Genomic DNA, 119735 nt, shown 5'->3' with positions numbered 1-119735 from the left:
TTTTCTCACTGAGGTGAGCTAACCGTGCTAACCACTATACGCTCCCACAGCGCCTCATAGAGACAGCTGCTCAGTCTGACAGCAAGACAAGACAAAACATAGCATGAATCTAAATTTTTCCGGTTGTCTTTATGTCAGTAAATCTGCTTTTCACACACATTTTCATTTGTAACAGAAGTTAAATGAGGCAAAACTGCAAATGTTAAAAGGTGCGATGTGATTTTTTTTTTCTATGGATGATTAGACTGGAGTGAGAAGACAACCAAAGCCTTTAATGACATCAATTACTTTAATCATTTCGCTGATTGATTATAAAGGAGTGTTTGACGCCAGAGCTGTGAGAGTTGTCAACTCTGCCAAGAGCAGCAGATCAAAGCTTTCTCTTCAGAAAACTGTAGTCATGTTGAGTCTGCCTGCCTGCTGCTGTAACACAGTTTAGTAGTCACTGACAGAGGGGTTAATGCTGCTTTCTGCTGGTAAAAAGTAGTGGAGAAGCTTTCAGTTACTGGAAAACGAGATACTTCAGAGGGCTAGGAGCTGGACGGGGGCCTCCGGGTGACGGCGGACCCTACAGGATCCCACGTGTTCTTTCATCCCGCTCGGGTTCATCTCCACCTCGTGCACCGGGAAGGAGATAGCGATAGCAGCGGCGGCGGTGGCGGCGGGAGGAGGGGGGGCTGCTGGAGGGGCTGTTACATTCCTGCGCCTATTTTCAAAAACAGGGAGATATTGCGGGTCCATCTGGGCTCTGTCAGGCCTTCGTCTCCCCTCGCAGCGCCGCTCCGCCTCGCCGCCTCGCTTAATAAGCCTCCATATGTAAACAGGAGTCACGCAGACGTAAACAGACGTTACGTCTTATGACTCTCTCTTTTAGTATTGTTCTTAAAATAACCGGGGCTGCATTGATCAAATCGTTTATAACTTTACCGCAAGCGTAAAAATAGCATCAGATCGAACATAAAAGACGGAAAAAGTGAGCGCTGCTCATTTGGGTTGGTGTTCAGAGAGCTGTCGCCTCTCATCGCCGCCGTCTGTCATGATCACGCCGTTCTGTTTAGTGTGTCTGAAAGTACACAAACTCCGAGCGGCAATGAAAAGAGAGACAAAACGGCACAACGGGCGCTTTCTTCTCTCGCTGGCTGCGAAATGCATTCTAATCAAGAAGTTGGCTTGTGATACAGTCAAGGTGATTTCTTTTTCCCTTCCTTCTTGGCTTTCTCTCTTATACAACTCACTACTGTGGCGTCACATGTCAAGAAACTTAAAACTGGTATTTTAACTTAAAACATACCTCAGTCTAAAATACAGCTTTAAGGAACACAGTGACTTGAATTATTTTTAGAAGTTTAGGAGGAAAAAAAAAAGAACTGTTCAGATTAGATGGCATCTAACATCTTGAACTGACTCCCAACAACAAAACACAACTTTCTGAAAACACTCTGACTCTGTCTCAGTGTAAACAGCAGAAAACACGACTTTTCTGAAACTCTGCTCAGTGCAACACAGTTAATGCTGCCATGAAAGATCAGTTCCTCGTCGCTATAAAATCAACCCTCAAAGCCGTGATGCAGAGTGAGGTGGTAAAGTCAATGCAATGCAACAGAACTTCACTGCATTTCGTACCAGAAAGTTTCATTAAAATTCACTTTATGTTAAGATTGCTGTCATTTTCTACTGTAATTGTTTGGTTTGGAGAAAATATCGACATTTTAATCTTGAATGCTGTGTCTGACAACAAATTAAAGATTTAAAGGTGAAATTTGAAGGTTGTTAATGGTAAAATTAATTAATTTTACCAGTTTGGCTCACTGAAGATGAATATGGGCTGAAACATGTTTGACATTGCTGTCAGAGAGCTGTATTCAGATTTTCTGGTGTTAGTGAACCTGATCCTTGGCGTTCACGGGTAAAAGCATGAGACTTCAGGGCTGTATGAGGTTCGATGGATCACTGGGGTCTGAAAGGAGGACTTGATGGTTTTGCGTTATCAGAATAGATGTCTTCTTCCTCCTGATTGCCTCAGGAAGGCTTGAAGCTATTAAACAAATATCAAACCAAATGAGTTTTTTTTAATACCCTGAAGAAAAAAAACCCAAACTGATAGCAGTTGTTGCATGTGAGGGCAGAAGACACATTCAGTAGATGAACTTTAATGTTTCACGCTGTATTAAAACAGTCACGGCGTCCCAGAGAACATCCTCCCGTGAAACGTTAGAGCTCCGCGTTACGTGTTTCCTCCTGGAGGAGAACCATCATAATTTTTCCCGGCACAATAACGTCTTCCTCCAGCAGAACCACCGAAGACGATTTGCTGAGCCATTAGGCCGCGATAATGAAATAAACACCGGCGTGACGAATGATTTCTATCACCGGCGTCCCCGCAGAGTCGGATATGAGCACAACAGCAAAACACATTTAGGCAGCCCGACGTCCAATTAGGCCCGGCACCCGAAAGACACGCCATCCCTCAGCGGTCTGGACGTGCCGGACCGTTCAACCTCTGTTTGACACTGATACTGACGACTGTCTTTCATCCGGGCGAGCAGCGGCTGATAAATAAGGGCGGAATGGTAATGGGATGTCGGAGCTTGACGGCCGGCCTCGTTCTGATGAGCCAAATTCACTTACGGTTCTATAAATTTCCTCTGATATCCCGGATGAGGGGGGGTAATCGTCGCTCCCGGGCCTCACTGTTCACCTTAAACCGTATCAAACATCAAGGAACCGCGAGGGATGATGAACGGAGGCAAGCACACGCAGTGAGGAAGACATTTGGCTGAGATCACCCAATAATTTATGAAAGGTTTAATGGAATCAACTCAAAACAGTGAAATTAAAATGATATGATTGATTCTTTTTGCTTAATTCCTGAAATTTTCAAGGATATTTGCATTGGTTATCTATATTGTACGAAGAACCAGACATGATATGTGTAATAAAACTTTATACAGTGGCCATAACTGACTACTTCACAACCACAAAACAGTGATCATGAAATAGTAATTTGAGGAAACAAAATATTAATTTGAGGCCACAAAATTCTATAATGTGACCTTAAAATACTCATTTGAGGCCACAAAATAGTAATTTTATGGCTTAAAATTACTATTTAATGGCTTCAAATGACTATTTAATGGCTTTAAACAGTCAATGAAATCCTTGGAATAGCAATTTGAGGCCATGAAATAGTCGTTTGAAACCATGAAAGTAATTTGAAGCCAGAAAACAGTCACTTGTAGCCATGAAATGGTAATTTGTGGCCACAATTTAAAGATTTATCTCAGAAATCATGTGTTGTATAAGTAAAATATTTTCAAATAAAATGGATAATTAAAGGTGCTGTAGGCAGGATTCCGCATCTCCGCCATCTTGCTTAGGTTTACCTAAGCAAGATGGCGATTTGACCCATCTAAGATGGCGATTTGAAACCCAGCACAGGCAATCCTGTCCTGTTTTCTCTGACATCAGGCCCTTACGCAAGTTAAGCCCCTCCCACAAGAACGTGCGACGAACGCCCCTCGACCAATCACGGTTAGAGCCTCAGGGGCTCTTCTGATTGGTCGAAGATACCTGGAGCTGTCGAGATTCCTTTTCAGCTCAGAACAGAGACAGATGGAAACGCTGCGCCCTCGCGGTAGTGCAGTTATGCTACACTCCTAAAGGATTATCAATGGATACTCTAACATTTAATCCAAAGAAAACACAGAAAAATTAGCATTGACTAGCAAAATCCTGCCTACAGCACCTTTAATCTTTTTTTTTTTTTTCATGTTGGGATACGGTCATGTTTACACAGCAACATTTTGAAAACAATGTCCATTTACACAGAAATGGCAGAAACGCTGAGAGTTTTTAAAAAGGTTGCATTTTCACCGTTATCGTGTAAACAGACAAAACTCAACCAAAGTCTTCTGTCTTCACGTGAACATGCCGTTATGTAACCGGCTGAGGCGTCCTTGGGTCAATCGGCTGATTGCCGAGTGGGCGATCGTGTGGTTGACCTTTCAGGAGAGCTCTCGCCGTGAAGACAGCCCGAGCTGTAAAACCCATCGTAGATAATTTACCCCAGTTGTTCTCCGTTATCTGGCTGTAGATACGGCGCTGCTCCTCTTCCCGGCCGCTGATTACACCTGCGTCTGAGTGGGTTCACCAACGGCGATGTGCAAATTCAAGCCAAAACACTCACACCATCTGGTTCTCACACACACACACACACACACACACACACACACACGGCACTGCTAGCTTTGACTGAACTTCACCTGGTAGGAAAGAAAACTCATTGCATTAAACGTTGCTGAATGTCTCTGAGCTGTAAATCAATCCGGTTTTGATCACTGGCCACACCTGATGAGCAATAGCGTAAAACACCAGTGACTCACTCAGTCTCTGTCCCAACGCTGATTTTCCAGCATGTCACGATGGATGTCAAAATTCATCCGTGTTTATTTCTTAGAGCTCAAGCACTTTGAAAAAAAGAGAGAAAAAAATGGCGTGGTTTTGGTCAGGAAGCAGCATGTTGTTGGTCCTGTTTTATCTTATCTTCATTGTTCTTCACTTCCTTCGCCCACCTCAGGAAACAGCCCATAAAAGCCTGCTTTTCTGCTGCTACCTTTTCTCTTTCATTGTTTACTCTGGGAGCTTTCAAACAGCTTTTCATTCATCACCTGCATACGCGGGATTTATTTCACACTCTGCTGCATTCTGCAGATATAAATTTATGCTGAATTAGTTTGCAGAGTAACAAACAGCTCAAACTACCATTCTTTAATTAATATTATCTTTTCGTGTTGTTTACTGGGTTCAGCGGCTTTATTTATTGAGCTTATTGGCACGTTGTTAAAATAGTGAAGTTATATTATTTGAATTAATTGAATTTATTTGAAAGGTGGCCTTAGCGTTTGGAAGTCAGTCCTGATCCTGATGAATCCTGACATCACTGCAGCAGCGTAGATTAGAAGGCATCCAGCCTGCCAGTCCGCACCGAGGGCAAAAAGACCCTTTGTTAAAAATTTGAGGCAGGGAGTGGAGCAGAATCTACTTATAAGAGGAAAAAAGCTGACTGAGACATTCACAGGCTCTCCTGCACGAAAGGCGGTTTGCACCAAACGTCCTGCACGTGCACAGTTTTTGCCATGCACGTAGAAATCTGTAGTACTGAGGAATCTCATTAGAGCCTCACATCAGGATGACCGTCATAACTTCATCTTCCAGATAAAAGCAGCAGCAGTTTGTGATGGACTCTCCGGGGATTTGAACACCGACTCCTGAAGCAGCAGCAACACTCAGCCACCGTATTACCAGAAAAGCAACATTTTGCATAAAAGCCATGCAGTGGTGGAGGATCTGTGAAAAACATACATCCAGCTGCAAATGCAGCATTTGGAGAAACACACTTTCACTGTTTTAAACCAGGGAGGCCTTGTTAAAAATGGCTTCATGATCAGGAGGCACTGACGTTCTTTAAAATGTGCAACTTAGTCAGGTTTTGTTAAAATGGCAACTTTATGAAAATGAATTGAGAAAAGATTTGAGTTCTTGAATTAACAAAGATGAGACAAGATGAGACGAGACAATCCTTTATTTGTTCCAATGGGGATATTTGCATTTCTCATTTGCATATTTCTCATTTGTTTGTTAGAACAGCACAAAAAAGTGACTGCAAGATCATGAGAACATATATCAATTAAGCAATTAAGTCCAAGTCCATATAGAAAGAATGTGCTCAAGTAATAAAGAAGAAGAATTAGCACAGCATCCATTACCAATCCATTATCCAGATTAAAGTTTTAACCTACTTGTTGAAGATAAAGTAGATTTAAATATATAAATATTGTTGTTTCTCAAACATGTTATAAACTGTATCAATCCAAACTGCAGTGAAAATTATTTTCAAGCTGTTGAAGTTGTAGCGCAGGAGTGTCAAACACACAGAGCTCAATTACATCTTGAGTGAACTGGACTGGAAAATAGTGATAATTTGCCATAATAACCTTTAAATTTAAGCTTTAAAGTTCTTTGTTGTGGTGCAGAGTATTATGTGAGAGAAATGTTGATATTTTTGTAAAGCACAAAAAACGGACTCTGTGCTCAGTCCGGTGCATCCTCGACGTTATATTTCATCTTATTTCATACAGTCACGGTGTTCGTGTGCTGATGTTGATTCGTATCACCGCTGTAGTGATCGGAGCAGGAAGTGAACCGGAAACTGATTTTCTGATAACAGGAGAAACCAGAAGTAGGCGATTGGGTTTGAGTACAGACGCAGTCATGCCAGAAGATGACCACAATGTCATCATCAAGACAATTACAATTACACCTTCTGGTGCTAAATATACTGAAATGACAAAAATCCTTCTCCTGCATTCTGCCCTGACACCCTGACACCCTGACAGCACGGCTTTGAGGTCAACACTATATAGTTTGCTATCTTTCACAGCAGCATTGCTGACATCTCTGTGTGGGTTTCAGTGTCGTGTTTGCTATATTCTTAAGAAATTTGTAAAAAAAAAAAAAAAAAAAAAAAAAAGAAAATCAATGTTCACTTTCATTTTTTTGCAACTTGCCGGGTGGAATTTGACCCTGGGAACTTGCTTTGGCCCACAGGCCATTTGACACTCCTGGTGTGTTGGTTGGGGCTCAATTCCAGGTTGTTTTTATGGGGTTTGGATTTTTTCCCTGCAATCCCAATAAAAAAAAAAACATCATATTTTGGGTGAATCTAAAATGCTCATAGGTGTGATTGGGTGACTTTGTCTTGGTATGTAAACTGGTTTGACTTTTCATCACGAGGTTGTGCACGGTGAGAAAGTTTCTGCTAACACAGGTGTGAAAGTGTTTGTTTAGACCTTTTGCCAAAGTGTGTGTGCTTGGTTTGCCCATGCCTGAGGCAGACGAGAGGGTTACTGCAGAAGGTGTATGAATGGGTTACAGCAGGGGTCTGCAGGGTCCAGAGTAGGACTGGACCCCCCCCCCCCCCCCCCCCAAACACACACACACACACACACACCTGCTCGGAGCCCCCCTGGCTCCCCGCTGAAACGCTTTGACTCATTAGAATTGCTGCATGGTGAAGGAATGCTCTGACACACACACGTTATGTGTGTGTTTCCATGCTGCAATCCACAGCTGCCGGGTACAGGTGTGTGTGTGTGTGTGTGTGTGTGTGTGTGTGTGTGTGTGTGTGTGTGTGTGTGTGTGTGTGTGTGTGTGTGTGTGTGTGTGTGTCACTCCCCCCGGTGCAGCTTGTACCTGTGCAGCTCAGGGGCGCGCGCATCCCTCCTCCCTCCTGCTGACGTCAGAGCAGCTCCGAGCTGGAGGAGGAGGAGGAGGAGGAGGAGGAGGAGGAGCTGTCAAAGTTTGACTTTCCTTCCAGGAGGAACAAGTCCGGGCGCAGGAGGGGCGAGAAGACACTTTTTCAGCTCAGACTCGGCGGAATATCGCGCCCGCTTGGCATGGAATGACCCCCGGAGCGCCCAGACCCACGATGGCCGCCCGTCCCCCCCGCTGGATCAGCCTCGCCGCGCTGCTCTGGCTCGGCTCCTGCGCGCTGGCGGAAAAGAAAGGTACGTTTTTACGCACGGACGCGCACGCCGCTCCGCTCCGGTCCCGGTGCCGGACGCTCCGGCGTCGAGTCCCGAGCACACTCCTCCTGCGCCGCATTTCCAGTAATCCCACAGAAAAAAAAAGAAAAGAAAGAAAGAAAAACTCCCCAGAGGAAAGTTTTCTCACAGCGTGTCCGTGTGAAACGCTCCCAGCTCCCAGGAAACTTTCACCCACTGTGATTTTCCTCACCGGGAGCGGAGCGATAAAGTGCGTAATTGCGCACGTTTGGCCAAATTGACTAAGTTTGAAAATGTGCACCATGGTGATGATGATGATGATGATGAGGATGATGAGGGAGGGGACATGGATTGATTGAGCAATATACAAGTTTCTTTTCTGCAGTCAGAGTTCTTACAAACAGTTGTTCGAGGTTTATTGTTTTCATTTTGAATGATTTTTCTCTCTCTAGCCACAGGAATCCAGCCCCTCGCTCACTTCCTTTGTCTCTCTCATAATCTCACAGGATATTCTGGATTATTGCCATTTTTCCTCACTTTTTTTCCCCTTTCCTCTTTGCGGACTGTGGTTGTTTTTTCATGTATTTTCACATAAAACAGAAAAACAAAGCTGAACCTCCTAGAGAATTAAATAAGAAACACATTGCACGGCCAGTCTAACAGTCTAAAGCAGAGTGGAAAGTGAAGGGCTGGTGGATTTTCTTCTCTTTTGTGTGTTTATGTCTTTCTTTTGGCCCTGAAACAAAGGTCACACGGACGGTATCTTTTTAAAGTCAGGCAGTGTTTTGACTGCTGTCCCAGTCAGATCTTGTCACGCAGTTGTTCACTTTTGACAGAACTTTGTCCCACAGAGTGATGTTATTCTGTTGTGCAGATTGAGAAAGAAATGCATCTTCTGTGCTGGAGGTGGCGGTAGTGAGAGACTGTGGCGTCCGGCCTGCAGGTTGTAGCTGATTTCTGCTGATATGAGATGCTGCGATGAGCGAACGCCCGGGGCTCGTCGGGTCGCTCGCTGCCGGAAAGGCAGCGTGATTCACAAGTCTGTGAGGCGACGTCACGAACATTTATTGAAGAAAGACATGCTGTGCTCTGATAATATTTCACAATTTCATACTCGAGATTGTTGTCACCTTGTGTGTTGGCTCTTACGATAAGTCCATTCAGCTTTCTGTTTAGTGAGTTCTCGTCCAAAGCTTTGGATATTATTATTTCAGCTGTTTCTTTTATCTATTTTAAACTAAAATTGGATTCCAAGGTGCCTCAATGCGCCATCTTGTGGTAGACATTGGTATTACAAGATGCTAATGTGTAACGTTATCCAGTAATGATATTTGAGGCAGAAAAGATACACAGAGTTTATGTCAAATCGGTTGATAATTTAAGGTATTTTTGCAATGTTTTAAACTGTTATCCACGGTGGGCGTCACATTGTACAGTACAGGAAAATAAATACAAATTCAAACTGTATTACAGTGTTCTTCACTAGATAGATGAGACTGAGGCACCTTTTATTAAAAAAAATCTTTAAGCTGCTTTTAGCTAAATAACAAATCTGACCAAATTAATATATTTCCTTGGGTAATCACCATTATGGTTGGTTTTTTTTTTAGTTCTTTTGAATCTTTTAGGTTAAAAGCGCATTTTGTATTTCTCAGTGTTTAAAGATAAAATATGAATTTACAATTTTAAAATATATTTGTTAGAATTACAAGTAAAATCTAGGAGCTTGTGCCCACAATTAGTTTGCTAATCAGCCAGTTGTTCCTCTCATGGCGGCAGGAACGGATGTTGGCTATTTTTAGCCAGTCATTAATTTTGATTACAATCTTTAAATTAAAAAAGATTTTTCTTGAGTTGTGGCATAATTGCTGTGTTATCGCTGTCAGATCGTGATCTCATGTTAAATTCGGAGGCTTTAAGCCAAAAGTAAACTTTAAATCCAGCGTGAGCGTTGATGTGAGTGACTCAGGCCAGATGTGAGGAGAGAAAGTGACCCGACGGCCGACACTTCCTGATCTCCTGAATCATAATTATCTGCGCCGGTCGCGGCATTGTTCCTCCCCCGCGCCGCTGGAAGATGAACGGCAGCGCCGGGTGCTGGCGGCGCTCGTGTGTCACCTCCATCTCTCCTCGCCGCCGGTGACGCCGGCGCCGCGCCGCTTTTTTGGGGAGAACCATAACAAATCAAAAGTGTTTGTGGGACAAAAAAGACAGCGTCTCTAAATATTTCCAGGCTCCCAAACAAACCAGACAGTGCAGATTTCATGCAGCAGCAGGTTTCCAGGAGATTTCTATTAAGGCCGGAGATTACTAATGAGCAGCTGTGATGATAGGTGAGGCGTGCGGCATTATTTGGTTTAACCACTCTAATTCAGATTCCTTTCCCAGGGAAACATGAGCTCCACCATCTGCTTTGACAGTTTTACTTGTTGATGTTGTTGTTGTTGTTGTTGGTAGTTTTTTTTTTTTTTTTTTTTTTTGACCCAGAGGCTGAGACAGATGTTTCCGTGGCTCACATGTTTTCCCAGCACACCGTGTCCAGAATGATCCACTTCTATTTGAACAAGATGTCAGATTTGTGTTGTGTTCCTCAGTGTCAAAGTCCTTTAAAAAAAAAAAAAAAGAAAAAAAAAAACAGTTGATTTACAGCGGCGTGAATTCGTCCACTGTTGCACATCAACGAACACATGAATTAATTATTGTTACATCCTGAAGCGAGACGGACCAGAGAGAGCCGCAGTGTGTTCAGAGTTCTGCCTGAGGTTAGATATTAACTCCAAACTGGAACCGAACATCTTGAAGCTACGGGTTTGGTTTCAGCAACATTTGGTAAGTCGTCACTAACGTCCCGCTCGGTAGCCATCTTGACCCAAAGAGCAGCTTTTCTCATTGACTTTACCCGCAGAGCATATTTAGTGTTTAAAACAAAGCTCATAAAGTTCTATACAATTTAGATACACAGACAAAAACAAACTTTTTTAAGCTGTTTTCTTGGTCATTTAATTTCTTTTTCTCCTCGTTTGACCCTTTTTAGCTTTTTTCAAAAAACAATTTTTAGCTCTTTAACTTTGCTTAGCCATAATACTGGGTTTAGCCATTTTAGCTACGTTTAGTTTGGATAAATTCACTTATTTTAAAACAATTTGCTTTTGTTTTTGTAGCTGTTTTTGACTCCTTTAGCTGTTTTAACCATTCCTCCTTCTGATTTTTGTGATCATTTTATTGATTCCGGCTACTTGAACCATCTGTAGTCATTCTAGCTGAGTCATGCCCAAGAGGACATTATCAAGTGAAAAATGGAAAACTTCCATCATGTTTTGTTTCTCCTTTTACTCTACAATTGTGCTTAGAGCTGCTGAAAACATGGAAGTTTTTGAAAATACTCCGTGTCCCTGGAAACCGGTGTAAAAAAAAAAAAAAAATCAACTTTTCGGAACCGCTGCTGCTGTGTGAAGTTATTCCGTCCAACTTTGTGATGTGTCCATACGAGTGTGTGTGCACTCGCGGTTGTTAATGTTTATCAGTTTTGTTCTCTGTCTGCAGGTGTGTGTTTTCATTACAAAAACTAAAAGCAGCCACTAGTGGCCCAACAGTAAACTGCATGATTTTGTCATTTTGCTGCGTAAACAGGAAACTTTTCGGAAATAAAAATGTAGAAACGGTGCATTTCTTTAGCTGTTCCCTCATTTTTTGTTGTTGCTCAACACATATACATCATTGGCATTAAAAAGAAATGATTCAGTCCACATTGAATAGGATTCTTATTTTCTTTATTTGAATGAGGAATTCAATGAGGAAACTCAACATCCATCATCTGGAGTGAACAGTGACAAGTACCACTGACTACCAGTCGAGACGTTCTTTAATTAAAATGTCTCATTTGTCACTTTGAAGTATGAGATAAGAGTAAAGATAAGAGAGCAAATAGGATGGAAATGTATATTTACTTATGATTCTGTTAAAGCTTCAGGGAGCCGCTGAAGAGTAGATCTGTATTTTAGCCAATTTCATAATTATTCAAAGCCCTTGCTGCTTTGGGAAACCAGCTTGTGACTGAGGGTTGCTGGTTTGAATCCCACTGCTGATGGGTGGTCACATGAGCAGCGTTCCCAGCTCTCAGCTTTAAACTGAGTTTGAACCGCTTTACTCCCATGTTGCACATGCTAAATTATAATTTTTGTGTTCAAATGTCAGACTTTGATCCCTTTCCAGTCAGGAAAACGCAGGTTTCTGCTGTTTCTGTAGGAGTCTGATGGGTTTTTCTGGTGTCTGAATAGACTTTAATTGTAGATTAGTTCAGGTAATTGTAACATTAAAGTGCATTTTATGATCGTAATTAGTCTTTGATGCACTTTCAATAGGTTGTATTTTGAGAATTAGTGTTAAAATTAAACAACAGATAGTTTTTATTCACTTTTTTTCAATTGTGTTTATTTTTTGAAGTTATCACTCAACCCCTCCACTCAATATACTGCTGTAACCACTACATTAAAGTTAAAATCATACTTATTCACGTATAAAAGCTTGAGGAGTGAACTGAAGGCATTGTTTCTAAGTTTTATAATTGCTGTTCCAAACACGCCTTAAAAACTGATTCACATCCAGACAGAAATCAGGATAACGGTGTTTGAAGATTTCATCCAGACAGATTATAGACGGCTTTTATTCCTCAGGCTCATTCTGCCTGGAAGCACACAAGTTGTACCAATCTGTTTCCTTTTAGATTTTCAGTCACATAATAAAATTATTCCTGGATAAAAAAAAACTAGTGTCGCCAACTGGAGGAACAAAAATTCCCGCTCACACATTAGTGGCAATGCGTTTCTGAGATAATCAGTGGGATTTGAAAGGATTTCTGTGACTTAAGACGAAGGATGAGTTTATTAGTTCACAAAGGAGCACGTAATCCTTTGCTTATTTAAAATCACTAAAGGAGAAGCCGCCGCTTCTTCGGCGGCTCCGTCTTAATTCGCTGGTTTCTGTTTGATCTGTTTAGGAGTGTTTGTGTTGCCAGGAAGCTGGCGAACATCTGCTCAGCTGTTTACATGTGGAAGTGGCAAAAAGGTCTCGGAGGAAAGCCATAAATTTGATGGAGATCCAGGACGTAATACACCGATTTAATGCAAATTATTCACTTTTTGTTTTGTTACCAGTGATGAAGACGACCCGTTTTCTTTATAAAGTGAGTAGTGATCTGAAGCGTTGTAGTTAAGACCATCTAACCCGAGATCGAGTGAAGACCAAGACTTCAAGACACCGAGATTCAGTCAAGATCAAGTCAACATCTGCAAAAATAGCCTATATATCAAATAAATGTGTGAGATCTCAGGGTTGTTCTGGAACATCCTTCTCACTGCCCTGTTTTAAAGTCTAACAGCAAATAGAAACAGAGCAGAAAATTAAGCAGCAATAATTCTGATTCAGTGGAGAGCGACGTTGTTCAGACTGAAAACCTGATTTATTAGGATCCTCCTTAAATTGTGCTGAATCTCATGCAAATCAGTGATGCCTGCAGTTTGCATGCATTTTGCAAACAAGATAAACTCCGTGAGTAACATCAAGAGCAAATAGGAGTATTCAAATGAAGGTTTTTTTTGCATGCATTAGGCTGTTTACGTGAGAATAATCTGCTGGAGACTGTCGCCAACTTTGTTGTTTCAGTACCAACACAAACAACAGCACCCGCTAGTGGCCCTACTTGAAACTACATTGTTTCCAGAGTTTCTGCTGTTTCGGTGTAAACAGGCGAAGTTTTAACACGTTGCTGTGTAAATGCAAAACGCTGTCATGGTAATGGAACCTGACATTAACAAACTAAGTTGCTAAGTCACTTTAACGTCTAGTCCGTAGTCAGCCCAGCAGATGATGATGATGATGAAAATGGATTTTAAGACGCTAAAGTAATCCACCACAGCTCAGCACAACAACAACTTGTCTGCCTGAATTTTAAGGATGAAATCACATCTTTTACTCCTGTTCTGGACACAACCGTCGCCGCCTTTTGGAGCCGAACGTGAGATTCGATCGTCCGCCTGGCGGTTAGCGCGGTCTCCCGCAGGAAGCCCACCTGTCCGCCTGACTCGGTGCGAGTGTGAGCAGACGAGCTCGCTGAATAATAGAAAAGCTCCCCGTCCTCCGTGCCGGCACGCTCGCTTTATTAACTGTCATCATCTGTGGGGAGGCTGCAAATAATGCCCGCAGCTTCGCCCGGCAGCCAGCCACAAGTAATAACGCCGCTGATTTATTTCCCCGGTGAAATGCTAAATGGTGCAGGAATGAGTCCCTCTCTTCCTGCTCGCAGTCGTAGTTTAGAAGTGATTAGATTCTCCACAGTAGGGAAGTTTTTAACTATATAATGCAGCGGGTCTGACAGATCAAACTAATCAGCCCAACATGTCAGACAGCTCAAACCTTAATCCTTCACAGCAGGTTTTGGCCCCAGGTCAGCCAGATTAAATAAATATGCTATATTTTTTTTTAAAGACTAACCTGGGACTGAATGAGATTGAAAGATAATCCCTCGAACAGAAGTCGGGCTGCGTCGGTGTCTTTAGATTTGCTTACACACCTGCAAAAGTCGAGCTGAATCTTGATGAAATTTCAGTGCCGGCAGTGAATCCTGACGTCCTGACTAAGTGTTTTTCCCTGAGTGTGGAGCGGGAATCTAACAAGCAAGCCTCTCTCATCACTCATCTGTCCCCCGCCCCCCCCAAACCCCCCCCCCCCCCCCCACCGTCATATCCAGAGGAACAGGCCTTTTCTTTCATTAAAGCCCACTCTCTTGGACTGGATGTGAAGGAGACCTGAGGATCCAGTGTAATCTTAGAGCCAGCAGTCTGCTTTTCGGGGCCCAGAGTGGTCCTGGTACTGCAACACCAGTCCCCTGATGACCCTACCAGACGTACATCTGCTGCAGGCGTTGTTGGCACCGAGTGGTGGGAGTCCGGTTCCTGCTCGCCGTTCCTGCCTGCTTTGATAAAGTGAACCTTCAGAGGACGGCGCTGACGAGGCGCCGGATTTTGGTTTCTCTCCGAGACAATGACGCCTCTGTTGAAGGCAGGTTATCAGCAAGAAACACCGAGATGTGAGCCGCGAGGAAGACGCATATGTCATGGAGGTGAAGCGGCTTTTTGTTCTCTTTCTCACTTTTAAATTGTAGACACACAATCTTTTGTGTGGCACACAAAAAAAAAAAAGTTAATTACTCGTCTGGCCTCACTGAAACCACAAACGCTAAACCTTTATGAATTGTTTTCAATGGGTTTAAGACGCTAAGTAAACCTGATTTTATTGTTTAATAACAGCAGCTGCTTGTGTACATGCGCTGATGGATAAGTGAGTAGGCGCGTGGTTACTCATTGAACGCGTGTGCGTCCCTTTCTGGTCGTAACAAAGTCGTGGGCAGCATTTATTGCCTTTCCGTGATCCGCTGATCATGTGTGCAGGCGTCCAACGGAAATACACGTGGGATCCTGGCCTGGAAAGAAAAGAAAACGGGGGGAAAATGTCTCGGTGCTATCAGCCCTCTCATCGGGTGGAAGAGAAACGAGGCCACGGCTCCAGTTGGAGAGTCTCTCTGTTGGCTTTCTCTGGAAAACGTAGAAATATTTCTCAAGAGCCGCTTAGTGGACGATGAGAAAGTCTCACTTTGGTGGGTTTCCAGGTTCGTATCTGCTGTTTTCTGAAAGTAATGTGTGTCAGGACCGGGGATGATTTCTTCACCAGGTCACCCAAAAGCTGACAGTCCTAAAGACATTTTACAACATTACTAACCTTTTCATGCAGCCCAATTTCATTTAATGAGGAAGCTATCTGTCATGGCAGCATTTTTTTTTTTTTTACAATTTGCTTGGTGTTTTTGGATTGAAGCCTCAGTTTTGGCCCACGGGCCTTATGTTAGACACCCTTCTTAAAAGGATATTAAGCTTTTTGTTTGGTTAAAGATGTGACGGTTTGGAGCACCGCATGTTGATACAACCCCAATTCAAGAAACCTTGATAGATCCTAATTAGGACTTCAAACAGTTGATCCATTTCTGCCAGTGGGGCCACCTCTCAAAGAGAAATGTATTTTTTATTAAAATTGCCTGCTGTCTCTCTGCTGCATTGCAGACAGAACTCTGAGATTTAAGATCCAAACCAAAAGGTTCGTGGAGGAAGAGTGAGTTTCCTTTTTGCTAACTTAGCAGCATTTATAGTGTCTATACTGTCCGAGACTTCAGATCTCTCAGCAGACTTGATTCTACACAGACGTACAAATCACAAATGGATGGTTTTTGGACATTTTATTGTAATTTCTACCAGGATGAATTGCTAAAAGTGTCTTAATGTTGAAAATTGTACTTTTTTCTCTTTAAAAACATTAAAGCCGTTCCTGTCTGAACTAATACAAAAGGAATTCTTTGGAGTTATTATTACTGGTCAACCTTACTTTATATCAAATTGGCCTAAATTAAAGCCTGTTTAGCAAATTCTAAGTAATTCAAAGGCAGTTATGAACAACAAGGAAAAAAACTTGAAATTTTAAGCCTTTGTCTCGTCTTCCTTTTGCTCTCTGAGATTCTACCAGCCCTCTCTGATGGCAGCCGCACAGTGAGTGAAGTTTAATTAAATGAGAAGGGAGTGGAAGAACAAGCGGGGCTGTTGTCGTTGTCAGTGTGCAGGATTGGAGCGGTTAGAGGCGAGCAGGGGAGCGTTCATTCTGCATGCATGACAGCCTCTCGCTGAGGCACCGATCCAGTCCTCCAACGGGCCGAACGACGAACCCGGGCCAGCTAATCCAGTGGTCTGAGGCGCCTCAGGTCCGAGAGCCCAGGAGGAGGATAACAGGCGGCATCGAAGCATTCAAAGCAGATTCTGCCAGAACAGGACATGAACCTCATTTTCAGCAGGTCTGGAAGTGTTTGGGAACTGGAGACAGATTACTGTTGAGTTTAGACCAGGTTTATAGCTGACAGGAGCATCATCCTTTGGTTGGTAGTGTTTGTGCTTCCTTTCTCATTTATTAGATGATAGGTTGACTCAACACACCACCTGGTGGCACAAAATGGTATTGGTGGGATATACAACCCTGAACGCTAGGCCCTGTTAGCATGAAAACTGAAAACTTTCTAGCATTTCAGGTTTCTGTTTGCGTGACAGTGGTGCTTGGAGCCACACAAACGGCCTGTAAGGTGAAACTCTTTGAAAGTTATTTGACTCCGTCTCAATAGAAATGGGAGAAAAACAGTTTTTATAAAACAACACTACTGCAAATGCACACCATGGCTGTAGTAGCTGGTTCTTCTGTACATGTGTGAGTAGATAGATAGATAGATAGATAGATAGATAGATAACAACAATGGCGGCCTCCAGAGTGTCATGATGATGATTAAAGCATTAATGCAACGTTTTCTCTTAAAACGTTTTGTTGTTCAGTTGATCAGCGATTCTGAGTCTGTCAGGTCTCACTGTGTATCAGATCGCAGAGCAAGTGGCGGGTAAAGACTGCAGTAAGAATGTGGCTTGGCACAACTTGATTATAATGAATTAAAATGTCCTTTAAATCATAAATCATAATATTGTTCCAGTGCAGTTCGGCAGCATCACAACCTTTTTAAATGTTTTCATTTCAAATGCTGCATTATTCTCAGTTTCTAGATGTGATATTTAGTCTTCGTCATGATTAAAAATGAGTTCTGCATCGTTGTTTCCCTCAGCGTCCCTTCTAGTCTGGGATTGTGCCTCCTCAGTATTTTCAGCAGAACCTCTCAGAGGTTGTCTGGTTTTCGTTTGGCATCCCTGAGCGAAACGCTACGAGCTCGTAGAATACTGCAACCGGAGTAGCCTGGGAGAATACTGGGGTTTGCATATCCTCCTGACTCCTTTCAGCTTTTTGAAATCGTAGCCCGGGCTGAGGGTGAATCCAGAGTGAGGCCGTTTCTGCTCCGCCGGCGCTCCTGTGCATGCAGCTCCTTCCAGGTAGTCTGAATCAATGGTGTAAGATTTCTGTCGAAGGTTGGGCTGCTGTTCCAGCGTTGGCAGCAACAGAACCACATGCGTCCCTCTAGAGAAGTGAACCCAGAGGCGCTCAGTGAGGGAGCAGCAGGAAAAGCCCCCGTTTCCTAAATAACTTTTGTGTCTGGAAAACCTCCTCTGCTTGATACACCTGCATTTATAGCAGCAAAAGAACATCTTGAATGGTTTTACAAACCTCTCACCAGTTGATTCGTGTCTTCGGAGTGTTGATCAGACTCTGAATCTGCTGACTTATCAGCTTTGAGGCTAAAGCTGGAAAGCGGGCTCAGAACGTGTTTCCGTTAGGCTCCAGCACATCTCATGACCGGCTCCCAAACACAGTTTGCAGACTGTGAAAGTTTTAACCTGATAAACAAATGGCTCGCTGTATTTGTATTCAGTAGCAAGCTGTAGGGATCTTCACGTCAAATGCAAATGAATGAAATGTCAATGAGACGGACAGGGGTGGTGCACGGATCAGAAGAAGATGGGCTTCAGCCAAGGAAAACAGGATATGTCTGGATACACAAACAAACCGTCAGAAAGATCTTTTGACTGGGGGATTCGTGCCCTCGCTTAATTGTTGATCAAAGAGGCCTCGATTGGCTTTTTTTCGAGCTGCCCCTGCTTCCTTTTAGCATTCAGTCTGCAGACGAATGTCTCCCAGCCATTATCCTGCGTAGCCCCCGTTGGCGCGTCCTCGCCTCGGCGACCCGCAGGTCAGCCCGAGGAGCACCGCTTCAAACGCCGCTCGCCCGACAAAGGAATCCCCTGCCGGGAGGAGAACAATCACCTCGCCGAGCACGTCTTCGTCTCTCAATATCTCAGAAGAAAGCATTGTTTGATGGGTGGCGGCTGACCTCTGAAATTTTCTTCTACAAAAGCATTCAGCCTCTTCCTGTGTGGTCCATGTATCTGTTACACTAAATGTGCTCATTTAAAGCTGTGACTCATGCGTCGGGGGGAGGTTTCCAGACGTTGTAGTGTGTTTTCTGTGTCTCCATTCTTGCATTTGCAACAAGCTGCTCAGGTAGAGATCCAGGATGTTTCAGTGATAATCCCTGGTGTGAAGACGGCGGCTTTCCTGCTGCAGCATCCTGAGTATCAGGAACCAGCTTCAAACTAAAGCATTAGGCGTTTTCCCTTAGTTAGCACCGGCTCTGGTGTGGTCTCTCTACATAATCCTCGTATTTTCCACCTTCTATGATTTATTGCGGTTCTGCTTGACTTCATTTGCGTTATCCCCATGTGACTTGTGCAGAGAGCGAACGTCCAATCTTTATTGTCTCCGCTCAACTTATAGAAAACACTTACAGCATTCAAAGGAATCCTGATCGGACTTGTCAAGTCACCAGAATTTCATCGCTCGGCGACCGATGAAAAGCGTGTTTTCTTTGCAGACGTTATTAAGGCATTACACGCTCCATTGCGAGGGTGCGGAGGAGCATCCGTCACAGCCAGCGTACAGCATGTGACCTTCCCACATCTACCGAGAAAGTAGCAGCAGCGAGGATTAGCCAGTCAAAGAGAAGACGGGTTTTCACTGGCTGCACATTTTCACACAGTGAAAAGTCAATAGATGCCATTGGAATTATTGAATTTCTTGTCACCGTAGTTGTATTACTGCAGCTCAAATATTTGATGTTCAGTCGGTATTAAAGGCCTCAAGTGTGTCAATGTCAAGATCTTTTGAACTGTCAGAGGCTTTTAGATGCTATGGAAGTTTTTAACCCTTTCGTGACTTTCATTAGGTTCAAAGACTCACTTACATTCCCGAAAAAGTAGAAGGTTGGACACAAAAAGTCTGTAACTGTAACTTCATGTCATTTCATGGGTCTACCATCTGTAGAAGACTGTCGGACTTGCATTTGAGTCGTTTTCTGGACGCCGTCCAAAAAAGTGAATGATTGATGTTGGCTGTGCTCCTCCATGGTGCCGTGCACATACGGACCTTTCAGGTGGTTGCACTGTGATTGATTTGTACCTGACTGAAATGTTCTGTCGTAGCGAGTGCGGTCTGGTTCATGACGTTATGGAGAGGTTTTTGGATCTTTTAAAACATTCAGTTGATTTATTACACTACATAAAGCTATTGAAAATGATACTCATCCGTGGTAGTGCTGTGATCACAGAGAAAAATAAATACTGCACTGCTCAGTAATACTGTCAGACCTGCAACAAGGTGCCACTTCCCAGCTGAGAGATCTCTGATTCTTTGCAGATTAAATTATACGTATGAGCAGCATGTGATTTCGCAAGGATTTAAAGTTGAGTCATTTTGCACTTGGTAAAGAAGCATAATTAGATAAGTATTCCAGTTTCCTGTTTTTGTGTGTTGTTGAGAATTGGCGAGCCCTCCAGTGTTTGGTTCACTGACAGGCTGTGCCAAAGCAGAACCTTTCCCAGAGGAAAACCGCAGGGGCTTCGGGGGGAAAAAGGTTCTAGCCGTACAAAGTGCTTCACAGAAAAGATTTTCCCACAAAGTCGATAAAAACCTGCAGAATCGGTTGTTCATTGATAACCTGTGTCACTTTGTCTAAACAAGTCTAGACGTCATGTCTTCAGGTGGTCATTGTTGTGGAGTTGAGGGGATTTCTAACCGTGGCAGCTTGTTGTGGTGCCAGACTCTCCCACAGCAAAGGTTCCAGCTGCAAAGGAGCTGATACACTCAGTCGGTCTGTGGCTGGCTTCCAAATAAGATAATGAGAGAACGCCGCCGACTGAGGAACACACAAAAATGTGGAAAAGTGAGCGACACAAATCATATGAATGTGAAAAAACCCAGAGTCTCCAAACAAAAGGTTCTCTATTGAGGACTTTGTTGTCTTCTTTGACACAGGCTTATCTGTCTGCCTTGACCTCAGCTTGCCATGTAGACATGACTTTACAACCCTGTGTCAACAGACTGCAGAAAGACTTCCCTGTTGGCTGCAAGTTACGAGGCAGCGAGGGCAACTGAATCCCTTCAGCTCATTTTAAATCAGGGCAATCCATCTGACATGCAAGTATTGGAAGAGACACAGTTAAAGCCTCGAAAAGGGGAACAAAATTTAAAAATCTGAGAATTTCTACCCGAGCAGAGCAACGGAACTCACAAATACGAAAGTTCAATGAGCCTGATGCGTCATTATGTTTGAGGGCAGTTAGTCACAAACCTCATCCAGTTACATAAAACGTGAATAATTATCGCAGTTTATCAACCCTCTAAGTTTTATGGGAGCGTTGTGCAAAGGCTTCAGAGATCTTCCCCTCAACACCACAGATCTCACTTCGTCGGGGAATTCATTGTGTTGGCAGTAATGGACCGGCGCGCTGGCTTTACCACCAGCAGAATGGCTCTGCTGTATAAGTTAAATCAGTGGTTAATGTTTGATTAGGTCTTTCTGGATATGCCTGAAGATTTCTCAACTAGTGCAGGGAGTCGAACACATTTTCGTTCGTCTGAGTTTCATCTCGAGAGGGTCGAAATGAGACGGAAACAGAGCCAAAAAAATCTTCAAATTTAAACGTTAAAGTTGGTCTTTGCTGTGGTGCAGAGTATACGTGATGAAAATGACTATTTTCCCCCAAAAAGCCCCTGTGCTGGAACATCAACAACTTGTGTCCTTGTAAACATAAACACTTGGTTTGGAGACTGAGTTACGACCGCGGCGCTGATCGGCCTGCTGGCAGCGTGTAGAGGCGGGGTGTGTGTGTGTGAGGAGGAAGGAGAAGAAGAAGAAGAAGACATCAGCTCCTCGCTTGCGTTTGTTCCAGCATTTTACAAGACAGCATCGCCTCCCAGGGATTTTGTCAGCGTGGTAAAAAATATTTCATCGTGATGGCTTGTGGACAGGCTGACGGCGTGGTTCATAGCGTTGCACTGACAGCGGCGCGGGTGTAGCAGGGGCGATCTGTGATTTGTTTAACTCCCGCGGCACTAAAGCATAATAGGCTCCACACCCCTTTGTGTCGTACCTTCTTTTTTTTTTATTTTTTTCTAATTGCCTTGTAAGCTTCAACAGCACTAATGTTTTACTTGAGCTGAGAATTAATTTCCTGGTGGGACTTTGAGCGGAACATCTTCATTACTGCGTGTTTTCATAATTGAAGCCAGAGGCTTGTAAAAATAAAAATAAAAAAATAAATGCTTCAGCGTTTCCTTCCATAAAACTGTCGGAGCTGACCCGGTTATTGCCAGATCGTCCACTAAACTGGTAGGGAGGGCTGCATGTTTGAAGCGTACGCCTCTGAGCTGCAGCGTTTTGCAGCCCCGTGGTGCTTAAAGCTCCGGTGATCAATACCCAGCGCTCTCCTCTCCTCTCTGTAACAAGCCAAGTGGGCCTGATAGCTGTGGCTGCAGAGCCGCTGGGGTGGAAATAATCTGGAGTGCATGGCTGGACCGGTGCCAGGAGGTGAGGATCAGCTCTCAGGACCTGCAGTGTCGCTCCTACATAAACAGCCTCTCTCTGAGCTGATTAGGTGGCCCGTCTGAGCATTTCTAATATGAATCTGCTTGTTTGCTTTTTAATCTGAGCATTGTCGGGATAATCGGGCGCGGAGAAGATTTAGAGCATATTGAAAATACTGAAACCTAATTGGGTTTCCGGGTCAACGGAGATGTCAACAACTAAATTAAATTCCCTCCAAGTAGCAGCATGTCATATTTAAAAGTGGTTTGATTTGAGGGAACCTAAAATAACAGAAAGAATCTGTGAAGCCTGCGGCCGGCCCGATCTGGGTCAAGCTGTGGGCCTTTTGCATGTTCCATGTATGTCCTCCGCCTCATTCCCTCAATCCACCGACATGCTGATTATGGTCTGCTGGCGGCCGCCAGACGTCTGTATCTGCAGGTTTGTCTGTTTCCAGAGTGACTGGCACCCTGTCCTGATGTGGCCTGCCTCATGGCTCCCACTGTTTTCTGCTGTTGGCTTCCGCCCAGGAGGCCGTTTCCCAGAACACCAGGGGGAGGGCTTGACTTTGGTCAGGGTTTGGAATGAAATCAGGTAAAAGAGCAAATAAACAAATACACTGTATTTAAAAGAGAAACAAAAAGCTTTACTATGCCGTTTCAGTAGAAGCTTGAATGATGAATGATTGTTGCAGGATTTTCAAAACACTTTTTCAGGAGGTCCTTCCCACCCATCCCCCTCTGGCATTATTGGCATGCTTTCACCTTTGTGGAGAAAACAAAGCTGCTGACCCCACCTTAAAATCCTGGCTGTATGTGAAGCCCCGTTTACCTGACAAGGTTTCAGATGTTTTGGAAATGCCGTTTATTTACATGGAAATGGCAGAAATGCTGGAAGAACAAGTTAGTTGGTTAGTTACAGGTGACTCTGGGGAATCTGGACTGGGAGTCATGACGCTCTGGTCCCACCATCGGTATCAGCCATCTATGCATGTGTGGAAGAACAGTTGGTCCGCATCCGCCGTAGCAGCGCCAGAGTTGAACGCCATTGTCAAGGAGTTGCGTTTTGATCGCTGTCGTCATGTAAACAGGCATTTTCCGTCTTTGCTCGAAACAAATCTTCCAAAATCCCAGCAGAGCAGGCTGGATGCAGCAGTGATTTAGCACAGATCAATTGCTTTCTTGTTCTGGCTTGATGTGAGGTACTTTATACCCCCGTGTCTCTCACATTTCCAGGAAGTGAAGCGATCTGGCCAACATTTATCCCGGATAATAAATGGTTGGCACCTGTTGGCCGAAACTGTCAAAATAAAACCTGCCAAATGAGATCCAGGATTGGAGGCAGGAGACATCATTACATCTGCTGCGCCGTTTAAATCAGGTTTCCATTCGAGAGAACAACCTCGCTCCATGCAGTCCACTGAAGAGGCGGAACATCTTTCTTTAAAGATGAACAATGGTGGATGTTCAAATTTATTTGATTTAAGTCATAAATCATTTGGTATGAGCTAATATTGGCTTTTAAAGTAGCGTATCTGGTTTTATTTAACGTTTTTTTTTTTTTTTTTTTTTTTTTTCTGACCATGCATTCAGTGAATGGGATTCTGTGTTCACCATTGTCAAAAATCAAAGAGTCTCAAAACAGTTTTGGGAGGCATTATGATGTTATATTTAAAAAGGAGATATTTTATGTCATATGTACAGATGTAGATCAAACAGTGGCCATTTTTATACATCCCTGCAGGCACGACATCATGACAAAAATACACCGATGTTCATTATGAGGAATTCTTCAGACTTCAGAGACATCAGTTATTCGTGTCAGTCATCGTTTCCATGCATGGATCTGCAGGTTTCAAAGCCCGAAATTAACGTAGAATACGAGAAGCAGCAAAAACCATAAATCCAGGAGAACTGACTGATGTTACCAATAAAAGTGACAGCTATGCCCAGCAGTGAATTTCCCACATTGATTCATAATATATTTCCTTTTTAAATCTTTTCAAGTGCTCTGAACCACTATTTTCTAGAATCAGGAGTTTAGTTTGAGGGTAGTGCTGATTTATCCTCCAGCTTTTGTTTTTACTGCTGTTTAACCTGAACGTTTCCTATTGATCCCAGAGTTTCTGTGTGCAGTTTCAGTAACAAGTTGTAGGAGGGGTTTTTTACCCCCAAGTCCATCCTGCAGGACCAGCTGCTGCCTTCAGCCCGTCTAACCTGCCTGGTTTGGTTCGACCTGTCCAGTTTTTCCAAAGAATTTAATGCATCAAGCTATTGCACAGCTAGCCAGCGCTTTAATGTTGAGTCTGTTTCTCTGGACTGTAATGAACTTGACGAAAGCCAGCGATCAGAAGAGGAATGTCTGTGTTGAAAACGGTTTCTGTATCCTGGCCCGTCCTCTGTTTGTCCACTCTGAGGAGTGCGGACGCTATCGTGCAGTCCTGGTGTTCGGCAGCGCAGCAGATAATGAGAAGAGAGCCTCGTCTGCCAAGTCCCGGGCCTTTGATGAGTGACGCGGAGCAGCCAGACCTTTAGGTTGTGTTGGCGTCCTCGCGTTTCGCCGCAGTGAGGGGGTGGCCTTCAAACTACCGTCCTCACTCATAATCTCTTTAAAGCAGGCGTCGGACACGTTGTGGAGCTGTGAAAAGTGTGTGTGAGTGTGTGTGCATATGTGTGTGTTTTGTCAGGAACAGGATAACGCCTCACACATTAACAATGGATGAAATGTGAGCCGTGGGCTTCGGGGAGAGGCGTCTGATGAGAGGCGAGCTCCATTTTCTGTCAGTCCTGGCTTTTCACACTGTCGCAGAGACGGGCTTGTTTTAAAAGAACTCCCAAAGATCATAACCGAGTCCTGCGAGTGTTTGGCAGCCACGCATTTCAAACATTTGGGTTTTATGGGTCCAAAGTCCTCCGAGCTGTTCTGTGCGAACAGACCTGTTCATGCTTTTAGCATTAGGAGAAACACTAACGAGTAACTTTAGCATCTAGTCCGTCCTCTGTGACGCTCAGAGATTCGTCTGTTTTTGAGTTGTTCGCTTCTGCTTACACTCCTCTGAGTTAGATGATAATTTGAGTGAACATAACACCTTGTGGTGGAACTTTTTGAAAGCAGTCTGCCATCGTGGGCTTCTCTATGTCGCCAGCGCTGTTGGGTAAAAGACTACGTGTGACGAGACACACTGATGGTCTGTGGTACCTGACTCCCTGCCAGTGGAAAAGCAACGGATTCGAGCCAACAGCGAACCAGCACCTGGTTCTTCTCGGTGGAAAAGGAGTATAGATGAACTCTGATCGATTAGAAAGTACATTCAGTTCACAAAACTGTGTGATTCAGCCGTTGAAACACTTTAATCTCATGACGGTCCTCGTTGATTCACAGCTGGTGGCCAAAGGGAAGAAACCAGAAACCCAGAAATCAAGAGAAAATAACCAACAAGCACACAGACGTTAACATAATCCACACTGTTTGTATTTAGAAAATCAAATCGTTGTTGTTGTAGTGATTGACTTGTCGTCATTGCCACACCGCCAAGTCCTTGGCAGCGTTTTGCATTTCAGATGGCGGGGTCATCGGGAAGACACGGCTAAATCTCCCTGAGCTCTCCTGTGCAAATGAAATCGGTCACGCTCTCGGCGAGTACAACACAACACGTAACGCGACACCCTCTCGCTGCGCTGCTCTGCGAGCTCGATTCCCAGAGCCCCGCTCATCCCCGAGTCCTCCTCCCGCACGTATGAGGAAGGAACTCGTCATCGGTGGGTTTAGGGGCCCGTCGATGTGTTGGTTGCAATGGTGAGTAAAGGCTGAGCAACAGAGCGAAGGCAAACCCCGGGGCTTTGAGTCGACTGTTCCTTTTATGGGGTCACTGTGTGCGAACGCTGCAGCGGAGCCGAGCTGCTGGAGCCGTGACTAAGGCGGCGGCGGAGCCGTTGGCAGGCGACGCCAGCGAAATCCAGCGGTGAGACCTGCACAGAAAGGAGTCCGTCAGCAGCCGGGCTAAAAATAAGAAGTCCGCAGGCACAAAGGCCGGCCTCAAAGAGCGCCTATCTGCTTTTGTCTGAGAGAAGCGAGGAGCTCAGTCAATGAGAGTTATCTGTCCTCTATGTGTGTGTGTGTGGGTGTGTGTGTGTGTGTAGAGGAAGGTGCTCCGACCTGGGGCCTAACCAGCTCACCCTCACCGGGAAAGCTTAAACCAACAGGGGATTCCCGGATCGCAGCTGCTGTCCTCTCCCTGGAATGATGTGTGAAACGTGTGGGTTTTTTAGCTTGTGGCGGTTGTTTTTCTTTCTTTCTTCTTCTTCTTCTTCTTTCTTTCTGCTTCTCTCTCCGCTGTTTTCCAGGCATGGTTCAGTGATGGCTGGCGGAGTGGGGGGGGGGGTGGGGGGGTGGGGGGTGGGGGGGGGGGGGGGGGGGGGGGGGGTTGAGGAGGTTTAAGGGGGTTTGAGCATTGAGTTAGCAGCAACGTGTTCGCCGCCCACTCCCTCTCCCAGCCTTCCTCTCGGGCTTCCTGTGGGATTGAAGAGGAGTATGACTTTAACAGGGAAGGAGGAAGAGGGGAGGTGTGTGTGTGGAGGGGAGGGGGGGGGGGGGGGGGGGGGGGGAGGGGGGTTGTCTTGGCTCGAACGGGCTTCAATAAGGAGAATGTCTGGATGTTAAAGAGGAAGTGGGTTGAGTGCTGGAACAGTCCAGGGGAATGGTGGGTGCATTATTGGAATTTAAATGGGACGGTGGAGGTGGGGGGGTGAAGGGGGGGTGAAGGGGGGGTGTGAGCGAGCTCTGAGCGGTGGGGCTGTTCAGTGACTTTACAGAGCAGGAATGGACTTTGCAACAGTTCACGGAGGGGAATTTTTCTGATTAAAATTGTTGCTCGATTATTTTCCCGGACACGTCACGTTCGTGTGTGTGTGAGTGCGCGTGCACACGTGTGTGTGTGCGTGCATGCACGCTGTGGCTCAGGAGTGAAAAGGAGCGCAGCTGTGTTTGACTAACTCCACTTCTGGGTGCCCAGAGTTTTATGGCCTTTTCAGAGCATCCTCTGGGGTTTTGTGCTCCTCTTGTGTTGCCGTTGCGTGGAGGAGAGATGAATCCGCAGCGCTGCCGACTGGCTGAATGGTACCGAACATGGAAGCCCTGAAAGAGCTTCCTGTGAGTCGGTGACTACATGTTCAAAGAATACTTTCTTATTTGAAGGGGTTTGATTTGTGTGTGGATTTTTTTCTTGAAACCGATTCATCCGTTTGAATATTTTAGTCGTTGACACTATTCAGCCAACATCTGAGCACTTCCTGTTCCCTTTTTCAATGTGAATTGTGTGTAGGCCAAGGATGTTGGGGGCGTTATCTTCTGGACGAGATTATAGTTCACTAAGATGCCGTTTACATGACAACGTTTCACGTGAAAACACATCTTCTGTTTTTGTGTCAGAAATGTTTGACGTTTACACAGCAACTATTAGTTGTTTGTGTAAAGAAGCTACACACACGGGTGTGCAGAACAATCGGCTACCAGTCTAACTCAACATGAAGACAGAGTCGGAGCGGTTTCGAAAAGTTGTGTTTTCCCTCGTTTCCATGGAGATGGGGCGTTCTCCAAAAGTTGCGTTTTGCTCCGTTTACACAGAGACTGAGCTGGAGTGTTTTTGGAGTTTGAGTTTTGAGTTGTCGTTCCAAAAAATGTAACTAGTTTTTCTGTTTTCAGTTGATAACAGCCTAAAAAAAGCTTTACTATGGAATTTCAATGGTTGCATCTTGGTACTTGTGAATGTTCTGTGGTTAGACTAACACTTGGTGTTATTGTCACGGTTTCAGCCGTCTCTCCAGCAGACTGAAACATCTGGGTACTGGAAGCTTTTGTTTATCACAGATTGATTTTTTTTTTTAACAGTGATCATGCTAATGACCACAGAAACCTCGGCAGCACTTCATCGCCCTCAAGGGAAACAGACAAGCTGTCAGTGTGTCAATTACGGCTGCGTGATTTTAGGTAAACATGTAATTTTGCAGTTGAGTGTTGGAATTTGCACTTAATGCAAGCACTGATGTAGATGATGTTAATGTATTTTGTGCTTTGACAGCTGTATTTCCAATTAACAGTGCTATTTTACGCCAGCCGAGGCTGGGTTGAGTTGCTTTAGGTGAATTTTCTTTTGTTTTTTTGTTTTTTAATTTGGATGTCTGCTCTGGGGCCTTATGGCAAAATTAGGGCTCTGAACCGATTCAAATGTTTGTAAATTACAATTTCCTGTCATGTTTGGAATCCACGGTGCATGAAAACATTTATCAGTCTCTTATGATCTGTGTACTGCGCAATAAATTCATTGTACAGAACTGATCTAAATGTTCTTTTGCCTGATTTATCTGTGCAGTCTTTAAAAGCACTTTGAGACGGATGCTGTATTCTTATATTCAGTTCAAAAGGAAAGAGTTGAAATCACAAGCGTGGACAGTGGGAGATGATGGTGTAAACGGACCAGATTCTTGGCAACGCCTTCTTAAAGGTGAGCTACTGAACCTCTGACAGGCCTGGATATACATGCTAATACATCATATGTCTAATATTATGCAATCTGTCCCTTGAAAGCTCGTTTTAACTGATTAGAACAGCAGGTCTTTGTCATTTCTCTATTTGACATTCGCTGCTTACAGCCAGTTTCATTTATTGTAGACAGTGACTTGGTATTTGTTATTAGAATTGCTGTCTTTTGTAACTTTATAATAAGGAATGCTGCAGTAGAGAAGGTCTGAGGAGTAGTTTCTATCATCTACATGAGGGTGTGAGTGTTTTGAAGCCTTAAATGAGGCGTTACGGTGAGCTGCCATAAAGTGTGGAGCTGCTGCTGGCAGCATGCAGGAGTGTGAGTATACATGCTGTTTTCCTGTGTTTGTACAGAACCTAAATCCACGGTTTCCTCACGCTGCGGCGCAGAGTAAACACTATGCAGGGTCCGGCTGCAGGTATCTGGAGTGTCTCACTGACTACTGGAGAGCACTCATCAGGAGCGGGGAATAAACATCAGCCTGCTTTGGTCTTTTTTGGTCACTTTGCCCGGCTTTTCAGCTGCAGATGCCGTGCCGGGCTCGGGGCAGGGCCTGAGAGCTGCAGCCGCTCAGCTGCTGGACGCGTGACGTATTCATTCAGATGATTCTTCTTCTTTTTCTTTTTTCTTTTTTCCTTTTCTTTTTTTGGTCGGGTCTCACAGCTGACCGCTCCCATGTTTTGTCCTTTCAGTTCGCCTTAAAGGAAAGGTCGCCCATGATCATTTGTCAAGCGTGAGGCTTTACACCCCCCCTCTTCCACAGTTTGACCCCGTCGCCGACTGCTCTGTCATCCACTTCTTGGTCGGCTTCACCACAAACCACTTCTGGCTCTTTTTTTTTTCTTCTTCTTTTTTTTTCCCTTTCTCATTTCCTTTCCAGCAGGTTTTCTTCTCCAATAGAACATTAAGTTTGATTTAAGTCGCGCTCGTGTCCTCCCCCTCCTCTGGAGATGACATCTGGTCCGGCTTCGCAGGGAAGCCATCTGAACCGACCCGCCGCACAGATCCACTTCCTGAGATGTCAGAGGGGCTGGCGTCCGAGCATTCACTGGAGACGGGGAGGAGAGATGTGTGTGTGAGTGTGTGTGCCCCGAGATGTAGTGGTGCTGGAGGGGGGAGTATCCTCCAGTCCTCAAAGGCCCCTCTTGTATTTTTTATTTTTTGAGGCCCCAAGATGTTTTCCCAGTAGGATTGATGCATCTCCCACGCAGAGGAAGATAGCACTTCCCCTGAACAGAGAGCAGGATATCAGGATTTGTTTTTTTCTCCTCAAGTTGTGACGATGAAGCGTGGCTTTGTTTTACAAACCCAAAATGAATGAATCCGACTTTTCATCCTGGTTTGTGGTAAATCAATGAACGCACCTCGTCTGCGCGGAGCGTTTTCAGGGCGTCGATCAGCTCCACCAACTGAGCAGCAACCACACGTCGTCCCAGCTCTAAAACCTCAGACCTGATTCCAGAAAGAGAATAAACTAAACCATCGTACTGTACCGTACCGTCCGTCCGTCCGTCCCAGCTGCTCTGTTGACATTTTTCAACAGTCCAACAGCAAAATACAGAAAGCATTTCTGGAACACTTATTGGAGCAAACAAGAGCAAACACTTCAGAGCTGATTTAGGAAGCACTTATCCTGGTCTGTAATTTCAAAGCATTCATCCCAGATATGAGGACGAAAAATCTGCGAGAGCTATAAATAGGCATGCTTTATTAATCCCAGAGGAATGCTCCATGTTTCTTCCTGTGACGATTCAGTGAATCCAGTGTTGAATGTCAGAGTGACCCACGGCTTCTCGAAGGAAAACCCTCTTCAAGACCAAACTGGAGGAAAACCGGTCAGAGAGACAAAAAAATCGCACCGAGTCCAGGCCCTGTTCACGTCTCCTTAACTTTTGGGCGTCCAGTTTGTCAAACTGAATTAGAAATGGAAACTGCAAAACATTTCATGTGTTTGGTGTAAAAAGCCTCTCGGTGGTTAGACTATCTATCTTCACCCTTCAGTCTGTTGTTTCGCTTGTTATCGTAAAAGATGCTCCCTGCATCACTCGTACAGCTCAATATCGAGTATCGCTATTGTTTCCCCAAACTCAGCCCACCGCCACATCCTCCTCCTGGCCGGTCTCTCTTGTCTTCCTGAATCTCTGATAGCTATAAAATATGAAGATGATATATGGACTGAGTGGAAGTGGCTTTTTTTCTTCCCTCTTTCATTCATTTACTGATCCTGTTGATTCATGCTTCCTTGAAAACTGAAGGTTTGGAACATGAAACTCCCTGACTTTAAGTCCAGGCCAATAAAAACAGATTGTTGTATCTCCTATCACCAGCCTCCCTTTATATACAAACACTTTAAGGGGTTTTGGCCATAATTGAACCCTGAATAAACAGTAATGATGCGTTATCGGGATTTTTCCATCATGTGAGAGAGAAGTAAACACGCGCCGTCGCTGGATATTACCCCTTCACATGATTCATGTATGAGCTTCCACGTAATGTGATTATCAGCAAGTGGACACGCAGTAATTGAATTACAGGTAGTGAGAGAGGAAGACGCCGTGGCCGTTTCAGTTTTCTGTAGCAAGTTACAGAAAGATGATGGATTTAAATGCATGAGGCCGGCTGCGCCAGAGGAAACCGCCAGACGAGTTATTGTCGTGTCTCTGGGAAGTTTTCTTTCCATTTTATGAACTCCGGCTACTTCCTGAAGAGCGAAGGAGTTTCGTCCAAATGAGACCTCAGACTGTGGATTTATGGCAGGCTTTGACTTTTTTCCCCTTTTGGCTACTTCTGGTAGCTTATTGTGCATTTGATCTCGCCACGTTTAACGAATGTGTTTCAAATATTTACTGACGTGGGTTTCGTGCCGTGCAGGTTTTTTTTATTGTGAAACACAACTTTTTATTGCTCAGAGAGTCTCGCCAGTCACAGCGTGGAAGTAGAGAAGATGGACAAGCTGGCAGATTGGCAGAAAGTGAAGCCAAATCTACAATCCTGAACCGAAATTCTACATTTGGAAGCATTTAGAAGAGATGATGGTGAGATGATGGTGCATGGGAAAGTTTTAAAACAAATAGCTGGAAATCTCCTGCGACGTGGAGGGTTGACGTTCTTGTTTTTAGCAGCCAGCTGCAGAACTTTGTCCAGTTTGACAAGTGGTTTAATGCCAATGTGGAGCGAGTTCTCAAGTCTCTCTCTCAATTTTCAGTTTTTCTTTTCAGCACACAAACTAAGATACTTGTAAACGGACTCACAATGATGTTATTTAAAGCTATTTTAACACTTTTTTTATTTAAACTTCTCTCTGAGGTAAACATATACTGACATTCATAAATATTTTAAAATACATGGAAAAAAAAACATGTGAAACAATCCAAAACCAAACCGTAGTTTGTGTAATCATTGTCCAACATGGGATGAATTTCTGTAACTTGTGTTTTTGGAACAGCTTTACTCCTACACCCCGTGTTATCTAAAGCCTGATGCCCCATCCCAGCGGTGTGGAACAGGTTTTCCGTTCAGCAGCCACATACAGTCCAGTCTCATCTGGAGTGGACCGGACCAGTGAATTAGTGCCTTAGTAACCATTACATTTACACCTTAAAGTTATTTTGTTGTTGTGCAGCGAGCAAATGATTAAAATGTCTCTATGTTCACAAAAATTAAAGAGTTATGTCAGAAAATGACAACAGTCTCAATGAAATGTCCAAAAAGCTTCTCTCAGCCTCATGTTTACACACACGGACCCTGACGGCTTTGAGGCTGGTCGTTTGATAAGACAGGTTGTGTTTCTGTCCAGCAGAGATCCCACAGCTGTAAGAGACAAATATCCTCTTCCAGCTAAAGTCTGGAAGTAAACACCCGGACGGTGACGAGCTGAGGTGACTAACAGTTCATCTGGTTCCGTGTGGCGCTCCGGTCGTCCCGGGTGTGTTTCCTACCCCTCCCAGTGTCACACACCCGTGCACCGTGGCAGGCCCGCCACTCCCTGCTCTCCTCAGCGCTCCGCGGCGGCGATTACAGCTGGAGCCGGTGAAGCAATCCGCAATTATTCTTTGTCACAGCGTGTGTTGCGTCACCGAAAACCTCGCCCGACCGTGGCTCTCAGACCTGACTCAGGTCGGGCGGCCAGACGGGGTTTCCAGTAATTTGCCGGCCTCGCAGCACCAGTTTACAAGTTGTGGAAACTTGAGTGACACGGCGGCGATTTGATCCTTCAGATGGAGCGCTCTGCTCCGACCCCGCTCCTCCAGCCCGAGGAGGAAGTCTCCGTTCAGCCGGAGAGGATCGGGTCGCTCTACCACCTGCAGCAGAGTTGCGAAACCCACAACCGGACCGTGTTTACTGTGGCTGTGCGCCTGCCTGCTTGAGCAATCAACAGATTTTCTCTCTCTCCCTCTCTCTCTCTCTCTCTCTCTCTCTCTCTCTCTCTCTCTCTCTCTCTCTCTCTCTCTCTGTGTCTCTCTCTCTCTCTCTCTCTCTCTCTCTCTCTCTCTCTCTCTCTCCTCTCTCTCTCTCTCTCTCTCTCTCGGCAGTCAAAGTCTGAGCCTCAGTTACAGGAAGTTTGACTCACCTGCTTCATTTTACCTTTACTGCTCATTAAACTATCAGCAGATCAACCAGGCTGGACGGAGGCTACGTGTGTGTGTGTGTGTGTGTGTGTGTGTGTGTGTGTGTGTGTGTGTGTGTGTGTGTGTTGGTGGGGATGGGGAGTTTTGTGCGTCCGCCTTGTGATGTCTGGAATAATGAAGTGAAATGCAAGCCGTGGTTCTGAGGCAGCCGGGCTCCATCCGATGGACCAAATCCGCTGATATGCGGAGCGAGCATGCATAATGCATGGAAGCATCACTTCTTCCAGCTCAGTCAGGCTTTTATCTTTTTATATTGCAGATGTTCACATCACAACTCATGCTAATATTATTTATCTATATACTTTTTGGTATATATTCAAAAATGCATGCCGTACGGTGCCTCACCTTTCTTTACAAATGTAGAACAGCAGTTAAATTAGCCACAGTAACACCAAACACAAATCACACTCATTAATATTCACAGCTGCATGAAGCCACAACAACCTTTTGTTTGCTTTAGCAGCCGGAGTGATGATTCGGGGGGCTAATTGCGTCTCACGCGGCTCCTCTAATTGAAAGTGTCAGCTCGCTCGTGCCGGCCGGCGTGACGCCGCCGGACGGCGGGGTTCATGTCAGGGAGATCCCTTCAGGGACGGACTAATGAGGAGGATCGGGGGGGGCAGACAGCTGTGTGTGCCCCGTCCTCCCTGATTGGGTTCCTCTCGCTGCTGGTGTGAGTGTGTGAAGAGGAAAAACAGAAGTGGCGTCTGACGCCAGTGTGACTGACGGCCTTCGGAGCAGAGCGAGTCCTCGCCGCCGTCCATCGCTCTTCAAGGCCGAGCAGCTCCAGGGCTCAAATAAATTCATTCTCTTTCTCCTTTTTCGATTCCAACATCATTAGGTTAAATACTTCCCCATTATTTCTGTATTTTGTTTCCCAACATCTGCTTATTCAGAGCAGCTTTTTTAGCAATTCAACAGCTTCTGAGGAGCAAAACAAGACTTGAGCATTTCCACTCATCACATGAAAGAAACAACCAGCATTCAGGCCAACTCATGAAAATCAAAAGTAGTGTGTGGAAATGAACGCCTGTGCTATTAGGGCAGCAATTTTTAATCAAAATTACTTCAAATGTAAGAAAGTGATGCTTGAAAGTCATGAAAATAACTTTTCTGTGATGTTCTGATTTGACGAGCTGCACCTGTGAGTCTCGTCCTTCACTTCCTGTTCAGGTTACTTTTAGTTTTGCTTCATTTTATAACTGACAGGCGAATGACTAACGCGTCCCTCGCCACCCCTGCGGTGGTCAGTCGGATCCCTTCAATGGGACGCTGTCGACGGAGGCTCCGCCCCTGAATACCTGAGCCATCTGTTATATCTGTGTGTGTGTGTGTGTGTGTGTGTGTGTGTGTGTGTGTGTGTGTGTGAAGAGGCGTGTCTTCCAGTTTCCACAGCCCCGGCTTTGCGTCCAGTCAGGAGCAGACTTGTTGTGGAATTCGACGTGGCGGCTGTGTTCTGTATGTTTTCTGTAGCCGGAGCCCCAAAATGTGAAAAGGAAACACAGAAGCCGTCCTCCTCCTTCATTCCAGTCCCAACCTGTCTGACCAGTTCGGGACAAATGAACACAGCAGAAATCCGATCCTGGTTCTTTTTGTTTGTTTGCTTGTTTGGCAGCTCGTCCCTGTATCTTCTTTGTTTCTGTGATACCAGCGTGTTGTTGTGTAACACCGAACATCGTTAGCTCATAATTGCACGGCTGTGGCTCCACTAATCTAATCGCTCTAAGATGTTTGCTTTGGGAACTGGGGATTTAAAAATGTAATAATCAGCATTTGATTTTTAAGATACAGATTATAGGATTTATTAAAAATCAGGTGGTGGTTTTGAGTTACTATAGCAACTGGAATTTATTATTGAAGTTTTCAAAAATAAAATAAAGAGCAGAATGCCCTAAAAATGATTATATTTTTTAAAAAACTTGTTTTCTTTTATATATATGTATGTCCACTAAAGTTAGAAAAGAAAGTAAGTAGCCTTAGCCTGTCCAGTGTTGTAATACCAGGTTTTACCACAAGAGGGTGCCTTTAGTCACTGATGTACAGTTTATTTTTTTTTCTTAGATCCGATTTACATGACAATATTTTGAAGTGTCTTGCCCAAGGACACGACAGTTTTACGCCTGCGGGAGCGGGGATCGAACCGCCAACCTCCCGCTCTACCATCTGAGCTACTGTTAATTTGACACAGTGTAGACAGAAATAAGAAGGGCCTTTGGTATGTTCCTTTTTTCTTTGTTGTTTCCGGATGTCATTGTGAGAAATGTGAGAAAACCTGAAAGAATGTGCTTACCTGCAGCAGCTGTCAGTCTGAAACTCACAGCTTTCACTTTCACTATTGTTTGGCAAATTAGCCTAAATATGCAGCAAAGGTGGTGAAGAATCTGAAGAAGTAGTAGTTCTAACGTGTGTGAGATGATAAACAAATCATTAAAACTGTTCCTCAAGTGAACCTCTGGATGTCTTTGAACCATACACTGGATTTTACATGTTGATTATTTGATGTCAGGATATAAGAAATTGACTTATAACTGCATAAACCTGATAAATACATTCAACATTACAGTGAAATCCATTGCACACATGTGGCTTTACTAAAGTTTTGCATATTTTACCTTTCAGCACAAACCTAACGTCTTATATCACTACTCCTGGATTGATATTCTGTCTTGTAAAACTGCCCTGATTGAAGTTATTGTTTCTGTTACTAGGAGACTTACAGATCTGGACGTTTTCCAACAGCAGCGCCCGTATTTGTCATTGAATCTGTGACAAACGGCGTTTTCCCTGCGAAGCGTCGCCCGGTCGCTGGGGCTGTTTTAACTTGCATACTTAGCAGTGGAAAGACTGAGGCTTTTGCCAGCGTAAATACAGCCAGCACGCTTTGACTCATGAGCTCCCAGCTTTGATTTCTATTGTCCGCGCGGCCCCGATCGGTTATTTTGACTTGAACGGCGGCCAAGTCGTGACCGAATTCACAAAGAGAAGCAGAGAAATGGTCATAAATGGAGACGCTGTGTTGCATAAGCGGTGGATGAGTCTGGCTTCTGTGGCCGATTTGCAGTCTGTGCTACAAACTCAGAGCATCATTTTCGTCCCTCCTGCAGTGTGCCAGGGCATCACCAACCGCCTGAACCTCCTGGGGTCCAGGGGGGACCACTACCTGAACATGGTCAAGACCTACAGCAACTGCACCGTCGTGCTGGAGAACCTGGAGGTCACGTACATGGAGGAGCACCATGACCTGTCCTTCCTCAGGGTAAACACTGTCAGACACATTTTATTACAGCATCACTGATGAAACGGTGCCATAATGACCTTGAAATTTACACTTTAAAGTTTTTCTTGGCTGTAGCACAGAGGATATGTTTGAAAACTACATTTTAGTACTAAAAATGACCATAATCTGATGATAAAACCAGTTTTAATGATGCAAAATGCAGTGAAATGTTCCGAAAACATGTATGATTGTTGCATTTGCAGCCTTCCGCATGTAATGACGCAGCGGCCTTTCACGGCAGCAGCACCGGCGCCTCGGCTCGGGTCTCAGTGTCGTGTTGTGTTGTGTCCGCTCCTCTTAGGAAATAGATTTAAAAAAATAAGAATCAGTGACGGCGTGCGATTCCAACGCGATGAATAAATCTTGGAAAACACTAACAGCAGCTGAAGTGTGCAGCTGTTTCCCAGGCTGTCCACAGCACCTGCATGCTGAACGCAAGTAAAATCCTGCGGATTTTTATGACTTAATTCACATCCAGTTTTTAATTTGTGCTCCTCATTGATGCTTTTAAAAAAAGAAAAAGTAATTTTAGGTGATTTCAGTTCGGTCTTAATACTTTATTGCCCCTTTATTTGTTTATTTCTTTCCGAACAGTCTATTGAAGAAGTGGGCGGCTACGTTCTGATCGCCCTCAACACGGCGCCCAGGATCCCTCTGGACAACCTGCGCATCATCCGTGGTCATTCCCTCTACGACGGGGGATTCGGGCTCGCCGTCATCGCCAATTACAACAGGAGCAGCGGCCTGTACACCAGCGAGCTGCTGCTGACCAGCCTGACCGGTCAGACGAACGCCACGGCGGACAAATTACACGTTCTCTGCACCTGTACTTATGTCTCCTCCTGTTTTCAGAAATTCTCAAGGGAGGCGTGAAGTTCGGGAACAACTACTTGTGCAACGTGGAAACGATCCAGTGGTACGACATCGTCAACGGCGACAGCAAGCCCAACATGGAGCTCCCGATGGCGAGCAACAACCCGAAGTGTGAGTGCTGCGAGGGGTGAGGAATGCTGGGCCTCGCTGCGAGCGCTGGACCGTCTTGAAGCGTTTCCTCTGACTTGTCCCAACAGGTGGAAAGTGCGACTCGAGCTGCTTCAACGGCTCCTGCTGGGCCCCCGGTCCGCTCCACTGCCAGACCTGTAAGCCTTAGTAACGGAAAACTGAACTGAGAGTGGGAGTGGGACTGAAGCTGAAGCTGCTGTTGTCGCTGTCCTCTCCAGTGACGCAGCTGAACTGCGCTCAGCAGTGCTCCAAGAGGTGTAAAGGACCTTCACCCAGCGACTGCTGCAACGAGCACTGTGCCGCCGGCTGCACGGGACCCCGGCCCACCGACTGCCTGGTGAGACAGACACACACACACACACACACTCTCTGATCCCTGCTCTTTATATGACGGCTTGTTTTAATCTGACCTCTTTTAATCACATATTTCATGGTGCAAAAGAGATGCTTTATGACCCTGTCACCTGCACGCTGCCTTATAACTCAGATAATTTGCATCCAGTGTGGACAGACGCTTCGGCTTTTACTGCAGGTTCATGTTTATGTGGAGGGAAAGAAGAAAAAAGTCAAGTTGAAAGCACTTTAAGCAGAAGTAGCTATAAAAGGTAAAATGACTGAAAACAGCTGAAAGCTTTTAAGAAAGTCTAAATAACTGAAATGGCTAAACGGTGTGTAAAAAGTGTGAGATCTTATGTTTGACACCATGTTATATTGTATTAATTAGATGCTTTTCAGCCGTTTGCTATTTTGTTTCCTTGTTTTTGGTTTTTATCTTTTGAACCAACCTTAAGGCAGACGGAACGATGCAGTCACTTCTCTCAGATTTCCCTTTTATCCAGCAGTATTCTTGGCTCTCAGAACAGCTGGCTGCGTTACTTTCTACATTTTACAGGCTGTGTTTTTTTTCATTAATCTGCATGTGAAGCCCCTGCAGTCGGAAAACCAGAGCCGTCACTCGGCAGCATCTGGTTCTCCCATCAGAAATCTTGCTGTTGCTTTCGGTACCGGAGACGTGTGACTGCTGATTGACTGTGGACGATCAGCGGCGGCCGCCCCCCTCCCTCCCCCCTCTGAGGCCGGGGACGGAGGAATGCAGTGTTATCGTTACCGCCGGCCGGTGTTTTGGTGGCGTTCCCGCGCCTGATGACGGCTGTTTGTGTCTCGCAGGCCTGCAGGGACTTCCAGGATGACGGGGTGTGTAAGGACTCCTGCCCGGGCCTCATGCGCTACGACCCCAACCTGCACCAGCTGGTCCCCAACCCCAACGGGAAGTACAACTTCGGGGCCACCTGCGTGAAGAGCTGCCCGCGTAAGAACGCCCTGCTCCATTCCGAACACGTGTCCCTGGAGACCGATACACCCGGCCCGAGTTCAATCATAAACTGTATAAACTGGAGAAGAAAATGATTGAGTTTCAGTGTGTGTTAATGCAAAAACCGCTTAACTCGCACTGTTTAGTCTGAACCGAGCGGCCCCATTCTGCCTTCCTCTGACGGGTGTGAATCTGACAAGGAGACGATTACTTGGATCTAAATCACACTTTGGAAAAGACACGTTCTCATTTTCAGCTGTAAGCAGCAAAACTTTGTGCAGTTTAACAAGTGGTTAAACACTTTAACATGCTTTTTATTCAGTGCAAACACTAAAATACTTGGAAATTACACCAAACTTAAGTGATTTAAGGCTTTTTCAACATGTTTTTGGTGAAAATTCTTTTTGAAATAACCACATACTGAATGACTATTGTAAATATTGTGAAATATGTTTGAAAAAAACATGTAAAATAATGTTTAACCACACTCACTCTGCAACTTGTGGCCTCAACATTGTCTTAAATGGGACGAATTTCATCTTTTTTAATCTATATTAGTCTCTCTTTATCTCTCCTAGTCCGTCCTAATGCTGAGCACTACTGGAGTTCAGTTATTTGTGAGTTTTAAAGTGATCAGATTCATTCAGAGCATTAAATCCTGGGAGGTTAAAGCCTTATTTGCATTTAGAGCATCTCATTTTATTTCATTTTTGGATTTTTCTGTGTTCCCATGATAACACTGTTCATCTTGTTGACATCCCAGATAATTACGTGGTGACCGATCACGGCGCGTGCGTGCGGACGTGCAGCGGGAACACCTACGAAGTGGACGAAGGGGGAGTCAGGAAGTGCGCCAAGTGCGAAGGACTGTGTCCGAAAGGTGAGAGTTTAAACCGTCTGCACGGCACTTGGACTCGAGACTCGCCTCCCACCGGTCGCCGTTGAAAATGTGTGTTTCTCCAGTGTGCAACGGGCTCGGCGCTGGAAACCTGATCAACACCTTGTCCATCAACGCCACCAACATCGACTCCTTTAAAAACTGCACCAAGATCAACGGCAACATCGCCATCATTCACACGTCCATTTACGGGTGAGTGCAGCTCAGAGATGCTGGTTAAAGTGTGGAGCTTTGGATTGATTCACAAACGCAACAATCGAAAGCTGAACTTATTCCAGAAGATCAGTAAATAAACAGTTTTATCCTTTTACTGCAGCAGATGATCTTCTTGGATCAAGTTTTAACTCGACCCTCCTGGGCCGTGTTTGTTTTTCCTTTTATCACACGAGTATCTGCTGTTTCCACCAGCAGTTTGTTGATTCGGCTTTTTTTTTTTAAGTCATTTTTCCTTGACTTTTGTGTGTTTAATCTTGAAAAAACAAAGCTAAATGCGATACACTGTCAACACAACATTGTGCAAAGTGGCTTCATGACATTTGTACAGACATTGAGATGTGCTGCACGGCTCCGTACTGATGTTCTTGTTTTGTTTTTTTTTTTCCTTTTGCAAACTGTGTTTATTGGTTTTTTGCAGTCGCACACATGAAAGAAAAGCAGTTATTGGTCGAGATGATGAAAGCATGAGTCACAAATTGCCCAACAACTAGAAACACTCAATTAAAAAAACAACAGTAGAAAATGACAGTACATAACAGTCATATTGCTAACAATGATAACCAATAAATATGGAAAAAAGGGGGAAACACTATTGAGGAGATAAATATAAAAATGTATTCATGAATCTGTAGGTCAGCTCGCAGCTGGACATCATCAGATTGTGTAAGTTTGCTGTTGTTACACAGTGTTAGTGCTTCTAACGGATTACCGTGTAACCTGCAGGGACGTGTACACCAGAACGCCCCGGATGGATCCGTCCCAGCTTGACGTGTTCAAGACGGTGAAGGAAATCACTGGTAAGGCCGCGTCAGACCCGAGTCACGCGTGACACACACCAAACTCACCGGAGGATTTCAGAATTAAGAACGCTCCCGTCGCTGCAGGGTACCTGTGGATCCAGACGTGGCCGGCGAGCCTGAGCTCACTCAGCCCCTTCGAGAACCTGGAGGTCATCCGAGGCCGCACCAAACGGTACGCCGCTCGTGAAGACCCCCCCTTCCGGAGTTTCACAGCCGCTCCAACACTGCAGCTGGTTCAGCTCCTCCTCCTCCTCCTCTGTCGCTGCAGGGGAATCCGCAGTGTGGCCATCACCCAGCTGGACGTCGACTTCCTGGGCCTGCGGTCGCTCAGAGAGATCAGCGACGGGGACGTGGTCATCCGGAGCAACCAGAACCTCTGCTACACCGACGGCGCCAAATGGAAGAAGCTCTTCAAGTCGGAGAGCCAGGTTGCCACGATAAGCGACAACGCCGACGCCACTGCGTGCGGTGAGTCTGATTTTCTTTTTTCACTCAGTTCAGAAAAAATTTGCGTTTACACGACAACGTTTCGGAAACGGTGTCGGCTGAAAACGGAGTGGATTTCCTGTGGGTGCTGATAGTTGCTTATGCATTGAAACCAGAGAACAGTTCAATGTAAATAACAGCGGCGTATGGTTCACAAAGTTCTGCATGAGGAGATTTATTTTTACCATATTTGGCCAAAAATTGATTAAAAAAAGTTTATACAAGTAAAATCTCTGAAAATGGATAAAGCCACAAGAAATGGGTAAAAAAATAAAGCTGCTTTTAAAAAAAACTTGAAATGACTAGAATTTCAAAAGATAAAAAATACTGAGGAGGAGCTGTGAAACTGCTGAGATCAAGTACAACAGCAGCAGATGTTCACCATCCTGAACTGTAAATAAAACCCCATAAATAAGACGCAGTTTGTACATGTGTATATAGATGTGAATGTTTCCAAGCTCGGCCTCATTTGAAAGGTTCACCGTGTTTTGCGGCTCCAGTTCAAGTTGATTTGGTGGAAAAATCAACAAAAAGGGAAAACTGGGAGCCGTGGCAATATGGAAGCCGCCATTGTTGTTGTTGTCCGTCTACTGAGCATGTGCAGAAGAACGGCTTACTGCGGCCGTGGTGCGCCGGCGCAGCAGCAGCATTTCTGCAATCCGGAGCTTCTTCAGAAAGCATCCCTCGTGTCTTTTTAACTTCCGATGTGATTAATGCATTATTTAATGTCCTAATTGTCGTGTGTGTGTGTGTGTGTGTGTGGTTTTGCGTTGCAGCTGCGAGGAACAACACTTGCGACAGGAAGTGCACGGCGGACGGCTGCTGGGGCCCGGGCCCGGACATGTGCTTCGCCTGCCGGGACTTCAGCCGTGACGGGAGCTGTGTTGACTCCTGCAACATCCTGGAGGGGTGAGGGGGGAGGGGGAGGGGCTCTGCAGCCAAACATCAGATCTCTGCTCGCCGCACTTCGCTCCATCTTTATTTTCGCGACATTAGGAAGGAGTTTGCAAAGTGTTTAGTGAGCCAGAGCCCACGGCGAGGAGGGCACGTTCGCTCCCGTTTGTTTATCTCTGCAGATCTCTGTCAAACACTGCAGCTCCACACGCTTACAGTTTAACTCCAGGCATCAAGGCTTCGACTTCACATGTAACTGTTTGATTTGAGGCTTGCTGGCGGTGAGAGTCTGTCAGTTTTGTAATTGTGTTTTTTTATCTTTTTGTTTTTCTTGCAGGGATCCGCGGGAAGCAGTTATGAATAAAACCTGCGTGGAGTGTCACCCCGAGTGCCAGCGGATCAACGGCACGGCGACCTGCAGCGCGCCCGTATGTCTGTCGCAAACCAGACACTCGCTGAAGTTTGAGTAGTGCCAGTGTTTCTCTGAACCGGGTGACGGTGGCGAGTCAATGTAGCGTCATGTCCGTTCTCGGAAAAATTAATTAAATGAAACAAAAGAAAACAAAAGTTTGACCTAGAATAACATTTTAAAGGGGTGATGAGTGGGAACTGTGTAATGTAACTTGTGTCCACTGGGCGGCAGTGTTGAGGCACAACAAAATCCAAATCAAAAGACACTCAGGCCCTGTTTACGCAACATTTTCTAGTCAAAATGCCAAACTTTCACTGTTTTCAGTGTCTGTTTCCATGGCAACGGTGCTCGGAGTCACTGAAAATGTGTATTTTTGAAAACGGCTCTGAAAATGCTCTGACTCCATCTCCATCTGGAAACAGTCAAATGCAACTTTTCTAGTAGATGAACAATAACAACAATGCGTTTTCAGTTGAAACGTCATGTAAATGGGGCCTACGCTGTTGTTTTTTGGTTTCCTGTTTTTTTTAGATGTAAGTTGTTTGAAAAAAGAAAAGTTTGCTGTGGATACATTTCACTGGAGATTTAAATTTTCATTCACAAAGATACTTCAAACGGTACCTCTTCAATGGCTGCGCCTCTTTCATGATGTGCAAAAGCTGATGCTTCTTTGTCATCATGAGATTAAAACATTGAACATTTGTCAACCGCAGCCTTTCTTTCATCTATCAGACCAAATCGGTGTTTAATTCACATTTTTAAAGGCAGCTCAAATTTCAGAGATGCTCACAAAAGCTAAATATTTCATGGCGTCAGTCTGCAACAGCAACAAAAGGCTTTAGGAGACTTTAACAACATTGGGGGAAAAAAAACTATAACATATCCTTCTAATCGGCGTCTTTATCCAAGTCTCACTTATTTAGATTATTCTGTTTAATCTCCTGCTGAAAGCAGCACATTGACTCCTTCACCTGAGGCTCACATCAGATTTAAACTCCCAAAAAACAAGCACTATAGCCTGTAAATAGAATATTATTCATGAATGTTAATCCTATTTTCGTGTGTCAGTCAGCCACAATCAGTGAGCAACACGGGTAAACATTTACACAGCATGTAATTAGTTCCAGAAGCTGCTGATTTCTCCATCCACAGCCGTGCTAATAAACCTTAATGCCGTGCAGCCGCGAGACGTGCCGAGCGGCGAATGGAGGGTGTGACTGCACCACCCGCTTGTATAACTGTCTCCTTGTATTCTTGTTTCGATTGGAAACAAGTTGAGGAGCCTTTCTCTGGGAATCGTGGGAGACTTTTATCGAAAATCGAAGCGCGGGTTTGAGGAAAAGACAGATTTATATGAGATAATAAATCACAGCTTATGTAAGCAAAGAGGCTGTCTGAAGCGTTAAACATTATTCTTTATGGATTCAGAGTTGTGAACAGAATTGATATTTGTTTTTGCGCCTTCAGGGTCCTGCAAACTGTACGAAGTGCGCCAACTTCCAGGACGGACTGTTCTGCGTGTCCCGCTGTCCACAAGGCGTGCCGGGGGAGGGCGACTCGCTGGTGTGGAAATACGCCGATGACGCCAGAGTGTGCCAGCTCTGCCACGCCAACTGCACCCAGGGGTAAAAACGCTGTCTGCACAAGCTGGAAACTGGAGCTGCAGACATTTCTCTGTAGTCATGCTGTTTCAGAAGCCAGATCGTCGGCCTCGATCTCGATGATCCCATGCAGACACTCTACTAGAGCACATTGTTACGTATTTACATACAGATTTTCTCTTTTGAGCTGCTTTACTTGCTGCTTAATAAAAGAGAAACGATCAAAACCTCGTTTCTGTGCTGTGTGCACGAGAAAGTGAGGGATCGGTTCTAACTTTAAGACAGTAGATTGGTGGTAAACCAGCAGTTTCAGCTGCAGATGTCTGCAGGCAGTGAGATGAAGCGTCCATCATGTCACTGAGCTCCGTCTGGAGCCCCAAGCAGGAAAGGTTAGGAAGTAGAAGAGCGCTAGAAGACGAGTACAAGCGGTTTCTTCACACTCTTGATCCGTTCAGAGGAGGCTTTAGTTTCCTCCTGGGCTCTGAAGCTGATGCTAGCTTAAAGGCTTCGTCCTCCAGCGTCCTGGATGAGGGTTTAGGAAGGAAGACACAGCCTGTGATCAGAGGAGCCACCTAGTTACTGGAATAACACACTCCTCTCTGCTGGAAACCGACACACACTTTTATGTTAATTTCAGATTCAGAATGCCAACTGAAAGTAGTGTTTTCACCATTTGAATGTGAAACTTTTCTGACACAAAAATGCAAAAAAATGATGCGTCTCACCTGAAATGTTGCCGTGTAAACGGGTCACAAATGAACATTTAAGCACAACTAAAGCAACATTTAAAAAGGCTTAACATTCATCTTACAAATAGGGATTAAATGCTGTAACTTAGACAAATTAGGAGATTTTCAAGATGTAAGATGCAGAATCTGCAGAGATTTCTGCAGAGCAACAGTAAGGCGAGTCATGTTTATTGATATAGCAATCAGAAAGGTATCATTAGAATAAATATCAATAAATCAAATCTATTGTTTATTGGAAAGCCTGAAGAAATAAATGATAGGTAGCCTACTTCATTTTTTTGCACATTAACACCAAGTTTTCACTTACATGAAATAACTGGACACATTGAAATTATATTCAAATAACTTATGGATGATGCACATTTCTATTTAATAAAGAAGTAATTGCAGTGAACTGATCCAAACACACCTCAGACTAAATCTTTCTTGCCGTTTTCTTATCTTCTCTTTCTTCTTCTGTACGTTCATAACTTCAATATTTACTCTTCGGTAGAGTCATTTTTTTTATTCCTCTTCCGTTTACGTAACGCTGACGGGGTGTGTTGGTCACGGCGTGCAGAGGTCGGACCTCATTAGTTCCACCCAGGAAATGCTGCACAAAACCAACTGAACCTCACTGACGATACGAGGCGGCGCGTCGGGGAGCTGACCTGAAAACAAACTGTGATCTTTAGACCGTCTGTCAACTCCGCAGCAACTTTATTGTGCAGTAAACTTCTGAACGGACTTACCAACACTTCTGAGGATCGTCGTCTGAGTTTATCCGTAGACCATTAGCCAAGACGTAGAGGCGAACTGGGAAAGTTTGAAGAAGAGCCAGCTTGTTTTCATGTGTGAAGAGCTGCTGCAGCTCAGGGGGAATGAGTCCTGCCTCACTGTGTTGCTGAAACTGGATCTATCCACCTCAACATGTGAGATCTGTCTGAACCGGGGGGGTCAAACACATTTTAGGCCCTGTTCACTGAACAGCATGTCAAAGAGAATCATATTGTTTTTGCATTTTTTGTTTCAGAAAAGGTTTGTGTTGCAGCACAACTTCCATGGAGTTAAAATCGTGACCAAACCTCACAAACACACAGTAGTCTTCAATGCTCTTCAAGTACTAAAAACAATTCTACCGCTGTGGGACTTTTGGCGCTAATATTCCACCTTGCAGGTTCACAAACTGCAATGATCCCCACACACGCCAGTCAACTTCAGAAATGTCCTGTAATTTGAACTCCACAGCAGCAGGGGGCGCTGTTCACTTCATCATATCACCATATTCTCTGCTCATTGTGTTAAATCTAGTTTCTCCTGCTGGTATCTGCGATTCAGAGGTAAAGTCAGCAGCTTCTGTTGTCAGCCTTTAAGAAAGATTTTTTGGGAAAAAAATCATCCCGGCAGTCTGAAATCCAACCTGCAGCGCCCCCTGCTGCTGTGGAGTCGACAGTGCAGGACATTTCAGAGAAAGTTGACTGTTGAGGGTGTGGATCTCATTGCATTTGTTGGAGAATCTGCAAAGTGGAATATTGGTGCCAAAAGTCACCTGGTTTTAGAAATGTTCATGTACTTGAAGATTATTTTCTTGTACTTGAAAGATTTTGGTTTGCACTTGAAGGATATTTTTTCGTAACTGAAGAAATATGTTTCTGTGTTTGTGTTTCTGACACATCTCGTATTTATTTCATAGGTTTGTCTCTTAGTTGCGAAACTAAAAGCATCAGTTTGTGAAAGATGTTTTGTATTTGTAAACCACACTGAGTTTGTGAATCACTGGGTGTGAGTAAAGCATGTTTTATGTATTTGTGGGTTTTTGGCAGGATTTTAACTCCATAAACTTCCTCTTGAGCGAGCCAGGCTGGTAAAATAATGCCATAACGGCCTTTAGATTTTCACTTCAGAGTTTTTCTTAGTTGTGAAACAGAAAATAAGTGATTTAAACATCCATATTTCCTCAAAACCGAGCAGCGACTTCTTCAAATGTTTGCAGTCTCAACATCAAACCGGTCGTCGTGCAGCGTCCGTCTGTTTGCTGACTGGATGGTTGTGTTTGCAGGTGTGTCGGACCAGGGCGTGAAGGCTGCCACATTAAACGGTGAGTCGATCTCGCCGCTCGCCGCTCAGCTCCTCTCATCTCTCCTCCTCCGTCCCAGTCGGGAAGTCTGACTCTGTCCGGGTGTTTTTCAGGCCGATGGGGCTCTCCATGGTGTCGGCCGGCGTGGTGGGCGGGCTTCTGGCCGTTCTCATCGCGGGGCTGTCTATATTCGTGCTGCTGCGCAGACGACACATCAAGAGGAAGAGGACCCTGCGGCGCCTGCTGCAGGAGAGAGAGGTGAGGCCAGGACGGGGTCTGGGATTTAATCCATCCAGCTATTCTGAACATTTTCTCTTCTATCATCGTATTTATTCTGAACACTGTGGCATGCTGGGTAAAGACAGGCGCTGATGCAGACTCTGCTTCCCTCCACAGCTGGTGGAGCCTCTGACTCCGAGCGGCGAGGCTCCGAACCAGGCCCTGCTGCGCATCCTCAAAGAGCCCGAGTTCAAGAAAATCAAGGTGCTGGGCTCGGGCGCGTTCGGCACGGTCTACAAGGTAACCCCGCCCCTAAACCCCCCCCTCCAGCGGCCTCGCCGAGGCTCTGCGGCTCTGCTCCCACTCATCTGCATCTGTTGTTCATTTTTCAATTAAAAGTCCCTTTTTTTTTCTAAACTTGCCCGCTCACGCAAGAGTGACTCCACTCTCACTCTCACTGCGCTGTGGGGGTTTCTGTTTTCACTTTGTGCATGTTTCATACGAGGGAGGATTAAACGAAGAACCACCAACCTCCTCAAGGTTAACTCTTATTTTAGGAACCGTTTTAAATTTACAGAGAAATCCCCACAGAGGGGATGGACGTCGCTCAGCTCGATGTTGTTTTTTAAACCTTTGGCACTGTGTGTGTTTTAAAGCAGTGTCCACATGCACAGTGTGTATGAGGATCATTAACCCCAGTGTGATGGTCATCGTGTGTGTGTGTGTGTGTGTGTGTGTGTGTGTGTAGGGTCTTTGGGTCCCAGAGGGAGAAGATGTGAAGATCCCGGTGGCCATCAAGGTGTTGAGAGAGGCCACGTCACCAAAAGCCAACAAAGAGATCCTGGACGTGAGTCCTGACAGTAACGTTCCTCCTGTAGAGAAGGAGTCGGGACGGAGGCGGCGCCGTGCTGCACGCCGACCGTCTCGTGTCCCTGAAGGAAACGGGATTAACTCGCTGGAGGGAAACGTGTAGGCGTCGGTTTGTAATCGTAGGCTGAGGTGCTCTGAGGAGGAATCCGGATCCTGACGCAGAGAGAGAAGGCAGACTCGGCTCGGCTCCGATCCTGCGCCTTCCTGCTGCTCGGTCACCGTGCGTCTGCACACTCTGTTTACCCCGCGGCGGCAATTTAACGATTACGTGCTCCCAATCTTTCTTCTCATCACACGGGCAGGATTACAGAGCAGCGAGGAGAGAGGTGCTCATTTCTGAGCAGTTTTTGTACTGGATTACTCATGCAGAGAGTATGCTGCACACAGTTCACGGCACACACTCTGTTTTGTCTCCACTTGGTGGACGCCATTTTTTCCTGGCTTGTAACAATTTATTTTTTTTCTCTCTATGCAAAATTATAACATCAGTGGCAATCATATAATACATGAATAAAAAGTAAATAGTTCAGAGAAGACAGACGCACCTGATGGTGCATCTGGTTGGATCGACCATGAAAATGAGAAACTGTTAAAAACTGCCTGAGCACACGATCAGACAGAAAAAACAAGTGTAGGTCTTCAAAATGCTTTTAGAAAGTCATGTTTAAGGTGATTTATTGCAAATAATAATGTATTATTTAGCATTAAATGATGCTCAAATGCATGTTGTGAGATTTTACAGATAAAGGGACTTTATTAAAGTAGAAATGCAAAAACATGCTTGAATAAATGCGACTTATGTTCATGTGAAACAAAAAAAGCTTGTAAATGATCAAAAATATCACTGGCTTACAAAGAATCGACGTGATTTTCTTGACTTTTGTTTCACTGTGAAATTGCAGTTGGATGAATTGAGGTTGTAGCAGACCACCAGTCAGTGGAAAATGAAAATCTGCATCGTCTGAACACACAGAAAGCGGAGGAACAGTATCTCTCAGATTTATTTCTGCTGTTAGTTACCGTGAGGAAATGTTTTTTTGGTGTGTGCGCAGGAGGCGTACGTGATGGCCAGCGTGGAGCATCCCCACGTGTGCCGCCTGCTGGGCATCTGCCTGACCTCCACCGTGCAGCTCATCACGCAGCTCATGCCCTTCGGCTGCCTGCTGGACTACGTCAAGGAGAACAAGGACAGCATCGGCTCGCAGCACCTGCTCAACTGGTGCGTGCAGATCGCCAAGGTACGACACGCACCCGGCCCGTCCTCGTCGCAGGTCGTCTTGGAAGGTTTCGGGCTGAACGGCGTTTGAAGAGATTCTCTGTTTTCCCTCTGGCCTCAGGGGATGAGCTACCTGGAGGAGCGCCACTTGGTGCATCGTGACTTGGCGGCCAGGAACGTCCTGGTGAAGACTCCGCAACACGTGAAGATCACCGACTTCGGCCTGGCCAAGCTGCTGAGCGCCGACGAGAAGGAGTACCACGCAGATGGCGGAAAGGTCGTAGCGCTCGTCTGTGGCCCAGTCAGAAAAAAGAGAGCCGCCCGTAATAGAAAATGACATATTTCTGCTCCAGATTGTATCTTATGTAAGCAGCGCGCTTTATAAATACTCCCAAACAGGAAGAGGACGTCCAAAAGAACAAATAAGTTGCTTTGTGCTTCTAGAACTCACCGTCTCTACTGGACGACAGGCAGCGTTTTAGCAGTTTGTCTCAGGAAATATTCAGATTGAAGCAGGTTACGTCCTCAGTTTGTCACAGCAATGTAGAAATCTGACATTTGTGATCGGAGGAGATTGATTTAAGACATTTCTGTTTTATTAACGGATCGTATAAAAGCTACAGCCTGTAGCATCAACCACACAACGGTCCTGCCGTAACTGTTTCTAACTGAGAGATGCTGCTGTCGTCCTTTTCAGCTTCTTTCCATTAAACATGACGGCGATGCATTTCTCTGTCTTTCATTCTAAATCCGATGGTTTCTGTTCCCAGGTGCCGATAAAGTGGATGGCTCTGGAATCCATCCTGAACAGAACGTACACACACCAGAGCGACGTGTGGAGCTACGGTCAGTTTTCCCTTCTTCTTCAAACAGGACCATGTTTTACTAATTATCTGCTTCAGCTATTGAAATTGAATAAATCATTTAGTTCATGTAAGTCTAACAAAACTAAGTTTTTAAAAACAATCTTTTAAAAATTAGACTTATTGGTGATTGATTTGTTGCTTTTAACATGATGTTATATTATTGTTAAAGGCCATTTGGATGCACAAGCAATAAAAAGAATAAAAATCAAGTTTTAATCACACTGAATTGATGATTTTTGCGCTGAAGCTCATTCGAAAGAACAGTTTTACTTCCACATGTCGGTGTGGAGGCCCGCCAAGACATTTAGAAAATTCTTGAAATTTCAAAACAAACATTCGTTGTTAAAGAAAACTCTCTGGGACACAACACTGAGACGGAAAGCTGGTTAGCCATGCTGTCAGGCTGAGTTTGTAAAAACATCCACAATGCAACAGTTACAGGGGAAGCTTTCATTTCATTTTTCATCATTAAATTGGCTTTATTTCGAAGTTGTAGTCATTTTCCGTTGTAATTGGTTTTTGTAGATTTTTTATCATGACATACGTTGTAAAGAAAAACTTCTAAAGTTTCCATTTAAAGGTCATGATGGCAGTTTTTTTTTTTTTTTTTCTGTGACTCCTGAACTGAAGGGAGTCTGAGTCCACTGCAGATATGTAAAACAGCTGGAGCATTGGTGACAGTCTCTGCGGGGAAATATTTATTCATTGCTAAATAAAAGCGTTCTAGCAGAGGGGGGGGGGGGGGTGTTGTTGTTGTTGGACGGGGATGAAGCTCGTATTAAAGCGTGAAATGAGAAGGAGAACATGGAGAACAGGTAGAGCACACCTACACACTGCCCGTCTGCAGTGGACACTTTCCCATCAGCCCACGTAAACACTTCTCCCAGCACACACACACACACACACACACACACGCACACGGGGAGAGAAACCGTTTCCAGATCTTCTCCCCCTGGAGGGGGTTTGATCTTCCGCTCAATATGGCAGAAGCATCAGCAGCAGCAGAAGTGACGGCTTCCTCTCCGCCCTGCTTCACTCCCACTCCCGCCGGCGCCGCCAGCTCGTCAGCATGCTCTGTTTGGATAGCGTGTGATATTTGCAGGGAGTACATCCTGTCACTCTCTTCTTTCTGTATATTTATTTATCTCTTTTTTTTCCCCCTCCTTGTGGTTGGGGACTGAAACAAAGTGAATGACGGCGGTGACATTCAGCAGCCGTCCTCCGCTCTGCTCCGTAGGTGTGACCGTCTGGGAGCTGATGACCTTTGGGACCAAGCCGTACGACGGGATCCCAGCCAGCGAGATCGCCGGCGTGCTGGAGAAGGGAGAGCGCCTGCCGCAGCCGCCCATCTGCACCATCGACGTCTACATGATCATGGTCAAATGTACGAGCGGCGGGCGGCTCGGCCGACACGACACTTTATATATTCACACAAGGACAAAGTTTCTGCACTATTTAAAGTCAGTATATGAGGACACAATTTGGATTTTTCGGGCTAAAATGCCACAAATATGATGATTCAGACTTTAAAAGCAAAAACCTGTAGATATTAAAGGCTTCATTTAACAAAACACACCAGTCATTTTTGTTTTTTTGTGACTGTCGGCCAAAAAAATGTGAATATCAATGAAAATATTTTAATTTTGTCTGTTATTTCGGATTTTTCATATTAAATTGAAAAGTTTCAGGCATTTCTTGGATTTTGATTGATTGATTTTGATTAAAGCAGCTAGTTAGGAAAAGTGGTTCATTTATCAAAATTCTATCGTCAGAATACTTCAACTCACTTTTTTTTTTTAAATTTCAGGATTCCTACGGTAAATTCATTTAGAGAAAGTATATAAAATATGAGGCTTGAACTTTGCTGGCTCATCCAACATGTTATTCCAGCAACATGTTTCTCAATAGATTGGCTCAGAATTCACCAAAAAAACTGAAAAAAATGTGAAATACTTAATTAAATCATAACTAAGTAACCAGACTGGGTTTTTAAAAAAAGCATCTGAAGGATTTCTAGATGATCTGAAGAAATGAAGAAGGTCAGGATACAAGAAAACATCCTGACATTCAGAAAGTGCAGTTTTTGTCATCTGTAATGTGAGGAGATCGTTTCTGACGCCTGTTTTCTGCTGGTGTTTCTGCTCAGGCTGGATGATCGACGCCGACAGCCGGCCTCGGTTCCGGGAGCTCATCGCCGAGTTCACCAAGATGGCCCGCGACCCGTCCCGGTACCTCGTCATCCAGGTACGGCCCGAGTCCCGGTCCGCCGGGTGTGTCCGGATCGACCTGGAAACAAACACTCGCTTCCCGCTGCAGGGCGACGACCGGATGCACCTCCCCAGTCCCACCGACACCAAGTTCTACCGCAGCCTGATCAGCGGCGAGGACATGGAGGACGCCGTGGACGCCGACGAGTACCTGGTGCCGCAGAACGGCTTCTTCTCGCACGCGCCGCTGCTGCACTCCACGGTAAGATGGACGGCCACTTCCACAACCAGGAACGCTGCTTTATTGGAACGGTCTCCCCTTTCACTATGATCAGCGTCTGGAGGCTGTTAGTCCCTTCAGTCAGATCAATCAGTTCAATCTGCTTGTTTTCAGACTTGGCAAGTATAGAAAAATGACCTTCTTCTGATCTGAAGCTGATTTTTCAGGCATTTTAAACACTTGTTTTTGTGATGAGTGTTCAGTTTGACTCCCTACATGTGAAGACAAACATCTGTTTTAACCTCTATTAGCAGTTATCCACACTCACAAGTGATCAGTCATCAGTAAAGACTGCACAGAAGTGCTTCATGTCAGGGATTACAGTTTTTTTCTTCTTCTTCTTGTAGTTTCATCATGAAAACAACCAACAGCACCAGCTGGTGGCCCTCCATGCTAACTGCATGTTCAGTTTCTTCCGTTTCTGTGTAAATAGACGCCGTTTCCAAAACGTTGCCACGTAAACATGAGATTTTTCTCAAACTAAAATGCAAAAAAAAGATGTTTTCATTTGAAATGTTAAACAGTCTTATTGCAAATGCAACACTTCTATTTAAATACAGTGACAGAGTATCAATGCTCCAAAATCCTGCAGCCAGCACAGGGAAAATAAAGAGGGAACAGCGTAGATACTGCAAACCGTATGATATAAAACCCAACACAGGTTCAGCCTGAATGGAAGAATGCTAACTGTGATATAATTACAGCGATTAACGCTGGGATAAAGGAATGATTCATGGACGCAGTGGAAACACGTTTCTCCTGAAAACTCATCCGTCTGCATCGCTCAGTGATATATTCCAATACGGATTACAGTTATTACGCTAATGAAACGCCAGGGGCAAAGGCCTGAACATAAACCACAGATAATGGTGCAACAGAGATGGAGAAATAAAACAATTAAACTCCCATTATCGAAGAAATTGGACATATGGTGAAAAGTGGATAAATACTGGTTACGCTGGTTTTTATGTATTGAAGGTTTCTATAACAATTACTCCTGAAAATGACACAATCTCAACATAAAGTCAATTTTAATGAAGCCCTCTGGTGTAAAATACAGCGAATTAACCCCAAACGATCAATGGGAAAGAACTGTGAGTAGAGAAACGCAAAATTACACTACAGATATCAGAAATCAAACATTTTCTTTTGCATCAAGATACTCTCACTCAGCTGAGGGTATTTTTGAGCATATATTTGTTACATGCCAAGACAAAGAATTCTGAAATTCAGTTTCAGAAATAATTCACTGCATGTGTTTGTGCTCATATAACGGGCTGAGAATGAATATAATTTAAAATGCTTTAATTAAGAATATATGTAATCAAAAAAAAAATGCTTTTAGCACTAACTTGCTTGATGAAGGCTTAAAAACTTGTTCTGTTTACATGAGGTTGCGTCTGTGCTGACTGGACTTTACTGTGGAGCGTTTTACTCATTCAGCAGCTCCTCCACCCGTCGACACCCAGAGATAAAGATCCGCTGGAATCTGGACTTAAATCAACACGAGACGCGACGTTTCTGACGGTTTCACACCGAGTCCTCCTCAGACACCAAAACAGCATGAAATGTGCCGGAAAAACAAGCAGCGTGAATTATATATATCTAAAAAAAAAAGAAAGGCAGCACATGCTTTAGTAGCTGTATCTGAAATCTGAATTGTGCCGTTTTAACGGCGTTTTGGGAAAAGGGATTTCTGCATAAATCATTTACCCCGAGAGTTGGAATGGAAATCAGCTGATTCTTTTAGCTTGCTGAGAACAGTTAGCGTCCCGTTCAGTCAGCGGGGATTTAACTCGATCTGAGAGATGAACCCGAGAGGTGGGCAGCCTCGACCCGGCCCTGAACCGGTCCTGAACCCGGTCCTGAACCCGGCCCTGAACCGGCTCTGAACCTGGTTCTCTCTCGCGGACAGTTTGATCGTCTTTACAGGCCCTGGGCCTGCCTTCATGAGACGTCGCCCACGCAGCCTCATAAATCCTTCAGCCTCTTTGCTCAATATCCTTTCCTTGTTGAAAGTAATTGCTTTGTCACAGCCGTCACTTCAATTCAAACGGACGAGGAGAGTTTCAGTCATATCAGCTCTTAAAATTCAACAAAGCAAAGTGATGGTGAAGAAAGTGAGCTCGACTCACTGAAGCTCCGTTTCAAGTGAAAATGTTCTCGTTTTTAGAAAAGAGTTTTTTCGAAGAGTTTTTGAAAAATTGTAATTTCTCTCATTTCCACTCAGAGGTAATTGGAATATTTGAAAAAAGGTTAATTTCTCGGAGCATGTTCACACAGTTCCACATTGGAGGCCTTTTCCAGACAGCTGAATTTCCTGTTGCTCCGAGCGCCGTTGTCATGTCATTTACACGAAAACACAACCAAAGCTTTCCATTTTCACCTGAAAACATATGATCAGTGTATGAACAACGATTCACCTTCAGAGGTGCAACATGTGATGTTTGGGTCAAAGTTCAAGATGTCTATTGGTCTCACACACAGTCTCACCTGCTACAGTGTGAAGTATTTGCACAAAAACATGCATGTTGATGAAAAAAAAAAGCAGAAATTGATCAAATATAAAATCTTTACAGTAAAGATAAGAAAAGTTAGTATTTTTCATGGTATAATGTAAATTCTTATTTTATTACAAGGAAATCTTGAAGAATGTGGGTTAAAAAATCATCAGTGTATCATTTTAGGAGATTTAGCTAATGAAGACGTTCTGTGGAGCAATACCACTTCATACCACAGGGTGGTGTATTGAGTCCAGCATCTAGTTGCTTGTAGGACACATTTTCTTATAAATGAATGTTTTAGAGAAGCAGCAGGTCGGATTGGACCTGACATTGACTCGCGATAATTTAAAGTCTATACCGGCTGTACTTAAAATCAGATGATTGGTTTTGCAATTAACAGGAGGGTGATGGTGATTTTAAGCACATTTGATCCACTTATCAATTCAATTTACTCCTAAAACTGTATTTCTGAGTTAATTTCAAGGCGTTTTGATTGAAATAAGAGACACGCAGTAATCTGATCACCACAGATCCTCGTGCTGGAGCAGCTCACCCACAATTTAGGAATGAGTTGCAGTATGAGGACTGTAGGGTTTCACCACAATTTTGTCAAAGTGAAAGCAGCCATTCTGGTTCTCCGTTGTGTATTTTAGTGTTGGTGTGTGCTTACAGGATAGCCTGGACGCTGCAGTAACTCATTACTGCAGTAAATTGTTTGAGACTGAAGTGGTTGTGATGAATGATTATAGCTTCCAGTCCGTCTTCAGCTTCCTGCTAAACCTGGTGGCTTGGTGCGCCGGGTTGCAGCTTTTTGCAGGCTGGTTTTGGTCCACAGGCCTTAAACCGATTAAGTCATAAAAATTGTGCAATCATCCAAATAAAACTGAATTGACTGATTGATTGATTGATCATTATTTTGTGCCTTGCAGTCAGAGAACAATAATCAAAAGGAATCAAAAGTATCTGCTGATGGAAAAGAGAACAAATCAATACTCATGGTTTTCACATGTTCACTTGATTGTGTCAGAGTATCAAACACGTTTCTGTCCCACACTGCGCCTCCTGTGGCCTTAACTCCAGCTATGCTGCCTATGTTTCAGAGCGTCACTAGTAGCATTGGGACATGTCACAGCAAAAATGGCTTATTGGTAAGAGCAACGGAGCAGGCCTCCCCTGCCGGCCTTCGTCAGCCATGCTGTCCAGGAAGCGAGGCGGGCCTGACGCCGCCTCCTCTGGTCCCTCTGTTGCAGAACGGCCAGCCGAGCAGAGACGGCAGCCTGGTCCTCCGCTACATCCCCGACCCCACCGACAAGCTGCTGAACCAGGCCTTCCAGCCAGCTCCAGGTGAGTCCAGCTCTGCAGTCTGCTGCTGTCTGGGGACGAAGGGACATCTAGTGGACAGGAGGTGAACTGCACCTCCCTCCAGAGAAGGTTTTGTGGGAGTTTTGAAAACATCTTTTCATTTTGATCACGTCTGAAGACATCAGATCGGCATTTTTAAATTATTTTCTAGGTGTTTTGATGGTGTTAAGCTCACCAAAACACACGTTTTATAGATTTGAAAGTCAGCCTGCTGAACAAACACAAACTACAAACCTGCAGAAGTGACTCTCTTCAGTTCAGTTTTATTTCTACAGCGCCATATAGAACAGAGGTATTTCTCACACACCTTCACAGAGGAAAACCTACGATTTACCATTAAAACAATGTCAAGGAAAATCAGTTTCAATACAAATCTGTGAAACAGGCCGAATCAGAAATATAAAAACACGTCCTGACGACATTCTCACCTCTCATTAAACATCCACACACTGAAAGTAACCATATGAAACACTTTTCGTTTTTTTTACAAAGTCTAAACTAATACAGGTCATTCTAACTCACATCTATGAAATTACTAAATCATAAATATCTGAACTGAACTGTAACTTGTTTTTGCACATCGCCCAATTTAAAACAACCCCAACACACACACACACACACACACACACACACACACACACACACACACACACACACACACACACACAGACGGAAATAAATATCAGCTGTTATATTGGACTGATACTGATATCAAGCAGCATCAGACTCAGAGGTGAGGAGAGAGAAAAGCAAGGAGACAAAACGTTTGTAATGTTTCAAAAGAGAAAGACAGTGAAATTAAAGAAGCAGTAAAAATCTTCCCCAGCGGTCCGAACCTACAACCTGCTGTTAGCTGTAAGTTTATTCAACAGGAAAGGGTGAAACCTGACCTTTAAAAGCAGAGACTGAGCTACCTGAAACTGGGGAAGTCGTATTGATTATTAGTGAAATACACAAAGTAATATTCTATATTTCCTAAGTAAAGCATTAAATCTTAAAGTAGATTTAATACAGATGAATTAAACGATGATAAATACGAGACTTCCAGACTAAGAAGTGAAGAGTTCACCTGCTTCCAGAAAGTTATTTTTAATGATATATAAAATAACAGCGTCAAGCTGCCCCTTTGCAGGACTTGATTGTTTTATTGACCGACTAAAGCCAAATGTTAATATAAAGCCACAGGGTTTCAAGGTTTCAGTGTGCAAGTGTTCACTAGTTTTCTTTCATTTTCACTTTTTACTTTCAAACTCTGTTGTTATTAGAATAGCTGTGCTTGTAAATATTGTTTTGTTTTGTTTTCCAAAAATCACTCAGATTTACTTTAGTTTCTGTTGGGAAATCAGATGCAAGATTTAGAATTTCGCTTCTTTACTTTTTTATCTTCTTAGACAGTATTTCAAGAAAAAAAATCATGTTTTATTTGATAAACTTTTGGCAGAGAGTTTTGAAGAAGAAAAACCTTTAGTTTTGAATCACTGGAGGGTCTGTCAGGGCTTGGGTGTCAAACATAAGGCCCGTGGGGCAAAACTGGCCCACAAAAGGCTCCAATTCGGCCCAACAAACCACCCAATAAATTAAGCATGGCCCAGCGTGACCCACTGCATTGTTTTCAGCTTCTCTGCCATTTCTGGAGAAACGAGCATCTCTTTCAAAACTTTCCTGAAACCAAAACTTGAAAACGATGCAATTAGAAACAACCGTTTCATTTCTGTCTTCCAGACTACATGAATCAGAACGGCGTGTCGGACATGGCCAACCCGATCTACCAGCACCCCGGCCCGCCCCGCAGCCTGCTGCCCACCATCTCCTCGGTGGAGGCGGAGTCGGAGTACCTGAACTGCTTCAGGCCCGGCGGCCCCGAGTACCTGAACGAGGCGGAGCCGCCGCGCGGCCCCCCGCCCCCCTGCAACGGCCTGCACAAGTACCACCCCCAGACCAGCATGGACAACCCGGACTACCAGCAGGACTTCACCCCCTCCTTCAAGAGCCACGCCAACGGGCACATACCGGCAGCGGAGAACGCCGAGTACCTGGGCCCCGACTGAGGAGAGCCCGGTCCGGAGGCATCAGCTGACAAAGCACAAACTCTCCTCCCCTCTGAAGTCCTGACTTCCTCCACATTGAACCAGTCTCACTCCACAAACTTCCCTGAACAGACTTTTATTTTCTTGAGGTGAGAGCTGCTGGATCGGACACTCGCTGCGCCCTTTTCTTTTAAAAAAAAAAAAAACACACGCAGAGCTCTTTCATCCAGATGTGTCGGCGCAGAACACGTGTTCTAGCTTCAGACCGTGAACATTTCTCTGTGGTGACGAGTTGTGGGAGTTCCTGAGGCGGCTGGTTCACATTCCTGGGAGGCCCGATCCGACGGCCGGCGAGGATCCCGCAATGGAAAGAATGTATCCTGGATGTCGATTGGGAAAACTGGTGAATTCTGTCATTTGAACATGTTACTTTTAATGCTACAGAGCGCCCTGAGGGTCATGGCGGGAAGCTTTTGAGGACGGCGGCTTGTTGCACAATTGGAAGTTTCACAAAGTTTGGCTGAAATCACTTTAATGTCCCGCAGGGGGAAACGTCAGAGACGTGACCGTTTTACTGCAGAACCTCTGCCGGGAGACGCGCACGTCTCGTTGCACAAGAATGTAACGTCAAGGCATCAGTGAGGAACTACACCATCCAGAGATAATATTGCATAACTTGAGCAAAAACAACATGATGTAGCTTAACAGGGCTAAACTGGCAGAAGAACAGAAGGAGGTTCTGCCAAACTGTTGATGAAAAATGTTTTGCAGTTTAACAGGTACTGCAGCACAACATGAATGAGAATGCTTAAGAAAATGCCAACATAACAAAGGATTGCACATGAGTGCAAATCTAAATTCATCAAGTTATTTCCTGGTGCCTGTCGGTAAACTTTGCCAAACTTCTTGCTAAATAACTCTGACATATGGTGAAGCCAAGCAGAAATGTTGCACTAAAGTTATTTCAAAGTTCCTCGCAAAGCTTAGAAAGAATTTCGTGAGGTCATGTGTTTTTTGCGTGGTAATGGGCCCAAATGGGAATTCTTTAAAAAAAAAAAAAAAAAAATCAAATGCAGCAAAACATGCATAACAGTGCCGAAGTATGGGAACATGTGCAAACGGATGGGAATGCTAAAGAAACCTTCGACAACTGCTGTGAGAATCACTGGGAGAATGTAAAACTGTTGCACGGAGACACAAAATCTTTGCAAAAGCTCGAAATGATCGCGATTTTCTTGCTAAAATAACTCTGAACATTATAAATTGCACAAACAGTGGCTACTGGATTGCATCGTCCTCTAAAAGCAGCCTGGCCATGACCCGAAGCGGCTCCATACGAACCTTTCTGTGGCGCCTCTCGGCTCCGGAGCTCGGAGCCCAGCCCCTCTTTTCCCCAGAGAGCGCCGTATCGCACCAGCCATGTGGAGAATGTGACGGCAAACACAGCCAATGCGATTGTGTTGTGTGCTTTGTAGTGCAGAACCTGCAGCACTTTTGTAACGTGAAGCGTATTTGTGGAGAGCAGGGAAGTCTGCGTACGCAGAGAGCTCTGGACTTGTCGGGCTTTCCTGCTCCTGACGGACAAAACCTGAATGAAATCGTCATTGAGTCGAATCCTAGCTTTATTTTGATTGTTTAAACTTGGAAACCTGTATGAAAAATGCAGGTTGAACCCCAGTTTTTTGTTTTTATAGTAGCTTTTCCTGTATATTGTTGATTTCCTTTAGTTTCATGGACTGTTTGACACCGGGTGTTGACGCCGTGTCTTGGACTCTCTAGCTTCAAACCTCTTTTTAGTCCTGGTAGAGCATTAACCTTTCGAACCGTATTCCTAATTTTAAAGGGATATACTATTGTAGCAGCCTGTAAGCCTTCTTTTTTGCAGATTTGACACAGGTACATGTACAGAAAACAGCCATTTTTACTGTGATATACCCCGAAAATAGCATCGTATAATTTATACTCAATACACAGTTTTGTCATATTTTACCTGAATATGCACCTATTCCCATTTTGTGATTATGTCATTTGAAAGTGAATAAATCTTTTTTCTATGGAGACATGTTGTTTTTATTAATAATTCTTGCCGCCGTGTTGCTTGCTGCGATTGATCCACCATTGTTCTGAATTCCACAGTCAACCAGGACATTTTAGAGCGCTTCTGCTTGATAATAAGCTTGATGGAGATTATTTCATTTCCCAGCAGGACTTGGCACCTGCTCGCACTGACAGACGCACCAGAAGCTGGTGCGGGGATCATGGTGTTAGGGTCCTTGATTGGCCCAAAAACTCACCTGATCTGAAGCCCATAGAGAATCAAGAGGAAGATCAGAGACACCAGAGCCAGTAATGCAGATGGCCTGAAGACTGCCGTCAGAACAACCTGAGCAGTGCCACAGGCTGATCGCCTCCAGGATGCACTGATGCAGTACTTCATGCAAAAGGAGGCCCAACCAAGTATTTAGTGGACAGAAATGAACATACTCTTCAGAATCCTGACATTTCTGTGGAAAATATTCTTTTGTTCCCCCCACTGATCTTATGTAATATTCTAATTTCATATGAAAATCAATTTTGGGCATTCATTGCGGGCCACAATCATCCAAATTCCATTAAATAAAAGCTTTAAATGTTTATTTTGTGCGTAATGAATCTATATGATATTTTGGTTTCTGAAATGAGTTAATTATTCTCTGTATTTCAGGTTTACCTACATACACATAGTAATAAATGTTATATTTTTATTTTCATACACTCACATATTTATTCAGAGTGCGGCCATATGCATGTAACCACCCACACACACATCTACACTAAATATGCAATCATGCAACCACGTACTGTATGAAACCATAAGCTTTCTTTTCTGTGTATAATATACCAAATCATATGCAGGTGCACAAACTTGGAATTGATCTTTTTGCCTTTTTTTCCACAGGACTGGAGTGATAGGTAGCTTATTTGTTGTTGAACTCCCTTTTTAATTTTTTTCTGTGTATTCTGTATTCAGCAACGCTTGAAAAAACTTCCTACGGGATTAAGAAAGTTATTACTTTTCTATTTTATTCTATTCTATTCTATTCTATTCTATTCTATTCTATTCTATTCTATTCTATTCTATTCTATTCGAAAACGCATTAAATAGCTTAAAAATAACAATGGATAATGGGCATTTGGGTGCAGTTCCGCAAAATGGCCGCTTGATGGCAGCAACGTCGGAGTCAGCTAGTCTCCGCCCCTCACGCGCACGCAGAGGAAGAGGAGTGTTTTTAAAGTGGAGTTCTGGACTCAGACCGTTCGGACCTCGGAGAAGGAGGCATGGCGCTCTCGGCGGGGAGCGGCTTCTTGTCCAGTCTTCTCCTCCTCATCTGCCTGTCGGAGGCGCTTCTTCCAGGGGTGAGTGACTCACGGAGCGGGCTGACCGTGGCTCAGCCGCGGCTGGCTGTCGGGTGTGTGTCTGCTCCACCTAGCCAAAAGCCCGGTTCGTTTACATCCCGCTGTTAGCTCCGCAGGTTAGTTAGCTTTAGCATTTAGCATTTCCCTGCTCCCACCTGACTCATCCGGTTGTTTGTATCCGGTTGTATGTATTGAGTCCGGATAAGTTTCGGGTCGTGAAAGAAACGAGATAGCAGAGCTAAGTGAAACCAGTTCAATCTGTGGAGAAATCTGTCATTCTGTATCTTGTTAGGAACAAAGTGTCCAAACATTGCCTTGTTGTTTTGATTGTTGCACAAGAAGCACATTAAAGGTACAGTGTGCGAAGATCTTTGGGTGTCAAACATAAAGTCCACGGGCCGAAACTGGACCAAGACGTCACTAACCTAATTTGCTTGTTTCTCAATGTAATAGTTTTATACAACACTACGCTGAGAGTCAGCATTAGCATCACCTCTTTAATTTGATTTGTTACATGAGAAACAGTAAAGTTTTTGTATGCGACAGCGTAGTAGATAAGAACCAAGTGGAAAACATGATTTTTAGATATTTCACCAAATGTCTTCCTATAAAAGCAGCATAGTGTCATTAAACCAGGTGCGTGGGAAATGTTTAAATAAATCTAGATGTTGTGATAGCACTCTTCTGCAGGAAAACAAAATGAGACATTTCCATCAAATTTAACTTCATGTGGTCTCTTAATTTAAAATGAGACCAACTAACACACACTTACATTTTTGTGTTCCTTGGGTTGCAGTAGGATAAAATAGTGTCCAGTCTGTCCTCAGTTGAGCTCACTGAATCTAGTTACTGCTTCATCTACCCACTTTTGCATTTCCTTATTCTGTCTCTCTTGTTTATCTGATTACAAACTAGTTTGTTTGTCTCCATTAGTTGCCGTGGTAGTGATTACCATTCTTCCTGAAGTCATTCATCCGTTGCATGATACTCATAGATCATTCATATGATTCATAAGCATATCAGTACACAGAAATATTGCCAGTGTAGAGATGCTCCAATGGCCTCTTTACACGTCAATAAAAAGAAAAATGACCATTGAATTTAACCTACATTAAATCCATATGTAATGTATGTAAGGTCATCTTGCTACTTGTGGCATTTTAGCTGCTTGAGTTGTTTTGGCTCTGGGAAATGTTTATTTTTCTTTTGTTCTGTTTTGGCTGTTTTCCTTTAGCACATTTTTCTCGTGGTTTTTGCCTTTTACCAGTTTCCAAGCGTCGAAGAGCCTCTGCAGTGTGTGTCCGTGAATTTATATTCATTCAGTCAGAGGACGACTCCAGTTTCCAAACTGCTTGCTCCTTATTGGAGTCTTCTGATGATATTTTTAGGTCCGTGGGCTGCTGTGTGAAGGTGTTTTTCTTTTTGAATTGCTTTAAAACCCGTGAATATGGTAAACCATAACCGTGAGAGATAAGATTAAAATTTAGGCTAATGAGAAAAGCATTATGATGGGGTCATTGTGTCAACAGAGAGGATTTTACAGGAATCTATGTGTGTTTTGTGGTCATAGTTTCATTTGTGTTAACTCTGAATAAGCTTGTGTTGTGTTTTTAAAGCCCGAGGTGTTGAATAGTAACACAGCTGTGTTGGTAGCCCACTCTGCAGCTTCAGAAACCTCCAGCTGAGAACGTGGTGAGATCTGTGAGCTCAGTCCCACACGAATTAGGACAAAGTGTAACACTGCGATCCCTCATTCAGCAGTTTGTGCAGTAAGTGAATTAACTTCCTGAAGTCGGCCCCCTCCAGTGACACCACGTGAAAGCACTACTGCTGAATAGACAGTTACACAGACCTCTGATTTCTGTGGTAAAAATGTAATTGTTGTGCTAAACAAACTTTATGTAAGGTCATATGTATTGTTTCTGGCCTACATACTGTATCTTGAAGTGTCATGTGAGTCCGTGTCAAATGGGTTTTGACTTTTGAGCAGAGTTTTTTTTTCTTTTTTTTTTCTCCCTATTAAACTTTGTGCTTGAACTTTTTAAATGACAAACCTCAAGCTTGCGGTGCCACCAGCTGGACGGATAATACTAATTACACTTCACTAATCCACTCGGGCACGTTCCATGTTCCAAGAGTACCCATCCTCTCTCGAGGATGTGGTGGGTAGCCACGGTAGAGTGCTCTGATGAGGGGTCAAGGGTCATGCTCGGGGAACCACGCTGGTGATCTGTCCGCTGTGGGATTCAAGTGTGCGACCTCCCAGTTCAGAGGCTGCGCCTCCGGCCTCTCGGCCTCCGCTGCCCCTCAAGATATCTGGAGATCCAAGACGGCCGTCCGTAACACTACCTGAGTATCTGCCAAATTAAAAACACGATGGAGTCAAATGAGGCCAGAAAGTTTTGGACTTGATTAAATAGCAACGAAAACACATACAGTGTTTCTTCAGCTTTCTGGTTCACAGCTGCTCACATCAACTTGTGGTTTAACCGTCGGCCATTCGACCACGAGAGTCTACAGTGTGCACTTCACACAATAAATCCCTATATTCATATTCATTCACCAGTAGTCTCAGTAATAAAATCTAAAACATTATTAAGATTGTTAACAGTGTGTGGTGCGCATTTAATTCGCTACTAAAAATACAGCGCCTAAGCTAGTCTGCACCGAACAGTCGGGTAAGCCAGTTACGGTTTTATTTATGTGCAAAGCTGCTTGTCGTGCTGCTGCTCGAGTAGACAGCAGTGTGTGATTATTCTAGTTTGACCACCTCCGACAGACTCCTTAGTTCAGGGGCCACATGCAGCCCGATCTCATCTAGAATAGGTCAAATAGTGGTTCAATAACCTTTACGTTTAGTTTTTCTTTGTCGTGGTACAGAATATGCATGAAGAATGTTTATATATTCTCACAAAGCTGAACAATTACACCTGGAAATGATGACAATCTGAACTTCCAGCCTAATTTTAATGAAACGCTCTGATGCAAAATACAGTGAAGTGTCCAAAAACAACTTCTCCTACAGCTGTTACGTATGTTTTTATGATCTCCCTCTGCTGTCAGTAAGAGTCGGGTCCTTAAAATGCAGGAAAAACAGGCAGAGAAACAGCTTCCCCCCCATTGTCCATCAGACTTCTGAACTCAGCCACACACCATGTCACTTTAATGCTTCTAATGCTGATTACACTAATAAGTCTCCTCACACTGTATTGTCTATATTTTCCATATGTTGTCTTCCTTTGTTTTATTTGTAGATTTGATTTATCTTAATTCATCCAGCTCGTTATCAAAGAGCCATCCACGAGCAGCTATTTATAATTTCTTCGTGTCTGAATGTACCCGAGGGCCTCAGTTCTTTGTTTCGAAGCTTTTCTTCAAATACCGCAGCATAAGAGATACTTTTGCAGAAGCGAAATTTTTATTTTCAGACACCCGACGCACGGGATGTGAAGCACGACGTGAGGGCGAACCGGGCACATTTAAAAAGAGCTCTCGAATGGTCACGGTCCAGATCCTTTAAGAGGAAGTTGGAGAGAGTGTAATGTGTGTGTGTGTGTGTGCTTGATGTATTTGAGTAAAATAGTTGGGTCAACAGAGAAAGTCGAGGTCTGATTGAAGTGACCCCTGCCTTCCCCCTCCAGGTCGGCGCTCAGCACTGCGTGTGGCATGGCGAGTGCGGTCAGTCCATCAAGGTGCCCGAAAAAAAGTACAACTGCAGATACACGGGGCCGCCCGTCCCCCTGGAGCCTGATGGTTATCAGCTGCTCACGGTACGCTGGAGCCTCCTCGTACTTTGACTTCACATCTTAACTTTTGCTGGTGAAAGCTGCAACGTTCTCGTGTGTGTGTGTGTGTGGGGGGGTGTGTGTGTGTGCAGGAGCTCTGTCCTGGATTGGACTACGACAATCGGAGCCTCTGCTGTGATGCGGCCCAGCTCCGAACCCTCAAAGGGAGTCTGGAGCTGCCCCTCCAGTTCCTGTCTCGGTACGTGTGGCGACCGTCGTCGTTCTCTTGAGAGAAACTCTAGAATCGCTTGAGCATGTTTTCTAACTCCTCCTGGCGCTCCGTCTGCCCCCAGGTGTCCCGCCTGCTTCTTCAACCTGATGACGCTGTTCTGCGAGCTGACCTGCAGCCCCCGCCAGAGCCTCTTCGTCAACGCCACCAAGTTCAACGCCTCCAACGTGGTGGAGGTGCAGTACTACATCGGCCAGACCTTCACGAACGGTGAGCTCACGGGAGGAAGGAACCAGCGGACTGTGTTTGTCTTTGCTGAGCAAACGTTCTGAGTCGCCTACGTAAACACGAAGCCGCGCTGGGTGTTGTGCAATGCTGCAGGTGAACAGTGGTCAGATCTGCTCAAATATTTTCTCCTATCCTTGGAAAACTTGGTGGGCTGGAACTCTGGAATCCTCTGGACAAATCACTGAAAACGCCTCCTTCTTTCAAGCTAAATTATTTAGGATCTCACTGATTTTCTTGACTTTTGTGGTAAATAAAGTTGAAGGAAGTTATGAAAGGTGTCTAAGCTGATGAAAGGTGTTGATTCTTCCTCTTTGGCTCCTCTCAGCCATGTACAACGCCTGTAAAGACGTCCAGGCGCCCTCCAGCAACGTGCCGGCCTTATCGCTGCTCTGCGGGAAGGACGCCAAGGCCTGCAACGCCACCAACTGGATCCAGTACATGTTCAGCACCGACAACGGACAGACCCCGTTTCCCATCATCCCCATCTTCTCGGGTGAGTCTTCCTCGTACAGTGCAGTCCCACACCAGGAGAGCAAGGAAGTCTGGGTAAAAAGTGACCCAACAGGGAATTTTTCCACATGTGGTTTTCTTTACACTCCGTCTTCCTCGCCGTTCCCCAGACGACCCGGTGTCGGGTTTCACTCCCATGGACAACCAGACGTTCGGCTGCACCGAGGGCCTGGAGGACGGCTCGGGGCCCTGCTCCTGTCAGGACTGCTCCAAGGCGTGCGGCCCCAAGCCGCAGCCGCCGCCCCTGCCGCCGCCCTGGACCATCCTCGGCATGGACGCCATGGTGGTCATCATGTGGATCGCCTACGTGGCGTTCCTGCTCGTCTTCGCCGGCGCCGTGGTGGGAGTCTGGTGCTACAGGTACAGGAAGCCCGTGGCGTTCGGGTCGCACGGCGGTGAATTCGGCTGATCTGCGGCGCTTTGCGTTTCCAGGAAGAGAACCATCATGTCGGAGTACGGACCCATTCTGGACAGCAACAACCCGCTGTCCCTCAACGGGGACGACCCCGGTCAAGGTACGGACCTTCAGAGCAGTTCAGCCGTTTGAAATCAGAAACGACGTTCAGAACCAACCTCCTGCCTGCAGCGAACGCCTCGTGCTGCGAAACGCTGGGCGAGCGCTTCGAGAGCGCACTGCGGAGCCTCTTCAGCTCCTGGGGCTCCTTCTGCGTGCGCCGGCCCCTCCCGGTCATCCTGGGCAGCCTGGCGCTGGTGGCCGCCTCGTCCGCCGGCCTGGTCTACATGCGCATCACCACCGACCCGGTGGAGCTGTGGTCGGCCGCCAGCAGCCAGGCGCGCCAGGAGAAGGACTACTTCGACAGCCACTTCGGGCCCTTCTTCAGGTCCACCCAGCTCATCATCACCACCACGCTCAACGACCCCTTCATGTACTCGCCGTATCTGGGGGGGTCGGACGTCCCGTTCACCTCCGTCCTGGGCAAGGAGGTCCTGCATCAGGTGAGCGAGCCTCGAAGCTTGATGGTCAATGATATTCTAATATTCTCAGTTTTTTTAATTTAATCTTTTCTTCTCTGTTCAGGTGCTGGACCTGCAGCTCGCCATCGAGGGCCTTGTGGCCACGTACGAGGGCGAAGACGTCACCCTGAAGGACGTGTGCCTGGCTCCGCTGGCGCCGTACAACAACAACTGCACCATCCTCAGCGTCCTCAACTACTTCCAGAACAGCCACGCCATGCTGGACCACGAGATCGGCGACGGCTTCTGGGTCTACGCAGACTTCCACAGCCACTTCCTGTACTGCGTCAGGTCAGTTCCGTTCTGTTTGGACTCACGTCGTCTGTTTCTTATCAACGTGCTGATTATTTAAAAAAACACACACTAGGAGACTTTTCTCTCCAGAGGTTTTCCTCGCCGCTGTGACCAGTTTTGTTTGTGTGGCACAGTCCTACTTCCTTATCTGTCGCGTGCGGAATTGCTGTTTTGGTTTCTCTTCAGGGTCAAACTTTATTTCTTCTGCACCTTCACTTCAGCGCAGTTTAAATGGCTCCAGTGATCATAAAACAAATCGAGAACGGAGACAACGATCGGCTGAAAGGAATGAGGTCGAGACCAGAAACATCCAAACAGGAAGTAAACAAATAAATATTGCTGAATGATAGAAAAGAATCTTTGAAGCTATTTAAGAGTAAATTAAATATATAAATCACTCAAATATAAAACATTGAGGACCCATAAACAAGTATTGATGATAAAAGTGTGAAAAAAGATGAGATAAAAGGTATCCAGCGGTGTCTGTGATGCTCTCGCTTGCAGTGTTTGTTACAGAAACTCATTGTAAACCCTAATAATTATAACCTAATACTAATAATTGTATACCCTAAAAAAAACTCAATTTCAGCTGTTTTAAGGTTCAGTTTTAAGTTTTATTACAGGTAGCAAACTATATATTTATTTCAATAAAGAAAAAATTACATATTCAGAAAATGCCAATAAAAAGCAAGCTGGGTCTGATCCAGGAGTGTAATGCGGTGCAGTCCAAACAGGACTGGCTCGTACTCGCTCTACTGTCACATCATGTGATTCCAGGACAGATAGTTTTGCTGTTAATGCTGGTAATTAACGCCGTTCTTCCTCTTCCTCCCGCAGTGCACCAGCATCTCTGAACGACACCACCATGCTGCACGACCCCTGCCTAGGCACCTTCGGAGGGCCGGTGTTCCCCTGGCTGGCTCTCGGCGGTTACGACGGTAAAGTCCTGCTTTAGTTTGGTCTGGGAGCCTGGCGTTGTGGTTCAGTGTCGGGTTCAGCTTTGGAGTGAATCGTGAAGGTTTAATTATCAAGATTTAAACTCAGTTTAAATCTTAATAAACTACATTTGCTCTGAAGGTCAGTCACTTCCTCAAAACCAAAATATGACGGAAGCTGAGTTTCATTTTGCAGTTGAAGGTTTTAAATTTTTACTGATTAGGAAGGAAGCAAATAAGTGTAATTGAGTAATATAAGACAATTGTGTTTGTTCCATAATGGGGAACTCTGCGTTATGACAGCAAGTGGTCAGTAAATAGAGAAGCTAAAGAAAATATTATTAGCAGTAAATAAAGATGTAAAACAGCAAAATAGTGAGCCGGAGCTGTCTGTAGGTGCAACCAATGCAAAATATCTCACTTGGGAACATTTTAACTTCAGATTTAATCTTCAGGAACAGTAAGACGCCTGACTGGATTTCCTTCATGCAGCTTCTCGTTTGTGGGTTTTTAAAAAGTGCTGTCAGAGTTCATGTCGTCTCTCCTCTGTGGGTGGGTTCGGTTTGCTGTTCCCAGCATGCCTTCCTCCTTATGCTGAGCGAAGGTTACTTTTGATCTTTCAGAGACGAACTACAACAACGCCACGGCTCTGGTGATCACCTTCCCCCTCAACAACTACCTGAACGACTCGGTCCGGGAGGGGAAAGCTCTGGCCTGGGAGAAGGAGTGAGGCCGCAGTCCGTCTGCTGAAACGACTCTTCCCGAGTCGTGTTCATCTGTAACCCCTCCGGTGCTTTCCTCTCAGGTTCATCGGGTTCATGAAGAACTTCAGTAACCCCAACCTGACGGTGGCCTTCAGCGCCGAGCGCAGCGTGGAGGACGAGATCAACCGGGAGAGCGACAGCGACATCAGCACCATCGTCATCAGCTACGCCATCATGTTCCTCTACATCTCCCTGGCTCTGGGCCACATCCAAAGCTTCAGGAGGATCCTGGTACGCCCCGCTCGGCCCCGCCCACCGCCGCCGCTCGGCCCCGCCCAGCTGCTTTGCCCTGACAGGTTTTTGGCCCCTCCCCCCCCCGCTGCAGGTGGACTCTAAGATCTCTCTGGGCATCGCCGGGATCCTGATCGTGCTCACCTCCGTGTCGTCCTCGCTGGGCATCTTCAGCTACGCCGGCGTCCCGCTCACCCTCATCGTCATCGAGGTCATTCCCTTCCTCGTCCTGGCCGTCGGCGTGGACAACATCTTCATCATCGTGCAGACTTACCAGGTGAAGTCTTGCTCTTTTGTTTCATCAAAGCTGTCTGTGACTCCGACCGGACTCCTGACTTCCTGTCCTCCTGAGCAGAGAGACGAGCGGATGCCTCAGGAGGAGCTTCACCAGCAGATCGGCCGAATCCTGGGAGACATCGCCCCCAGTCTCTTCCTGTCGTCCTTCTCCGAGACCGTGGCCTTCTTCCTGGGTAAATAAATCCTACCGAACACAACCTCAGGCAGATCGATCTGAACGTCCTGCAGGAATGTAAAGTTTCAGGTGACGGGACTTGACAGTTTTTTAAACCTCAGGCTGAATGTGTTCTTCTCTTGTGGGACTGCAGGAGCCCTGTCCAGCATGCCTGCTGTGAGGACCTTCTCTTTGTTCGCCGGCTTGGCCGTGTTCATCGATTTCCTGCTGCAGATCAGCTGCTTCGTCAGCCTCCTCGGTTTAGACGCCAGACGACAGGAGGTGAGAAACGGCGTCCGTGCTGATGTTTTAAAAAAACAAAATAAATCTCTGACCTGTGTGGAAACTGTATTTGACCTTCTCTAGTATTGACAATGTGCATAAAATCTAGCATGAAATTCAGGTTATGCCTTTTAAAACTAACAAACCTCAGGAACAAAGGTACAGAATGTACAGAACAGTCCATCTGCCTGCCGGTTTTGATGCCTGCTTCCTCTCTCGCGCCGAGTTTGCGGAGCGTTTCCGCTGCAGTGAGTGTCGACCGCTGCTCTGAATGATTCAGCCTCCACATGCGCTCTTCCTCTGCTCCGTCATGCTTCTCAAAAGGGGAATCGACCGGACATCTTCTGCTGTGCCAAGCTGCCGGCCACTCAGGAAACCCGGACGGAGGGCTTCCTCTTCCGCTTCTTCAAGAAGGCCTACGCTCCGTTCGTCCTCAAGGAGTGGGTGCGGCCCGTCGTGGTGAGGCTGCGGCCGCCGTCCAGCGACGCGCTCGTTCATCAAGGAGCATGTGGAGACCATGGTGTGTGTGTGTGTGTGTGTGTATGGTTGTTTCCAGGTGGCGGTGTTCGTGGGGATGCTCTCCTTCAGCATCGCCACAGTGAATAAAGTGGAGATCGGTCTGGACCAGAAGTTATCCATGCCTGACGTACGTTTCCTCTGCCGCTTCATTGCAGCCTCGAGGACAAACGTGACACTCCTCCTCACACAATCAGTTCCTCTGTAGTGGGAAGTACAGTCAGCCTGAAGCTCTCGGTCTCACACACACACACACACACACCGATGCAGTGGTGACTCAGCTCTCAGTTGCACCGAGCGGCGGTGAGCTGAAGCTGAATATTAGAAATAATGTCGACCTCATGCGTTTCACTTCTCTACGTTTCATAACCGCTTCGTACCAGCTGCGGTGTTTCTGAGCAACAGGTGAAAGGTCACGGATTCCCTCACAGCTGGCCGCTTGAATTTGAGGAAAACCAAAGATTGGAACGTGTGACTAGCGGCGTTCGTTAAACCATCGTCCCAGATGTTTGAATTTCCTCTCATTTCCTTCGATTTCGCTTGTCCGTTTGTGTTCTCCGTCCAGGACTCGTATGTTCTGCAGTACTTCGAGAAGCTGAGCCAGTTCCTCCACACGGGGGCGCCGGTCTACTTCGTGGTGGAGGACGGCCTGAACTACAGCAGCCCCGATGGCCAGAACGCCGTGTGCGGCGGCGTGGGCTGCAATAACGACTCCCTGGTGCAGCAGGTCTACTCCGCCTCGCTCATCAGCAACTAGTAAGTGTGGGGGAGGGGCGGGAGGGGCGAGGGGGGGGGGGGAGGGGAGGGAGGAGGAGGGCGACTCACACTGTGGCTCTCCTCAGCACCACCATCGCCTACACGCCGTCCTCCTGGCTGGACGACTACTTCGACTGGGTGAAGCCTCAGTCCACCTGCTGCCGCTACTACAACTCCTCCGGGGAGTTCTGCAACGCGTCAGGTGAGACCGGTTCAGATACGTTAAAAGGTCCTCGTCTTAGTTCGCTGCGTGATCGTCCCCGCCTTGTCCTCCAGTGGTCAACCCGTCCTGCGTGTCCTGCCGTCCCCTGACTCCCAGCGGGAAGCAGCGGCCGGAGGGAGAAGACTTCATGCACTTCCTGCCCATGTTCCTCTCAGACAACCCCAATGCCAAGTGTGGAAAAGGGTGAGCTCGCTCTCTCCCTCTCGCTCTCTCTCTTCCGTGTGGCGGCGTTCCTCTTCGCCGTGCTTCAACCCGTCTGCTCCTCCAGGGGTCACGCCGCCTACGCCACCGCCGTGGATCTGTACCCCAACAACACGGGCGTGGGCGCCACCTACTTCATGACCTACCACACCATCCTGAAGGAGTCGGCGGACTACATCGACGCCCTGAGGATGGCTCGAGTCCTGGCGGGGAACATCAGCCAGGCCATGGGGCACCGGGTGTTCGCCTACAGGTACGACTCGCTGCACTCCGACGGCCGACTGATCTCTGGCCTTGTTTACCTTCAGTGCTTGTTTGTATCAAAAGCTGCTGGAGTGTCAAACATAAGGCCCGCGGGCCATGTGCGGTCCAACAGTGGTTTTGCTAATAGTTGAAAGTTTGCAGGTTCGTTGCTCCTCTTCCTCCAGTGGAGATTGAGAACAGTGGAGAAATTCTGGATGGAATCGATTCATCTGGACCTCGTCCACATGAATCCTTCTGCTTCCACAAAGTTTGTTCAGATAGGGGGAAAAGTTGAGACAAATCCTGCTTTCTTTTTTTCCCTCTGTGACTAAAATGAGACTTCCTTGTAACTTGTTCCACTCTGTTGTGGAGACAAAACACACAAACGCATGTTGGAAGTCTTGCTGCAGTCATGAGTGGGAGGCTGTTACTCACTGGTTTACTGTCATCAGCACAGCTTAGCAACATGCTGGCCTGTCTCTTCCCTTAAAAAAAACAAACCAAAACAGTACAAACATGGGTCCCAGCATGTAGTTAAATTCTTCTACTAGATTAACTTAAACTAACATGAGGAGCGCAGCTCCTCACAGCTGTGTAAAAACGTTTTATTAAGACATTAAAAACAGCTGTGATAAGGTTTCCTGTGACTCTGCTGCCTGCATGTGAAGCTTTGCTTTGAGCTGAAGGTCGAAGGTCAGGAGAGAAGTGTGTCCCAGATAAGCAGAGAAAACACCAGTAATGTTTAACAGAGGCGAGGCGTTCGCTGCCCAAACAACAAAACACCGTAAACCGTTTCAGCCGCTCGGGAGACTCCTGGTGGCTTGAGGGCAGAAAGGTGGCGGTCGAGTCTCGTCACGGTTGAGCTGCTGGGTCGGTTCAGATCCGACGCTCGGGCGGTTTTTCCTCTTTCTTATTTTAAACATGTGAAATGTTGTGACTGAGTGACTGCAGCGCTCCTCCCCCTCCCCCGCAGCGTCTTCTACGTCTTCTACGAGCAGTACCTCACCATCGCCCACGACACCGCCCTCAACCTGGGCGTGTCGCTGGCGGCCATCTTTGTGGTGACCGCGGTGCTGCTGGGCTTCGAGCTGTGGTCGGCGCTGCTGGTCTGCGTCACCATCGCCATGATCCTGGTCAACATGTTCGGGGTCATGTGGCTGTGGGGCATCAGCCTGAACGCCGTGTCGCTGGTCAACCTGGTCATGGTGAGCCGCCGCCGTCCCGGGGAGCCGCTCCACGCCGGCGCCACGCCGCTGACGTCGTCTGTTCTCCCGCAGAGCGTCGGCATCTCGGTGGAGTTCTGCAGCCACATCGTCCGAGCCTTCTCCGTCAGCGTGAAGAAGAACCGGGTGGAGCGGGCGCAGGAGGCCCTGGCGCACATGGGCAGCTCGGTAACACACACACACACACACACACACACGCGACTGGTTAAAAATAAAAGAGCAACCAGAGCGGCTCAAAGTGAAACCGCTGATTGTTGGAGGGGATTTCTCCGTCCGTCAGAGCAGGAATGTTTCAGTTCCCCTCCAGCCGGCTCCAGACGCTCCGTCTCTCCCTCCAGGTTTTCAGTGGAATCACTCTGACCAAGTTCGGCGGCATCCTGATCCTGGCGCTGTCCAAGTCCCAGATCTTCCAGGTGTTCTACTTCCGGATGTACCTGGCCATCGTGCTGCTGGGCGCCGCCCACGGCCTCGTCTTCCTCCCCGTGCTGCTCAGCTACGTCGGTGAGGAAACTTTCCCGGAGTCTGGATCCAAGGCGGGATTCTGGGAGTTACGGGGGTTTTAACGGCGCTTCTCTCTTCCAGGTCCGTCTGTGAACAGAGCCAAGGTGTTTGCTGCGAACCAGCGATTCTCCGGCACAGAGCGAGAGCGACTCCTCAACTACTAGCAGCAGGGTCGAGACGCCAACGGACAAAATCAGCGTGTTGGGGGGGGGGGGGCGGACATCGCTAACGCTCATCATCACGGCTCCTATGCATGGATTAACTCAGGAATACGCCGGAGGAGATCAGACTGGACGTCCTCCTCCTCCTGCAGGGTGATGGAGGCCTCAGCAGTGACAGTGGCAGTGATCGCCTCCACCTGCATCCCCAACTAAACCCCCCCTCCTCCTCCTCCTCACATCTTCACTCGGACCTGTTCACATTTGGGAGAACTCGAAAAGTGCTCGTTTTTTTATATACATGTATAAATACTACCAGAAAAATCTTTAAAAAAAAAAAAAAAACTGTTTTGAAAAGTGAAACTTTTGTATAAGTCTTTGTATCAGGGGGGTCGATGTGCTCGGGTCGCACTGGATGTGATGAGCAACAATAATGGGAAATAACATGAAACACCTCAAAAACACGAAGCTAGATGACGAAATGCGAATATTTTCACTGAATACCGGTTGATGGTCGTTTTGGTTGATTCCCACTGTCGGTGATAATTTCACTTTTCATTCCTCCTGTTTGCTAATCTTGACGGACAGAAGCATCGACGAGCATTAGACCTTAACACAGTTATATTTACCATCACTCTGAACTGTCTCTTTATTCCAAATAGATTTTTGAAAACTTTAAATGTATATATATATATTTTTTTTGTTTGTTTGTTTTTTGCCGGGAAAGTTGCGATACTTCCAAGTAATAATACTCGATGGAGAAATTTAACAAGTCAACCAACCTATTTCACTGTAAATGGTAAATGGTAAATGGACTGTAAAATCATTTGCTTCATTTTAAGCGTTTATAACGTCAGCTTCCTCCACGAGAAGAAACGACAGTGACTTACAATCAAGTGTTATTGCTCGTTAGATGTTGTGCCTGGATGGACCTGGAGCGCTCCATTCATCCATCCTCAAGCTTTTTTGTTTTTAGCCTCAAGTGTCCTTTTCCATGGTGTTAGCAGGGCTGGGTTGGGTCGTCACACTTTAAAGGTACAGCATGTAAACTGGAGAATTTAAAAATATGCTAAAAGAATGTAAAACAGGTTCACCTAGTCTGGATTCATTCATTCATTCACCGCTTCCTATTTCTCAATGTTACTCTGTACCTTTTTATTAAAGGAGTTAATCGTGAAGGGTGCTAACGTTAGCTTTACTCTGCAGTTACTGAATGAAGCCGGGTGAAGATGCAGGAAAGGGCTTTTCTCGCCACTAATTCCACTGTGGACTCGGACAGCGGTACAGTCTCCAGGTTTTCCCTTCCTAATTTATTAATGTTGTTTTTGTCAATGTTTGTTTTTTCCTGCTCAATCAACTGGAGTTCATTGATCGGCGTGACGCTGCAGCTCGACTGGTTTCATCACAAGTGTATAAAGTGAAGTAAAAAGAAAAAACTTTGAATTCTTTAGGTCTTAACTGTTTTAACACTTAATAAAAAGGTTGTTCTAAAAGACTGCAGTGTCCACTGTCGATTCTTCCTCAAATAGTTCCATTCTTCCTTCTGTCGCTGAGTCACCATCAAAAACACTGAAATTCACACCAGACAAGTGTTTGTTTTCTAACAGGTATTTAATTTTTTTTCTCAACTTCATGTTGTTCCTCTTTTCATTTTTCCAGTTTTTTCCTTTATTTCCTGCTTTTTTCCTTTTGAAATGTAAAAAAAATCCAGTGATATAATAAATAGGAAAACTAATTTAGCTGTAATTCTATGTTGCAGAGTATTTCTCCTCAATGAAGGAACATGCCATGTATTTTGAATAATTCAGCTGTACAACTGCAATGAAACTTTTTTTTTTCAAGAATTAGATACATTTTTTGTTCCCTTAATAAAGCAACTGTGTAGTATCTTATTACGTGATTTGCTTTATGAGATCCAATATAGTTTAAATTATTACATTTTCATGCTGCACCCCCTGCTGGACTTGGATTGGTGATGTTCTCTCTGTGAGGTGACAGGACTAACCACTGCACCTCATGAGTTTCCTGAATTTGAAACCTCCAACATTATGTAAAGTCCTGCTTCCTCAGGGTGCAGTTCCTCGGGTTGGCCGCTGTGTGGCGCCTGGATCCATCATCCAGCGCCATCGTGCAGCGCCTCTCCAGCTCACCGTACCAGCACTGACCTGGTTTCCCCCTCTTTCCCAGGACCTGCAGCGTCTGTCCTCCCTGGAGGAGCTTCCTGTTCCTGCCGCTCTTCCTCCTCTCCACCTGAGACACATCTGGCAGCTCGCCGGCGGGTTTACACATTTCGCAGGCCGCCGCCGCCGCCGTCAGTCCGTCCCTGACATCCTATCTGAGAGCTGGCGCCAGACCCCGGGCCGTGTGTGTGTGTGTGTGTGTGTGTGTGTGTGTGTGTGTGTGTGTGTGTGTGTGTGTGTGTGTGTGTGTTTCCCTCTCTTGTTGTGGCTGTGTGTTCGGCCCTGTTGTCACACAAACCTCCGGGCTCATGACTTATTTATCCGCTTCTCTCTGTGAGAGATTAAAATATTAATTTCCTCATGCGGGTCCTCGGCGCGGTTGCGTAAGACTCAGGATGCTGACCTCTGCCTTCACTTTGACCTCTGAGGAAACGTGTCTGGAAGTGTCTGTTCACTGCAGCGCAAACAAACTGAGCTGAAAATCAAACACGGACAGGCCGGTTCTCTCGAGGAAACGAACAAATTCCATCCTGTAATTCCATTTTATACCACCAGATGGTGTAACGAGTCCAAATCGGTTCAGAAGTTTCTTGTCCCAGAGTCACAAGAAACAAGGTGGAGCAGATTTTAGTTCCTGTAAGACTGTATACACTCTTTTCACACTCACTCCAACAAAACTTTCTTCCAAGTAAGAGAAAATAAAGAATTAATGATTTTATTCGGTTTTTCATATTTAATTCAGATTTTTTTTCCCTGCATTTCTTTGCTGTTTATGGTTGTTGATGGAAAAAAAGAACAATAAATAATAAATTGTTGCCTTTTAAATAAAACTGAATCTCTTTTCCTCATCTTGGGTGTTAGTTTGTCTTTCTCTCTTTAAAACAAAGTCAGTGTGTGTGTTTCTTAAAGATTCATGAATAAATGAGTGTGAGGACTGTTCGCTGTCCGGCTTTGCGTCACTGGTTTTCTGTTACATCGTCTCTGAAACAGACTCTTGTGTTGGAACAAAGGGGATTAGAAGCGGACGGAGGATCAGATTTTACAGGTCAGAGCTGCAGAGTTCCTCCTGCTGACCCCAGACCTGCAGCACAACTCCAGCCTCCATCACGTGGTAAAGAAAATTGGTGCTTTTGTGTGATTTATTTATGAACAGTCAGATAAAGGTCGTACTCCACAGTTCATGGATCGATACTGTAACGCTACACACTTCACTGAGTTTATATATGGAAAAACTGTTATTTTATAGATGCAACATATGTGATGATCGATTTTACGATAATAGCTCGTGATTTTCATTGTCTTTAAATAATATTCACCTAAATGAAGGAAAGTGGTGTTTGAATAGTTGTGAGAAGCAATGATCAATGTCACTGAACTGACACGGTTGGAAAAAATATTCCAAAACATTCAAAACTAAGTCAGTAACAAAATACAAAAATTACGAATGCAGAGTTGAAAAAATTGATCAAAACCAAATTACTCATTTATTTTTAAAGCTATTGAGATATACTGTAACATTAGTGTCTAAGCTTTTGAAATGTAAAAACCAAAGTTCTGTTTGACCTTTTTAAGCAATCCTGTCCACAAAGAGACAAATAAAACAAGCTTATCTTGTGAAAATTCTGCAGCCATCAGGTTTTTTTCACTAGTATAAACCTTCAACTTCAACCTCCTCCGGTGTTTGGTTTCAATATAAATCAAAGGTCAAATGCACTGAGCATAAATGACTAATATTGGGGGTTTTAACAGCATTTGGGTTCTAGCTATGAGACAAGAAGTGTGTAAGGTGTAGGTGAGGACGGAGGTCAGAAACACACACACACACACACACGCCCCTCCACCAGCACAGCCCTCACAGCTTCCTTGTTTACGAGCTGGAAATGGGGCAAAAGCCCTGAGTCACAGTATCATGACAGGAAAAAGGGACAAAGTGCCGTTTCAGCCAAACACTGTTCTTTTAAAGGGAAGGGGGGAATCGGCCGGCTTGCCCCAAACTCCGCTGCACGTATCCCAACAATGAGGGTCACTTCTGGGCCCAGGAAGGCCGATCAATAGAGCCCTTTATGAGACGCTGCGGGGGGTATTAGGCCTTCAATGGGGGGCACTAAGCCGGGCGCTGCCGTGCCGCCACACTCGGCCCGCGGCTGTTTGTTTTGATGGCAGCACGAGACTGGCGTGACCGCCGGCCTTGTTTACAGCGGGGGTGAGTCAGGCGGAGGACGAGAAGCGGCGCTCTGCACGGCGTCCGGTGGAAGATGGGATCAGCTGGGAAGAGATGGAGGACGCTGGGAAAAGTTTGGGAAATTGCATGAAAAGTGAACAAACCAAACTTTGTTTTCAGGTCAAATTTGTTTCAGTATTTCATTAAATTTGATGATTTCTAGGAGGAGAAAAATGCAAAGACCTCAGTGTGTGTTATAAACGCCGCGATTCACCGCATTCAGCCGGGAAATGACGCCATATTGATTATTTCATGTGTAAAATGCACACAAGTGCAGCTCATTCTTCTGTAGTTTGAATTATTGATGAAATTCTTTTGATGGTTTAGTCTTGAAACACCGATTTGTGACGCCTTTCTAAATCAAAGTCTTTCTTTTTTAATGTATTTCCATTATTTCCTTGTAAACCAGGTCGATGAGTGAATCGCACTGAAACTGGAAGGATGAACAGCATCAGAAGATTTTGTCCCACAACATCATGCCGTTGTGCAGGTAAATAATAATGCATTCAAAGGGTTGGATTAACTTAAATCAAGAAAATGCAGGATAAACCATGGTTTGTAGTTGATGAAGTTCATAATGTTGATAACAGAAAATGACGACGAAACATTTAAAAGCCTGATCAAATTCTTCTTCAGACAGGTTCATGTGGGTTTTGTCTACAATATACTATACTGAGAAATTATACTACAGTGAATGGGTTAAATAAAAATATATTAATAAAAACGTGACTAAAATACAATTGTCATTGACTAAAACTAGATGAAAACAGTCCTGGGTCATTCTGACTAAAATAAGAATAAAATGCTCTGATTGTTCAGATTTTCTAAAACTTGAGGAGACTTAAAAAAGAGTCTGAACATGACTAAAACTAACAAAAACTAAAATGACAGTTTGATACAAAGGGTGGAAAAAAACTCAAATTAAAACAGGCCAAAAACAACAATATTTACTCATCCCAGCAACAAGTTTGAAAAAAGATTTGGCATTCTCATTAAAGCTCTGTAAAACTGTGCAATGTCACAAAGAGGTCAAATAAAACAGAAAGAAAAGATGTAATTCAATATATTCAACTGAAACTGGAATGAAAAAGATGAAATGATGAACAAAGGTTAACATGTCTGTAAATTAGAAAAAATAAAAGCGTTTGTAACAGATGTGAGCTGTAAAATGTCTTTTGACAGATTTTTTTTTTTATCAAACTGGAAACAGGATGGGCTATTTTTAAGACTAAAATGAAATGTTTAGAAATATAAACTAGTAATTAACAATAAACGAACAAATGAATGTAGATTTGACTTATGCTGTAACTAAGTTGATCTTTCTGTTATTTTGGATCATTGCTGTATATTCCAAAAAGAAACAAAAAAAAATACAAATAAAAATACTTGTTTAACATTTAAAAAATGAGTCCAATAATAAAAAAAAAAACAGGTTTTTAAAGCTTGCAGTTCATCTTTGTACCACTTGGTGGTGCAATGAACTCCAGAGAGCTTCAGGGATTTGTGAGGGTCAGTGAGATGCTCTTATTTTTTTCTTTTTTCCATCTCTGAGGGGAAATTCTATTAACTACTCAACTAAAAGACATTTCAGAACTGATTTTCTTGTAATAGAGACAAATTAAAATCGTAAATTAGCCTTTAGTGGATCAGTTATGAGACTTTCACACTAGATATAAAGACTGATTGAAAGCAGTGACTTACCACTGGAAGAGTTTCTTCTTATATCTGGATCCTTACAAGGGCGGTGCAGCGGTAAGTGTGCACACCTCACAGTGAGAATATCCCTGGTTCAAGTCCTGTTGGGGTTCCTTGTGTGTGGAGACTGCATGTTCTCCCTCTGTGTGTGTTTGAGGTCAGTGGATGAGTGTGTGTCTCACTGTTCGGCTTTGTTGTCCTTACAGTAATAAACTGGATGAAGATGAATGGATTGCATGTTGTCCCTGGGTTGTGAAAGTTTGTGTCTCCATCAGACCAACAATTTAATTCCAACAACATGGTGACTAAGAAGGAAAATGAAAAAGATCCAGAATTTCTGATTGAACAAGCAAAGCGATTTATTTACAATCATACACAGGTCCTCAGTGTCGCCGTGAGTCTCTCCTCAGTGTGCATCTAACAGCAAAAACATCTTTGGGCTTGCTAACAGAAAGAAGCTCAGCGTTTCCTTCACCTTCAATACATTAATGCTCGTTTTGTGATCATCAGCTCGAACACCGTCGGTTTGATCGAGTCCCCTCCAAACACTTCAGGGCAGCATGTGCGATCATTTTAATGTGGAAGGAAAACAAAAGTAACGTTGGGATACATGTCATTTTTCTCAACATGAAGAAGTTAAAATTCAAGTTCGCTGCAGGTGTTTGATCCAGGGCTGATCCCTGCTGGGATCTGGTTGAGATCTGGACCCTCCGGGATCAGGTCTCGACCTGAGGACTGCAGCTACAGGCTCAGCTTTTAAAAAACTGAACTGTAACATTTCTCTTTAAGACGTCGGTGAAATGAACTGATGTGAGGAAACTGTGGTGAGGATGTGTGTTTGATGTTTTCAAATCAGTAAGATTTGTCTTGTAATTCCACTTTGTACCACAAGATGGAGTCTAAACTACCTTCCCTGTTCTTCATTTTTACCCCAATTTAACTTTTGAATTTTATTATAGTAATTTACAGATTGCTTTGTCTCCAAAATGCAAAAAAAAAACAACAACAAAAAAACAAAAACAAAGCTGCTACCATGTTAAAGCTAAATCCTTATTAGACACTAACAAGCTGAATCCTTCTCGTATTTCCACCATCAAACACAAGGTGGTGCTGTGAGTGGCTTTGGTGATGGAAAAACCATTTTTCTTGTTTCATATTTCAATTGTTATTAAAAACTTTTTAGTTATCGTTTCATTAAAAATATATTGGCTGCATTCTTGTCGCAGTCAGAATAAAAAAAAACCAAAATCAAATCGACTAAAGATAACACTAAACGGTTTGGTGTTTGAAACTTTCTATAAGGTAAAGCACATCACTGAAATCTAACCCTTTAAATTCTAGTTTGAATAAACTCAATTATTGAGACTGACGTGAGACAGAAACTAATACTTCAGGCAGTATTTTAGATTACTTTTGACATATCCGAGAATGATTTAAAAGTAACCCCCTAACTCCAACAGTTAGCACATGAAAGACATTTTTTTTCCCATGAAATTTAATCGAACTAAAGGTTGTTTGTGCAAAAAAAAAAAAAACAGGTGCTGAAATGATGTTCTGTAATGTTGGACAGTTCGACTCTCGCTACACCACCTTGTGGCATAAACTGGTATTACAAGACAGAAAGTCTCATGTCCCCGAAGTCCCCAAATCACACTAAGCTGAGCATAAAAACCTCTTTAACTTAACTCCTGACCATAGTTTTGTGTTTGTTAGGTTGTCGATGACAAGCTAAGTCGTTAAATGTACCGGCTGCCGCCCCCGTCAGCACTCGAGCGACCGTCCCCACCCCAATGAAGCACGGTAAACGTGCCAGAAATTTACTCTAACATAGAGCACAGGAAATTCAACACTGATAAAAGTGGGTTTCCAGAAGTTTGTAGCAAGCGACTCGAGCCGGTAGAAAAACGAATGGAATATTTCAGTGGAAATACAAAGAAGTCACGTCATCTTCTGCAAGTACCTGTGTACAAACCATCCTCATGCAGGTAAAGACCGCGGCTAGAAAAGTGAACAAACCACGAGAGAGAGAGAGAAATAAAGCTAGAAAAAGTCCATTCAAATGTGTGTGGAGCTTATGAACGCAGCTTATCGCTTCCAGGGTTCGATCCCAAGCTTGTGAAATGTAGAAAAAAAAAAAAAGTTCCCTTGAAAAGTGCACTTTTTAAAGACGATGAGTCACACCAAGGAATAACAGTCCAGCCAAAACCCTGCCGCCAGAGGCCTGTTGAAATCGTACGCTGGCAACCAATCATATCCAAGTTTACAAGGAAGAGATTAATGAAAAAGACGAAATTAAAAAAAAGAACAGTACAATCACTGGTTGTTCAAATGTTCGGCATCTGATTCAAATGGAGGAAAAAAACTCTCTTAATCAACAAGAGAGGATTAAAAAACACAGAGATGAAGCCGGGGAGATGTGAGACACGCAAACTGGAGAACCGACCCACAGTTCTGAACATGTGAGGATGAGAGTGGAGGAAGTCCGTCTGTCCGGCGGCGAGCGCCAGGCGATCAGGAGGGAAGCCGGCGGCCGCCCTCCCGACGGGTCGCCGGCGCTAGGAGGCCTGCAGCAGGCGTCTGTAGTGGGGCATGATCTCGTGCTCGGGCAGGTGCAGGTTGAACTCCAGCGCCACCAGGACGGGGAACTCGAAGGCGATCAGCTCTCTGCGGTTCACCCGGAAACGCTCCTCCAGTTTCTGACGGGGGAAAAAAAGAGTTAGTTTAAGGTAACAGATGATCGTCTAAACCTCCCTGACAGACGGACTCCAAGACAAGTCTGCTCACGTCCTGCAGCCAGGGACCACACCCGGAGACGACGCTCACTCACTCAGCTCTCAGCCAGCCAGGGAAAAAAAAACCCATCATGTAAATTCAAGAAAAATTCACCTTTCAAACCCGGCAGCTGAGAAACATCCGGGATGTTTGACCTTGTGAGTAACTGAGCTGTGATGAAACCAACAACAGCAGGCTGTGTTTTCAGGTAAACAGTCAGCCTGCCTCCTCAGATCAGCTTCATCATTTACCTCTAAACTATCAGCTGATTTAATCCCATCCTGGCTCCAACGCTTCAGGGAGAAATCTAATCATTACGACTGCTGTCTTTTAAAGGTTGTATTTGTACTATACGCGTGGCTCAATTAAGGGCCCATTTACAAGTTTTTAAGTGAAAATGCAAAACCTTTGCTGTCTTTTTGGTGTCTATTTACAGAAAAATGATGCTCTGAGTGACTGAAATTGCAACTTTTTGTAAACTGCTCCCAAGGTGGAATTTTTTGACAACACACCCACTCTGCTGCCATGTAAATGGATCAAAAAGCAACTTTATAAAAATGCTGCTCCTGCACAGTTTCTTCAACAAAAATGTGAAAACGAAGTGTTTTCACTTGACATACTGTTGCTTAAATTGGGCTTCATTCTGCTGGTAATCAGAGCTTTATTATCACACTCTCTCTCCTGCTCTGCTTCATTCCTGATGAGCTAAACTGGTCATGTGACCAGAAAGCGTAGAGGTTTGGAAGATAATGTCATTTTGTAGTTTTATATAAGTGAATCTACAATGACATCTGCCTAAAAACGGAATGAATGCACCACCTAGTGTCCAGCAATGGTGGTGCAGGAGCAAACACACCAGAGCTATAAAGGTTTGCAAGAATTCTTCACGTATCAGAAATGATGATTCTGCAAAAAAGAAAAAAAAAAAATTGCAAACTGAACACAAATATGTGTGCAATATTAGAAGTACATCCTCATGTTTTGAATTACTCTTCATTCTTTTGGTTTAAAGTGTTGAAGAAGGTGCTTGTGAAATAAAGTCTGAGTAGAGGAGTGAGCGGACAGTTTTCATTTCAGTGAATTTAAGCTGCTGTAACGGGACACTTCATGAAACTTTCAGGGCGGCGGAGCTCTGATTTCTGTCGGCGTGGGTCAAGTGGACGTACGTCTATCAGCAGCTTGACCTCGTGCTTCTTCAGGTCTCCTCCGATCTTGGCCGCCAGCAGGACGCAGGCTCCGGCGCACAGCTTTCGATTCTGCTTGTTCAGTTTGCCCTGAAGAACCAGTTTCTCGAAGTAGACGAAGGCCATGGCCACGGTCGGCTCCTCGTAGCCGCACTCCTGGGCCAGCTTCCTGATCTCCCGCTTCAGGCTGACAGAGACACAGAGCGAGGGAGGCTTAGCCGGAACCAGCAGAACGGGTCGGGCCGAGGCCAAAACGCCACGCCGGCGTGGCGAACCGACCGGTTCTTTACCTCCGGATCTTGCTGAGAGTGAGCCGGATGTGGGGGAATTTCTCCTTGAAGGTCTCGTTCATGTCTTTCTTCAGGTCGGAAGGTTTGACGTATTCGATGACCGTGGTCTGGGAAGACAAACCAGAGGTGCGTTGTAAGCGAGCCGCCTTTCAGCGACACAAGAATAACAGTTATCACTTGATAAGAAAGACTAGTTTTGTGAGGTATTAAGTAGGATTTCCCAGTGACACCCTGAGGGCCGCTCAAGCGGGGCTGAGGGGCCACACGTGGCCCCCGGGCCTCATGATGGCCTCCCCATCCTCACGCCACAGTGTTGGATTCCAGCGTCGCACCACGAGGCGGCCGTGACCTGCAGCGCTGCTCATGCGTGCAGAAAAAACCCGATCGGGCTCAAAGATGCTGGACTGGTTTAGGTTTACAAAGCAACGACTCAAAGAAGGTCAAACAGGAAACGCTGATATCATCTGCAAATACTTTAAACTTGAGCTGCACTAAAAACATGAGGCATGCAGTAATAGTGTCGAGTGACACAACAACACATCACATATAACAGACAGATCATTTTCTCTCAGGCGGTCAAACACATGAAGGTTTTAATTCATAGAATGAGTTCTTTAGATTTATTTGATATTTATGATAAAATAGACAGGTAAATAATGTAGCGCTCAAACAGATAAAACAAATTCCTCTTTCTCGGTTGACCTGCAAAATTCTGAAGCACTTGTCCACCGTCTAGTGTAGTTTCAGGTATTTAAGTCAAAAAAACATTACAACAGTCACGTTTCTCAGCACTGCACTGGTTCAGAAAAAGGTCTCAATCTAACTTTAATGATTTTCTCTTCTGGATTCATATTTAGAATATGAATTTTCTAACCACAAGTTAAATTTTTAACAGCTGCAGGGTTTCATCTGACTGCAAAATATGCATGAACACGTTGTGCATGGAAACATTTACTGCAGTCTTTTGCAATATGTATGTTCAGCTTGTTAAAATGATGCGCAGCCTGATGGTCAAACTTAATTTTGAGAGAAGTGCGCTCGACTTCCATTATCACCACATTCTGAATGTGAACATTGATTTAAAAAAAAGCTGAAATGGGACGACTAACACATTAAATGTGGTTAAATTCCACCTGTTTCTTCAAGTTTTTATGTTTGCTTCGTTCAGTTCACTGAAATAAACTGTTGATGAGCTAATATGAGATAAAAACGCTCAGGGCTTTTTTGCATCAATTCCAAATGGAACAGAAAAAGGCCCTTTTTCTGGAGTTCCCTGTCAGTGCAAGCTGTTAGTAAGAACACAACATGCAGTGCTGCTAAAAATACAAGGACGAGCCTGGATGTGCACCGCCTGCACCACACGGGGTGTGAATAATGCATCCGCCCCTGCTCCGACTGCTCCCAAACACACAAGGAACCCAATCAAATACCTCCGTTTAGCATGCTTATCTCATTACAAATCATAAAGCAGGCAAATAATGCATGGGAACGGCTGACATTATCATAAAGATGTCTGTGAATCACTGAAATTAGGAAGAATTTTGTTCACTTTAAACCAAATCACATTAGTTTTAGCATCAAAACAAATATGTTTGATAAAATAACTGCAGATAAACTGATTGTTCTGCTACATACACTAGAATATATGTAAACGGTGCGTTAGTGACATTTCTAAGGTATCATTAAATCATTTTTTTAGCAATGTCTGTCATTTTTATTCACTTAAAACTTAACAATTTACAGCAGTTTTTCCTGTTTTGGATTGTTTTTCACAATTTCAGCTGGTTTTGTTAGTTTGTCTCCACATGACAAACCGGCCTTGTTGGCCATAAAAACAAATCAACACTGAATGAAGCTTTCTGTCTCTCTGAGCAGTCTGAGGTTAACTTGGTTGAAAACTCAACACACTGACGATAAATGCTATCAGGATGTGACACATTTCAGATGATCGCCTCTTTTACTGACGTGTCACATTTATCACCTCAACCTACAAGAATTCCCGATAAAAGATGGTCTAATGTGTCGTACATACTCCCCCACATTTACACATTAGTGCTTGACAAAAATATCCCTAACGTAAATAAACACAGGAAAAATTGTTTGTGACTTTATTCTGACCTGCAGCTGTCACTTTCAGTACTGCTTAGCAATTCTTGTTTTTTGTCTGATATTTAAATTATTGGTCATAAAAGTTATTCCGAGTGTAAATGTCATGTTTGTACATAATGCTTTTATTGTGTGAAAACTGTTTTTGTATGGCTTGAGTTGATATTTTACAGAGTAACAACACTACTCCCATTGTGCCGAAAGTGATCACGCTAAACCAGAAATTCCTCATCAATGTTTCTGATGGCTATTTTTGAAATCAAAAGTTATGGCAATATCTCTAAGCACTGAGAACTTTTAAACTTTTGTGTTTTGAACCATTTTGCATTATAATTTGGCAGAATGCTAGTGCAAACACTAATTTTACTGAAACTACATTAGCTTTGTGGCTGGTCTAACACGTCTATACTCCATTAAAATGTGAATTTAATACGGATAGATTGTGCCCAGTAAACAACCTGGTGTTGTGGAGGATTTTTTTTTTTTAATGGGGGATGTTTGTTTTCAGCCAACTAGGCCCAAGACAGTAAAACTACAAGTTCATTCGCTGGTCGAACTGGAAAGTTCAGCTTCAGGGTCACGCCTCCAGCAAAACATGCGTCCAGCTTTGGAAATGCTGAGAATTTTGTTGGTTCAATTCCTGTAGTAAACACAAAAGCTATTGTTGTCAGACTCCAGGTTTTGTAATTTGAGGAAGAGCGGGGGGGAAAAAAAACACTCTGACCTTCACTAACATTTCAGCTATGCGAGTCTTTGTTGTGAACTCTCAGTCATGTAGCAATAACAGAGACCAGTGAAGAATGAGGTGGGAGGCTCGCTGAGCTTTTTTTCCCCCCCTTTCTTCTTCTGTTAACCACAATAAAAATATCCGCTCCCGCCTGGAAAAGTGTGAGAATGATAAGCGCTGAGGTACAAACTGTGCCAGAGGGGCTTGTTTATTAGAGAGCGTGTCACTCAATGAAAGGTGGAGGACGCTCTGCTCCGTTGACCTTGTAGATTTAAGCCGTCTGATACGGCTCGCTCGGCTCCTCAAGAAAAACATCCTACCAACTTCAGGAGGTTTTAATAAAGTAACAAAGAGCAGACGTGTTGCTGTGGGAAAATTCCAGGACTAAAAAGGTCTCCAAGGACAAAAATAACCTCAGGAATTAAGAGTGAGACACTGAAAGACGCTCAGACCAAACAGAACCATGAGCTACTTCCAGGAGCCTTTGCTCACCATGTATGAAGGGAAGATGAGGACTCGCTTGTGTTTTCCACAGGGCCACTGCGGGTCGTCCAGCAGGTTGGGGTCGTACTCTCGAAAGTCCACCAGGTCGTTCCCTGTCAGGAGCAAAACCTCATCAGTGATGAAGGAAAACGCCAGACAGGGGCTACGAAACCCGAGGATTCAGAACATGGAGGACGCCGCCGGTGGCGGACTCACCCGTGTCTAAGCTGCTCTGGTTGCTGTTGGCCCGGCCCAGGCTGAGGCTGCGGTGACTCGCGTTACGAGACTGAGAGAAGGACGAGGTGGAGTCGATGGTGTTCCTCCGGCCTCCGAGGACGTTGGTGGGATACAGGAACTGGGTGTAGGACACGGTCTGCAAACACAGGTTCAGTGACAACGCTGAACAAATTACAAGACCGCCAAACGAGCGCGTCACGGGGGGTCCTGTAATACAGCTTTGTGCCACAAGATGGTGTAAAGAGTCACTCTGAATCTATTCCGTCTATAAACAGAAGGTGATTCTCAGCAAAACTGAATTAGCTCTATCCTGACACGGCATGTAATGCCACTTTGTACCACAAGGTGGAGTCGTAGATCTCTGTAGCATTCAGTCACCTTAGCCGTGTTTACACTGTCCCTTTCATTAAATCCGATTTATTTCCTCCTGATTATTAAATGATCCTGTCCCATTCACACAAACGTCCCCACACTGATTTCCAGATTCCTATTTATCAAAGAAATCAGTCAGTGCATCAATCCCATAATGCTTTGCACTGTGACATTATCGATTTGTGACATAATTCCACATTTAACTGGATGCCCGTTACTCAAATGTGTTACATTTCTTTGGAAACTGAAATATGTTACTAGTTCAGCGTCTGACCAGGAAGAGAACATGGTGAATTATTTAACAGATGTGTGCGCAAAGTTCGTTTAGTACGAAGCGACCCGGAACACTGACCCGGACTCTGATCAGGCCATAAACATAATCAGATCAGAGTCGAATCACATTATTGATCTTACACGTAACCACGGTGACTCATAAGGTAGAAAAATAAACAGAAAAGACCAAATATTTCAAATGAAAAGCACAGAAAAGTAAAATGAAAAATGTGTCACTCTCTACTGCCACCCAATGCACAAAAGTGGTATCACTCAAAACTTGAACCTTTAAAATTGACAACCCTTTTTTTTCCAAATGTATATTATCCCATATCCAAACACTGCAAACGTGAGCCGTGTCTAGTATTAACCCGTGAGTGTGAGCCTCTCACCTTTCCGTCGGCTCCCAGCTCCACCCCCTCCAGGCCGATCACCATCTCCTTGGCGCTGACGCCTCCTGACGGGTGGCGCTGACGCCCTCCATCGATCTTTACATCCCTGACAAGCAGAGGTCTCTTTAAGCTTCATTCAAACATCAGGCTGCAGCTTCTTCTTCTTTTCCCTCCCTGCCTCAGTCTTGCTGAGGCCTGTTCTGCCTCCTCTCCCTCTGCTCGTGCCAGCCCTGCATCGATCGCTTCGGCTGGCCTCATTTCTGTAATGGCTCGTGTGTCTTTGTGTGCATCTCGCTGCAAATCAGAAGTAAAGAGCACCTTTGGGAGGGAGGAGTCGTTTTTCTGAAGCATAAAGTGTGTCAGTGGGGCAAACAGGGTGGCAGCAGGGGATGAATATCCAAATATCTAATGTCTGCTGATCAAAACATACAGCAAACCTCATCCAAAAAACTTAAACTCTGTCCCAATGATTGCTTCATTTGTGCAGCATCAACTACCAGGAGACAGTTTCATTATTTTAAATTATTATTAAATTATTTTGAATGGAGAGAAGGTGGAACTACAGAAAGCAAATACAGCTACTTTACATCTAATAACACTAAGAATATGTCAATATCAATTATGCAGAAGCCAGTTTAGTAGAAAATGTTGAAAATCTTATGTTGAAAAACCCACGTAACAGTACATAAACAAGATAAAATGTCTTGCAGTCTGAAATCTGAAAGCGTTTTTGCGTCCCAAAGAATTTCTCAGCGCTAAAATGCCCCCGCTCTGTTATCTAGTTTAAATTCTGTCATGGCTTTGTCTTTCTGGAGACACTTTTCTTGTTTTGTCAGTGAAATACAGTGATAATGGAGGTTTTAATTCTGTTGTCACACATCCAGTCGTCCCACATGGCATGTATTCATATTTTTTCATCTATTACTTCTTGATATTACTCTAATGACCCGCCAAACTTCAGAGGGAAACGAAGCGTGGTTTCTTCTAAAGAAAATACAGTAGCAGCTTTCGGTCAGACACATTTAGAGTATGTTTATTTTGGATGTTCTTCTACGAAACTGTTGGAATGCTGTGTTGTCGTGTGGCTTAATAGTCCAGAAAATACAGTAAGCAGCCAGTTTATTGTGTATGCTGGCAGAAGAGATTTCACTGGCTGTGAAATGTAAATATTAAAAGGTCACAAAGGAGAGAGATTCCCGCTGATTGAAAGTTTCACAGCTGAGGCTGAACTCTAACACCGTGTTGTTTTTTCCAGCCCTCACATGACTCCACCTGTGTTTTGACGACTCTTGCGGCCAACGTCTTGTAATGAAAACAGCGTTATCTGACTGAAGGGGGCACGTCGGGACACAGCGCTGACAGAGATCCTCAGGCAGAGGATGCCTTACCACACAATGAAATAATAAATGAAGAGGAGGAGAAACAGAAGAGACGAGAGAGAGCCTTTTCTATGGAGCGATCCAGAAATTTAAAAAAAAAAAAAAAAAAAAACAAGCGGGGAGAAATGAGGAGGAAATGACAAAGAGCTGGTATTGTTTAGTCACATGCATGATTCAGGGTCATTTACTGAAAATAAAGTTAAAAAAAAAGTCTGGACGTTAGTAGTGTTACATTCCGTGCAAAATGCTCATCATGCCTGTCCACGTTTCTACATCAGGAACAGAAGGGATGAATATGAGCATGCCTGAAAGAATCCGGACCCCTGCTGGTTATTTCACCAGCTAATACTTTCAACAGCGCAGAGCTGGAATTTAATCCCCCCCCCCCCCCCAGTCGTCTCCCACCTCCATCCAGCACACTAAACTTTTACTTTATTAATCCCTGTGAGGGAAATCTGTCCTCTGCATCTGACCCATGTAATTTTTCCAACCAGACTTCCTCTCCTCTGCCAGGAGTGTTACCTAACGCCAAGGAGGCTCAAGCCGGCGCGGAGAGAAACATGCAGAGTTCACAGAGGAAAGCTGCAGGACGTTTGTACTGCGGTGTGACGGAATCGCTGTGCCGCACCGCGCCGCTTCGGCATCGCGCCGCTTCAGCACCGTCCGCTTCACACTACAGTCTGTCTTAAAGCGCTGACAAGAGAACCAATTCGCAGTTTTTAATGAAGAACATCACCATCCTAAACAACAAATATCCATCTCTGTTAGCATTTTAGCATTTTGGGCCGTTTATGTCCTGAAAAAAACAAAACAAAAAAAAAAAACCCACTAACAAGACGATATCTGAAGCTACCAGAGGGTTAACAAATGCTAGCTAAAATGTTGCATTCACTTCATATTTGCAACTTTATTTCAACTTATATTAAGTAAAAAAAAAAAAACAGGTGAAGTTCTGTTTCCATTAATATGCTAAGCTAACACTTCCTAGCTAGCATGCTACAAGAACTAAAACCTCAAAATAAGTTGTATCGTAGCAAATTAGGCTTCAGGTAAAGTTCTGAAATATAGCGTTCAGTCAACACGTCTTCTGTTTTGGATTTCGGTTGTATTTGTGTTTTCTCATTATGTTTCATGTGCACCTTCACACACTTTGTGAGGTGGAAAATATATTTAAATGCATGCATTTCAGAAGATATTCTGAAATCTGTCATAAAATCATCATATCTCAGCTGCACTGCAGTTTGTTTTTGCAGCAGCAGAGAAAGAAGCAAGAGGAGGACAGACTGACTTCATGTAATAATAAAGCTCAGAAAACTGACTGTGAAGTGAGTTATCAGCAGTCAGACGTGGTGCTGGATCTCCGCGGGGGGCTGATTAACCCTCCACCTGCCTCCGACCGGCTGCTGCGGGAGATTCCAGCAGGCCGAGCCTGTTATGCTGTGGGTTAAGCCGCGGCGCGGAACGCTTCGTGCTCTCGGCTGTTTATTTGACCCCTTTCTCTTTCACTTCCTCCAAAACACACCCTGCATGTGACTGAGGGAGGCGAGGGTCAGAGCAGAGGTCACGGCGCGGTGACCCCGACAACAAGCCAGGGCCTCTGCACAGACACATTAAGGGTTAAAAAATGGAAACCAGCAAAGGAATATTGTGAAAACACAGGAAGTTCAAGTTTATACAAAAATGGCTTAAGAAGAGATAATCTAGCAAGTTTTTTTTAAAGTCATTATAAAAGCTGCAACTGTGGAAATTGTTTGGACGCTCCAACAGGCCACAGGACGACGTTGGCATAAATCCATGAATCTATCTGTACAAATATGATAAAGGCTGCAAATGGAGAATATTTCAATGAATTTTTTCACAAAGAGGCAATGTTCAATACAGAATAATTTTGAAATTGCATTTATTTTTTGGTAAAATGTGCAACTTTTTGAAGTTTTATAAAATTGTACTTTATGTTCAAATAAGAATTCAATAACTGAAACAAAGGAAAAGAATGTGAAGGGTCTAAAAATGTGGATTATGTCGTGTTATTGGTCTGATTGGGCAGGAATAACATGAATTTGATTTTCTGGCCCTGAAACTTATAATTCTTTCAATTTATCTCTACGATGTTGAAAAATGACTTCAGCTGCAAAAATGTGTGCTTTAATCAAATCAAATCAAATTAAATCAAATCAAAACAGTATCGCCTTAATCCTAACATTTTTCCTTCTCTAAAACCATGTGGCGCCCCCCAGAGGAGGACGCCCAAAACATCAGGAACCACTGTAACATTTAAAAACTGCAGTGTCGTTCACATAAATCAACAATACATCACCAAGTAGGGCTGCACGATTTCACTTAAACATGCAAACTGCAATAATCTTCTACAGTATTACCATAGCTATTGTGTTGAGCGATCTTGCATGAATGCACAGTGCATTTAAACTTAATTCATCCTTAAATCTGGACTACGTCGTGCAGCCCTACCACCAAGTTGTGCAAAATGTGTTTTTCACCAGAATATCACCACCAAAGTCTCATTGTTGTAGTGTCTTAAGAAGCATTTCCACTTGTGAGATGAACCCGTAACCCAAAGAAAAGCGCGTGCTAATTGCCAAATAGCAAAGCAACAGATAAAAATGTGAGAGAATTGTCAAAAAAAAAAAAAAAAAAAAAAAGAAAATGAAAAAGATGAGTGCCTAAAAGCCACCGCAGCCATCATGGAAAAAGCAACACAAGCGAAAAGCATTAGGCTACAGTCTAGTCTCTCAAGCCCTTTTTAGCCCACAGTTTATGTATTAACTTAAGCATTTCGAGACAAATGCATCCAACAAAACCAAACCTTTAAGGGAGAGCGTGCCCACAGGAAAAAAAAAAAAGAGGGATGAGAGGACAAAAAGGAAAGAGGGAACACAGGTTGGACGGAGTTACAACGTTCGGCATGCTGTAGGATACATACCCTGTTTGGCTACAATCTCGATAGGGCAGGACAGAAAATACACTATAGAAGGATCTTCTGCCACTGATAAGGACTATCCTATAAAAACAAGAACGGCAGACAAGCTAATCAATATCTCTCCGACATGATCCACGGGTTCAAGTTAGAGAGAGCTTTCAGAAGAAAAAAGGAACGAACTGAAACTGAAACAGAACATGAAGTCAGCGGTTTACCGATAAAAGTCAGGAACTTTTTGTTAGAATTTGTTTTGTTTTTCCCCATTAACCTCAGTTCACATTTAGCAAGAACATTAAATATGTGGTATCTTAAAACATTCAAAAGTAACATAAAAAAGGAGTTTTGTTACTTTCCTCACATGTGCAATGCTATTTTGTACCACCAGATGGTGCATTGAGTCACTCAAGCCTCCAGTTTTAATTCAGCCTAGCAACGCTAATAGAATTAAACCGGAGCATAACTACATCTCTTTGCAACTTCTACCTACAGAGAAAATACCAGCCTGGATGCCACAGTCACTCACTTACACACGATTTCATCAGAAAGTATTTCTACTTTAACCTAAGATCGTTGCAATAAGTCTGTAGACATCGTAAACGACGGCGGCCTTGGTAACTACGACTCGCTAAGCAAACTGGAACCAACCCAGAGCTGAACTGAGTGGGATCAGAGACGCACAATCACCATCAGAATAGAGAAATTCACGTCACATAAAGTTTACATCCAGCATCTCTGAGAATTATTAACCTGACCTCTGACCCTGACCTCTTCAGGTCCTGTTTACAGGACTCCTGAATGACGACGGTTCTCCATCATCAGATCATAGAGATGCTTTTCTGACAAACACCAGAGGCTGAGTCTAAACGAAGAACAGCTAGAAGGAGCTTGATCGTGTACATCATTATCTCCACATGCTGGCCTGTGTGGTTATATTACACAACCGCAGCACTGACCAGTAAACTACATCGTTTTCCACGTACTGTTTGTACAGGGACTGTCTTGTCTAAAACGTTTTCCAGCCCATTATTGTCATGTAAACAGGGCCTGACCGTCACGTGTCCATTTAATGTCAATTCTATGAAAGCAAGGCTCGAATTCTGCTTGGTTCAGAATCCAACTGTGGTATTGAATTCTACCAGAGGAAAGCATAAAGCTGCAATTCAGAAACAATGCTAGACGAATCTTTACGATAAAGACTCTGAATCTGAAAAAAAAAAAAGCTGTCAGAACTACTTATGTTGATGATTCTGACATTATTAGCATCAAAAGCTGAGTACGCTGTGATCCGACATCCATCAGTGAGTGATTGGAAAAAAATTCAACAGTGATCAAAAGAGGATGGCTTCAGAGGTGTGTGTGCCGTCTGAGTTGGAGTGACATGCTGTGGACGGGCCGGGCCGACGAGGCTCGTAATGTGAGGAAACATCCAAACTGCACTTCACGGACGAGGGGCAGCCGGCCACGGCCGTATCGACTAAAGCCGCCGCCGCCGCCGGGTGACTCCGTACCTTCCGTTGCGCATATCGTGTTGCCTCATGTTCTTTATGAAGTGGACCTTCTTGAAGCTCTTTGGTCGGGGTGAACCTGATAGGGTTCGGCATCTTACATGCAAAACAAACACAGAGAGTTAAACAGAGACACTGTGCCAACAGAGAAACGCTACACCCAACTCAATATTCCACTGTGTGTGTGTGTGTGTGTGTGTGTTGGGTGTAGTCCACTACCTGCGTAGAGGAGCGTTTTCCTCAATGTCCTCAAGAGTTTCGAGTGAAGAGCGTTGAGAGATGAGCCTTCGTCTGGAGGAGCAAAAAGAAAAAGAAAAAGTTAAAAAAAAAGTCAAAACCCAACAACTGAGGAAAAGATTAAATAATAATCATCTCTTTCATTCCTGCCCCCGCTAACCCTGACCACACACACACACACACACACACACACACACACACACACACACACACACACACACACACACTCACAGCTACAAAGCAATTTACTTAAAAGGCACAACACCAAATAAAAGTCAAGTGCAGAGTAATACCTCAAATGGGAAAATAAAAAGTGGGCTGTGACAATCAATCGACGGTCACGTTCCACTAAAATCAAGGTCAGACATTCAGGATGGGATACAGGAGGGTTGAGTATTCATGTAATCTGGCGGTGTGATACAAATCAAACCACCATGAAACGATTTCAACATTACAGAGCTTCAAGCGAGGTGGAATTCTTCTCCACCGCGTTTTCTCAAGCATCTGCCTTTTTCATTTCTTAAATGTGGCGTAAAATCCATCAATCAAATATAAATATGTGTTTTTAGGAAGACACTACAATTCCTTTCTAAATTTCAACCACACAGTTTTTACGTTATTTTTCAGTTTTCACCTGGTTATAAATAACTTTAAATCCATGTTTAATTCACCAGTTGAGTTTTGCCGAAAAGCAGAACATTATCTAGTGAGACAAAGTCACATCTGATTAAAAATTTAGTCGCCACGAATAAAAATATCTGCAGGAGCTTCTCTCCAGTGGTCATATTTCACATGGAACTGCGTGTCAGGGCCCCGGATCCAGCCCAGAGCGTGGCTCTACTCTGACGGCTCGGGAAACAAGGTCCAAAAGCAGCATCCAGCGCTCTCCGCCGTCGGCATTCGCTGTTATTAATTCATAAAAACCAGTTTGGGAGAGCGGAGTTATGGCCGCCATCAATCAGCAGCGCCCTTGTTGAGCCTGTGTGGCTAATGATCAGAGAATTTTCCAGGATCGGGGCCACTAAGAGGATAACAAGTCGGCCCTGAAAGCACTTTGTGTAACACATTTTGTCACAGACGGCCTCTATTTCACACTTTTAGTCACCCGATTCAGCAGACTAAATCTGGCCGGACCTCTTTTTTTATGATCAGCTGCCAGTTTTCAAACACAAACCCACATGTGACGGCTGACTAAGCCCCAGCCCGTCCAAAATTAGCTTCTAATAGCATGTTGAGTGTCATAATAGCAGCATAATCCCACTCATTAGGCAGCCATAACAAGTGGCCACATTGAAACAAGTGGAAATGAACACATTAGTGTTGGAATAACAGTAAACAGACGCGATCCGTCTGACAGATTACAGCTGCTCAGACTGTCCAGCGCCTCACGTATTAAATAAAACGCTCCGCAATGCTGAAGATGCTGCTGCTCTGAGATAAGATGAGGACACAGACCGACCCACCCTGAGGGGGGTGAAGTCAGGGGGCCGATTAATACATGCCAAAGTGGACAAAATGAAGTGAAGATAAGAGCTTTTTAAAAAAAAAAAAAAATGTTTTGAAAACAACTCGAGCAGAAGAAAGTGCTCACACTGGACGGCTTCCAGACTACTGGCTGGAATTATGATGCAACTTCAGTAAAAAGGCAAAGCAATGTAAAGCCCTGGTTTACATGAAGACGTTTTTAAGTGAACACAGAAAACTTTGACAGTATTTTTGGTTTCCGTTCACACACTAACAGGACATCTTCACCTCCGGTGAGTCTGGCGGAAACGCTGCACCAATCAGAGGCCGAAAAGAACGTCTTAACATTCCTGCTGCTCCCTGTAAACGGACATCGTTTTCAAAACAGTGTCGTGTAAATGTAAAACTTTTCAGAAATGAAAAATTAAAAACAAGTTTACACTCAAAACGTGGTGAAAATGTTGTCTCAATATAAATCTCTGATCATAAAAGTGACTTGTCGCCGCTGCCCTCGTGACCTGTGTGTGTTTAGCTGCCTGGTCGCTTGCCTTCAGCAGGGTTAAACAAGTATTTGTTTAAAAGTTGGCCTCATTAATCGACTTATCTTTTTAGGCCATTCAGATTAGTTTTTATGACTATTTGTAATTCGACTTTCACTTATGGAGTGTGTACAGAGTTAAACGTGACATCTGAAAACGAGCCGAGGACGGTCAGTCTTTTCCCACGGTCCACCTCTGCACCCTGTGTGCAGGATCAAATCTGCACAGTCCCTGTAAGATCAGTAACTCGACGCGAAGACAGTTTAACTAGAAAAAGACGCTCCTCTCCGTTCTGTGCGTCGTGTTCCGATCCACATCTCCGTTAACTTCAAACAGACGTTCACCAATTAGTGGAGGACGGCGTCTCCGCCGCGCCACGGAGCCGCGTCTGCCAGGACTTTGATCAGCAGGATGTTCTTTTAACACCCAACCATGTTTTCCAGACGGGTACAAATCCTGGAAACAATAACACACACGGAGACAGTCAGTCACTTCACACACACACCTTCCAGCCGAGGCTACCGGCGGTGCGTTTCAGTGCAGTTTGACATTATCTGGGCTCAGTCTGAAGCCTCAAAGCAGCAACAAGCAGCTCTCACTGTCCTCAAAACAAGAGCTGCTGTTGTCTCCAGTCATTCTGCTCCAGCCTGTTCTATCAGTGTGATTCAGCCTCATGCAATTAAAGAAAGAAAAAAAAAAAAAAAGATTTCAGAAAAGATAAGAGTCGAGGCGCCACGTAACGAAGCCATAAAACTCAAGAACTGTTCAGAAGAGGAGATTAAACCGTCTGACGAGTGCAATGGTGAGAAAAACTGCTCATAAAATGGGATCACTTCTATATTTAGGTCACAGATACAAAGTGCTGAACTTAATATTTGACAACATGATCACACGTTCACCTGGCTTCATTCAGCTGTGGTTCGATTACTGCAGCGGCGTGCGCTAACATGATGCCGAGCATCTGCTATTTAGAAATTGTGACTCATTTTTATTCAGAAGATTGATTCAACTTGTCCATATTGATCATCTGTTCAGTGCTTGGTGCTCATGCACGTGTTAACCAGTTGATGAACTCGAAGAATCGTGAATTCAAGACGTTTACTAGGTCAGCGTGACTCCAAAGTTTGTCCCAATTTAATTCCACTGACTTGACTGGAGGAGTTCAGGGACTAGTTACCAGCGCTCTGGACGCTGATCAGATAAATTCAATTAACTCATGAAATATCAGAATCATTTGAGTGGAACTGAGTGAAGCGCTTGGTCTGTACTGGAGACTGGAATGCATTTTATGGCCAGCTGATGTAGAAAACCTTGGAAATTCCCATGTTTTATGCACTTTTTTTTTTTTTTATTACCTCTGCAGATGAAACCAACTGGCAGCTCGCCAAGAACGTGGTCTTCAAAGTGGCCGGATGGATGATCGATTTCACGGTATGCGCCCGCTAACACAGCAAGCGGCGCAGAAAACACAAATGTGATTATTTTTACTGAAATCATGGAGGAAGAGTGGATCACCAAGACTCTGGCTGCAGTAAGATCACCAAACGAAGGATCTCGAGGATCTGGCATCCCTGTCAAGACATGGCCATTCATTTTTATATATTTTTTTTTTATTGTTTGTTTGATGTCGATGTATCCTTCAGACGTGCGGCTTCATTCAGTCCATAAGAGAAGCTGACGTTCTGAGCGGTGCTCTGAGAAAGGTCAGGACGGCCCCTCTTCTTATCCCAAAGGTCACAGCATCCATGATTCAAAGGAAGACTTTCAGATCGATCCATCAGACCACAGGACACTTTTCTACTTCACCTCAGTCCATCTGAAAAGGCTAGCATAGCATCTTATCGTAGCACTTGGGATTTTGCCGTAATCGGGCCGAAACCGTTTACGGGATCGTCTGACGAGGCCGCGGCGTTCAAGCAGCTCCGGCCTCAGAAAGCCGACTCTGGCGGCACATCAGAGGCTCTGCCACTTCCTGCATGGGAGCGGGCCCGAAGGCCAGGCAGTCTGAGGGGAGAGCGAGTCTCCGAAGCCCCCGCCAGAGGAAGCGGATGACAGAGAACACAGAGCCAGGAGCCCGGCCTCCTGCCTCTCCCCAGCCAGGGACCTCTGGACACGTTTCCACCAGCTGCCCTCCCAGAACAGACCGGGCACTGTGCACAGCGCTCGTCCGTCCTCCATCGCCACCACGGTTATCTGAGATCATCCTCAGCACAGGCAGGGTTTGAGCGTTCGGTACTCCTTCTGAGCAGAGCGAAAACGGAATTCGGTCTCAAAAGGCGCCAAGTCTCACTGCGCTCATTCATCGGCGTGTTCCTGATCACTCACTCAAACACACTGAAAAAGCAAAAAGTGATTGATGGCATCTTGCGTGTTACATAACCGTGTTCAAGAGGTCATTTCATCGTGAGAGAAAGATTACAGCATTTTTCCTGAATGGGACGTGATGGGAGGGATCGAAGCTCTCAATCGGAAACGGCGCACTCAGCCGGCTGAGCCACAGATTAGGAGCCGGCAGCTCGGTTATTCTGTGATTCTTTTTATTTTTTTATGAGTGCAGTGAGAACTGAAAGCTTATTGAGTGTGAAGCACAACTTCCTGAGTAGTCTGGCAGCGGACCAGAGGGAGAGCAGGATTTGAAGGGGGGGCTTCTAATGGTTCAGAGGATCTGACAGCAGGTTCTGACAGTGAGACGACTGTTAGTGGCAGCTGTCCGACCCTTCCAGCTCCCAGCTTTTATCCTGAAGATGGAGAAGACCAAAAAAAGAAAATCTCTGCGATGTGGAGGAGCAGAGATGAAGGTGTCGGGTTACAGGATGCTGACGTTTTTCCACACATTTACTAAATATAATCCGAGGTGTTGTGAGAGCAGGTATGTAGAGAGGAAGAGCAGAAATAAAGCCAACAGGTGTGGAAACCAGTCTGCAGCTCCTCAGCTGTCTGACACGTGATTCGGATTTATTATTCCCAGCACAGACCTTGGAATTGTAAGGTTTCAGCCACCTGCATTGAACAAATATACAAACAGCTGAGCTTTCACTGCCCGCTGTGTGCCGCGGTACGAAGGCCGAGTTCCTCGCAATCCAAACACACCTGAGAGAAAGCTGCTCCCAGCTTTCATTCACTCAACAAGAGGGAAAGGATCACGCTGTAAACGTTTTACTACAGCATGACATAACGTCACGATGAAAGACTTCAGAACTGATGGTTATGGCAGGTTTCATGGAAACAGCACCCAGTGTCGTCCCAAAGACATGCTGCTAAACGTAAGAGGCGAACCTCAACCAGGGTGGTAATACCACTTTCTACCACAAGGTGGTACAGAGAAAAATCTCTACGCAAACGCAGACTTGGAAATTATTGGAAATTAAAAGGCAGATTCTCACTCTGATGATGGTTTTTACTGAAACTGAACATGAATGAAGTCAAAATACTTTGCTCTTCTACTCTTAACCACATCGGAAAGACAACACAGATCATAATGTCAGATATTTTTCAAATACAGAGAGATTAATACATTTCCAAGATGCCTATATGTCACACTGCAGCAGCAACATGAGCAAGCCGACCATCTACTGCCACTGTATTACCACGCTGTACCACAAGGTGGTGTGGTGAGTTACTGTGTCATCTACTCTGTCATGTTCATGACCATCATAGATATACAATACACAGACCCCCACACTGACGGTGGAGAGACGTGCCTACGTGCCTCCATCTTGTGGATCTAGTGCTAAAGTCTATGTTCCAGTGCCACGTACACGTATTCGGTGCTTCATGGTTGGTGCCACTTATCTACGGAGATTAGTGGTAAGTCAGTCGTTTAAAGGGAGCTACAACTTGGACTGAACATTTATTTAGATTACTCAAATATACATGAAGAGAAATAAAGATTTAAATGAAGTTCTGATGAGGTGATCACACAATAACAAAGTTAAAAGCTCATAAAAGTTCATTTTTCATGATAGGGCTTCTTTAAGTCCAATAAACCAAGAAGCAAAACCTCCAGTGGTCGAATGAAAGCTACAGTGACTCAATCCTAACCCAGAGTATGATTATGACGAAATGATGTTTACTCATGAAAATCATACTTCACATCTTCACACTCGATTTCTACCTGAAATTTGTGGCTTAGGATAGGGTCACATGACCACATTAGACCTATAACAAGGTCTGAACCAAAATCTGGCTCTTACTTATAAATGAAGGAAAAGTGCATTTATTATCACAAACTGCACCTTCTTTATCTTGGAGTATCTTGGTAAACTGCAAGACTTGCAAAGAAATATGTGCATTCCTTCAAATACAGTTCAGTTAGTGGTTCGTGGAGTGAAGATACAAATTAAATTCTTTGGAAATGTACAGAATAAGATTGATTGTATGTATGCATTTTTTTTATTTCAAATATAAAAAGAAGATTGGGTCAGAGCACAGAAAATGACCAAAAAGACCAAAATTATTAAAATATTGATTCAGAAGAGTCCCTCTGCAGGCAGACAGTGGTCTAGACTGGACCTCCGACCAGAACCCACACATCCACCCATCCATCTTCATCTGGAGCAGAGCCCAGCTGACTATAGATGAAGGCAGGGTGCAGTCTGAGCAGGGCCGCAGTCCATAACAGGACAAACACACACACTCAGTCACACATATATACATACACACACTTGAAAGCAGCATCCTACCTGTCCTTTATATGCTGGTACACATTCCCTTCATGGGTGCAGACATGTACATGCTGTACTTATCACAGCAAAGAACACGGGTGACTATACGTTCATTGTGCAGGATGAAGCGACTCCAGAGCACCAAACACCCGGAGTGTAAACCCAAAGTGTTTATCCTCAGAGGAGTATGGGGGGGGGGGGGGGGGGTTCTGGTCAGAATGTGTGTGTCTGGAGGAAAAGGTAAAATAGTGTCCATATGCAAAGCAGCAGGTGTGGAAGAGCAATGTCTGAAACTTCTGACAACTGCAAAAGACCAGTGTTGAGTGGATACTAGAGATTTATCATATGATGCTGCATGCTGTGCATGTTGTGCATGCTGTGCATGTTGTGCATGCTTATGCATGCTGTTCAGGGGTTTGCAACCTGCAGGTCGAGAGCCCCTCTGTAGTGGCTCCTTGAAAATGTAAGAAAATTCTGTGTAAATAAACTTCTTTTCGTTTTCCTTTATAGGCGTACACCACACATTTCTATATAAAGAAAACAGCTAAAACAATAAATTGCTAAAATAGCTGAAATTGCTGTCATCATTAGGAAATGCACAGTGGCTCTAAATAGCTACAATGGACAAAAACTGCTTGAACTGGATACAAAAGCCAGAGAGTCACAGAACTACTGTAACTAATGTTTTATGAATGCAACATGACTTTTTTTTAACATGTTTTCTTTTTTCTTTGTTGGTAAAAAATGCAAAAACGGTTCTTTTGGTGATGAATGCTGCAGACTCAAGTCATGTTTATCTGACGCATGTGCGTGCGTGTGTGTGCGCGCGCAGTAATGTACAGTTCAACGACCTGAGCGTGCAGATCCTGCAGAGTTGTGACACCAGTCATATTATCACCGCGTGTCCAAACACACACATACTAACACACACACACACCGTGGTGTCTGCACGTTACCTGGACCGCTGCTGCTCGCCCTGCGCCCCGTCCAGGCAGTAGTTCTGGGAGAACTGCCGGGAGAAGGTGGCCGGGAGGATTCCCTGAGTGTAGGTCTGCAGCCGGCCTCTGGCGGAGGTTGGCACCGCGGAGAAAGGGGAGCTGAACGCGGCGGGGGCGAACGCGTCGCCGTCCGCGTCCGATCCGGCTGCTGGAGGACCGGGCGTGAGCCCCGGCCCCACGCTGCTCCGGTTGTTTGCGAGGAGAGCCTGGTTCGCGAACGCGAGCGCCTGCGCGGCCGTGCTGGCGGCCGCCGCCGCTGCAGCCGCCGCGGCCGCAGCCGCCGCGCCGCCGCCGCTGGGGATGGACGCGTTGGCGGCAGCCGCTCCGTGCGCCGCGCGCTCCGGCGAAACCAGGCTCGGTCTAGTCCTTGCCTCGCCGTCCTCCTCCGCCTGGGTGTCCGCATCGTCCTGCACGGGTCTGCCGTCCAGGGAGATGTTGCTGAGGAAGGACAGCGCCGCTTGCCTCCGCCGCGGGTCGATGCGTTTCCGCGTCTGCTCGATGCCGGAGTGCTTGATCTGGAGCGTGGCCGTGGATGCGTTGCTGCTCGTGGCAGCCGCCATGGTCCGATGTCTCCCACCCCCCTCCCCCGACCCCCGACCCCTCCGCTGCGGCGATCTCTTACCTGGTCGACATGGACCGGGTGCGGACGGCGCTCGTGTCGGAGGGTTTGTGGCGCCCGTCTTTGCACTTACACGCGTTTAACTGGGTAAAAACAGGGAGGTCACGTGTCTGCAGTATTGTGGCAGCGCAGGGAAAATGCGGACCAATGAGCTGCCAGGAATACATGTGTGTGTTTTTTTCACCTTTTCCTGACTGCCGAGGGCTCCGCGCGCCTCTGTGACAGCGCGTGCCAAAATTACGTAAAGCAGACAGGGAGTTGGCACCTCGGCTCCATATCCGCCTCCGATAAACTTTTTTTTTTTTTTAATCTCAGCATTATTGAGCTTCACGATCTCCTCTGAGAAAAGCATGGCGACGTGGAAACTAAAAGTGTTCCACAGCCCTGCTCGCTCCTCGGTGCGCACGTTTTACGCACGGCGCACAGGAGCACGCAGAGCAGGCAGAACGGGGGCTTGGCTCTGCTTGTTTTCACAAAATACACCGTTTTTTCTCAATCAGACGCGTCAGCATCTCTGGAGCAATTGCGCCATCTGTCTGTTTGACACACTCCGCGGAGGCTGGATTCCTTTTTTTTTCTCTCCCGTCAGAGGAACTTTAAATCTGCCATCTAGTGGCTTTTATCGGTTCCAGCCGCAGTGGCCTGAGGAGTAATGAGCACAGAAAGCACTTTGGATGAGGAAGCTGGAGGAAGCTGCTGATATTGAAAGAGACAGATCCAGGGATGTTTTTAAAATGAAAGATATCAACCGTAAGAGGGAATCCAACTCTGATTTAAAAGAAGGGGGAGGCTGCCAGTGATGTCTCTCCATTCATCTTTCATACTGTTTGACTCTTTCAGGCTCAGTTCCTGCAGACTGTGGCAGAAGGTAGGAACACTGGAGAGGCAGCCATCCATCACAGGGCAAACACACTCACGAGTCCTGGTCATCTGGAGACAGTAATTACACTCAACATGCACGTCTTTAGCCCGGCCTGGAGTAGAACCGGCGACTTTATTGCAGCATTATCAGGTTGTGTTAGCAGTCACTACTCTCACCTCGTAAGCTGTTCGGTTCAAAACTGAATCCAGCCTTTCTGTGTGGAGTTTGCATGTTCTCCCTGTGTGTGCATCGGTTTCCTGCCACTGTCTAAAAACAGTCATGTGAGGTTAATTGTTGACACTAAATTGCCACATGGCAGTGTGTGTGTGTGTGTGTGTGTGTGTGTGTGTGTGTGTGTGTGTGTGTGTGTGTGTGTGTGTGTGTGTCCAGTGGTGGACTTGAGACCTGTCCAGCTGTATCCTGTCTTGTAAACCAGCCCCAGCCCTGTTTGACGCCTCTGCATGACTCGAGCTTACTCGCCACTAGAGGACTCTGTTGTACTTTAAATCTCCACCGTTCTGCTTCACTTCCTTTCTAACATTGTGTCAGATTGGAGAATATTTGTCATAAGATACACCTGAGCTGCAGATTTATGAGCTCAGCTGTTCAACATTTCCTTCTCATCACCCTGTTGGTCATTCTGACATGATTGATGAAGACCGATGATGAAGAAGCCACCTTTTAGTAGATGAACAGATGCAGCGCAGATGCATTCTCCATGCTGGAAAAGTCTCACAATGTCTGCCTTCTTTAACATTTAGCTGCAGATGTGTGGCTCTGATGTCTCTGCAGAGAGACTGCAGCAACAATGAGGAGGGTCTGCAGGCTCCCCGGCCCCGGGTTAATCTGAGGGCCCATCAGCCCGCCGCAGCGCCGCGGCGCAGACTCCTGCCCTCGGCGAGAAACACTCAGCTTCCTGTGTTTGTGTGAAGTTTCCTACTCATGGAGCACTTCAGCACCTCATTGTGCGGCTCCGTGCACATGACTCGGCTATTACTTTCACAATGATTAAAGACAAACACGGCCAGCGCACATCGAACGCTTTCCCCTCCCCGGGGTAACACAATACTGTGGAGTCATAGCGCACGCAGCCGTGCACGACGCTGGGGTCGCTCTGGATGCTGCAGCCGGAGCAGGCATCCCAAAGAAAAATGGGATTAAGGTGACAGGACAGAATGTGGAAGGAAGAGAGCAAAGTTCAAATAATACAATGGGGACGTAAAAAAAATCCAGTCATGCACATATTTATTGTTCTATTACACTCATGGAACTTGGCTCCTTGTTTTCGTGGTAATCCCACTCCTGGAAAAGGTTTCACCCGTTTTTCTTATACTTATTATTTGAAGCATTGCAGAGTGAAGCAATTAAAATGCCTCCGAAGCTATTTCAGGGGCTCTAATGTCACCGCCTGCCTTAGTTGGCTCTGCAGGGACACACTCTTCATGTGCATACGTCATGTGGACACAGGGCACATCTCACACACACAGACACACACACACACACACACACACACACACACACACACCTCAGAAGAGGGCGGCCACAGTGTGAAATTCTCCTCTGACACAGTTGGAGTCTGCAGGGTCGCACTTCTGGTCACGGTCAGGCTCAACCTGCTCCAATCAAACCAGCTCACACCGAAAGCAACCAAAAGGTTCGGACTGACTCAGCTTCAGGGAAAACACTGAGCTGACTGTCGAAAGATGTCAGTAAAGAGTTCCTTTAACGTGAAGACTGTTCCCATGCCACAGTGTGCAGCTTTTATGCCTTTATGGACGTTGTTTTGAGTCTTTTCCTTTATCAGATGGTTGACTGTGCTGTCTGTTTAACTGTGTTCTAACAATCTGGGAGGAAGAAAACAAAACATGACGACCTTATCTACCAAAGTTGCACCAGATCTGAGTATCAAACACATTTTAATTCAGAAGCCATACACAGAAATGTCATCATGAGTGATCCAGACTGGTAATAACCTTTAAATCTAAACTTTAAAGTTTGCATTTTGTTGTGCCTCAGAGGACATGTGAATAAAATGTCGATATTTTCTCAAAAACGTAACAATTACTACCAAAAATCATTATAATCCCAACATAAATCCAATTTTAATGAAACCTTCTGGAGCAAAATCCACTAAACGTCCTCCAGAGCTGATGCATTGTGCATGCTTTTCCAAACTCCCCCAGGCAGCATGGCTTCGAGGCTGATGGTCGTTATCGAGCGTCCATGGCAGCATCACTGATATCTCAGCTCTGGTCTCAGTTTTGTGTTCACTGCTCTGTTATCTATATAACCTATACTATTTATGCAGTGTGCTTGAACAGCGAAATAACTTACAGTGCCTGTCATTATTAGTTGATTTAGACTGTAACATTGATTTAATCCGTTAGAAAATTAAACATTTCTGAAGATTTTTTTTTTCTGAAAAATAATATAATTTCAGTCCAAAAACTTTTTTTTTTTCTTTTCACATTTTCTTGATTCCAAAATTAAAATTATTTACTTCTGTGCTGGTTAAAGATCCACAAACAAACAGTGTTTTCCAGAGTGTTTCTTATCAGACCGATGATGGCACGCTCACGTCCTGCAGACCAGATCCTGGGGCCAGTTCAGGTCCGCGGGCCTTATGTTCGACTCCTCTGCTTTAAAGCCTCTAAAAACAACAGCACAGCTAAAACTGACTGGGCGGTGATATCTTCACAATTTCTATTATAGATATAGCTCATCCAAATCTTGGCAAGAAAACTAGTGAGTGTGTTTAAATTCAGAGACCGTATCCTTTTAATGTCGACCCTGGAGATAAAGAACATTAACGTTAATTCATTCTTTCATCACCTGCTGTACTACTGCCTTCCGGTCAAAGTAAAACAGCAGAATTACTATTACTGTTCACAGCTCTTTGTTTCTGTTACTGTTACACTGCAGTTTGTCAGTGTGTGTCGTCTGTCTCTGTATTTCATGGGTTTTATTATTTAATGGATTTTTTTTTTCATTTGAAATAAAATTTTCGCTCTTTCACTCAAGTTGAATGAATCATTTCTCTACATCTTCTGGATATATATATATATACATATATATATATATATATATATATATATATATATATATATATGCATTATTTGACCTGTATTATATTTAAATAAATGTCTGCAAAATGCTACAGATGCAGCTGTAGAAATGCTGGTTTGTATGCTATCAAGAGCCAATATTATGGCGACGTCTAGAAAATGATCCGAGCTGCAGCCCAAGAGTCCCAGATATCATCTGACGGCGGCGCAGTGTGACGGACTGCTGCTTTGACCCATGACTCTGGACTATTTACAACTTTTTTCCTTCTCCATGAAGTTACTTCATTCTTTCATTTGCTGAAGACACCAATAAAATCCTTAAGTGACGTTCAGCATGACGTTGCTGTTCAATCGCACACCCAAACCGACGCTTATATAAGCTTATTCCATACAGCAGGTAATGAACTTTGAAGACAGTTAAACGTCTTTTTTTTTTTTTTACAATCTTGACGTTTCGTTGTTTTGTCTCTTCTTCCAGACAAACCTTTCTTCTGTTTGACAGTCCTCCATAAAACTCTAACGGGTCAAGATGAAAATGAACTTTATCATCTTAGAGGGGCAATTTCCATTTCTGACGCAGTAAAAGATGAATAACAAAGATAATGTGCAGTGCAATACACGGATATGCTAATCTATTTACTATTACACAGCAGGCCAGAGGCAGGAGGAACAAATGAGTGAATGAGTCTTTGTGGACTGGTGAAATCTGAGACTGAACTGATGACCTGACTCACAAATCCCAACATTCCTCAGTTTCTTTTATTTGTCTTGATTTCAAAAGAACACATGCTCTTCAATTAAACCATTTATGCTGGTTTGTTGCAATTTCCTTGTCAAAAATAGTTGATAGTCATCATATTCCTTCATTGAGGAATGAAAACTGTGTAACTTTGCACTGATCATGGTTGAACAGCGTTAAACACAGTGTGTGTGTGTGTGTGTGTGTGTGTGTGTGTGTGTGTGTGTGTGTGTGTGTGTGTGTGTGTGTGTGTGTGTGTGTGTGTTCTCGTATTTCTATCCTTGTTGGGGCCAAATGTCCCCACAAGGATAGCAAAACGTGGAACAACGTGCCTTGTGGGGACCTTTTTCCGGTCCTAAGTAGGAGAAACAGTGTTTTCTTGACCATGTTGTTGTTGTTGTTACTGAAAAAAGTAAAAGTGCAAAAACATTTCTTTAGGGTTAGGCTTTATTGTGGTGTGGGTTAGGGTTAGGGTAAGGGTCAGGGTTAGGGGCTAGACATGAACAGCCTGAGAACAGCTGGGAGAGACGATGGAGGGGTGAACGGATGGATGGATGGATGGATGGATGGATGGATGGATGGATGATAGACAGATGATGGATGGATGGATGATAGATGGATGATGGATGGATGATAGATGGATGATGGATGGATGATGGATGATAGATGGATGGATAAATAGATGATAGATGGATGGATGATAGATGGATGATGGATGGATGATAGATGGATGATGGATGGATGATGGATGGATGGATGGATGATAGATGGATGGATAAATAGATGATAGATGGATGGATGATAGATGGATGATGGATGGATGATGGATGGATGATAGATGGATGGATAAATAGATGATAGATGGATGGATGGATGATAGATAGATGATGGATGTATTGATAGATGATGGATGGATGATGGATGTATTGATAGATGATGGATGGATGATGGATGGATGGATAAATAGATGATAGATGATGGATGATGGATATATGGATAGATGATGGATGGATGCACAAATAGATGATGGACGTATGGATAGTTGACAGATGGATGTTGGATGGATGTATATTTTCCCCTCACCCTCCACTGAACAGCCTTTCTCTCAGGACCAGGACTCCTCAGCAGCACCACTCAGTGACTGACTGCTCGTCTAGAAGGTGACTAAAGAGAGAAACTCCCTCGGAGGAAATCGTCTGTTTGGTGACTGCAGTCGGTGCTCCAGCAGAGAAAATGCGGCGATCTGATGGGAGCTGCTGAGATCCCTTGCTGCTGATTGTTGACGGCGAGTCGCCCCTCCCTCCCTGGAGGACAGTCAGCTCCATCACCATATGGAGGCGCTGTGATCGGATGAGGTGTTTGCTGATGAGGGATTTAGATAAGAGCGGAGTGTGTGGGGCCGGCACACGGCTCCGTCCTAATGGGAGCCGGGGTCTTATCAGCTCCATCTCAAGAGCTCCCTGAAGTTCACCTTTACTTTTAGAGGTGGGCCGTTTTCACTTTCAGAGGAGTGTGGGATGAGGGGGAATCACATCTGTGACACGACGATGAAAGAGTGAATTCATGCTAATGTTCTTCATGTACAAGCTCCAGATTAAATGTGGCAGTCTGTCAAAACTGTTTACATCCATTAGCTTTCTTGCCAAGAGTTGGATGAGCAAAATTTGTCCAACATGTACATTAAATAGTGTGTCAAACAAAAGGCCCTCGGACCTGAACTGGGCCAGAATCTGGCCTGCAGGCCGACCCTGCTATCATCAGTCTGAAGAGACACACTCCTGCAGATGTATGATTACAGATCTTTAATCGGCGCAAAGTCAAATCATTGATTGTATTTTTGAATTCAAGAAGATTCAAAGAAAAAAAAAAATCCAGAAATAGAGGAGATGTAATTGGATTGTAATTTACTCCCAGAGCCACTGTTGGAAATATAATGCTGAGATTTATGTTATTTTCAAGGAAAAAAAAAACAATTTTTTTCTATATATTTTTTTTGTCACATTTAACTAAGGTTAAATAAAGGTTTAATAATGTTTAAAGTGATGTTATTTATTAATGATGAAGTCAAATTGGGCTGCATGTGGCTTCTAAAGTACGATAGATATATAGATAGATGGATGTGTGTTGTAGTGAAGTTAAGTCTACTGGGGAAGGAAACTTATGAATGACTATAAAACAGACTGTGATGTAATCATGTAAAATTTATTATTCAATTAAAAAATAACAATTACCACAATAATAATATAAATGTCATCTTGATGACGTCTTGAAAATGATATTCCATGAAATTTTTTGAGCAATATCTTTGTTTTTATGAATCATAAAACACAGGAAGTCGATTCATGCTGCCAGGAGAGGTCTTTTTTCAATCTGTCTGGAGAATTTAAAGCAGACAGATTTCAGAACGTAGGAAGTCGGAAAGTCCAGGAATCTCTTTAAGTGTGGGGAATTAAAAAAAACCAACGGCAGTATTTTGTCCCAGTGAACCTCTGGGAGGAGTCCAGGAGTTTTCTGTCCTGTCCGGCAGCGGGGGCTTCTTGGCGTCTTCCTTGCATCATGAAGTTGAAAGACAACAGTCAAACATGTCTGCCCGGACCTGGCGCTGCCCCTCTAAGCCGAGATTACACAGAAAAGGGAATGTGTGTGTGTGTGTGTGTGTGTGTGTGTGTGTGTGTGTGTGTGTGTGTGTGTGTAGCGCTGGCCGTCTCGCAGTCTGCCTGGCCGTGCCTGACGCAGACAGATATGCCGATCCCGGCGGAGTGCTAATGCTCCTGGTCAAGAGGGCAGGGCTGGAGGTAGCCGGGTCTGCGGCCGCCACGCCGGATTGATGAGGGGGGAGAAGGCCCACCCGCGGGTGCCACGCCCCCCTCCCCCCTCCCCCCTCCGACTCCCCTCCACATCAAACATGCTGCATTGTGTTGATCTATGGAGATGGCCGGGCAGCACTTTCAACTGAGGCAGGCCAGGCCCATCAAAGGATTTATCTCTTCACAAGATTAAAGGCGGCCGAGGCGTCTGCCAAACAAAGGCTAACTCCGAGGGTCAGCCGGGGTCCCGGACCCAGAGATTTAAGCCCACGCAGCCCCTGCCAGTGTCGCTGGACGGCGGAGGAAGACACCGCTCTCAGACTGAGAGATAAACCCACCTCTGCCTGCATGCACGCCGAGCAGCATCGTCTCACACTATAAACACATTAGTGCATACTTTGTGTCGGACCGCTGGGCAGGCCGGGTTATTCACGGCCTCCTTTATATTTCTGACATGTTCCTGGCATCTTTCAGGATTCCTCAGTAATGATGAAATTACTTGTTGGAAACATTAAGATGTTTTTTTTTTTTTCCTCTCCCCCTTTCATGCTGAGATCTACACTCAATCACACGCGTGTAAATCCGCCGCGCTCCCGTACAGACCGGAGTCACGTCCAGTGACTTGTTCCTGTTGCTTTGACCTTTGAACTCCCCCCTATTAGTCACTCTGTAATGTTTTCGGTCCAGGAATGCGGGCTGGTTTCCCTGCAGCAGCTTCGCCGGAGACGCTTCGGATAAATCAGCTGAAAAACAAACCGCGAATGCGCAGATTTTCTAGCGTTAGCGTTATTTGCAGGACATCTTCCTCCTTTCTGCAGTTTGCATCGAAAGCCGACGTGAGAAACACATTTTTCTGGCAGGAATTTCCTTCTTTTTGTTTTCCTTTTACACAAGCGTGCTCCTTTTAAGAGTATTACTCAGTGTTTTTGTTAACATACTTTGCTGTTTTTGGTCTGTCCCACAATGAAAACCCTCATTTGTATTAATTTGGGATTGAGTGGGTGAGAGACGGAGTGGACTGCTGGTGAGATACGATCGGGCGCCCGGAGCCGGGGACAGTGCGGCCACTTCTCCCCAAGGTTTCCAAACCGGCGGAGCTCTGAACTTGTGCAGGAGAGCCTTAAATCAGAGGAAAAAAAAACCTCCCCAGGAATGTTGCGTTGCATACCTTGCGGTTCATTTCACATGGGAATATTTGTCTCACTTATAAAAATCAGAGGCTGCGAGTGTCTGGTGATGGCGGAGAGGGGTGGGATGAGGCCGGCGAAGGACTTTTTATGTGAATTCTTCTAATCGTAAATAATCGCAATGTAGCAAGAAGGGCGCTGTGGCGTTCGTGACGCCTCGAGTGGCCGTCTGCGAGATGCGGAGCGAAAACTAGAAGCACAATTCACCCGCAATCTGAACTTTGCAACTACTTATCCGACGAGCAAATATCACGCTTCTCATTCTACGGCCCTTTCTGCGTAGGTGTGTGCGTGTTTGTGTTTGTGTCTGTCGACTGGAGTGAGCGCACACGCCTCAGTGTGTGTGTGTGTGTGCGTGTGTGTGTGTGTGTGTGTGTGTGTGTGCGTATCTATCAGTATTAGCACAGTGTTGCTACGTGCTGCACCGCCAGGCCGCGCCCAGTTTGTAGGAGGAGAGTACAGGGCAGGGTCAACACTGTGTGAGCCAGAGGAGACGCTGTGCCTGGCACGGCCACACACACACACACACACACACACACACACACACACACACACACACACACACACACACACACACTAGACAGGCAACCTTGGGAATCACAGCGAAAGCAGAACAGAATGTACATAAAGGAGGTCATCTCTCCTCCCCTCTTCTTTCTGCAAACTCCGTCCAAACTACAAAGTGACGCTGGAAAACTTTCCTAAAGTCTCGTCCCTCGCTCGTGTAACTTTGTTGCTTCTGGCTCGACACTTTTACCAACAAAATTGTGATTCATTCTAACGAGGATTGTAGTGCCGCTTCTGTGCACCGGCTGGCAGTAGTGAGTCGTTACTGTGTGGCTGCATCTTGTTGAAGACTCACGACACCATCTGGTGGCGCTGAGTGGTAATGCACCTTCAGGATGGGGCGAGCTGTGTTGCCTTCATAGACTCTACTGCAGGAAAAAAATCAAGAATTTCATTTAACATCAGAAGCTCTCAATTAGTCTGATCCAAATTGATAAAAATGTTCAACTTTTCACCTCCAATTGCAAATCTATATATACGAAAAATATATTCAGTGACAAACAACAAGCAATAGTTACATTTTAATTATAATAGAAAAAATTAAAATTATCTTCAGCCTGCATTCAACCACTCAATTGCATTTTCATGCACAAATATAACATTTTAATTCCAAACGGCTTCACCCTTTCTTGTGCTATTTTCTCAATATATTTTACACTCTAATGTGTTTCACCTTTGTCCTCAATGGAATGTTTGTACGTCTGATATATGAGTTGAACCTTCTGCTAACAGATGTAAATAAACTTTTAGGGAGTTAACAGATGACTACGTTGATTTTAATCATATCATTTTGTAAAAAATATATTCCTAATGCCAAGGCAAAGGTCAAACGGGCCATTCACACACTTCAGGGTAGTGATCTATATTTCACTGTTTTAAATGACACGACTGTGGTTTGTTTCCCTTTCATTATTTTTAACTTTAATGCATTTAATGTTATAACTTTAAAAGGAAAAAGCACATTTTTATTTGGCTACAGTCCCACAGGGAAGAAAATAATTTTGCTCTTCACATCGTGAGTCTTACATTATAAATCATGACATCTGTTTCCAACCAATGAGATACTTCAGTTCTGTATTTTAATATATTTATCATTAATCTAAAATTTTTGTTTTTAAAATCCCACTTTATGGATCTTGATGAGACTTTACACCGTTCCCTGTTATGACTACATGTAGAGACCTACATGGTGACTGGTGTGAACACACGAGTAGAACAAGTGGATCAATCCTGGAACTGGTACGACCGTCGCTACTGCTGAATCTGCTGCTGTTTTGAGTTTGTGTTTGTAAGATGGACTTAAGACGTATTTTGTTAGTGTTTGTGTTTATGTGTTGAGCTGTGACCAGAAATAAACCAGTCATTCATTCAAAATAAGCACAGTGAAATCCAGATGTATCTTTGTTTTTAATTGAAGCTTACATGCAGTTACACTGATAAGATCGAAACAGCTTAGCATCTTTCAATAAAAGCTTCTAAAAACAATAAATATAACAGTTAGGACTCAGAAAACAGCACGCTAACAACCAAGACATGTAGAAAAAGAACCTTCTTATGATCTCAGATGGATTATTTAATTCCCTTTTCTCAGTCATTTGACTTTGGCAAAGCTAATTTGCTGCTAACAACCAAAATCCATCATACAGCTGAAATTTACTCACTCCAATCATAGTATGAAGTTAAGTCAGCCGATCTTAGGAAGTCAGAGAAGTATAACAGTCATGGTCATGACCTGATTTTCTAAACCTTTAAAAAAACCTTTAAACCGTATGGACTGAAGCAAAACGGGGACTCTCTGCTGCCTCCCCATGCACACAGATGGCATTACCTACATTTCACACACTGCACCTTTAAAGGTCAAAAAGCTCTTCCCTCAGCCTGCTGCTCCTTTCCCCCTCTCGGTCAAACCGTTACAGGGGTCACGTGGATGAACTTTGCCTTGTAAACACCCATCAGGGGGTTTTTGCCTTTGTGTCCAAGGTTCAGCTTTAACAGTGCGCCCAACGAGCAGCAGATGAGGGGAGCTGTGAGCGGACGGGCCGGAGGTGGGCTCGTGTCTGCGTCAGGTGCGTCTCTGTGTATCACTGGAAGGATCTATTGCAGGTCTGGGAGTTGAGGATTAGCGTGGAGGAGGTTAGGTTGTGTTTTACAGCCAAAACGAGAAACATTATCCTGAAAGGTAACTGACTCACAGACCGCAGATGACTGTGGTAGTAAGACATCCAGAGCGAAAGGTTAGTCCGAGTCTCCCATTACGTACTAGAACTGTTTTGAAATGATCTATCACATCATATAACTCTCTACGCTTTGGTCTGTTAGCTTGAAGCATAAGGCTGTTTTCTCTGTATATTTTACTAGTTATTGTACTCTTTGTGGACTTCGGTTACCAAACAATATAAATTAGAACAGAGATAAATGTACTGATGCTCAAAATTTTCATCTTTTTTTTGTGTCAAATTTTCTTCTCTTCCTTTTTACTCCAAAGATTGAAGGACTCATTTGTAAACTTTTAATACTCAATAAAACTGAAACTGTTCATTATTTTGTTTGAATTGTTATTAGCTTGTCTTTCTAAGGTTCCACACAGAGAGATCAAGATATTGTGATTTTTTTACACTTCATGTTGCCTGCAAAAGAAGAAAAAAAGGATTTAAGCCAAATTGAGTATTGGTAGTTGTTATCTGCATGTTCTTCACACTCTTCCAATTCAGGCCTTGTTTCAAGTGAAAACAGAAAACCGTTGTGTTTTTGGGGTCGATTTACACATGAACAGTGATCACACCACCAAATAAACAGTTCTTCTGAACATGCAGGAGTAGATGGACAATAACAACAGTGTTTTGGTCCAGAGTGTCACGACTGCCCGTCCAGACTCTCCTGGAACTTGGTAGTTTTAGAGTTGAGAGTCTCCTGGAATAGCGATCAAACTTCATCATCTGTCCAACGAGTGTCGGATACTCGCCATTGCCAATGTTTATTGCACATTGCTCTCTGTGCTCAAATGTGTTTGATTTACTAGAAAAACATACAGCACCCACTAGTGGCCTGGCAGGGTTGCTACATCGTTTCGAGTGTTTCTGCTGCTTCCTTGTAAACAAACATTGCCATGCAGATGTGAACGAAAATGCAAAAAACAAAGTCTTTTCACTTGAAACAGTGCTTTAATCACCTTGCTGTAACACGTCCTCGGGATCGTCCTCTCCCTGCTTCTCGCTGCTGCTGCTGGTGATGAGAACGGGTCGAGGGAGAGAAGAGAAAACACGAGCTGCAGGCTTCAGTCGACAACACATTAGGTCATGAGAATTGGAACTGGTGCTGTTCAAATGATGAAATGGCTCACCAAAGGGACCTCGATCCAGGCCTGCACCACTGGTCACTACTAGGTCATCTCCGTTTCAGAGCAGAGAAGGAATGATAAATAAGTTTGGCTCCACACAATTATTCCGTTTTTTTTCTCCCCTTCCGTCTCTTCAGGAGTCGGCGAAGTTGTTCTCGGGGGCTGTTTTCGGTCCGAACATGAGCTCGGCCTCGGTGTGGGAATTTTAAACGTGACAGACGCACAGAGAGCGACGAGGGCCAGAGAACAGAGGGGTCGCAGCCAGACATCGGAGCTATTTTTGTTTGTAGAAATTCAGAAGTGGTCCTGTTACCCTGGAGGCGGCTTGTGTTTTCCATATAGCTCAGCGACTTGGCAGGCCTCCGCCAGGGCAGTTTTCACATCGAGCGAACCCCCCCTCCCTCCCCCACTTCACCTCCCTACCCCTCTGCTTCTTGCTCCTCTCTCACCCCTGCATCTCCCCCTCCCCGCCCTTCCTCCCTCCACCCCCCCACCCCCAGCAGGAAAGCGCTCGTGGCCCGCGGCGGAGACAGCCTGACTGCGCAGGCGGCCCGAGCAGATGCACTGGAGATAAGTTTGTGTGCGTAAGCTGGGCCGCGACCCTCGGCGGCAGGACATTGACCAGATCCTGTCAGTGAGAGGGCAAGAGCCGAGCCCAGCGCCTCCTCTCGCTCGTTTGCGTCCACGCCGCTCCTCCGTCCCCCGCCCCGCTGTCTCCAGCGCCTGGCTTCCCCCTGCCGCAGCCCAGGACGGGACCGAGGACATTACCGGACCCCCTGGAGCCAGGGCTTTCCCCCCGGGGCTGGAGACCGCAGACCTGACAGACACCGGGCTGAGGGGCCAGCGGCACCTCTCAGTACAGTCACAACTCCAGCACACACACACAATGGGTCCCCGAGCTGACTTCCCCTGTCGCGAGGAAAAGATAACGGACGGCGGTGCGTGGCGGGGTTTGGCGACAGAGACGCCGATCCAGTTAGAAAAACACCATCCTTCACGCTACATCAGCACTTTCTGCCTTCTTTTGTTCACGTCGTGGTGCCGGAGGAGGCAACCAGGCTGGAAATGTGAACGGCTGGTCACCTGGAAGTGGAGCTCGGTGGCACCGAGTGGTGACAGAAACCTGCTTCTCTCTCAAGATGGTCAAGATACTGCATGTTTTCATTGGTCTTTTTTTCTTTCTTTAGTTAACTCTTCCAAAATAAAATCTGGTGATCAACATAATGAGAATTAAACTTTAAGGGGTTCAGTGGTTTGTACCTGAAGCTGAGTTACTGGTCGCCTCTGTCCCAAAACTGACCTCAAACTAATGTTGAGAAACTGCTGAAGTTCTTCTCCAGGCTCATGAATTCTCTTTGCATATCAAGATGGTGTATTTATTCCGTTAGCCAGTTCATAAAAAAACAAAGCTGGACAATCAGTGCAGTGACTTAAACATCATCACCCAACACACAAAGTGGGAATTAGAGAACAAAATCTTACAGAATATGCATTCTTTAGTCTTGAGAGGGATACATTTATGAGCGCATTTATTTGACATTTGGCCCGTATGGTGATAATTAGAGCTGAATGTGAAATGCTCAATAAAGTATGACTAATTAAGAACACATGAAAGTAAGAAGGCAATGACCTTTCGAAACACGTCTGTTTCCAAGCGGACAGTATAATTCATCCTGAGTCACTCCTCGATCGGCTTGAAGAGGTTCCAGTCAAAACCTGGTACAGCGTGAGTAGAATGTGAAATCAACCATTCCGGGTAAACAGGAAGCTCAACTTAGAACTTCGTTGAAAGGGTTTTACAGACCTCTGTACATGAGATTTCTTAGTTTTTTTATTTTTAATAAACTTGTTCACAATTCAAAATAACTTTTCTCAGTGTGGTGATTTTGTATTGTGTGAAGAATTTAATCCACTGATGGCAGCAACATAAATGTGGAAGAAGTGAGGCGGCATGAATACTTTATGGATGCACTGTGTAATCCGAGGTGAATAACTACAGCCAAATCGGGAGCAGATGAGTTTAATCGTCTTAGCAGATCAGTTTCATAAACATAGAATAACTCATAACAACAGAAGGACGCTTCAGTCATTATGTTCAGAAGTGCAGTTTAATAGAAACACTCAGAATTATTCAGAATATATCTTAAAGCTTTACAGTGAATTAATCAGGAAACAACTGTGCAGAAAAGGAAAATATGGTTGAATGAGCTGTAAGAAGTATCTACTAAAGGAAACATTCCCCATGGGGACATCAGTCACAGACTAAAGCAGAAAACAGGTGTGAATGCAAACCGTTTTTCTTTCTTTTCTTTTATTGCATGCAACCCATAATAACAACAAGCAAGGTACACTTTGGGCCCATGCCAAATATAAACCAACGTGAAAATACCTTTAGGTTGCATTTCAAGGGAAAACGCATCAGTGAAAACAATCAATTTCAGAAAAGTTTCAACATTTTCAAAACAATCTCCATTTAAAATGAAATTCCTGAAACACTGAAAGTTTTTCATTTTCATCTGAAATGTTTGTCACATATCAGCAGGCCTCAGCCGTGATATTGAGTTGTACATCGTCAGTCCAAATTCAAGTTTAAAGCGATTCCAGCGCTGGCAGACAGGACATCGCACAGCAAAAAGCTCTCAGCAACCGTCAAAACTCCAAATGCAAGATGACAGAAAGACACCATGAGATCATGAGACGGAGAAACAGACCGGCTTCTGTGCAGAGTGTTTTTATTCCTGAGTACCACACACTGCTGTGCCAGTGCTCCCACATCCCAGCATGCCTGCTTAGTACCAATGACTTCCTGACTCCGTCTAAGTGCCTGGCCCACGAGGGCCGTGTGCACAGATGAAAGAACTGGCACGGCTTGAACTGCTATGAGGAAGTATTGACAATTTGACCACTTTGAAGTTCAGATAATTGAGCTTTCACTTGTTTTATCTCCTCCTCCCGAGACTATATTTAGACAAGCGTGCACTGGACAGCGTCATTTAGATCTTGCCAGCAAACAAGCGGACAGGCAGGAATTGTGCTTAGTGTACTTTTTGTGCACTTTTCAACCCGTGGTTTTTTCATAACAAGTCTCAAAACAAGAAAGTTTTTACATGAAAGCTTTGCGTATAAGACAAACTCTGGAATTTTTTTCCTATTTAAATATATGAGATGCTCCATTCTTTTTTAAAACTGACTTTCAGATCATGTTGATACTGATTTTCACAACTTGAAAAAACTAAAATCATCCAAATGCAAACCGGTGTGTCTCTGCAGTTAAAATGGACTTTTCACATTCACTTGAATAATTTTAGGTAAAACACATACAAAAACAACATAACTGTGATTCTTCAATTTCTGCTAATATCTTGACTTTATTGTATTTTATTAAGATAAGACAAAACTTTATTGAGGCAGATTCAATATTATTATTTTGATACTACTACTATTATTATTATTATTATTAATATTAAATTATTATTGCTTTGACTTTACTATAGAATTTTATAAATCTTTTCATTCAACTTGTCTTCACCCTAACTATCAATTCTCTGAACAGTGGGGAGAAACAGGGGTTAAAGGTCATGCCACAGCAGTGACCTGATGTCAGTGGGATTCAAACTAGCAAAGTCA

General features: G+C 44.7%; 3 protein-coding genes across 3 annotated transcripts; 2 read left to right on the top strand and 1 right to left on the bottom strand.

Moving 5' to 3' along the window:
* The first annotated feature begins 7370 nt into the window (after positions 1–7370).
* egfra (epidermal growth factor receptor a (erythroblastic leukemia viral (v-erb-b) oncogene homolog, avian)) lies at positions 7371–60426 on the top strand. Its single transcript, XM_030116081.1, has 28 exons — positions 7371–7565; positions 36219–36370; positions 36986–37172; positions 37244–37375; positions 37462–37530; positions 37612–37730; positions 38561–38702; positions 39469–39585; positions 39669–39795; positions 40543–40616; positions 40704–40791; positions 40888–41087; positions 41882–42014; positions 42337–42427; positions 43879–44036; positions 46800–46838; positions 46931–47075; positions 47214–47336; positions 47785–47883; positions 48959–49144; positions 49244–49399; positions 49893–49968; positions 51226–51372; positions 52135–52232; positions 52305–52457; positions 56080–56127; positions 56230–56323; positions 58064–60426. Exons 1-28 carry the CDS (start codon positions 7460–7462, stop codon positions 58387–58389), a joined length of 3585 nt encoding a protein of 1194 aa, XP_029971941.1. The 5' UTR covers positions 7371–7459; the 3' UTR covers positions 58390–60426.
* A 1197-nt stretch (positions 60427–61623) lies between these two features.
* On the top strand, positions 61624–74643 carry npc1 (Niemann-Pick disease, type C1). Its single transcript, XM_030116080.1, has 25 exons — positions 61624–61764; positions 65406–65534; positions 65642–65748; positions 65843–65988; positions 66332–66499; positions 66627–66876; positions 66949–67031; positions 67103–67473; positions 67556–67782; positions 68623–68723; positions 69344–69446; positions 69526–69715; positions 69810–69992; positions 70071–70185; positions 70321–70448; positions 70773–70907; positions 71005–71094; positions 71530–71720; positions 71807–71922; positions 71997–72126; positions 72212–72397; positions 73361–73592; positions 73665–73778; positions 73949–74111; positions 74193–74643. Exons 1-25 carry the CDS (start codon positions 61687–61689, stop codon positions 74273–74275), a joined length of 3819 nt encoding a protein of 1272 aa, XP_029971940.1. The 5' UTR covers positions 61624–61686; the 3' UTR covers positions 74276–74643.
* A 6063-nt stretch (positions 74644–80706) lies between these two features.
* Positions 80707–103494, bottom strand: cables1 (Cdk5 and Abl enzyme substrate 1). Its single transcript, XM_030114842.1, has 10 exons — positions 102884–103494; positions 95243–95314; positions 95027–95119; positions 93522–93599; positions 89202–89307; positions 88144–88300; positions 87937–88040; positions 84612–84718; positions 84304–84508; positions 80707–83061 (listed from the first exon to the last, which is right to left on the bottom strand). The coding sequence occupies exons 1-10, from the start codon at positions 103483–103485 to the stop codon at positions 82921–82923; spliced, it is 1665 nt and encodes a 554-aa protein (XP_029970702.1). The 5' UTR covers positions 103486–103494; the 3' UTR covers positions 80707–82920.
* Positions 103495–119735: the final 16241 nt, after the last annotated feature.

Source organism: Salarias fasciatus, chromosome 18 (assembly GCF_902148845.1).
Source record: "Salarias fasciatus chromosome 18, fSalaFa1.1, whole genome shotgun sequence".
In the NCBI taxonomy this organism is placed as follows: domain Eukaryota; kingdom Metazoa; phylum Chordata; class Actinopteri; order Blenniiformes; family Blenniidae; genus Salarias; species Salarias fasciatus.
The sequence above is the reverse complement of the archived record's forward strand: the minus strand, read 5'-3'. Positions and strand labels throughout refer to the sequence as shown.

Excerpts from the sequence above, each read along its gene's own strand:
- egfra (XM_030116081.1), top strand. The coding sequence starts at position 7,460 with ATGACCCCCGGAGCGCCCAGACCCACGATGGCCGCCCGTCCCCCCCGC. Across the intron at positions 44,037-46,799 it reads CACGCCAACTGCACCCAGGG|GTGTGTCGGACCAGGGCGTG; the intron begins GTAAAAACGCTG and ends TTGTGTTTGCAG. Across the intron at positions 47,337-47,784 it reads CGTTCGGCACGGTCTACAAG|GGTCTTTGGGTCCCAGAGGG; the intron begins GTAACCCCGCCC and ends GTGTGTGTGTAG.
- npc1 (XM_030116080.1), top strand. The coding sequence starts at position 61,687 with ATGGCGCTCTCGGCGGGGAGCGGCTTCTTGTCCAGTCTTCTCCTCCTC. Across the intron at positions 69,716-69,809 it reads AAAGCTTCAGGAGGATCCTG|GTGGACTCTAAGATCTCTCT; the intron begins GTACGCCCCGCT and ends CCCCCGCTGCAG. Across the intron at positions 72,398-73,360 it reads CACCGGGTGTTCGCCTACAG|CGTCTTCTACGTCTTCTACG; the intron begins GTACGACTCGCT and ends CCTCCCCCGCAG.
- cables1 (XM_030114842.1), bottom strand. The coding sequence starts at position 103,485 with ATGGCGGCTGCCACGAGCAGCAACGCATCCACGGCCACGCTCCAGATC. Across the intron at positions 88,041-88,143 it reads CCAGAGCAGCTTAGACACGG|GGAACGACCTGGTGGACTTT; the intron begins GTGAGTCCGCCA and ends TGCTCCTGACAG. Across the intron at positions 84,509-84,611 it reads ACTCTCAGCAAGATCCGGAG|CCTGAAGCGGGAGATCAGGA; the intron begins GTAAAGAACCGG and ends TGTCTCTGTCAG.